Genomic DNA, 144,179 nt, shown 5'->3' with positions numbered 1-144,179 from the left:
AAGTTTTATTATTGTTTTTTGTCAGTGGGTCAAACTTGTTACCCAATTTTTCCATACTAATTACCTGAATTTGTACATTTCCTGAAGACATCTAACAAGTTGTCGCTAAATTAGCCATCCTGGTTGTAAACATTATTATTATGTAAATTTTTGTATTCTACATCTCGGGTTGTTTTGAAATTTGTACTTAGATACCTTTATGTTTGATGTTTTCCGTGTTTACGATTGGTTGCACAATCACCATAAATAATGTCGTTGGTTCTCAGTTGTCGCATGCCTTTTACAATGCGAGTTTTATTATTTAACCGATGTGTTATGAAAAGTTTTGGTTTTTATGCAACATAATATGCTTTTTATTGAGTTTTAACTCTGAACTGACATTGTCAGTTATATGACTTTTCTAAGATTGTTTTATCTTTCAAATGCTACGTAATGGTCTGGCGGATAGAAATGCTTCTGTCCGCCAGACTTCTATAAGAATTTGTTCTACAGGTATTTCAATGGATTGTGCTCCGCAAAACAACAGTTCAACAAATAGCCTGGCTGCGAAACGATTTACCGGTTTTTAATAGTCGGCTCTATCAACAGTCTCCTCATAACCGAGATAAATTTATAAAAATATTAATTAAAAAATAAAGTTAATTTATCAAAAAATATAAGTTGCAATGGCGAAAACATTGTTTTGATTTATCTAATGCAGTGTCTACTGAAATGCTACTTTAGGTCCAAAAACCTTTTTTTGACATTAGCTTTACGCAGGAGGCCCAGAAGAAAAAAATCTCTTTGAAGGCCTACGTTTTCTTTGAGGATGTTGTGTAAAGGGTCTTATTAAGGGGAAATCCTGGGAAGGAAAAAGATATGAGAAGCGCGAAGGAATCTGCGGATCAATGTGGCCAGGAGAGACGGACGTATGAATCCATCCCTCCCAGTGCGGTGCAAGGCGATAGGTCGAGAGAGGGTCCCGATGGAGTGGTCAAAATGTCTCTCTCAACTAGCCTCTCCCAACCCTGCCCGTCACGCAGTTGGTGAGCAAATGCATCGGCCGACAAACCTCACCCCATGAACCCGGGCACCCCTGCTAAGTCACCAAACGTAGCGAACCACTTGGGGCGACCAATGGCAGGGTGTTATTTATCCAATAAATGGTTCCCGGGGCGGCAATACCAAAAACTATATTGTCTTAGTTATATGACTTTTCTAAATTTATTTTTATCTTTCTACCAGCATGCAATCGACCAATAGTCCGGTGGGTAGGAATATTACAGTTTATTCTACCGGTATTTCAATGTTTCAACAGTTCAACAGCCCGTCTGTGGAACGATTTAACGGTTTTGTGTTTCGTCCTTCCTCTATCAATAATCTCCTCATGAGCTAGCTTCAATCCTTCCTTTCCTTAACAAATAATCTACAATAATTCTCAAAAATGACAAAGGGCTCACACTTGTGCGTGAAGTTAACATAATATTTATAAAAAAATACGTTCAAATGGCGATTGATTTTAAATACCTAATGCGGTACCTAATCCAAAATTCGATTACTATAAATAATAATCCAGCTTTTATCATTTTAAAAATAACATAAATTTTTTTTTTATTTATTTTTTTTTTTTTATTTTTATTTTTTTTTTAAAAAGAAAGACAAACATTCCCGGGTTACGAATAACCCAATAATTAATAATTAGTTTTGATAATGTTGTGATGTTGTGCATTGAGGCCACTATGCCTAGAGTAGCTAAGTCTACCGGATAATGAAGCTTGCGATCGTAAAAAGTAGAACCTCTAAAACGCCATACCAAAGCCTTCAGATTTGGCATCATTAACCAAATATGAAATTTACATCTGAAATTACTATGAGTGATATCTGAAAATAATATTATTTTATTTTTTTGGCGCTTACAAATATACACTTTGGCGGTGGCATTTGTGCTAACAATTTTTCGTCAATTAGAAATGAATACTTTTCTTCTTTGCTTTAATAAAGTCACAATTATATTTTCCCCATATATAGTTAATTTTATTCGATATTCAGACTAAGCCGTAAAACGGGCGTCAGGTAAATGATAATCTCACGCAGGAGTATGCAAGAGAGCACGTACTCCAGAGGTTAAACCGGATACATCACCTGGTTCAATTTTAGGGAAAGAAAGTTCCGATGCAAAGCGAAGAACAAGTTTTTCTGGGGCATTCTGCACCTCGCTCAGTGCTGAATCCTAGATTACCAAGATGATCAAATCTCTGTACAATAATCCAATGTTTTTTTCGTCCAGTTTCTACATTGGTCATCTTTTCACACAATTCGCGATAAACAAAATGACGTGTTCTATTTTGGTATATACCGATTTTTGTGCAATTTAACTATGTCGCATATTTATTTTTTTCGGTTGCAGAATTTTGCTTCACGCTTTTAACTAGCAAATTATTGAAATTACACTTCGTTTCAATTTAATTACTACAAAAATAACTATTTACGTCGGGGGAGATGGAGAAACATGCACAAAATAGGTTAATAGGGTCTTAGATTGGGTAATTTAGCTTTTCCCGTTTTAATATTAAAATATTGATGAGAATACAACATGTGTTTATTACTGATAGTGAACGTGTATTACTGTTCAGTATGGTGAATTTCGCGTGTATCTTTGATAATTTGCTGTCGACAATGGAAAAAGTAATCTACGGTTACGTTATAAGGTGTTTTTTGATACAGTTTCCTTCAAAATAATATTTCTTCTCTAATATTAATTACAATAATAGATCTATCAAAAAAATTATAAATAAAGATGCAAAAGTCGGTCATTTTGAATACATGTAGGATAACGAACGATTTTTTAAATATTTATGTTGTTATGAGTTCTACCGAGCCGAACCCTCTGATATGAAAATATCTGGAATCGGTGAATTATTTTCTTATTTGATCTCTGTTGAGTTGACGTGTTGTTCTTGTATTGTTTTGTATTTATTTTGCTTATATAATGCACTTCCATAATGTTGATTGACTAGATGATCATTTGTGGAAAAGTTTGTGGAAGGGTTTAGTTTTTCCTATCGGGAAGATTTAACTTGGACATAAAATCGGAAAAATGGTAATTCAAAGTTTTTCTGTACGGGTCACGATATAGTTTCCATATGGGACCGGTGTGATAAAAATATCACATAAAACCCCTAATAATACTAGCGATACGATTTTTACGATTCCATGACATTTGGTCGCTCGACAGTTGGCCCCCCGGCAGTTGATCCCCCGGAAAGTTTATGCCCCGGACAGTTGACCCCCTGGACAGTTGATCTCTCGAACAGTTTTTCCTTAAAGAATTATTTCTGTAGTACGGCTTCATTGGTAAAATAAGTATGCAGAGAGGATATACGGCCGTATAACAAAAGTCGATATACACATATCTGGTGGGGTCTTGAGAATAATAATATAATAATAATAATAATAATAATAATGATTTATTGTCTTCTTTTCTTATTAACACATAGATATAATGATATCCTCACTGGGATCTCCCGTGCTGAGGATGTCATTTACATATTATAATTTAATTATAAGAAATTAATATTACAACAAAGTATAATGTAGTATATATATATTTTTTAAGTAATTTTAAAATAAGTAAGGTACTGTTTTTTGGTATAGTTCAGTTGATTCTGTTTTAGTCTGTGTTTGATTTCAGTAAATTTTCTATTTCAGATCTTCCTATGTTAAGTATCCAGCTTTTTATTTCAGATTTAAATGTTAAAGTGTTGAGGTTTTTGAGTGTGAGTGGTATTTTGTTGTAGAGTTTAATACTGCGATATAAGAAGCTTTTTTGCCCAAAAGTTGTATTTGTAATTATTTGTTGGATAAGTTTTTGATCATGAGATCTAGTGTTTCTATTGTACGTGTTTGTTGTTATTTCTTGTGTTTTGTGTTTATGAATGTAAATGAGTATAGTTTTAGAATATAGTTGTTTAATAGACATGATGTTAAGATTGGTGAAGATTTCGTTAGTGCTAGTTCTTACAGGAACTTTCAGTATAATTTTCATTATGGCTTTTTGAGATTTAATAAGTGGATTTAGTATGTTTTTATTTGCACTGCCCCATCCGATAATACCGTATTCTAACAGTGATTGGCAGAGAGCCATGTAGATTTTGATTAAGTCTTTTTTAATGAGCACATTCCTGATAGTTTTGAAAAAATAACTAAGTTTTTTAATTTTATTATCTAAATAGCTAATGTGATTGGTCCATTTTAAATTTCCATCTATTTTTAGACCTAGATACGTTATATGGTCAACATTTTCTAATGAGGGACAATTACAATGCTCATTTAAGTGATGCGGGCTATGAATTTTCAAGTTATGGTTTTCTTCAGAGTTTTTTGTATTTTTTATTTTGAAAGTGATGAATTTGGTTTTATTAGCATTTAGTGTAAGTGAATAGTAGTCTAGCCATTTTTTAATCCTGTTTAGTGTGTCTTCTGCTTTCTTAAATGTTTCTGTCCAATTATTCCCATTTATAAGGAGAACAGTATCATCCACAACTTATGATTTCTCCGTCACATTCTATGTGGCATAGATCATTAATGTAAATTAGGAACAGAATCGGACCCAGAATACTTCCTTGAGGCACCCCGCATTTGACATCAATACACTCACTGGTTATGTTGTTAAGTTTCACAGTTTGCTTTCTATTTCTCATGTAGCTTTTAAAGAATATCAGTTCATTATCAGTGATCCCTATGTTAACTAGTTTTTCAAAAAGATGTTGGTGATTTATTGTGTCGAAGGCTTTAGAAAGGTCGAGAAATACTCCAATGCATTTTTTATGTGAATCTAGAGAATTTTTAATATATTCAATTACTAAAGCTATGGCGTTGGATGTTCCTAGATTTTTTCTGAAACCAAATTGTTTTGGTGATAATAGTTTATTTGATTCTAGGTAATCGATGAGTTGAGTTTTAACTGTTATTTCTAAGATTTTAGATAATGTGTTCAGAATTGTGATTGGTCTGTAGTTATTGATATCTGTACGATTTCCTGATTTAAAGATTGGTGTAATAGTCCCTATTTTGAGTTGTGATGGAAATCTGCTTTCCGTAATAGATTTGTTTATTAGAAAGAGTATCGGTTCGGTAATTTCATCTTGTATAAATTTTAATGTTTTCATTGTGATTTCATCACTACCAGATGAAGATGTTGGTTTGAATTTAGAAAATATTAGTATTAGTTCTTGTTTAGTGATTTGTTTTAGAGCAAATTTAAACCTTTGTGGATTTAGGTGTTTGTTTATTTTTGGGTTATAGTGTTGGGGTTTGGTTATTTTATTCGCTAAGTTCGAGCCTATGTTTGCAAAAAAGTTGGTTGTGTAGTTAATTAGTTGATGTAAGTTTTTGTTGAGCGAGAGTGTGCCGTTCTCTGTGTTGATTTCTTCCAATGGGTTTGCTTTGTTTTGATTTGTGTAGGTGATTTCTTTAATTATTTGCCAGAGAAGTTTTGGATTATTATTGGATTGATGAATTTTAGATCTGTAGTAATTTTGTTTGGCCGATTTAGTAAGATTGGAGCAGATGTTTCTATAATTTTTGTAAAATAGTTTTAAGGAAAGGTCGTATGGATAGTTTTTTACTTGCTGATGGAGCTTGTCTCTTTTTCTTATACATTTTAGTAGGCCAGGTGTGATCCATGCTTTTTTGATAATTTTATTGTGTGAATATGTGTAAGTTTTTATTGAGGTGTGGTTATGTATTTTTAATTGCAATAGTTTAATAAATAATTTCCAAGCATCTTCAAGGTCTTCAGCTTTATATATTAATTCCCAGGTTTCAGTTTTTAGTGAATTTTTTAGTTCGTTGTAGTCTATAACATGTCTATTCCCCGTTAAATTTTGAGTCGATGGTCGATTTTCCTTTGCATGGATGTTAAAAATTAAAGTGTAGTGATCAGTGATAGTGGATTGATGTATGATTGTGGAATATTTTTTATTTGTTTTTGTCATTATGTGGTCAATGCAGGTTTGCGAGGGGATTGATTTATTAATTTTGTGATCCACTCTTGTTGGTTCCCTTACAGCGGCAGTCATCCCATGGGAGAGGAGTAGTAATTGGTATTCCTGTGTTTGTGGATGTTGCCTTCCGGTATCCAATATGTTAATGTTGATGTCCCCTATGATGAACAAGTTCCTGATGTTTCGTTTTTGAAGTAGAATGGAGTCTAGTGATTCAAGAAATGGTGACAAATTTGTAGATGAAGGGGATCTGTAGATAGCGAAGATGCATGTGTCTTGATCAAGTTTTACTTTCAAACAGTTTGCGTCTTGTAGTTCGATTTCTTCTATTTTGCATTCCATCTTATTTTTACAATATACAATTACTCCATCGTTTTGATGTTTGTGAAGTTTAGTATTGAAGACTTTGTAGTTGTTGATGTTTTTATGCACATATGTTGAGGAATTTATCCAACATTCTGTAAGGATTAATAGGTCAGGTTCTAAATATAATTCATTTATCAGCACAGTGAAATCTTCGAAGTTTTTGTTAATACTTCGAATGTTTTGATGAATTATGTTCAGGATCGGTAACTCGTCCTGGATTATACGGTTTAACATGCAGGTATTTGTGGTGATTATTGGGTTAGGTATCAGTTTTTCAAGTGTTTCCGTTGTGAAAGAGGCCATTATAAAGATATAGAGTAGATGAAGTGTCTATAGGTTTTTTTTTTGATTTGTTTAAATCATCTTAGTAGGTATATCGTTAAGATGTTTTATTTCGACAACCTTTGAATCTTTAGTTTTTCTTATAAGTATTTTTCCCGATTTCACCCAAACATATTTATATTCTTTTATTAGGGCTCTTTGTTTGGTGTTCCAAAGTAAATTTTTGTAATACTGGGTTAATGCCGGATTTAGATAGACGTATTGGTCTTCTTTCCCGTTGAATTTTTTTATCGGGTCAGTATGTTTCGCTGCTAACATGATGTGAACTTTTTTGCTGTCTGCAAAATTAATTGTAATTTTTTTTTGGTTATTTGGTTTGGTAGTTGTAATTTTAAATGAATCCTCAGGTGATATGGTGACTCCTGCGAGCTCAGCAATCTGGGTTACAGTATGGGCTGGGGGTATGTTTTCTTGTAATTTAAGGCCGCTTATTTCGATACTGTTTAATAGGCCTGATTGTTCAATATCTGCCAGGTGAATCTCCATCGCAGCCAATCTTTTCTCCTTTTCTGCCATTTCTTCCTTAAGTTTGTTTATTTGTTTTGGTGAGTCCATGATTTGTGACAGTTTGAGAATGATGTCATCATATTTATCGTTAATAAAGTTGTTAAACGTTTTTATTTCTTGAAGCTCAGTTTCTATTTTTTTAAACATAATTGTTTTCATTTCTTCGAATTTTGAGTTGATGAATTCGAATATTGGGTCATCTTTGGTATTTTTGTTAGACCTTGTTTCCATGTTTTTAGTTGGTTTGGACAGAAGGTTAGTAAATGATCCAATGTGCAATAAAAACTTTGATTTCTATTTTTTATAAAAATAAAATAAAATTTTATTTTGATGTTTATAAACACTATCACCATCTATTGGGCAATAGTTGAATTAAAAATATTTTCCTTCACAAGTGTGCAAACATTGCCATCTATTGATTCGTAGGCGTAACTCAGTTTATTTTATAATTTTAATGCATGTAGGTATTTACTGACATCTATTGACTAGTAGAATAAACCCGTAATACTTATTGCCGTGTCCCCAAAGGAGTATGTAATAACATAATAGAGTCGGCTTAGGGAAAATACGCTATAAGTACATACTTGCATAGTATGTGAAATAATCCTTTAAGAGTTTACTTGCAGAGTGATAAACTGTCTGGGGGAATTTTTGTCGGGGGACCAACTGCCGGGGATCAATTGTCGGGTCACCGATTTTTCCAGAATCATCTTCTACAAAAATAGCTCAACGTTTCAATATTGTTCCTATCGCGAGGTGTCATAACACTATATAAACCTTTAAAGTTCCCGATGAAAACATCAAGAGGCATCAGTCTATTGATGTAAATTCCATTATATTAACAAATTTCTTGGAAAATAAGAGAAATATGGAATTATGTTGTTAAGTAGGTACCTTATCAGGTAGGTATCATAGGTAAGAGCGTGAGCACACAGAGAGCGGTCAGGAGTTCCGAGTTCCGAGTTCCGCGTTTGGCGTTCATTAGAATGTACTGATACTATAACAACAACGCACACAGCGGGCAGTCAGACCGCGGCGGTCAAAACGGAACGCCGCGTTCTAAGAGTTCTTTTGCCGCCGAGGCAGAGAACGCCAGAACGCCGCGATGTTTGAGGTTACAAACACAGAAAAGTTAATTGAATTGGTTAGGGAAAGGAGTTTGTTATACGATTTAAGTGATGTAAATTATAAAAAACGCGAAAAAAAAGTCGAAGCTTGGTTTGAAATTGCTACTAGTAAATTTAAATTTTATTATTAGTAAATTCGCCTTGTTCTTCTCGCGTTGTGTTGATTGGGTGCACCCAATACTTTCTTTTCTTTTTAGAAGCTGTTAAGCTCCACAAGAGCAATATATTTTCACGGATGATGAACTTTCTAGTGACATGTTGCATATGCAAAGACCCAAACGAAACTAGAACGCGAGAATTTGAACGCCGCTTGTGTGCGTTGGAACTCTTGAGCGGTCAACGGTCACTAGAACGCAGAACTCTGACCGCTCTCTGTGTGCTCACGCCCTTAAGCAATCAAATAAGTCACATCGGCAGTGATAATGTGACAGATTTTCAGTTCTCTTGTTACTAATTTTATTTCACAATTTCTTAAATTGATAACTTGCTGGACTCTAAGGACGGGTTGTTTTACAGAATTTGAACAATTCATAAAATTTACCAGTTAATTTTAAAGTTCTGTGAAGGTTTTATTCAAGTTCTATTATGTTTTAGCAGTGGGAAACAACTGTCCAATAATGATATAACAACAGAACATGAAAATTAACTGATGAACTGTTCAAATTCTGTGGAACAATCCGTCCTTAGAGATGATATCATCAAATAGCGTCCTGCGTTGAAAAAAAGGAGCAGAGGTTACCCACACAATACAAGAGAAAATGAGCTGGCGACATAAAGAGAGCTGCGTGTTATGTATGAGTGAAAGCCGATAAAAGCTGACAAAAATTTGAGGGATGCTTATTTTTTATGTAAGTAGAGTCCCAATTACTCACAACCATCTAGAGCCAGCGAGCATGGAATCCCCGATTGGGATCCGCTGTGAAGCTGAAAATAGTGGTGAGGCAAGGAGATGTGGAGAGGAAGGTGGGGTAATTCCTGGCTATTCAGATTTTACCAAATACTGCTAAAGCAATTTCAAGCAACATTTCGATTCTGTAGACGTTCTGATAATGAAATTACTTGGTATCTAATTTGGAACGTTCCGCAAATATGGATACTATTTATTATTCTTAGTGAATTAACTGTGAAATAACACATATTAATCAAATAAAGTGTTTGCGCCGGTAGATGAAAGTAATTCAACAAAACCACGCCTATCGTAAACATTCTGAACAAAATTATATTATTAACTATCTGCATCCCGCCACGCATTGCTGCGGCACGATATATCTTGTACATCTTTATTTATATTGATTGATTGATAAATGAACACGGGCGACATCGGTTATACTTGTAAAAGTTGTTCTTCTGTAAAATAATATTTCATCGCAACATTGAAGTCAAATGATAAGGTCAACAAACGCAAGTACACAGCTATAAAATGTTTGCATATATGTATGTAACGCCTTAATCTTCATAAGAGTTTGCTGTCAAAGTGGTAAGAGCTTTTACTCAAGAACTCTAGACCTCCTAGACCTCTAGGTCGCGGGTCCGAACCGAGCCAAGTGCACACATAATTTTTGTGCAATGAGTGGGTAGGGATGTTCAGATAGCAGTTGAACGATTAAAATAATTCCTAAAACTCTTTCATAAATGATTGTATGACTACATATATTGTGTGTTTTTAATAAAAAATATATGTGAATACCGTACAAGAGTCACTGCTGCTCCTTACCGTCTGGAGCCAGTGAGACTATGGCATCTCTAATTGTGTTATGACGTAAGTCTGAAGGTAGTGGGGAAAGGAAGGAGATGGGGAACATTCCAGTGGGGGAATACCTGGCTATTCAGATCTTGTTTCCAAATATGGCTAAAGCCATTTTCAGTAAGGTTTCATTTCTGAATGGTGGGCTTACACCAAAACGAAGGGGTGCGAGTTTTTTTTTTGTATTTCGAAAAACCATGGTAACATTGGATAATTTTTATTGGTACATATACGGAGAAAAATGTGTACTGATATTTTATTACAAATCTCTCTCAAAATTATTCGTAATACAGTTAAAAACGAGATTGAAGACCGTTTCCTGATAATATTTTAGTAAATTTCTAATATATCGGAACACGTGTGCATGTGCCTGCATTTGCCTTGATAATATATATTAACGGAATGCAAAACCTTATGAACTTTATGAACACGTGTTCCGACATCGTGATAATACATTCCACTTATACTAAAAGTTTAGAAAACCTATCAATTAATTTGTTAAAGGTTTGCAATCCTGTTTTTCAATTTGAAGATATTCTCAATAAATTAGCAATACTCATTTTTCCACTTATCTATTCGCCGAAATGCTGTTTGACTGACATGAACCGCCTCAACTATCATTTTAATTTATTTGTTTATATTACATTGTCTTCATATGACGTCCACTACTCCCTTTTCCAACTACACCCCTTATATCACCAGGGCCGACCCTGTGCAGGCGCAATTGGAGAAGTCCGCTCTGGGCGCCGACTTGCCAAGGAATTCCTAACACCTAATACAGCGCCTTTGAGGTTTTTAATAGTTTCAGGCGCCTTTTGGCTTTGGATCAACTCGCTTATTACTAATATATCGATATCTATCTACCTACAAATATATTATATAGGCATAATGCAATTCATCCTACTTTCTATATAAAACTTCCGGAAAAAATTCTCTACATAATAGCAAACAAAATTCGTTGCGTAGTTTAGAAGAACTAATTACACAAACAGATAGACGAGGACAACGACTTTATTTTAGTATAATAGAGATGGAGAGAGGGAAGAGGATGTGATGCTTTCTCAATAAATTATCTTTATTGTTTCTGAGAGTAACGCCCCCATTTGACATTTGGAAAATAATTGCGTGCGTATTTTAATATCTCAAATCGATAAACTAAAGGTTTTATCATTTTCTTCTACTTTCTACTCTCCGCAGCCGAAATGCTGTTTGTCTCGGGAGATGAGTGCTGAGAGAAGCGAGAAGCCTTTCTGTCAAATATGATACGACATGATTTCAAATATTATTGGTGGTCACAATTAAAACACCTTCTTAAATTCCATATAATCAACCTACGCAGAATAGTGTTAAAAAAGTCTACTTACGCGTCTATAAAGAGAAACTTGATAGCATTCATAACAAAAAATGTTGGAAGCAATTAATCCAGAAAAAAATCCTCAGGTATATCATCGATACGCGGATAGTTAGGAACTTTGCTTGAAACTTATCCGAGGTTTAAGCACCAATTGGACTTACTTGAGGCAACGAATAGAATTTGCCTAGATACCAGACGTTATGCAAATCTTTCATTAATGAGATTTAATATAATTCATAACTCCATTCCTCCATATAAACCTATTTCTTTCGGAATGCTATTTATTTATTTATTTATTAATCTTAAGTTAGCTCACATCTTCGTGTGTGCTAATAGTTTTATAAACATATAAACATGTACATTGTTTGGCAAACATAATCTTTCTTTAAATATTTCAATAAAGTCACAAAAAAGAAACATTAATAATTGAGATAGACATATTTTCTTAATTCATTTTTGAACTTATTAATATTTTCTATCACAGCAATTTCCTTCGGGATTTTGTTATAGAGTTGAACGGCCTGGTACATCAGAGATTTTTGGGTGCTTGTTTTTTTTCTTGTTGGCAATCTAATTTGCTTAGAATTTCTCGTCCCGTGTCCGTGTATCTCGTTATTGTAATTTATTTTTCTTTTCAGTTCCTTAGACATCATCCCTATGTTAATTTTATGTATAAAAATAAGTACATTCAAATAAAAGGTATACCTAATACCTAATACGCCGTAGCCGTCCCCACTTTCTTGTTCAAGATACCACATGGCAGCAAAGATGTTCTAGCACAGGATAGTATGACAAAAGTAACGGTGCTATTGAACGACATTACTAAAACAGGTGATATATTCAATTACTCTTTAATAATAACGTTACTACAATAATAATACAATATGACTGCGGCATGCACCGAAAATTGTGGATTCCGTAGTTGTATAGTCGTACTGGAAAGTTGGAACTCTAGCGCAGCATTCACACAAAACAACAATAAAAAATTACTTAACCACAACGTTACCCCTGTATGATTTTTTCCGTACAATATTTTTAATAAGATACCAGACTTTGCATTTGATTTTGCAACATTAAAAATACCATAATACATGCGTTTGTTTGTTTTAAGTGATGATTTAAATGATGATATAGAAATTTTTCCTAGCTTTTTGAATATTAGGATTTTACGTAAGTTGATAACATCCTGAGTTTCAATAATAATTTTATCTATTAAAACATCGTTAAATAATATCAATTGAAATAGCAAAAAACTCATCTTCCACAAAAGGTGCATAAAAACGGCGATAAAATGATGTGTAAAAGTTCATAAAAGTGAGAAACATTCTATTTTAATGTAATCACAAGAAACTTGTCACTTACCGATTGGGTAAGAACGGAAATGAATTATAATAAATAAAATAAAATATTCGTTGTTCGTATTTCATCAGAGATTTTTATGATGCAGACAGATGTTATCAAATTAATGTAAAATGAGTTCCAAAGTTTTTACGTGTTTACTTTCACGGAAAATTGGCGCTTAGGTTAGCTATGCTGTTGATTGTTAGCGCTTAAAAACTAAAATTATTTACTTTGGTCTCAGTATTCATTGCATCTCTGTTACTAATACAACAGTTAATTGCCCGTTGATAAAAGACCTTAAAAAGAACAATAATGAATTTAATGATTCAAATGGCAATGATAATAACGAAAATTTTGGGTTATCACAGGGTTTTCCAATAAGAGGTGTTATTTTGATATTCAATCGTAAAAGCACGTAGCGCCGTCTTGTTGAAAGTAAACGTTATCCAGATCAATACCATCCAATTCCGGCCATAAAAAATCATTAATCATCTCTCGATAGCGCAATCCATTCACCGTAACTGTTGCTCCAGCCTCATTTTCGAAAAAATAAGGTCCAATGACTTCGCCGGACCATAAACTGCACCAAACAGTCACACATTGAGGATAGAGAGGCTTTTCAACAATAATTCTTGGGTTTTCCGAGCCCCAGATGCGACAATTTTGCTTGTTGACGAAGCCACCGAGGTGGAAATGGACCTCATCACTCAAGATGATTTGCATTTGATTCACTCAAGTGAATTTTAATAATTTCAATGCGTTGTTGAAGCGTGTATCGTTCCATTTTTATTAATGGCGTAGTTTTTACTTTCAAATTTTAAAAAATGACACCTTCAAAAGTAACATCTACCGAAATAGCGGGCTATTAAATATAACACATCTTATTGGAAAACCCTGTAATTTGGGCAATCTTAAAGTCATCATAAATATTTTCAATTTAGGAGGCGGGTATGTGTTCTGCCGCCCTGAGAACTAATAATTGGGTAACCGACACCTCTGGGATAGGTCACCCCACGTAGTTAGCTTCGTTTGGTTACTTAGCAAGAGTGCCCAGATTCATGGGATTAGTCCAGGGCTTGTCGACGGATGCGTCTGCTCACCAACTGCTTGGCGGGCCGGATCTGGAGAGGCCGGTTGAAGGAGACCCTTTGACCTCACTAGCCGGAATCTAGCAACCCACCGCCTTCCACCGCAGTGGGAGGGATGAATTCATACGTCCATCACTCCTGGAAACATTGATCCCTGGATTCTAACTCACCCCTCATGCCTTTCTCCTTCCCAGAAATTTCTCTCCCTTCAAACTTCAAAACTTCAACTCATTATGTTTATTTTACCAAACTTTTTTATTTTATTTTCGCCAGAGGCGAACTTTAGTCTTTTGTTAAGAACACTTTATTTTGGAGACGGGATCTCATGTGAAGTGAATAAATAATAATGAAGCATCGCTTGCCACTCGAAACACTTCACTCTTTGGTCTGCGTTGAGCAAGTCATCTTTGGCCATCGACATAGAACTTTATTCGATATGATAGGTGTGTATTTGCTTTTGAGGTTAGTTAAGTTCATCGTAAAGTAATTTTTATTGCGTCAAGATCGAGATTTATGGCCGAGACTGATCATCTTGACACAGAGGATGGCAAATACAACATTGGGATAATCAAAGGATATAATTGACTGGGCGTAGCGGGGTCATGTTTTAATTCAACTATTTGGCATTTCATATATTTGCAAATTTGTTTGTTTGTCTGTGCCCATAGACATATGAATATTAGTAGACCTGCCCTAAGTGATTGAAAGCGTATTATTCCCCACTCCCCATACCGATTCCATTGGAGCCGGCTGGGCTCGCGTATGGCTTCCCGTGAATCTTGAGAATGTGACGTCATCATTCTTGTTCGAACTAGCGTCGAGCTATGGTCGAGGCATTTTATTAAATAACACGGCAAAATAGTGGCTTGTGATATGAAAATTTGTAAAAATAGATGTGAAAAAGAGAATAAACCCAATTGTCGTATTACATTCCATATGTAAACATCATTTTAAGCTTATTCACGTCGTATAATATGAATCACTTGTAGAAACATATACTATCACATCGAGCCAACATTGGTCGAATGTAGCGATTCTCAAGTGTGCGCATCGTTGTTACTGGGAAGTAAATTATGAACACTTATAAAAGTGTCTCAAGTGTCTAAACTAAATACGTAAACAAAATATTCGACTCTGAAAATAGAAGAATTTTTTTTTTGCCGAATTTGGACTTTAATTACGCAAATTTTTTCATAACGTGGCGAGTAATTTGCGCTCCCATGTAAAAATGTCTATTCATTCAAAAGCAGATTTTACTTTTAAGAACTAAATGGTGATATTATAATGCGAGATGCCTATGTACTGTCAGATTGATTTATTGACGAATCACAGTCAGCTTTACCCCCTTCGTTCTTCAACAGTTGATTTTACCCCTCACCTTTAATTTCTAGTCTATATATTCATATGTCTGTGGTCTGTGCCCTTGTTGGGTACTACCCTTTAATTCCGCTAGAGTTCCCATGAGCGTGGATACTACCGCGAGCTATCAAATCAGAATATTCATTATTATAGTACCCACCGGCCTGAAGAATGTTATAAAATAATTGTCATTGACATGGTAACATTTGTTTGGATAAATTGTATATTTCCAAATTTGAAATCAATAAAAATTTTACGTAAAACATGTATGGTTCATAATTAAGTAGGTGGGTAGGTATTTAAGTACGTACACGCCTAATTAATGATTTCAGAGTAAATTTTGGTTGTGTTTTATTAAATAAGAGAAAAATAGAAACACAATTTTAAGGTCTAGGTATTGTTCAGAGATCGCAGAATTACTAGTTTATTTTTGACGATTAAAAAAAATTGTTAAAACCATCGACGAAAATCGTGGCTTCATACGACTGACCTCTATTTACTGCAATTAGAGTTAACAGAGCATAATAGATCATCTCTTCGTTTGAAAGAAAAAATATCCTTTGTTCATCAAAGTATTTATTAAATTAGACTTTGTGGTGAATAAGTACTTACCTTAATAAAATACTGACCTCGTTAAAATATTCTCACTTGATTTTTAGAACACATACGAAATACACAAGTGATGGCATTTTTGACTAAACACCGCTTTTGCCAATATCTCGATATTTTTTCAATATATCTAAAGTAAATAATACTAAAGCAAACATGTTTAAATTACAATAAAAAACAATTTGGGAATTAGGACCAATAACAGGCAGAGGCGAACATTACTACATATTGACTCGGTATAATGATTTTACGCCATAAGTATTCTGGGCAATGAGGAATACATATGGAAGTTAGTCTCAGAATCTGTGATTACTATGTCTATATGTATATTAAATTATTATGTGTTTTTTCTGCTACTAACCTAACACACATTAACACTCATCTAAAACGTGCGAACCCCTCACCACAGGTTTTCCTAGTGAGGTGTTCACAAAACATTATTTAACCATTTACCTACAGTACTGATTACTTAACGCTTCACTGTATTTTTTATATTATACTTTTTCATTACTTACACTTATCATGTGTTTACCTGAAAACTCTACGTACAAGTACAGAAATACAATAAATAAATCATCTAATATTCACGGACAACTTCTTCCTTTCTTCTGTCTTCGAGAGCAATCAGCAAAAGGGCCAGCACCATTTTGAGAACAGATTGAAATTTTCTCTATAATTAACGATTTTGAAAACTTTGTTTTTATGCTATTTATTTATAGTGCTAACTATGGAGAGATTTTGCATATTTTTATAGATATTTAAATACTGTTAATAGCATAATAAAACATTTTGATGTATTTTCTTTACGATAAACATATTTAAACTACAGAAAATGAGAGTTGGTATGTGGGTTAGTAAAGATAACTGCATCACTAAATGTAGGTACTCTTTGGCAGTAATAATAAAATGAATATGATTATTTATGAGAATATAAATGCATTAAAATAAATTGCATATTTTTAACGCGTTCCAGTTTATTTAAATGCGAATGAGGTTTCCTCTTGGAATGCACTAATGAGGAGATGACTACTTTTCCAATACTTTCATGTCAAAAACTTTATTTCATATCCAAATTAAGATGAAACTTAGAAGTAGGAACTCAATTAAATACTGAATTTGTAGAGTTTTCTTATTTTTAATGACAAAACAAGCCGTTTATAGAAAGGCAGGCGTATCATTATTTGTATGTTTAACATATAGGAATTTAGTCCGTCGTTCCAAAGAGTGTTAGATCTATTTGATTGTTAAGAGTCGCATATGCTCCCGACAGTTCGGAGCCAGCGATACTATGGCAGAAAGATGAGGAAGTATCTGAATATTAAGATCTGGCAACTAATCACGGATAAAGCCATTTCAAGCAATGTTCCAAACCTGAAATGGTGGTCTATAACAAGGGAGATATCTAGAGAATTCTTATTCTTAGAAATTAATGATTTGTGAAGTAACACGAGGTAATCAAATAAAATTACATGCGCACGACGGGATTTAAAATCCGCGGCCTCTGGATTTGTCTTTGTCTCAATAACAGAGCATCGTTTTGAGTTTGAGCTTTAAGTTTTGTGCTTGGGTCTATAAGGTTTTGGTCTATGAGCTTTTGGGCTATGAGCTTTTGGTCTATGAGATTTTGGTTTATATGCGTTTAATCTTTGAGTGTTAAGCTTTGAGGAGGAATGTTTGGCAATTGTTGAAAAAAGTTTTATATTCCCCGTTTAAAATTTTGCATAGTTTTTTTTTTTGGGTGGGAAAAGGGGATCAGGGTGGTTTTTTGTAATCTTATCTATACAGTGATCATCTCCTTTTTTTGAAGGTCGAGTTTGCGAAATTTCAACAATCTTAGAGTGAAACTATAATTTTTTACGAAAAATTTTATAAGCCACATTAGAAAAATTTTCTTTATGTAGATTGATAGACACATGAAAAAGAGCTCACATATACATAACGAATCCATGCCGCCCGCCCGCCATCCCGCCAGCCCACCCATTTATATATAAGAAGATAAATTTATCCTTTCGTTAAATGCATTCCCTCTGGCGGGAATAAAGCCATTAAAGTAGATACTGTTGCGTGTTGTTGCTCGGTTCTTTTGATTTGAAAAAAATCTACAAATCATTCAGACACCTGTTAGTTGTTGCGTGTTACTTAAAATAATAATATTAGTTTTTTTTCTTTTCTACTGGCCTAACTTAGATCCAATCTCGAATCCAAGTCCCACTCTAATCCCAATGATTTTCTTGCCTAAGTCTGTGTCGTGTCGGGTCCGCCACTCCTCGTGGCTCGCGGGACACGGGTAACGTGCAAGTGGATGAAGGAGTAATCTGGGACGCTCCGGCAAAACGTTCTACAATTAATAATTGAATCTATTTAAACGTCTTTTACTTATCGAATCGTTGACTTGAAACCATTAGAACCAGTTAAATTAACCGAATAAAGATAATACAAAGACTTTCAAACGTGTGCTATTTAAAAATGGTTTGAATATTCTTCCATACGAAGCATGTGTGAGATAATGTTTGAGTTATGAAACTGGGACTGTGTGTCATGATCCATGATAAATAATGCTCTCTGCAGGCATTCAAAAATGAAGTAAAAACATAAAAAAAGATGCAGGGAAATTAGAGTTGTCTGTCCTTCTAATGTCAATAGTTCTACCTGACTTCAGCTCTGATACTTATGACTTTTTTGGTACATATATTATTTTTATCATGTGCGGTAAAATAACAAATACAAATTGAATATGCAAAAACTACGATGGACACAGATGCTTAAGTGCTAATTGAGGACATCTTCTGAAATGGTGACAAAATGAAGTGTCAAAGTGTATAAAAGAGGGCAAGGTCAGGTGTCTCTTTGCTCATTTTTAGATACGACCAAGGTGAAAAAGTAATGATTTTGACTTTAAAAAATATAAACAATTTTCTATAGATATACTGTGAAATGTTTTATTTTTAACCTGAATACTGGGCATAATCTACATCAATCGCAAAGACAGGATCTTTTTAGATCGTCAAAAATATCCTCACTAAAATCATTGCTGCTGTTACCACATAACTCCAAAAGACCTGTTGGATGAATGTTTCAGGTTAATAATTATTGCTTATAAAATAATGGTTACCCTTTGTGCTATGCATAAAAAATCTTGTCTTAAACACGAAAAACCAAAAAAATAATAATTAATATTTGACAAGTTCTAATATTCTCACCAAAAAATATAGACAATTTGTCTCGACGCCATCTAGTGAGAGAGTTGGCACTTACAATGCCTTTCTCATATAAAATAAAGTAAAAAGATTGTTTCATGTGAAAAAAATGTAACAAGCAGTAATTGTTGAATGAAACACTAGTATATATTGAATTATTTCGCTGATAAGAGATAAGCCGCCATAGCTCAGTGGTCAGAGCTGTCGACCGGAAATCGAAAGGACACGGGTTCAAGTCCCGTTGGCGTCATGTATCTTTTATCAGGAGATTTTTCAATGTGGATGAGTGTTTCAGGCTAATAATTATTGCTTATAAAATAATTGTTACCTGTTTCCTGTTTCTAAGAGATTAATCTCTAGAGACTAGACGTGTCAATAACAGACAATGGGGTATTTAAAAAAATATGAATACCATTAAAACTGTGTGGAAGGCTTAAAGTTTATTTCTCTGATGGTTATCGTATGTAAATATCATATGTAATTTTAATATTTTCATTCTTAATTATTTATTGGAAAAAAGATCTAAAACCGCACATTCGGAAACGGTTCCAACTGGCTACAACGTCATTATGACTTAGAAATCGCCAATGTCTGGTAATGACGGCCTCCGTAGTCGAGCGGTAAGGCTCTCGACTAGCAAGCCGAAGGTTGCATGTTTAAGGCGATGCCATACGTAGTAATGCAAAATCATGTGTTTTTGGTTTGAAAATTTGGTCGCCTAGAAATGTTTCAGATGCTTTAATTAAATACTGCGAGTAGAATACATCTTGGCCTTTGAAATAATCGAGTATTTTTTAGATAAGTCTTTTTATAAGCCCAAAAAAAATAATGTATAAGGCCTATGAAAACTGATTTAAAGTTCAAAACCTCCTACTTACGAACCCATTTTCGGTTATGATTTTATTGTATAATGTGGCAAATTAAGTTATTTATAAAATAATCGAAAAAAAATTAAATATTTATGCCTGAATATCCACAAAATAAAATAAAAGGCACTTTTTGGCCATGTTTTTTTCTTGCATAAATCAAAACAGGCGGAAGTTGTTAAGCGGGAATTTAAACCTTATCGCCATCTACGTAAGGGTTATTATTGATAGCGGCTCAATTTAAAATAGCACAAGACGTAGTGCATCGCCTTAAATCCGGGTGTGCGAACATTTTTTTTTTTAAATTTTTTTTTTGTTATTTCATAATTTATTCTTTAAAAATAATATATAGTATACTGGCGGCAAGTTCCAAAGAGGAAGATACTCTCAGAATCGCCCTGGTGTAATTTTTTTGAATGAAAAAAGCAGTGAAAATACACTTTTCGGTAAATATATTTATGTCAAGTAGGTACAAATGCGGAATTTTAATGATTTATTTGTTTGAAGGCCTCTGTGGTCGAGGGGTACGGCACTCGACTAGCAAACTGGAGGTCGCGGGTTCCAATTCCGGCGTGCACAGGAAAATTTTATTTGATTAACATGTGTTATTTCACATATTATTAATTTAAAAAATAACATACACTCGTAGTTTATTTGCGGCACGTTCAAGAGTGGAAGATGCTCTCAGTATTGCCCTGGTGTAAGACCAACATTCAGAATTGAAAGGTTGCTTGAAATGGCGTTGGCCGTTTTTGGTGATCAGATCTGAATAGCGAGGTACTTCCCCACCTTTCTCTTTCGCATCTTCTTCCCCTCCCCCACTACTTTAAGCCTCACAAGGTACCCTAATTTGATATGCCATAGTCTCACTGGCTCCTTACAGTTGAGAGCAGTTGGGATTTCACGTTACAATACATACATTAAGATTGATGAGTGAAATTAAGAAATTTAATACCGCTAATTAAAAAATATTGTTGGTTTGGAAAAGAGTATTTTTGAATTGGGGGACTTTTCGGGGGGAATTTGGGAGAAAAAGAAAATAAATAATTTGGGAGGCGGGTATGAGTACCGCCATCCGGTGAATCATTCATTGGATAACCAACACCTCTGCCATAGGTCTTCCCAAGTGGTTCGCTACCTTTGGTGACTTAGCAGGGGATGCCGGGGTCATCGGATGAGGTGTGTTGAGGTTGCGACTGCCCAACAGCTGCGTGGCGTGCCAGATCGGGGGAGGGTGGTTTGGGGACACCCTTTTACCTCTACAACTGGGGAGGCCTAAATATAACAGGAAAATAATTTTCCTCAGGGTCTCCTGTGTGGGGTTAGTGTAAAAAAAATTCAACACAGTCTCTAACAAACAATATCATTATAAGCAGAGCTTCAATAACAACGTAAAAAATTCAAACATATTTCAAGGAACACTCTTTCAACTTCCAACAAATTTAACAAGAAGACAAGTTGGACGATTAAGTTTTAGCTTTTGAATTACCAAATAAAAATAATTGCATTCCATCTAAACGTTTTCATCTATTAGTACCTACCTACGATTTTGGCGTATTATCGTGCTGTGACTCAAGTGTTGAGAATACCGTTATTAAATCGGTATGCTGAAAAGAAAGGAACCTACTTAGGAAAGTATCAGGTCAACGATATAAGCAATCAATGTCCAAAATCAATTCATTGCGAATTTAGATATTTTGCAAACTTTAATGGACTGTCATCATCTTGAACAGTGGCGTAACAATGAACTCTCGAACCCAAGGTAAGTTGAATTTTACTCCGTAACTCATCTCGTTCATGAGAGTAAAAAAGTTTTCGTTGTTAGTATAGTTTTTTTTTTTAAATTTTATTTTCTTTGCTCAAGACGCGCTTGATGCCCGGACCCAGTACGACTATGCCACCCCCAATTGGGTTATGTTACGAGGCTGAAGGAAGTATGGTAGGGATAAACAAAAGAAGAAGAAAGTTGAAAAATTGGTTATTCTTTAAAAACAATATATAGTATATTTTGAGGGTGGAAGATACTCTCAGTCTCGCCCTGGTGTAAGACCACCATTCAGAATTGAAAAGTTGCTTGAAATGGCTTTGGCCGTGTTTGGTCTGAGTAACTATTTCCCCACCTTCCTCTTCCCCATCTCCTTCCCCTCCCCATTACCTTCGGCCTAACAACATACACCAATTGGGATGCCATTGTCTCACTGGCTCCAGACGGTTGGGAGCAGTTGGGGCTCTTTGCGGATTCACGTAAAAAAGGGTACCTTTGAAATTTGTATTCTGGGTTTATTTACTTTACAAATGTTAACCGAATTGACATTTGGCGCTATTTGAAAAAGTTATAGCGTTTTACAATAGGGTGATTACTTTTGCCCCACCCTTTAAATGTTAAGCAACGTTCTCATTTGTAATGGTTTTCTTTCACCCGGGCGATACTGACAGTACCTTTCTATTACTCTGGTTGTGTACTGTGGGTATTGAATTATAGCTGAAAAAAATCATTATTAGGTGTGTATTTGTCGGACCCTCAAACTCAAACATGTTTACCCTATAACGTTTCCATATATTTTCCATTTCTATTTTTGGTCGACAGATCAGTTTCCACACCACACAGAAAAACATAGAAAATAATTACACGACCTGTTCTGATTCTTAAAATTTATTATTCTTAGCTCACGGACACAGAAGAGTATATTTACCTCTATAGGTGCTCCTATCTATAATTACTAGTTTGATCATTAATGATTTACGAAGTTTGTAGGATGCATACTGTTTCCACGCTCCTCTCAAACCGGATGATTGAATTCTCGTCTCTTCAATGATTTTTTGCAGGTTTTTATCCCGGTGCAGGTCCCATGGAACCTCTCACCACGCCACTGATGCTGAGTGTTTCGTAAATTGGACTTGATTCAAAAATCTAATGACAATGCTTTGATTCATCGGTTAAATGATAAACGATGACCGCCACACACAGGACAAATTCATTAAGCGGTCGATACTTGTTGTAAAGAATCATAATGACCTCATTACTTCTACTAGTTTTTGCCAATCTCAATAATAATAAGATTTCTGAGCATTTAACAGTGGTGAAGTGAAAAACGCGTGGTTCGTGGTGCCCCAAACCGTTCATACAGATCTAATTATTTAACAATAACAAGATGAAAGGTATTCAGGTATTTGTGCTGCACTCGAATAAATTCTTGGATTATTTTAATCTTAAAACATATTTACCTATTTCGAGATAATAGAAAAAAATATATCATTTCAACTCAAGCAGTAAGAAGAAAAGAGAAAACTACTTACCTATGCGTAGAAGCATCACACATGAAATGGTTTGAATACTGAATTGTTTTTTAGTTTGGGTTTTGAAATTGTAACATATCTGTTCAGTGCTAAAGCTTTTACCCTCCTTGTTTAAATACAGCTACCTACTTTAATAGACATACGAATAGCACAACTGATATATTTTTTTAAATTTAATTTATCATGTTATTGTACTTTAACGTTGTCATTATAATAAAAGATCTTTTTCGGTTACCGAAATCTTACAGTGCCAGTAAAATGCTAAAATCAGGCAGAGAAAATTGATTGTTTATGCTACAACGAGGCATAATGTGATAAATTACCGATGCTAGCTATTAAATTGCCAAAATGCTCTAATAAAAGTCAAAATCGGTAGGTTAAGCGATCAATACAAAAAACGGATGCATCGAAAACATCAATAAGTGGAACTTACAATGCAATTATTAAAATGTTAATATTTTTCTCATTTTTTGTGTGTGTTTTTTTTTAAATTTTAGCTTCACACTGGTCGTCTTTGTCATCTGCATGGGGATGCATCTTAAGGAAGGAGAGAAAGTTCTGGGAAGGAAAAAGTCATGATGGGTGATCGACCAATGATTTATTATAAATGTATTATCATCATTATTTTTAGTCATTTTGTTGTTACTGGCTTCTTACCATAGATATATTGAAGCAAATAAGATTCACTTCGTTGGTTTGATACGATTAAAGGCAAACTATATTCATTTATGTGGTCCAAAGGTGTAGGTACTGCAAAGGTTAATAAATTACCCGTCATACTTTCTACTTTATAAAAGTAAATTTTATTTGATCCAGCGTCATACTTAATTTTATTTGCATTATGTTGTAGAGAGATCATCTACACAGTCAACATATGTATTACTATAGTACGCAATCCATTAAACTTTACGAGATAAATATGGTTCTAACTCAACATATCATCAACACTCTATGTACAAATATTACGATGATTATTCACTATTTTAACTTTTTACATTATTATTGTTAATTATTTGAATATGGTAATCATAAAGGTTCTATATTAATACGGATGAGAAAATGATGAAATTTGTTACTATTAATAATTTGATTTTTTGTTTACTTATAATCTTATGTATCAAATTGTAAATATCTCCTGAGTAAAAAAAAATGCCGCTAACGGGAATTGAACCTTCTGATGTCCAGTCAGGTGCTCTGGACCACTGAGCTACGTCGGCTTATTCCTGTAGCTCGGGAGATACTTTCAATTTGCATGGATATTTCAGGCGACTAATTATTGCTTTTAATAATTTGTTATCCTTTGTGCTATACATAAAAAAGATTGTCTTATAAATATTAGTTTATCATTAAAAAATAATTATTAAGATATATTTATATATTAAATAACATAATAGCGAGTATTTAATGTTGTATAATCAAGTATCAAAATTTTGTAATGTATTTCGAAATTCAGAAAAGCGATAAAGTAGCTACCGAAATTATTTTATTATTAGTATTAGTGATATTTCTATGTTTGAAACATGTATTTCTTTTGTTCAAATTTTTGAAAGATAATCACTAATCATAATCACTAATAAAGTTTACTTTGCTAGTCCTTAGCTAGGCAGATTACCTGTTCTAAGGACCAAAACGATCCAGTTATGCGTGGTGAATTATTCTATAATAATTGTTTGTTTCTTCATTCTATACATACCCACTACGTTTTGGTCCTTACAACGTTAATCCTTCAAATTACCCAACAATCAACCCATACTAACAACAAACTACTTTACAATCAAGACATTTACAACCACAATACTCGGTATAACAATAAAATCCGCACACCTCTAACAAACACTACGAAATATGAAATAAAATCTCTATACTTAATTGCCTACACACCCTATAACTCTCTTCCAGATATGTATAAAAAGCCAGCATTGTTAAAAATACTAAGTAAGGCTTTAAGAGGTTTTTTTTAAAAGACGAAAATACGTAATTCTTGTCGTGTTGTACTTTGTTTTGATTCTCTCTCTCTCCTTTTCTATCTACTGTATTTGTAATCCAGTATAATCTATTTTTACCAATGTATTAGTGGTCAAGTCATTTCTTCTTAATTCCTACCTTGGCTCTGTCCTTTTTTGTTTCCTCTTGTTTGTTCTACTTAACCTCCCTTTTTCCATTTGTGTACTGTTTTGTATGAAACTTATAATTACCAAATTATTCTATTTTTGTACAGTTTCGTATGTGAAACTTATAATTTTGATATCAAAATACCAATCTAAAATTATACCTATTAACTCCCACCTATGTATATTGCGTTCCTCTCATCCTACAATGAGTTTTGTAACTCATCGGGATTGATCTAGCAAGAAATTAAAATAGTAAAAAAATAATGATAATGATTAACTCCCAAATAAAAATAACGATAATTCACAGTTTGATACCACCTTTTGGACAGATAAATTTTAAATTCCATGCTAAATAATGCTCTACTTAATCAAACAAAAAATATGATAAATTTAAAACTAAAGTTAAAACATGACTGAGAGAACGTAGTGCTAATCAACTTACAGACATTATGAAGGCAATATAAAGACTAGAAAGTAGAAAATTAATACAAAAACATTTTTAAAAAACTACAGGCAGCCTCAGAACAGTCCTCCCTAGTGAGGAGAATTGTGATAACTTTAAATCTATACTTTATTATGCTTCATACTTACATTATGCACTCATTTTACCATAGAAACTCATTCAATTGTTATTATTATTGAGATGCTTGAAGAAGGGCGCGATCTCAGATTCCGAGTTCGAGACTCGTGGGATTGCATTACCTTCCCCGAGATCCGGAATAAACAAGAATAAAAGAAAGAGAGGAGCAGTTGGAAGAGATGTGCCGACCGCTTAGCGGTCATTATATTATAATATCGGTATAAAAATATATGCCGATCCAATCAGCAGTCTGTGGCTATAACACCGCTCTATTAGCCTGGAGCGCCGGGATTGATTCTCAAACACTCAAATGTATTTATAGCATTCTCTACTAGTGATGGGCATCATGATATATTTCATTTTTAAAACATTTGTTAATAATTCATGGTTGAATTCCGTTGGGCATAACAGATTGATAATTCGGATTTCGGACAAGCTCCTGAGACTTGTCAAAAAAATAAATTTGCTATCTTGGATGTTGAAAAGGTTTTTTTTGCACATTCCACCACTACCCACGTACGATGGCGTTCGTTATGATTATTTTGATTAAATTTGAATCGTTTAGCTCGAGATGGAATATCGATAATGCCTATGGCTACTCTGGACTGGTTTTTAGAGGAGCAAAAGTGATTGATTTAATTTATGGTTGAAAATAAGATGGTAAAAATACATTGTCTAATTTATATGACAATACGCACTGACCAGAATCCCAACAATTTATCAAAACGAGAAATGGAATCTGTTATTGTATTTGATATCGCTTCATTAGATATCTATACAAAATAAATAAATGTATAGTATAGGAAAAAAAAATACCAAACTTTATATGATCAAATTCCTAAATATATTAAAAAAACTAAGCCTTATGTAAAACGAGTGTGAATTTATTGAAAACCTGTTATCTATTATTGAATTAATTGAAAATTTAAACTATATATGATTAAATTATTATGAGTAACTTCATTTAAAAAAACGCATCGTGAGTACCAAACCTTCAAACTTTCGGATTGGTTTAAATACTTTTACCGGATTGGAATATGTAAAAAAAAAAAAATTGGTCCATTGAGAACGTGATCAAATCGAGTTCATCCTTTGCTGGTCCGAAGATATTCCCGTTTTAACGAGTGCAACAACTTTATTTTGGTGCATTTTAAACATGCCAAACTGGATCGCTTTCGCCGACGAACGAGTCTGGCTAACAAAGTAAAAAAGCAACTCATTTTATGACCTGTAATTACTTTTTTATTCAACTACCTACCATATGTTTTCTTCTTCTTCCGGTGCCTTCTCCAATCGGTGGTTAGCTACCATCGGCGCAATCATCACCCCGCGAGCTACAGCCCGGGGCGACTAAGCGAAATTGCACTCGCACTAGTCATGTACAGATAAATCAGCATGATTTATTTATTAATTTTCATTACCATTTGTACATTAAAGTTTACAAATGTCTAATTTATTATAACTTACAAATATTATTAAGGCGAAGCACTACGTCGTGTAATATTTTAAATCGAGCCGCTATCAATAACAACCCTTACGTAGATGGCGATAAGGTTTAAATTCCCGCTTAGCACCATCCGCCTGTTTTGATTTATGCAAGAAAAAAACATGGCCAAAAAGTGCCTTTTATTTTATTTTTTGGATGTTCAGGCATAAATATTCATTTTTTTTTCCGATTATTTTATAAATAACTTAATTTGCCACATTATAAAATAAAATCATAACCAAAAATGGGTTCGTAAGTAGAAGATTTTGAACTTTAAAGCAGTTTTCATAGGCCTTATACATTATTTTTTTCTGGGCTTATAAAAAGACTTGTCTAAAAAATACTCGATAATTTCAAAGGCCAAGATGTATTCTACTCGCAGTATTTAATTAAATCATCTGAAACATTTCTAGGCGACCAAATTTTCAAACCAAAAACATATGATTTTGCATTACTACGTATGACATCGCCTTAAATTGTTATTAAACTCTACAACACTACAATCCAGCTTAAATCTGTCCATTGGTGCAGACTTTATATTTTCCGGTAGCACATTATAAAATTGCGTTTATTTGTATAGTAAACTGTTTAGTACATTGACTTTGTCCTTTTTTGGTAGCCTAATTTAATTGCACGTTCTTGTGTTATGTCTTTGAATGTTTTCGTCATATATAATTTTCTTTGAAAAGTATTTAATAATAGTTTGTTTATTATTTTATTAATCAACACATCGCTTTCAAGGTCAGAAGCTATTTCACTGTTAGCCATTTTAGTTCATTTTAGTTACATTTGAAAATCTAAAGTATTATTCTCAATGCTCTATTTTAGAGGATTTGCAAATTATTCGGTTCTCTGTCGTTACGTTGATTCTTACTTATCATTTAATTATATTTTTCCCTTAGTAATATAGAATATCATAACACAATATTATTCCACGCAACTTATTAGTTTCACAATCTGACACGATCATCTTTGATATCCGTTGGTGATTCTTCAACCTAAATAATAAATAATAATTTCCTTTTTTGATCATATCCCGGAACTTTATCGTGTATTGTTTCTATAATCGACGATGGACCCTGTACCAGTAGATCAAAATGAGAATAAAATTATTTTGGTCTACATTATTAATCCTAATAAAACACGCATTTAATGCTTGAATACAATCCGCCAGCTTTGAGACGAAGGACATATTATTTTGAAAGCGCATTCTTATTAAATTAAGTGCAATTTATTCGTGTCGAATCCACTTATATGTATATACAAAGTCAGTGATCTGTATCATCTGCGTGACGTTCTTAAATAAAACCATCCATAACAATGAAGGATTGTTGAAAAGTTCCGTTATTTGTAAAAAATGCGGTGGATTTAATGAGATATTTGTGTTTTGGCACGATATTGCAAGTATTCGATGTTTCCGTGTTGATTTGAAGTGTGATATATTTCTACTGTAAACGAATTCTAAAAAACTGCATACTCAGATATTTTACCTTTTGACGATGTAGAACGGAAAATAAAAAAATAAAAAAGAACAATGCAGAGCGCAGTGCACAAAACCGAACGACATTTATTTAGTTTTATTTTACAGTAAAGTTTTGGCAAATTTTCAGTATAATAGAAGTAGGTAATTAAGTTTATTGGGGAAAAAAAATAGATTCTGCTTATATGTTTTTTTTCTGTACTGAAATGGGAATATAGTTTCACACAATTTCACAAATGAACCGAACCATATTTTTGCAATCGATTCTTTTATTCATTGTTGTAGAGTGTAGAGGATTAGAAACAATTTAATTTAAAAAAGCATAAGCAATACTGACTCTTCAAAACAATTCAAAAAGAGTAGGAGCCAATCAAAAACATTCATACGAATTTTTATGTTCTAAGGAACGTATGGACACGTGCAGTGAACTCCCAAAACTCCAAAAAGTAGCAAACAAAAAAGACAAACTGCATTTTGAATAGCGCGCCAATCATAAATTACAGGAGCGGAATCCAAAACGCACCTATTGGTAGAAAATTCCCATGACATATTTCATACGAACAATATTCTGTCTCATGGAGTGAGAGGTACGTACCTCTCTATCTCCAGGGCCAAATAATTCGTATTTTATGGTGGCGCACCATCCACTATGCGCACGTGATATCCGAGCTTTTATAAAATTCGCCAGATGTCACTTTGATTTGTGTGCCCCACAGATGAAAGCGAAACACAATATAAAATAATACATTTTCATTGTATGCAATCAGTTTTTCTACATTTTTACAAATATTTGATGCATTTGCAAATATAGAAATAATTTAATAAATTTTTATGTGAATGGAACCCATTGAGAATGATCATGAACTGGTTATTAAATGAAATTCCTCGAATGCTCGGTTAGCAATCGAAGTTCGATTCTCTGAACGGGTATTGACTTACTTCAATTTCAGAACATATGTACTTCGAAGCTTTTGGTTTACTTTTTCTAAATAAAGAAAGCAATTTTATCTAATTAACATAATATATTAAGTAAGAAATTACTTATGTAATGACTCTTTTCAAAAAATGTAATATTTTTTCTCAATCTTCCTAAAACCAGGAAAATCACACAGTGTGGTCGTTAAGACAAGATTTTTTTGTTAACCAAACAAAGTGCATTATTTACAGTGATTACTACAACACATCACGCCGCTGACATCGTTTTGATGTTTTTAGTACATGCTCATACATCACATACTCGCTCAGGTGAGCTTCACCTGACGCGTACAACTCTCAGATTATCAGTACGAAAGTTTCACGCGACGAGGCAACACGTTTACCGAGTTACTCCAATCCGAACCGAAAAGATCGCGATTTATATTTGCGTCTACTATCAAACAATAGACCTCCTATCACTTAGCAAGAGAAAACAGTTCATAAACGGTTAAATATATTGTTGATTATAATCAGTTTTAATTTTTAGATGGATTTTAATGTAATGTGAAATAATATAAACGTGAATCATGGGGAGAGTTCTATGATATTTGTGAAAGTTGTGTAAAATGCTGTAAAGTCACCCCGGACATCGGTACACTTTGAATCGATAATTATTTATTGAGATTATTACATTGAACTGCATCTTAATACAAAAGTTTCCAACATGGCAGCAATGAGGTTCTTCGCGGGTGTCGCAATATTATTTTTAATATCCATAAGTAAGTTTTATTCAATAAAAATATTAATTGTATTATAAAATTATTTATTTTAAATGCCCTTCATACATAAATTGTGTATAGTTCTAGTAAATACATGTACATAAAATAATGTAAAAAAAACTTCACTTTTTATCCCGTTTCAAATCTATTATAATATTTACTTTTCTACTGATTTTCCTATGTTGTTTACTTTATATTTTAGTATTGGCATTTTGTTAATCTTTCTCTTTTCTTTCAGATGTATTCAAAATAAGTTTATTTTTATTTTGTACTTTCTTGTGTAGATAACGATACATCCTTATGTCAACTATAAAGTATCATCTTCATAACATTTATTTACTCTCATACCTTTTAGTATCATTCTTCAGTCTACCTACAAACTTTTAGTACTTCAGAAATCTTCATATTCATCTATGTATTCATTTTATTCAAACTAAACTACACAATTTTCTCTAAAAAAACACTTGCAAGCTTAACATTTTTGTACCCACTTATTTACTCGTATATTGACACATATATTACAAAAAACGGATGTGTAAATCATTATGTCGGGAGTTAACATACATGTTGACATTAAACGAACTAAAATATGCAAAGAGAACACGAAAATAGGTTTTTTTTTTGTTAAAAAAGGAGAAATCGTGACCAAGAAATTGTGCGTTAAATAAGGTAGAATTCTTGATTTGCATAGTTTTATTAACCTCAGCTGACAGATATTTAGAAATCGCCTTTATAAACAAACTCGTCTGCTGCGAGTTATTACAAACATTAGCCATGTGATTTAATAGTAAATTCTACCAACCAAAACCTTAATTTGTAATCTTTGCATTCATAGAAGCATTGACTGTCATTATAAATATTGATTGTTATATTTTAACAATACTGTTTGTTAACTAGAATTTATACAAAACTATAATTTCGCAACATTATTATTACAGTGTTACACATAATTTATTTCAATTTTATTCGAAGGGCAAACGCAAAACATTTTACAAGATGTTAAGCATCTGTTATCGTGATCGCAAGGCCGTACATTCGATTCACATTATGTGACATAGAATATTTCGGATAACTTAAAGTTAATTCTTTCACGGCCTACTTTTAAGATTAATCGATGATAATTGCTTAGTAAAACAGTCCATGCATCCGGTGTTAACGTCTTTAGTTTAAGTATTCTGCAATGAACAACAACGCGTGGAATACATTTTTTGTAAAACCTGACTGAAGATAAATATTCGTAGTTGTTTTTGTTTCTAATTACAACTTCGCACAACATTTTAGAAGTTTAATGCGTGAACGAGGTTTTTGACACCTATAGAAGTATCTTTTGGTTTTTAATATACCAATATTCTAAAAGGAAATAAACTCAAAGTTCGGGATGTCATTTTTGAACTGTATATTGAAATTAATCCATTGATATACCAGTATTTATTATTAGACGGACTGCCTGTTTTTTATAAAAACTCTTTAGAGGCTTTAAAATAAAGTTACTTAATCAGCACGGTGTGATTTTCCTGGGTCAGCACTTGTACCAACAACATTTAGTTGTTGTGTTGGTGTCTTATTGAAGATAGTAGTCCTAAAAAAACTTGTTAACATTGTATATTTATAACTATGCTTAACATCCTTGGATACATTATTGTAATGTGAATTTATTAAACATTGTTTTTTTATTCTTAAAAAAATTAAAATACCAAAAGACCTATTATCTAATTATCATATGGAACTAACCACAAAAAACTTAAACGAATTTTATCCGTTTTGTGTAAACCCTTTCAAGAGATTTGAGTAATCGCCTACCGAGACAAGGTCAAATGCTCAAGATTTTTTGTGAACAATGCGATAGTGAACACAACTAGACCTAACTGTACAAAAACGTGTTTTATGTATGTCAGAAAAGAAATAAACTTTATATTATAGACACGCCTGAAAAATACACAGTGAACTTTCTTGAACCAAACAAAAACTTTTAAAATAATGTATAAAATTATGACGAAATCACCGTATATTTTTTATTAATCTTGTTCATATGTAATCTTGTATGGTGATAGAATTTGATAAAAGAAGATACATTTTCTACATGTTCTTCATTTCATTTCATTCATTTCTAGAAGATAATTTTTTCTTACATGGTTAGATGATATTTTTAATTCAACTACCTATACCGATAGGTCACAAGACTTTCCGACCCGCAATGGTGAGATCTGGCTTTTTTGTACAGCTTTTTATGAATATCCAGGCCTATGAACCTAATTTCTCATGCGAGCTGATGCAATTTTTTTATCGAGAACTATGAAGCCTTTAAACATACTTATTTTGATTGCCATAAAAGCAGACAAGATTCCCTATTTGTTTTTGACATTTGAAAGAAAAAAAATGATAAATATTGACAATATATAAACTTAAAAATATAAAATTTTACGATGCATTATTTAGTCAAATAATTAATTGAACACACTTTTTAAATGGCTTTAAAAATATAAACTTACCATTTTTATCGATACCAGAATGCATAATTACAGTAATGATTACATTTTTACATTTTTTTTAAATGTGAAACGGCACAAAAGACTCAAGTGCTCAAGTGCCGCAAATGTACTGTATATTATTTTAAATGAGTAATTTGTGAAATATCATAAATTAATGAAACAAAATTTACTTGCATATGACTGAAATTTGAACCTGCCATCTCCAGCTTGCTAGTCGATATGACTAAGGAGGCCGGCCATTTTAAAAGAGGTATTATTATTAGGCTCTCGACTAAGGAGGCTGTCAAAACGTCTATTTTAAAAGAGGTATTGTTAAAAAAGGTCGCTAGTTAATCCACTATTGATGTCAACATGACACATGTTAACGTACATTAAATGTATTGATTATTTTTTTATAAATGTGGTTTATGCCTTTATTTTATTTACTTCAAAGCCCACAAACAAAGTGGAAGTGAAATGTAGCAGCTTATAATTTATTGTACTTCTGAGATACCCGCTTAGTAAGAGATTATTTATACCAGGTTTATCGCGACGTGTACTATATATGTTCACAAGTTTATGAGCGCGTAGTTAAAGTTTCCCCCGTGTAAAGTATTTTTTATGATGTCGACATCTCGGATACAGTAATATAAAGCGCTAGTCATAAATGTTACTTCATTTGTATTATATTTTATTTTAGTACATAAAACAGGAATTATGCCAAAAACATTAGAAAGTGATTATTTGAAGAGTAGTAATAATTATAAGATTAATATAAATATAATTAATCTAAAAGGATCGGCATGTTTCAAAATCAATGATTTCTTCGCCAGGATAACCCTGATTTTTTGATAAAATAGTGGTGATTGCAAAGTTTTTATGTTGAGTGGGTAAAAGTTGGAAAACAAAAGTAATTAAACAATTTGTTATTGACACGTGTGCTGATGACACACTGATTGGGTACTTAACCAGTCTATAAAATAAAGGTTTCATCACATCATCGGCTTCATATGATTAATGGTGTGACTTTTATTAAAAGAGTTTAAACGAGTCAAAAAAATGTCTGATACATTATTAGGTACACGTTAAGTTTTTTTTTTATTTTTATATTTACTCCACACAGGAGGCCCTGAAGAAAATAATTTCCCTCAGGGCCTATGTCATCTTTGGGGATGCTGTGTGGAGGGTCTCTTAAAATCTCTTCGTGGTAAAGGACAGAAATGTTCTGTATCAATGTGATAGGCTTTAACATAGAATGTGTATTTTTCCTCTTGTTTATTTTCTTAACGGTTAAGGTTATTTTAGGAAAAAATGTTTGGTTATCAACTGGTGCATGCATACTTTTGTTTAGAAGCATCATATTACATCAGAAAGTTTACTTCTGACTGAGCGAAGTTTATGATGAAAAATTTGATCATTACAGTGACAAATTGAAGAGATAAACCTTCACGATAAACAACCGAACAGCTTAATTTTACGATAGAGAGAACGGACAGTGCCTTATGGTATTTTATAATACATTTATTTACAATGTGAACTAATTCGTAAATATTACAAATACAAGCCTACTGGAAATGGTGGATAATTATGATATGAACCTTTACCGTCTAAGATTTTCAGTTTGCAGACAAAGTGGAGACATTAAGAGATAGAAAAAGCTGACGCTTAAGCTGAAACCAAAAACAAAAAAACAAGTTAATGCTATAGATATGCAAGATAATTAGATATTCGATTTGAAAAATAGATTATATAGTTTTGTATTCTAAATAACTTAACGGCAAAAATATTTAATTTTTATTTTGGAAGTATTTTGCATCATCATGAACTTAATGAACTAAAAAGTAAGTCTCAATTTCCGTTCCAAATGCATGTAATGAGACGGTTTTTACAACCACAGTGATTCCATGACCGTTGGCGTCTAATAAACAACAATTTTTTTATTCCGGTTAGAAACATGTTGCATCTTTTTCCAGTTTATGCATGCTCCATTTTGGTACAAGTATTTAAATTAGCAACATTCCGACAACTGTAATCCTACTGTTATGATAATAAAATCATCACAATGTCAACAACAATTGAAATCTAAATACCCGGACATGCAGTATTTATGTGTGAAATTTAAAAATAATCAATGTCATTATTTATTTTTCCTCTGATGAGAATCGAACACGCAGCCTCCTCTCTCAAAGTCAAAAACCCAGACAAGATTATTACAATACGGCGGCAACAGGGTATCTGAAGAGATGATTTATCTAGAGCTTCGACCGCATTAACACCGTGGAACCAAGATAAAAATGTTAATATTACCAAATGAAAACAGTGTAACATTTATCATGTTGTACGCCTACAAATTATAATTGTTTTTAATGTAACAAACATTACTTTAACGACGAGCATATAATTATTAGATGGAAACACATTTAAATGCGTTATGCACATTATTTAAGTGGGTTCGTGAGAGTAACTTGAACCACTAATTATTACAACTACTAGTTATTTTTTTATGTTTATGTGAATACGGCACAAGAGTCTCAACTGCTCCCAACCGTCGTGAGCCAGTGAGATAATGTAATCCCCATTTGGTGTATGTTAAAATAGATTGCATTATTTACTGAAATTAGGTTTATATTGAGACCGTTATGAAAAAAATCATAACTTATCTCGAGGGACAATGTTTTAGCTTAAAAGGAGGCTTTTTTTAGTAGACCAACTCTGGGTAGTAATTATGACCTGCTCGTACATAGGTTACCATATACGTTTCAAAGTAACTATCTGAGTAAATAATTTGGATTTTGAATTATTTTATGTTCAATTAGGATTGACCAAGGTGAAAAAAAACATGGGGCACCGTATTAAGACCATTTCATTCCATTACATTACATTCCACTACATTACATTCCACTACACGTTGGGTGAATACCTCACGTAAATGAAACGCCTATTTTTATTGGTATATATATGTATTTGTATTTTTTTTCTTTTTTTCATTGGTATATTGTTATTTTATCTGTATAAACATTGTAATTATTATAATAAAACAAATAATATTATATAAACATTGTAATTAAATAAATGTGGTTAGCTGGAAGAAATGGGGTCTACCCATAAGCTACACCTTTCGTAATTTTTATTTTACAATAAATAATTTTTGATTTGATTTGATTTGATTCAATAGTAGAGATTTTATAATAAAATATGCAGTTTTGGCGTTGGCAACAGTCAAGTTGTTGATATTGTAATACAGAAAATAGGATTGTTGTGAGATGGTGTGATAAAGGGGCAAGAATATGAAAGAAATAATAGAGATTCTTGTTTCATCCGACTTTAATGTCAGTCAGGAGACAATTTTCTCGTAAAACCATTTACGTACAATTAATTTCCATTGTTTAAAAGAAATTTCTTGAGGAAGATAAAGATTTTCGGGGTATTATTCCGTGTTGCGCTACCTCCTTCTTTAACTAACGTTTCGGACAGCATTACAGTGTCCTTTATCAGGGCTCCTCTGCCCTGATGATGTTGTACATGGCCTTTATTTATTTTTTATTAAAATTACCTTTTGGCCGTTGAAATCTCAAATCGTATCCGAACCAAAAATGAGCTCGTCATACTATAATTATTAACTCATGGTTTTGGAGTAAACACTTTATGAAACATGATATGTGTTACACTTTTAAAAAAACCATCCAGGCATGCACAACTTCAAGTACTATGTTAAGACCATCATTCCGTACCAAATTTTTATGATTGTTAGAAAGATTTAAAAATTACTTATCATAACAAACATGAACAAATATTCACTTTGATTCTTTATTCATTCGGGTACAACTTAGTTATTTCAAATTGGCGACCAGTTTGTACGAGGTCGTGAACTCATTCAGTTTTTTGCTTGTCCGTGCGTTGATGTATTTCTTAAGGAAAATTTTTAACGCTTGTAGTGCCGAAGAATTGAATTCATTTTATTTTTTTGAGCCTTTGACTAACTAATCCACTCGCAATAATACTCGAGGCACATTTATCAAAATATCTCTATGATTTTATTTAAATATTTTTATGAATTTTAAATCACATCGTTGTCACTGTAAATCTATCCTTCGAACAATTTTTCTTAGGCAGTATTGAACATCGCAAATTACGCTTTCTGCTGTCGTGACAGTAAGAATTCAAATGGAATATTGAAAACAAAACAAACGCATGCACATTAAAATATGAATTTAAAATTTACGTCAGGAATATTAAAATTTTTGTAGGTAATTGACATTCGTATTACTTAATGTAACGTAAATTGTTGTTTAAAATTTAAAACACGTTTATTAGTAAAGGGGTTAATCATTAATATTTTTAATAAAAAGCAGACTTGTTGATTTATACAATTAGCTTCTGGCTAAGTGTCATGGTTATCCAAAAACATTCGGTTTGAAAATAATTGAAGTTTGTTAAAAATTAGCAACATAATTGACATTTGGACACATAGGTGCAGATCACTTGGCAACGATTTAACAATAATTATTTACATGCTGGATGGCATTAATTAAAGATTCTAGAATTCAATTTACATATACGAGTCTTAGGTATATGCGGGTATTTGCTAATCAAATTCCAGATGAAGCTCAGAGATACGGCCTTGAGGGGTAAATAATAAATATTGTTTAGGCAATATAAAATGTTAACAAATAAATTTTCGTTCCACGTTATTCATTAAACTTGTAAGGCTGTTTTTTAATGGCTACTGAGTATAAAAAGCAACATTATCACACTATGATCTGATATTATGATGCAATCATGAAATTTAAACTTAATGTAATAATATTACAGACAAATTTGTGCTTTAGCCATAATCAAACCTGAGGGGTGATTTTAGTTCTACTTAAGGATGAGGGTCTTTTACCGTAATATTGAGATGAAATAATAGCCTAAAATAAAGAAGGAATGTTAACGACGTCAGGGGTTTATAAAAATATGTAATACATGGCCCCAGCATATTGGAGTAACCTATGATCAAATTTGCACTATTTAATTGACCCTAAATCTAATATGTTGAAAATTACACCACACTTAAGAATTTGCTACAACGATTCTTATACGACATGCTCAAACGTAAAAAATATCCTTCCAGATGATATATGTATCATTGGTTTCACATATGTAAAATACCGTTCATTTACCATTATGTTCTTGGATCTTGAAACCCACGTTTACCTACTCTTAATTCGATCACTTACCTTCTGACCCACGCTGTCCGGTTTTTTGAAGCTTTTGACATTGCGTTTAATTAAACTGTTTACCTTGGTGCCTAAAACCAATCTAATTTTTGTATCCACAAAAATAACGGTTTTATTTGCATTACCAAAATGCATACCTAAACAATTCTTGTACATTCTACCTGTAGTAACTTTTAACTACCAGATCGCAACGTCATTTTTATCTTAAGATATAGCTGTAAAAATGTAAAAATAATACAGTAGAATCCATATCATTTGCACCATATTATTCAATTTCCAAAGGAAAATGGTTTCGAAAGAATAATTCTCAAATTTTTGCGAAACCGCGTAGTAAATCTAGTATACAGTAATGCGGAGGTAAATTTAATAACAACAAGATAATTCAATAATAATCATTATAAATATCACGTGAAACTGAACAAGAATCCAAACTGCTCCCAACCATCTGGAGCCAGTGAGACTGGCATCCCCAATTGTGGTATGTTGTGAGGCTGAAGGTAGTGGGGAGGAAAATAATGTGGGGGAGAGAGAAGTGGGGAATTATCTGGCTATTCAGATATAGTCACTGAACACGGCCAAAGCCATTTAAATTAACGTTTCAATTCTAAATGGCTGTCACACAAAAGAGTGATACTGAAAGTAACTTCTACTCTCGATGCCAAAAATAAACGAAATACCATTTTAAATAAATAATTTATAAACTAAAATAAATTAATCAAATAAAATTTAAGTGCCTACACCTGGATTTGTACCCACGACGGGCCGTCGAAAGCATTGTTACTGTTCACTTGTTCATGTAGGTATTGGTAATCTTAAATAAAAATAAAGTGATGTATAAAAGGTGACCGTGATATACTTTTTTCTATATTCTAATCCAAGTTGACCCAAATAACTGGGATCCATATTTCATTTGAATATTCTGGTTCTGAACCGGTTACAGATTAGGAAGTTGGTTTTGAAGATGACGCCCATAGTCAAATGAAAGTACTTTGCGTTCGGTTTCAATAAAGAAAACATATGATTAAGGTTTATCTGATCGAATAAATGCACCGAAATGTGTTATTAACCGATGTTTTCAAATGAAAAAATAAAAAATAAATACGTAATAAACATTTATGCTGCTCTGGAGAAGGCGGTGGCGTGGTAGCTAAACTTGATGGCCTTAAACTCAAATAATGTGTAACGTTCATATTTATAAATACTACTTTTTATTAATGTTCCACCATAAACATTCTGATTAAAAAAAGTTAAGTAAATTTTATTTAAATACTGTTTAGTTATGATAAGAAAAAGTTAAGCGTTATTTATCTATTGATGCCCTTTTTAGGGGATTTTACTTATGAATAGTAAAACATGTAAAATAATACAGGACATATTTATTATACATAACTAAACTGTCACAGTTACAATCTTTTGTATTTGTTAAGTGATAAATTAAAGATGTTCATTGACGCGTAGTAATAATTGTTTCTCTCCATACGTATTCTGGGCAATGAGGAATACGTATGGTAGTTAAATCCCGACTTAAGTATTACGTAGTGGAATCCAAAAGCTTACCAAGCAATTCTGGACTATCAAGTGCATAATTTAGAATTTTATATAGATTTATGGTTTGTTTTTTATAATGTCATGTTCTGTGTTGATTATTTTTGACAATGATCGTTTTGATGGAAGTTAAGTAGGTTATTTGCAAAACTTTTACTAAGCAGCAAATTTAGATGTTTGTCTATGGCAAAATTGTAATCACCAAGTTTGAAATACGCAATACCAGTTTTCAGTAATGATGTTTTAAGTTTGTAATAAAAATATTGAGATGATGGTGAATTATTTTTGGGGTATTATGATGTGTTGCGCTTCACCTCCTTCTTTAGCCAACGTTTTGGATAGCAGTGTCCATCGTCAGGGAAGATGTGTACTATAGACATGCTTATGATAAATACAGTAATGTTACACGGCATAGTACCCCAAAAATAAATCACTATATTTTGGCCGTAAAAATCTGAAATCATGTCATAATGAGATGAAGTTTAAAAACGATATTCACTTAGCGCTTGCGATTTTGAAGAATTCACTGAATTAGTTATTAAGGGCGGGTTGTTTCAAAAAAATTTAACAATTCATCAAATTCTATGAAAGTTACAAAAAGATTTTTAATGAAGGTTTACATTTAAATGTCGTTTTTACATGTGGACGAATGTTTAAGGATTGTTTTTCATTAAAGAACAGGGCCTTAGTCGTGTCATTGACCCGCATAGGTATTCTTTGCGGATGTGTTTTGGGATATTCCACTTTCTCGAGCATGACATATCGGCAGAGTTCAGGATTTTGCTGTGAAAATCTTTGCAAAACTGGTTTTCAGACGCAGACCCAAAGCGGCCGACTTTGAATGCATTTAAGTTGTGAAATTGCTTCCATCTGGAGAATATGAAATCCGCCTTCTAATGTACCTACTTACCTCCAATTTAATTAATTCAACAAATTTTAACGACTATTTTAATACCACTCTATCCAAATTATATTTTTGCACAAACACTCTTATTCACTTATTTTTGAAATTATCTTTTTTTTTTGCTTTTGCTCCTTTTATGCTCCTGGACCCAGTAAGATTATGTATTCCGGAGGAAAGGAGATGGGGTAGAGGAAGGTGGAGAAGTACTTGGCTATTAAGATCTCGTCACCAAACACGGATGGTTTTTTACACGAGTGGTGGTTTTACACAAGGGCGATACTGAGAGTATCTTCCAGTCTGGAACATTCTGCAAATATACGACATATTATTTTTAATTAGTAAATTGTGAAATAACAAAATAATTAAATAAAATTTGCATACGCCGGGATTTGAACCAGTTACCTCCGGTTTGCTAGTCGAGAGGCTTATTCCTCTACCACGTGTTCCATTAAAACGTCTATTTTAATAGAAGAATTATTAAAAACTTCGCAAGTTAATTCACCATTGATGTAAACACGACACATTTTAATGCACAAGACCCGGACAACCATCACCACATGAACCCGGGAACCCCTGTTAAGGCACCAAAGGTAGCGAACCACTTGGAGTGACCTATACCATACCATGACCATACCTGCCTCCTAAATTTAAAGTAATTGTGTCATTAAGCAAATAATCTTATTTGTGTTACAAAAAGTCTAAAACATCTTCTTTAGCAGTTTAATGAATAACATCTGACATGAAATTCTTGTGATTTTCATACTCACTCCTTCCGACGATGTAGACTGCATACCAATAGAGTGAAACGTTTGCTGCTAGATCTAGTTTTAGAAGCTTATCACTGACCTTTGAAACCCGCACAATTCATGAGACAGTAACCAGTCTGAAGTTGTGAAAACATAACCATGTAATTAACGCCGTTAAATAATTTACGATTGACATTGGGACGTTTTTTAAAGCAGTTTTATTCATTATTTTGATGTTTAAATATTACGTTACTCTGTTACACCATGTGAGTCACTTCATAAGTGGGGGTAAATCATCACAAAATCAAAAAAAATGGCCAAATACTACAACATCAATTAAATACAAAATTTTACAACACTATTCTCCTATATTAAAATCTTTCTAAATAGATTTTAATTTTGTAAAAATTTACGCCCTCATAATACGTAAATATTATATAGCTTAATGAAGTGGCCTCATTGATTAAAGTGTCATTGGGTAATTAAATATTTTCACACCAAAATGTTGCGACCAGTACTGTTTTCTGAAAATTCAAGTTAATTACAAATAATGTTACCCGGTCCTAAATGCACGGAGAAAAATGAGTAAAATGATAAATGAAAATCTCTATACTATTAAAAATGAGACTTAATGACAATTTCCTACTAAAATATTAGTCATTTAGAATATATCTCAACAGGTGTTCAACGTAGGTGGCCTTGTATGAATAAATATAATGGACGATATGAACAATTATTTTTTTTTTTTAATTAAAAAATTTGTCAGTTAATTCAGTCGTTATAGGCCTCCAGTCCCGTTTTTAATAGGAATACAAATAATATGACAAATTTTTAATAATTTGAAAATATTTCATATCATCAAGTTTTCTCCGTGTAGGAGAATTGATTAACTGATTTTTTCAGCTACAGCATACTAATCGATTATATATTGAAAAAGAGATTGAAAATTATGTAAGGCCTCTGAATTTTTCGTTTATATAATTGTTATAAAATATTAATTATTAGGATCGTTAATTTTTGTTGTCTCTTCTATTAATTGTCATTAATATCGTATCATATAAAGAAGATATTATTAATTACTCGTATGCATAATTTTCTGTGGTCTGATCGTGGTCTAATCGTAAAATGCAACCCGGATGCAAATCATATTATTTGCGCCTTATGTTAAATGCGTTAACAATTTACAGTAAAATTGATTTGATTTGCCGAACGGTTGACAAACACTTAATAAAATAAGACTATTAGGAAAACTAACATCGCTAAATGATCGAAACTTTCTTATTCATTGAATTAATAATCCGTCTTATTAATATTCTCTCATGTCTCCAACGTCATATTTATGATCGAAAGCTTAAACAGAAATCTTAACAGCACAATTTATAAACGCCATTTCTATGAGGTTTAGAGTTCCTAAAAGTAATACTTTCATTTAATTAGAAAGGCAAGAAATGCATTTATCTCCTCTGCATAAAATATTCAGAAAATCGAGAGTTGTTGTTATTATTAACCTGCGATACTGTTCTTATTCAAGCTGTTGCCGTTCTAACAGCTTCACGGATACATAAATACTCTACTTTCACAAAGTAATTTTCCTTGAAATCTAGCCATTTTGCTTCATTGTATGAACATGGTCAAATTGCGGTGCGTTGACGCAACTGATGATGCATTCATTGGACAATAATTCGAGGATTGTGACATTCCCTTGGCTGCCATAAGATTTATTGTCTACTTGTCTTCAGTTATTGAAAGAAAACTTGTGTGAAGATTTGTTACCTTTCGTGAGCCTGAAAATGTAATCACCTGATTTTAAACTGATCGTTTAAACTACTAAATGAAAAGTTTACTCATTAGCTACTTACTGCTTGTATGGTATGCCTCCTTAAGCCGGTCCGTCGCTTTATAACTAACTTGTTTATCTTGCATACCGGTATACAAATGATTGGCGCAATTTCTATAATCGATTGTTCGCACTCCAATATAATGTTCCATGGCATTGCAATTTAGTCTTCATGGAATAATTTTCCATTCTTTCTATTTAGATTTGCATAATGTACTTCCATATCCATTTGTTCATTCGTTTAAAACTCTAAGAATGATTTATTTCTTTATGATGTCTAGCATTCTTCTTTCTTTGAAGAAAAGTTTGTTTATTGTTTTAAAATATAAAAAATGAACTGACGTAAGGTTAATACTTTCAATTGAATTTATCTCGTGCTCTATCTATTTACTTGTGTAGAATTGATTGAAGTAGTAACGTTAAATATGCCTTTACTTCAAAGTAACCTACTAAAATACATATTTTAATTTCAATTAGATTATCGTCACAAAATGTTGACTTTCATTGCTTTTATTCTGGTCTCTTCATCGTTCTGCAACTTCAGCATTCCATTTGTGAGCACTTTACTCAGGTTTCCGAGCAATACCACTCTGAAGTGAAGTGAAGAAAGTGACGTGGTCCTCACGACCCGTGGGTCTAATGGTATGTCGCGTGATGAGAGATAAGTGTCGTGATTTTATTGTAACATAATATTGACATAACTTCTAACACACTTTCCAGATCTACACGCAATTCCAAACGAAATGGTCACAGCGTAATGCAGGTTGCACTTTCGATCATTTTACATATATTATATTTAAGGGCAGAATAATTTCGAATTACAAAAACATTATGCATGTAATACAAATGCAAAATACATAGTTTGTCAGAATACGAGAGTGATATCGAACCATTTAGATGGAGTAAAGTTGGATGGGACAATTTGTTATGACTTCACCCTATACTTTTCAGATCTTCACACAATTGCACTTTAATGTATTTTAAATAATATATAATACGGAAGGGTATTAGTTTCTCAATTTATCTCTTTAAGACCCATATTGACTCCTTCCTCTCCACAAAAAGACTCTCCACAAAGCATCTCTAGAGATGAAAAAACTTACTATTAATATTTGATTAACACAGTGTATAATTACTTTTTTCAATTCAGTGTCTTAATAAAGATTATCTTAAATAAATATGTATCATTTTTTTTTAGAGCTTAAAACAATAAAATTTTCAAGGGAAGTATGTCGGTAGAATGCGGGGTCTTAATAGAGGGGAGAACAGAGAATCAGAGGTCAACTAAGCGATGTTTAATTATAAAACTATTATTTGAATCGCTTTCTTTTTTCTCAATAGACAACAAAGACAATGACACGTATTATTTACTGCCGAAAATATCATAGATAACATTGAGTGAACATTTAACTTTTACCATTTAATACACAAACAAAACTAAATGGGTCAATAATAATTATTTTCAAACCAGTTTTGCTGCAGTTTTATTTGATGGGAGAATTTTTACCTCTCTCACTAATAATATACGTTTCGAAGAGAACCCTTTTCATCTTTTTTTCTTCTCGTTAGCAAAGACTTCCATATGAGTTTTGACCTTTTGTTGTTTCTGTTGAAAACAACAAAAAGATTTGTAATTTAATTTCTCTACAATACTGTGAAACATAAGTACCAATGTTTACACTAGAGCGTTTTAAGTTTCTTCAGTAAAATTTACGCACCTTACGTTAGAGGTTAGACTAACTTAATATATGAGGTAATAGGGTCTGCGATCAATGGAATCAATAATATACATGGTTTTAAGGGACGTACATGACTCTACTTAACCGCGTACGTCATGAGAAAACATTAATTAAAAAATTTCACAGTTGTCCATAATTTTGAATGCATTCATTACTCAACTACGTTTTACTACTAGGTTTTGAATGTTGAATGCAGTTGGTAGGAAAAGGAGAAGGGGAAGCGGAAAGTGGGGAGGTGCCCAGCTATTCAGTTTTGGTCATCAAATACGGCTAAAGCCATTTATATGTACCTGTATGGCGGTTTTTCACCACGGCGATACTGAGAGTACTGGGAGTGTACTATTGCTGTAATACGCAATATATAAATATATCTACGAACTGGTGACAAACTACAATGGAAGTTTTAGCGTTTTTATAATGACTAATAAAAATAAATCATAAAAAACTCGTAAAACAAAAAAACGTAAAAAAAGATGGACTTTAGCGTGATTATAATATGTGTGAAATTTCTTTTCTTAAAACATTATCAAATAAGAATAAAATTTAGTCTCCATCATTAATTTGACGTTTTGAAATAAATTTTAGAAACCTTCCCAAGTAAGGAATTAAGTTATCCAAAAAACCAAACAGATATCCAATATATCAAGCTTGCAACATTATCCGATAGTGAATTTTTAATTGAAATTATCGCCGCGTGATACAAATTTGTAACATTTTGTTTCCGCTGGAGTTACTCAGATCTCATTGATAGAAATGTTGGAACACATGCCATGACCTATATCACGAATTACAGAAATATACGAAAAGCTTATCAGTAAATAACAAATTTATTACATTAGTAATTTTTTTTTAATTCCCAATTTCGAGAATTCGTGCAATAAGACTTCCTGTATCCAAATATTGAATTAATATTTTTTTTAACGTATGTTGTAATTGATATTTCTCGTTTTATGGCATATCTTGATAGTATTTAACGGCCTATGTGGTCGAGGGGTAAGGCCCTCAACTATCTTTCCGGAGGTTGGGAGATCAAATCACGGCGCGCGCAAGTAATAATTTGTTTTGGTTCCTTATTAATTAATTACAGCCTCACAATATATCCCAATTGGGGATGCTATAGTCTCACTGGAAACACAATCCTTAGCCTTACAATATTTTTTATGAAATTCTACATTCGTTGAGAGTTTTAAAAATGCATAAGAGAACGAAGATTTTGGTAACTGTTTTTAACATCATGTCATTTTAGAAACGTAGTGAAACGTTTTGAAATTTTAGATATTTGGATCAAAATAATTTAATTATGTTTATAACTAGTAAAATAAAGTTATGATGATATGTACACCTACTAGTAAAATAAAATAATTTAACTATGTTCATAACTAGTAAATAAAGTTATGGTGAGACAAATATACTTACTCGTAAAATAAAATAATTTAACCATGTTCATATCTAGTAAAATAAAGTTATGGTGAGACATTTATACCTAATCGTAAAATAAAATTTGATCTTCGAATGCAGCAATTAGAATTAAGCATCTCCATTAATCTTTTTTGACTTATCTAACCGGTGAAAGATTAGTAAGAAAGATAGAAACCGTTAATAAAGATCTTTCTCTTATTTACATAATAAATACATTATTAGGAAACATGACCCGCGACATTTGTATAAAAAATAATTAGTGTCAGTAAGCTTTACACTAAAATGATGATAGGTAATGACTAGAGAAGCTGTGCGGGACACTGAAGACATTGTGATGAAACGATATAAAATATTTTAATTAATACCCTTAGGTATAAAGTACTATAATTTCTCGTTTTTTATTACATTCACAGAAGTGATTTTGAATTTTCATGTCTCTATTTTGTTCAGTATGAATTATCTTAATGAACCAATTTAATTACACAGTTAATAGATAAATATTCCCAGTCTAAGCAGGGAGCTAGTCTATTTACTTATACTTGCCATGATAATGGTGTATATTTAGTTCCAAATAATTTCCAGTCAGTGTAATATAAGGCATTACAATACTGGACACGGCATGAATTAGAAAATACATACAAAATAGCAATAGAAGCAAACGAATATATCTGAAAATAATCGTGGAAATATCAATCAGTCTGTTAGCATGTTAGTTTTTCACTTTTTAAAGTGTTAAATAGGTTTGAGCCTAAATATTCGTAGTCGTGTTGTGCAGCTGTCGTTTTGAATCTAGGCACATATGTGTATATATATATATATATTCCTTTCTTTTAATAGTCTGACACGTTGTGGAATTCTTTAAAAACTTTTAAGAATCTGTAAACGTATGATAGTCCCAGCGGGAGGTGGTACGTGCCGTGATCGTTTACTTTTTCGTTTTCAAACAAGACGCTTGAGAAGGAAGAGGACGAACGTCCGTTCGAGCTTTCGTTGGGACTAGTTTACTCAATTTTATTGATATTTGGTCGATGATTTATCGTGATAATGTTTATTTATTTTGTGTAGCTTAAATACTTGCAAAAGCCCATATTTAAAATGCTATTAGAAAAACACTAAATTTATTTATTCAAACGCCATATAATGGCTCTTACAATACATTGATAAATAGAATTACAAGCGTACAGTGGTAAACAGGATAATAATAGTAATAAATTAAATAACAATTAATGTGTATACAAAAACACTATTGCAAGTGAGGCAGTTATTAATATATATATGCGAAATTCAATTGAAATATATACGATTGTAACAATAGTTGAACTACTTTATACTTTTACCTGTCATAAGTCGAAGTATATAGTGAGTTTATTGTTACCCACAAAATTAATTGTACTTGGAATAGCTGAATAGGCATCGCAACTTGGCATTAAAAATTCAGGGCTGTGAGCGATTCAATGATACTTATGAATAAGAAATAATAATTTTTAATAAAATAATACATATGTTAGCTAACACTATAAGATATCAAGGAGCCATGCAGAAGAATATTATCATTCCTGACATTGATGATTGTGTTTAAGGTATGTTATTATAGCCTTCTTATAACTATATTCCGTGCAAATGAACACATCTACTACTTCTGAGAAAACATTGCCAACTGCATGCAATCATATAATTAAATACATAATTAATGTTTTAGCTGTCATTAGGCATTCATTCAAAGTATTCAACCGAAGAAAGATCGAACCAATATTATATTATAACTAGCAGTTAAAAACCCGCTCCGCGGGTTTTTGCTGCTAGGCCCTGCGGGCGGCACTATTTTATTAAAAAAACAAATAACTTTTTAACTTCACTTTATTATATACAACCAATACATGTTTCATGAACGAAGTATACACCGAAGTCAAAAATTAAATATAGATTACAATTGGAAAAAAGAAGTGGAAGGAGGGGGGAGGGGTAAGAGTAGGCTGGGTTTATAAGAATTAGGAATTACAATATGAAAGACCAGTTAAGTGGGAAAATATTTAAAAGAGAGTTTATAAAAAAAATTTCTTGTTAATTACATCTACTTTTATAAACATGTTCTCTTATTTCTAAAATTTCGAAATTATTTATTTGTGATGCTTTATATCCTGTGTGAAGTATTTTGAGACCTGAAATTTTTTTTTGCATATAACCATAAAATAATATATTCATAAGACAAATAACATTTAATAACGGTTATTCTAATAAATTGATAGTTGAAATACTAAATAAAATAATTAAACATATTATCTTCAAACGGTATTTTTACCCCAGTTCTTAAGATATAAATAAACAATGGCGTAGAATTCTGTTTGTGGATAACGACACTTCTAAAATTATATATATAAACATTCCTGGTACTATTCAACCGGCGTTTTACACTAATAACAGAATGAATAAATATATTCTTAATAATATAGATTGCGAAAATCAAACAAAAAAATCAGGAGTTTATAAACTCAATTGGGCTGGATTGTAATTTATTTTACAAAGGTAGAACCAATAGAAACTTTGAAGTCAGAACTAAAAAACATCTCAGGGTTCTAAATGGAAATAGTGAATATGAGTTTGCAAATCATCTTTTGAATCACACTTTCGATAAAAATTCAGGTCTTAAAATACTTCACTCAGGATTAAAGCATCGCAAATAAATAATTTAGAAATTAGAAAACCTGTCAATATAAAATCAGATGTAATTAATAAGCAAAAAAAAATTATAAATAATAATGAAAAATGCCATTGCAAAGTAGAACTAAACTTCCAGAAGAAATCTTATTATTAAACGCTTGATGTTCAAGTAATTTTGCATATTTAAATATACGCGCCAGTCATTTGATTCGTTTCTTCACCGCCAGAGGGGCGCTCTGTCGGCCACCTAGCCGCGATGCGTATCGGGTATCGGCCATATTGAATTAACGCGTGCTTTTTTCGTCAAACGTCAAACGTAATCACGTAATTGTGGATAATTTTCACTGTAATGTAATTAATCCAATGGATTATGAACTTTCTAAGACATATTTTCTTCGATATTATCCAAAAATTGTATGAGCAGAAACGATATTTTTTAAGAAATATCGTATTACATGTGGCGATTCTATTTCAGTATGAAATCGTGTCTTAATCTTTAAAGTCTTATTTAAACACAATTTGAATTTGACCAATCACAGGGCCTACACCGTCCAGACGCTGGAGTAATAATATTATCAGATATTTCATGTTTGGCTACGATTGATACCAAATCATTGTTAATGGTTTCGCTTCGCACGGAGGTCAAACCAATAAAAATAAATTGCATTCGATATTATTATGTAGGTAGATAAGTACCTTCACTGCCATATAACGGATAATATTTCATTTGACTAGCTTTTGGGGCCGCCTAACTTCCTCGTAACACTAACATAAAAATACCTTATGACTTCTTAAAATAAATAAATCTTTAAAGTTTATTATTAAACAATTATATTTTTAAGAGCTGGCTGGTAAAATTCGAAATAATAAACGTGTTAATTCATGCATATTTGCAAAATTCGTTTATTTTAACAGAGAGAAATAAGTATTGCTAATTTATAAAGAATCTCTTCATTTTTTTGCAATCTGGTTAAATGCTAGAATGCCTTATTGAAAGAATTGATAGGATTCCTGGTAAACTTTTAGTAAAACACTTCTGTTCATAAAAATCCTAATATTTGAGCATTTCGTCATTATATATTATCAAATCAATTGCAGGTGCATGAACAGTGAACTTTTTTGGAATTTACTATAAGTTAAACCGGATTACCTTTGATTTGAAGAGCTTCTTAAATTATTTTCTCCGTGTCTAATATTCACGTATAAACTAACTCTTTTATTTAACTAAACCTGGTTTTACTGAAGGACCGTTTTACATAACTATTAACCGTTCAGAAAACTGACTGGAGTTGATTATAAAATGGATTGTTTTTTTTTTGTTATTCTTCACATTTGTCCATAAATTGTCACGGCGTTTTCATTTCATAAAACCATATGTTTTATCTTACATATCAGAAGGCGAGAAAAATGTATATTGATAATTATTTTTAATGTGAATACCGCACAAACAACTACTTTCAACCATCTGGAGCCAATGATATGTCATTCAAATAGTAACTGGCTAATCAGATCTATTCACCAAACACGGCTAAAGCCATTTCAAGTAACGTTTCATTTCTAGCGGTCTTTCAATGGAGCGATACTGAAAGTATCATTATCTCTAGAATTAGAACGTACCGCAAACATACTAACAAAATTACTTATATTTTGAAATAACACGGATTAATCAATTTAATTTCATTCAGTTAGTGATTAAATAGATTAATCCAATTTTCTGTTCATTAAAAGATAAGTAATGAAAATCAATATAATATAAAAAATGTGTTACTATTCGAGGACAAAAAATAAGCTGGTAAATCATAATGCTTCTCGTTATAACAAATTCCTACTGATAAACCGCGCCTGCGCATTCAAATCTGGCCTTCAACTTTCTTTGCCATTGACCTAGTTGGGTTTCGCCCGCGGACCGGATACTCTTACATTCGGACACTTGTCTCCAATAATCCAGACACACGTCTTCCCACATGGACAGAGGCTCTTTGCAAAAAGGTCAAACACTTGGCATGACCAGCCTAAAGCTCACATTGAAGATGACCTGTATCTTTTGACCAGTTGCTGATCGATTTCAGCTACTGACTTAAATATTTGAATGATTCTAACCGTCGAATATTCCACATTTTTTCTAGATACGCAAAGCCACTTTATCAAATTGTAAAATATTACACATAATCACATTAACCACACCTTTGAAATGATCTAACTTTTCGATAAATAGAGATCGATCTGAGCCACTAGTTTGATTACTATCAGAGTGGGTTTAACTTTTAAATCTTCTGCAATCTTCTTCCCGAAATACCACGACACTTTGTCAAAACGTAAAACGATTAAGCAAAGTATTATTTAACGCTCCTTCTACATGGCAGTGCTTTTCGACAAAATGGTGATAAATTTGAGATACTGACACGATTATTTAAATGTGTGATGCCGTTATGATTTTTACGGAAGATCGTCGATTTACATTATTTGGTTAACGCATTGTTTACGAACATCGATGAAATTTTAACTTTCATTTGAGTGACAGAAAATCCAGACGAAAAAATATTATTTGGTCAGACAGTTAATCTCAGTGATCTATTTAAAATATATTATGACACCTATTCGTATTTGTGATTTACGAAAATTAACTTTTAAATAATTAAATGATTGATAAATAAAAATAGGTAGTTGAAATTAATGTGCGCATTGTACTAGTAAAAAATTAACGTGAAGAAAATTTGCGATTTTTTTTAGTTCATAATTAAATTAATTGGGCATTGTATTGGTGCAGTTACCATTAAATCAACACTACAAATGAGATTAAAACCATATCTCATTTGTTAATTCACACGGCTGAAATAGATGTTTATAAGATGTTAATTTAATTAAGTATATATTAATTAACAACAAAAGATCTTGTTTATTAGTTTCGCACAAGCAAGTGGAACTACTGAATCCATATTAGGTATAATTGGCGTGGCTGAAGTAAGAGGTGGAGAAGAATGAGAATGGAATATAAAGGTTGAAAGGTACCTGGTTAAAGCCTATAAGTTGTTCCTGGACATAGCTAAAGCCATTTAACTCAACGTCCTGTTCTATAGAACGAATTTGGAATTACTATGTATTATTAACATAATTATTAATATGTGCTAAAAAATTGTTCAATCAAATAATTACCAACCTAAAAAAGCAAGTACAAAAATAAAAATGGAAGTGATTTAATTTTTGCAATGCTTTGCTGTATTTTGTGATAAGGTTTTAATTTGGACCTTTCTTAATTTATTTCCAGTAGCACTGGCACCAACTCTTGACGATTTTTTATTGTTCTTACTTTATGTTATTGTTGTTGTGTATATTTTTATTACTAGCTGTACCCCGCCACGCATTGCTGTGGCTCAGTCTATCTGTGCAGATAGAGAAATAATAGCGCTTGTTGCTTTTATGTCCAACAGATGGCGCTGTTTTTTTTTTAATGTTTGTCCAAATACTGTTAAATAAACATGTGTTTACCTGCCATAAGTGTCATCTATATACTAGTATATAAAATACACTCGTTTTCGAATGCATCTTTGTGTTAAAATTTCAAAGCAATCTGTCAAGAACGTTCGGAGATTTAAGATTTTTAACAAACAAATATTTACATTTTTATTTATACAGATAGGTATATAATGCTAAGTATACATCTGCGAGCCGAACTGCCGAACTGAACCTCGACATATGGGAAAGAAACGAAGTAATTCGTGGTACGGTTCGCGTTTCGGTTCGCAAATGTATACGTACCCTTACGGGTTTACATTCAAGTATTAGCCACATGTCTGTAATGGAAGGGTATTACCTTTATTGAGTGAGACGTGCGCACTTAATTTACATTTGCATAAACCTACACACAGTTTAGAAAGTTTTGTGACAGATGGCGTGTAAAACATCATAGGTGATTATCGACAGAGGTTATTTTATTTCACTTTCATAATTTCGACCTTTGCGGTCAATTTAATGGGGGATTTTTATGACGATTATGTCACTTGCCCGTAAGAATGACGGCAGTATTACTGGCAAGTTTTCAATATTTATTTTTAGCTTTATTTCAAAACCACCATTGATTCCTTTAAAACATTATTATAAAAAATCATATTTGCTGTAGTATTTTTTTATCTGAATTCCACACAAGAGTCCCAACTGTTCTCGTCTGGAGCCAGTTATGGCATCCCAATTTGGGGTATGTTGTGAGGCCGAAGATAGTGAAGATGAGGAAGGAGACGGGGGAGAGGAAGAGGAAAGAATTACCTGGCTATTCAGATATGAACACCAAACACGGCTAAAGCCATTTCAAGCAACGTTTCAGTTCTGAATGGTAGTCTTACACCAGGGCGATACTGAGAGAATCTTTCAAATACGCAATATGTTATTTAAATTGTGAAATATTGAACATATGAACACAAATTTATCCAATAAAATTTGTTTATTTAATTTATTCACGCCTGTATTTGAACCCGCGGCCTCCGGATTGCTTGTCGACAACCATACCCTCGACCACAGAGGCCTTGTCATAATTGACCTCATCTGACTCATTTAATGTCACAAATTGTTGACATAAATCATCGAACATATATTATTAATGATTTATTGAATTACACACAAATATTAAAGAATTGAATTATACACAAATATTAATGAATTGAATTATATACACAAATATTAATGAATTGCGGCCATTAAAAGGAAAGTCCTTCGATTTGGCTTCGATTGTATATTTTTAAAACCCACATGAATTGCATTCATAGTGTCTACTAAAACAAGTCTAATGTGTTAATTGTCGCCAAAATTCAGGATCAAATTTTAGAGTTTTTAAAATAAAATAAAATAGTCCTTGTTTTTTTGTATTTTTTATGGATTTATCACCACAATTTTTTAACATTATATTAATGGAAAATACAAATGGAAAGCACGGACTACTTCTTTGATTTCACTGACGATTTGATGACAAATCAATAAGTTTTTTTTTAAATACAACAAAATAGATACGTTTATCACAAAACATTGAATTTTTTCACAAAGCAGTGCATTTTTCAAGACTCCGGAGTTCGTCGTTCGAGAATTTTTGCAGAGACAAACTTTATAGTTTGAATTATTTGTCAAGCATGAGGCTAAATTACAGTTTAATTACTGTCATCACGCAGTTGCTTTATCGTTTCGTTACGGTCATCTCTTTAGCCTCATTTACTTTCAGCTATTATGGTATCATTTTACGTCTTACTTAAATCCACTACGTTTTTTGACATGCACGGTGAACATCTACGTTCAAAAAATCTACGTTGTAAAATACCCTCACGTTTATTTAAATTATTGTATGCATCATTTAAAAAAGCTCATGAAAGCAATGGATTAATAATTTTAACTTATTTTTGCATATGTGTTTTTTCAATTTTCCTTACTGTCTTAAACAATATTAAGAATAACATCATCGACGGCCGGCGTGGTCTAGTGGTATACGCTTTTGACTACAGATCCGAAGGTCGCGGGTTCGAACCCGGCGTGCGCAAATAAATTTTATTTGATTAATTTGTGTTATTTCACAATTAATTAATTAAAAATAATATATAGTATATTTGCGGCACGTTCCAGAGTGGAAGATACTCTCAGTATCGCCCTGGTGTAAGACCACCATTCAGAATTGAAACGTTGCTTGAAATGGCTTTAGCCGTGTTTGGTGACCAGATCTGAATAGCCAGGTACTTCCCCACCTTCCTCTTCCCCATCTCCCTCCCCTCCCCAATACCCTCAGCCTCACAACATACCCCAATTGGGGATGCCATAGTCTCACTGGCTCCAGACGGGAGCAGTTGGGACTCTTGTGCGGTAATACTGTAAAAAAAAAAAAAAAAAGCCAAACAAAGCTATTGACTTATCAATTAATATTTCCTGTACTGAAAATTTTGTGACATCCATCAATTGAACACTAAAATATTTATTTTAATCTATGCCGCTCCTTGTTATTGAACTTGTCAATATAATTCTACGTATACATACGCGAGCCGAACTGCCGAACTGAACCTCAATTTATTGGAAAGGATCGCAGCAACGCCGCTTGAAGTGGATTCGTTCCTTTCCCGTAATTCGTGGCTCGGTTCGCGTTTCGGTTCGGAAATGTATACGTACCGTAAGTTTTCTGAGAGAAATATAAAATATAAAATGAAGTTATTGTCTTTTTGTGATATTTATCTTTCTGATGTTTTTTTAAGAGGAAGATACAAGCCAAAAATGTGAATATTTATTGTATACCTTATATCGTAGGTAATAGGCATTAAAATCGCTTGGGAAAAGGAGTCAAGAAACGTTCGATTTCAAGCAAAAATCTGTTTTTTATGTATTTTGTAAATAATTTAATAAGAAATCAAAAAAGTTAATCAGGTGAAACTGTCACTGATAATCTTGGCTATAATACTGTATTTTTTAAAAGTAGTTTCCTTTACGCGTTCACACATTTCTATTGAAAAAATATTTTTTTTAGTAGTTTGCATTTATATTTTTTATTGAGTATTTTTATTTTTATTTGTATTCTACTCAAGCAAAACGATCCAAAAACCTTCAATTTATCTAAAGCATATTTTTTGGTATTCATAATGTTCGCCAATTCGTTATAAAGATTAATCAAAATAGTGATTTGGCATTAAGCTTCGCCTTAAAGTGCTAAAATACCACATTTAGAATGTTTGACTATTTCAAAACGACTGTAATTTCTTATAATGAAATTTAATGATCAAAAATACTAAAATCTGTTATAATAATAATAATATCGTAATAAATTAGCAAATGTACCTAAAATACACGTTAAATGATTGTGTCTGTAATTCTGGTTCAATGAACTCTGAAACTCAGAAAAGATTTAAATTTTCGAAATTGAAAATGATTTGTGAATAATTTAGATAAGCGATAATGTACCAACTAATAATTCAATATAATATGTTAAGGAAAATTATATTTTACCATCATTTTCAAAAAGGGAACTGATAAGTCAAAAATTTTGACCAGCGATAGAGTGCCTACCTAAAAATTAATACTTTATCGTGGTCATTCTGCAGCAATTGTTCTTGTTCTGATATGTTCCTTGCATTAACTTTCAACTTTAACCGTTTGAGTGCCAAAAAATTCATACAGTTGCTTGTAAAATGCCACCAAAAAAACATTATTTTTTACGAAACTATATATTTTTTTAATACTCCATAAATTCTTTGAATTTTCAAGGGTTTCGATGATTTTTTCTGTGTTTTATTAAAGAATATTAGTTTAGAATCACGCGGAGGAGGATCCCGAAGTCCAGGCGTTTCGAAAAAATGAGAATTTTACGTACAGACGTACGCGCGAATCAGAACACGACTGACGCAATCGACGGAAATCGACGATCGGCAATCTTCGTTAAAACACGAATCGACGAAAATCGACGATTGGCACCCAAACGGTTAAAAATCCTACAATTATAATATCCGGTAATTTTTCAGTATGGAGACAGGGGAAAGAAAGCCTTAAACGTAGTTATATACTCATATAAGATTAAAATATCTGATGATGTAATTTTCAGGGCTTTTGAGGCATCTGCCACGAATACCCTATTTAAAATGCATGACTATTCTAATATATTCACTAACCATAACATAAATCACTAACGATTGCATTTGTAATAGGTAAAACCCGCATTGTGGGAGTCAAATGATGCGTAAACTTTATTTAAACGAGCTTTCTTTTTCTAAAGTGAAACCTCTGGGAAATGAGATGACAGAGAATATGACAACCACAGAGTTAAGTGATGTTTGTTCTGACACGTTCAGTGGTTTAACTCTACTCGCCTGGAAATTTGTATGTCATGGAGGAATGCTAGCATCTTTAACCCTTTGGAGCCTTAAAACATGTTTCGAAAGAAAACGTGCACAACTTAGAATAAATGATTTTAAATACAGACTGAATTCTGAAATCTAATTAATCGTAATCACCAATTTTGTACATTTAATAATTATTATTAAATTTTTATTAAAACAAAAACAGTTATTTTAAAGCTTGATAAGGCCTTCAGAAGGTAAAACAGCTGCCACGCGTCATAGTGATACTATAAATATATATATATATATACATAAAGATATCGTAAAAACGAAATGGAGTTCTACATATTAAACTTATTGATATATTTAGAATGGGTTGTTTCACAGAATTTGAACATTTCATCATCATTCATTTCAGTTTTGTGAAACAACTGGCTAATAATGATATAATAACATAACTACAATAGAACCTTCACAGAACTTGAACTCTAACTTCAAATTCTGCGTAAAAACCAGTCCTTAATGTTTTTTTTTTGAAAAAAAAATAAAATCGTGAATTCACCAGTGATAGAGTGAACGAGAAAATTATTTATTTTTTCTAAAAGGTAGGTTCACAGAAAAGCTTTATTTCTAAAAATCTTATCTTTATCCAAAACAAATTTATAAAATATTACCTACAAATTCAACAATAACTTTGATTGTACATTTGATACTTTGCAGCTAAGACAAGCAGTAGCTGACTCATTATTTATACACAGAATTTTAAACAATGACATTGACTGTACCGAACTTCTGTCCCTTATTAATTTTAATATACCTTTGAGACGTACACGACATACAGTGCTATTCCACACGTTTAATTGTAAAACAAAAGCAGCATCTAATTTGCCAATCAACCAAGCTCTTCATACTCTAAATAATATTTGTCTTAACTCTAACATGGATATATTTTTTTGATTCACTGCCCAAATTCAAACGTGGCATCATGTCAATAATTTAAACTGTTCAATGCGCGTACACACAGACACGATCACATAAACACACACACATATACACAAACATTCACACATACATTACACACACACCTTTTTACTACGCACGTCACCTGGTAATTAAGGAATAAACATACCACTTAGCAGACATTACAACGAAACATATCATAGGTACCCAACTTGAAGTATCTTATTCCGGTATATTGTTTCTTCTCTGTAAATCATGTACTGTTTGTTTCTATAATATAAAATTATAGAAACAATGTTGGTATGTTAAAGTAACAGCACCATTCAACGGGTTAAAGGCATACCTACAATAATGCAGTAGATCCACCTGCATTGATTGGTGTCACTTAGTTCAACTTCGTCTTCGAGCGGCAGTACGAATAAATGATCGACTTGACATAATAACTGTAATTATTTGTAAAAGGTAAAAGGAATTACCTGTAATGAATTAATTTTATAGCGCATTAGCGAACTTATTATGGGTAGAGGTATCATTCATGCATTAATTATTGAATCATAAATGTTTTTGAATGTTTTGTTATTTAAGTGAAAAGTAACACATAATAATTCGTTTGTTGGATATGTTAAGAGACACGCTTCTTAGGATGATAAAATTAATTATCTAGGTACTTATTCTACTACCCGGATTTATCCTAGATTTGAAATTAATACAATGTTTCATTTCCCTTCTGCCTTTTTAACAGTTAATTTGATATTTTAGAGATCAATAGACCATGACGGGATTGATGTTGGGAGCTGAAAAAAGTCGCGACAATGTATAAATTCCAGAAAATTTCATGATGTTATAGTTCATCAGTGGAGAGTGTTAGCTGTTTCAGACAAACAAAGATATATATATATGTCATCAAACCAAAAAAAAAGGTTTTTGAATTTATATGGGAAAAACTACCTATCAATATAGATATAGTCATACTGTATTAAATAACGTTATTTTGATATGATTTAAGATTTTCACGGCCAAAAGTCTTTTTGTTATTTGTTTTTGGGGTGTTATGCCGTGTTGCGCTAACTCCTTCTGTAGCCAACGTTTCGGACAGCATTGCAGTGTCCATCATCAGGGCAGATGTGTTATTTGGCAATAAAAAAATAACACATCTGCCCTCATGATGGACAGTGCAATGCTGTCCGAAACGTTGGCTAAAGAAGGAGTTAGCGCACCACGGCATAACACCTCAAAAACAAATAGCAAAAAAACGTTATTTTGGTTGTGTAAACGTACACGGCGAAAACATACTGATACAAAATATTGCCAATTTATTAAGAATCTCATCAAATTATTCGTAATCCGGTTAACAACGGGATTACATTCCTTTGAAATAAATAAATATATAGGTTTCATAATAAACTTTCAGTAAAACCAGAATAACGTGTGCATAAAAATCTAAAATTTTCGCATTTTGTCATTGTATATTTTCAAGACAAATGTTGCTGCATTAACACGGTTTCAATATTTTACGAATGTACAAAAATAAATTTAACAGAAAAGGGCCTGTAATCTTATGTTTAACCGGATTTGAATAAATCAGCAATACTCATTTTTCTCCATGTAACGTTTCGGTTGTATGTATGTAACATTCTAAAATTTAGAAAAAAAATCGTCATTATTTTTCAAAACACTGAAAATAAGAATAATTTTCAGTAAATGGGTACCCACCTAAAATGAATTTATCCCGCCGTTCTTAAAATAGTTAGTGGACTAATGGTCAGAACTGTTGCCTTCCAAATATAAAATATATATATTTTTTTTTAAGTGATTTTTCACGGGTTCCGTGTATTTTCTATGGTCTGCGCTATAAGATAATTTTCACTTCTAAGGGAATCGAACCTGAAACCTTCGTAACCCAAGTCAAGCGTTTTAGCAAAAACAACACGAAGGTCGCATGAGTTAAATAACAATAACTGCCTTTAAATACCTTAATCGAGCGAGTTTTATTGTTCTAGGAATTCCGTACATAAGCCTGCCTTGTAATCGATAAAAAGTAGGCTGAAGTCGAAAGTCTCCAGTGGCGTGGTTCAATGTTATGCTCGAGGATCTAATAACGCTACCACCGGAAACAACAAGTGGATATTCAGATATTAATATGTATGCACGATACACAATCATCATGTGCCTCAGAATACGTCATGATTCGCTACGACAAGAGATTAAAATAAATAGCGCGAGACAATACAAGTGATTTCATCTTCAATCAGACTGTTTTTATGTATAGGGTGCTTTCATGTTTATTTTAATCAACAATATGTTAAAATGAACCGTTAAACACAGTGGCGGACCCAAAGATATAGATTATAAAAGAATTGGATTATGAAGCATTAATATTATGAAACCGCACACACGACAGTGTCACCAACATCGTGCACCTATAACACATCTAAACAATGAATACAGTAAGGAATTCCAGTGGAAAATATTATTGCCTAAAAATATATGTTAATATAGATAATTAAAGACTAATATGTCTTATTATATAGAATTTATAAATCGTCCTTTAAAAACTAATAAAACATAATCTCATTAAAACACACCGTTTGGTCGGTACAACTGAATCTGCTGATACTGACACGTTCTGACACCACAACCAGTCTACGTGAGTAACGTTTGGTGTACACGGCCCACAGTAACACTATTTTTTTGTATTATTGCAGGTTTTTTACCGGTAAATTGTTTATCTTTAAATTGCAATGGCTTAGGAGCGGTCATGGATGTATTTTTGCACTTTGGTTCGATACAATAACATTAATGACAATATTTAACATTGACATTGATTCCAGGCAATTGGGTTTTTAATTTTATTATATTTAATCAATCGTATTTTTTTTTGGGGGGGTAATCGCCGGCTTTTACTTTACCAGTTTGTGCAGTGTGTAGTGTAGCAAAAAAAAAACAATTATTGATATTTTTCCTGTGACTTCAACTCTAATAAGACTACACAAAATAAATATGTACACACGTGTTAAATAAACATGTTTTTTTCATATGAATTACTACAAAACGTATTGCCATTGTTTTTAAAATAAATACTCGATTTTCTCATGGAAAATGTTTCTGTTTTCAATAACATTGTGAAATGAAACTTGATACTCATTCATGCAAAAGATCTTAACAAAAAGTCATAAAAATATGCACAAGTCACACAGAAGATGAGTTTGAGCGCTTTCGCATAAATTGTAAAATTCGAAATTTCCTTTCATTTTTACAGTATAGAAAATTCTCAGAAAACATGAAAATTAGATCAATGTAACATATTCCACGGGGAAAGCGATTTTCATCGCAAATTGGTCCATTATGCTAAACAAGCAAGAGAAATTATGTTGCACCATGACAATATGCGCTGAAACAACAAAGAAAAAAGGGGAAAAATAGATTCTGTCGGCATTATTCTATACAGCAATCAACAGTGAATGTCAAATCTCAATCAATCTTTTATAATTGATATGTGGATAAAAACACTGTGAAACTATTGCCTTACGATCTTAACATATGGCAGATTGAATGAAAAGGTATTAAAACATTATGGACGTAAATGGATGTAAAATGACTCTTTTAGATTGATTTGCTTCAATGTTACAGATTTATGAATCAATTTAGGAAAACTATTTCAGGTTCTGATCGGATTTGAAGAGCTTGATAAAAAATTGTTAATACATTATAGTAAAATTATTTTTCTAAGATAATCGATATATGACTGCAATTTTTAAATGCCCCGTGGTTGAGCATCCCAGCATGCGCAAGTAAATTTTATTTGATTAATTTGTGTGTCAATTACATAATTTAAGGAATTACAATAATATATTGTGTATTTGTGGCACGTTCGAGTGAAAGGTACTTTCAATATCGCCTTGGTGAAAGACCACCATTCACAATTAAAACATTAATTGAAATGGCTTTAGATGTATTTGGTGACCAGATTTGAATAGCCCGATACTTTCACACCTTCCTCTTACCCGTATCCTTCCCCTCGCACTGGTTCCAGGCTGTTGGGAACAGTTAGAACTCTTGTGCGGTATTCACATATAAAATGCATCACCTTTATCAACGCCTTGCTATTGTTTATTATAAAACTTATAATCATCATTAAGACAATGTTTTTATAGTGTGGTTGGTCAGTTTTATAGTAAAGTTTTTTTTAATGAATTTGGATAAAAAATGGTTTATTTTTAATTGCGCAATTGACATTGAAATAATTAAAATATTATGGAAGTGATTCGTCGTAGGTAGTAAATAATCTACTTTACTTTCTACCTTCAACCGTATACCTGAAGCAATTAACCGCAGACTTAACTGAAGTTGAAATAAAATTCTACCTACTACTATTATTTTGTCTAAGGCTCAGTAGACTTGCCAATGTTTTTTTTGCACTTAAGTTACATAATTTTCGGTCAAAATTGTATAATTTATTTTGTACAACAACGACAAAAAAATTCACTAAGCGACAAAGTGATCACAAATATTGGTATTGTCAGAGTATTTTCATACAAACTCTATTTACTGCTTTACAAACATAGATTTTAAAATACTAAGTACGAGATAAAAACGCACAACACGATTCAATTTTTTTTCCATGAGTTTGCCTGAATAAGATGAAGAGGCTGAACATGACATTAAAACTATGTATCTAACTAACCATCACGCTGTTTCTCCGCAGGGGCAGAGAGGACGGACCGCCAAACAATTCGGTCTTGGCACAAACTCCTTACCTCATTCACATTCATACATTGTGTCATACATACTCTTAAATAATTCTGACTCTTGGTATGGCCCGACTCAAATATCTGATTCACTTGGTCGTGCCATGTCTTCCTCGGGCGTCCCCGACTTCTGCTACCATTCACTTTCGCGTCCTATATTCTTACGATATGCTATAATAATGCTAATCCGAAAATGATGGATAGTACTATCCGAAACTTTGGCTAAAGAAGGAGGTAACGCAACACGGCGTAATACCCCAAAGATAAATCACTACAATGCTTAGGTCTCGAAAATCTCAAATCATAGCTAAATCATAAAACGTTATGATGTTCTTTTTACACCAACTCAATTAAATTTATTATCGCTATTCAGTCCTTACACCGAAGAAAATTTTATTTTTCTTTACTTATCATAGTTTTTTTTTCGTTATACATATTTTTTGAAAAAACCCTGTAGTGTATTTTTCACTATAATATAAATTTGTTTGTTCCAGTCAACGAAATTCACTCCTCATATTGAGTTTATAATAATAATACAGGTACTGCAATGAGTGGAAAAAACACTAACTCATCAATATTTAGTGATCACGACTTATTCAATTCATTATCTTCCCAAAGCATGCTCCCAAAAAATCAGGTTATTTGCGTCTGTAAAAAATATCCGGTAAAATAAAGATAAAAGGAAATGATTCATCAATAAATTAACCGGTTAAAAATTGCGTAGACAGTTTTTATCTGAACTCATAAAACTGTTTTTAAGGTGAGCTAAGGTACCTCTATGATTAATTAGAAAAAAACTAGAACACCATTGAATACACGAAACAGGTTTGACCAAGCTATCTTGGCTCTGGCAATGTAAGTATAATGTACGTGCTCTCAAGATGGAATTAAATTTACAATGTGAGAAGGTGTAATTGAAATCGATATTTAATGCTTTGATTTAATGAAGTCTGTAACATCTTAATAATCTAATGTATTATTAATTCTTTCTCATAAATGCGAGTCTTTGTAGAGACGTACCGCAATATTTTAATTGGTAGACTCTATTAATTTATGTAATCCTTTTTCTGAAGGACCTGATACCGTGAAGGTTGTGAAGGAGAAGCGTAAATAAAGAAGATGCAGAACGCTGCTGATAATGAATTACTTACCCCTGGCACCAACTTTGATCTAACTGTAACCAAAATCAAGTTTCTGTTATTTTATGCTCACACATTATATCTCAAGATTTCTCGTCGGCGATCTATCTCATTAGACGTAAGTTTTCTGCACACGGCATTAGATATATATTATTTATTTTTCTATAGGTAAAACTAATTTATTTTACCATCTTTGGTGATAAAATAATGTGACATAACTTTTCGAGCTCCTAACGAAATATTCATGTAGGTAAAAAGTTAAGTTAAAATGTGTAACAGTTAATTAACTACTAGTAAAACATATAAACCCAGAAAAAACTGTAATAAAGATCATTTTTTAACCCTCAAACTAAATATACTTCAAGGAAAATTCTTCTCAAACGTACATCACAAATAACAAACTATAATTAATGGTATAATGGATATGGAGATGAAAAAGTGAGTTAATTGATTCATAATTATGTCTGTTACAAGACGATGAGAATCGTAATTCATTTGAATGTGAGCAATAACAATGCTGATAATTAAACCTGACAGAAATATTCTTTTTCGTCTTGTTCATGAAGTAAGTTAGATCTCATACGATCCCAATTGCGGGTAACGCCAAACATTTCAAAACTAATGTAGGTACAATATGGCTGTATGTATCCAATATGAAATTTAATCTCACTACAAGTAGTTAATCACACTATTGAACGCATTGTAAGTTGGTGTAACCTTAATATTTAGTTGTGTTAGTTTGTGTTAGTTCTGTATTAGTTTTTGTTTTCAATGATATGTGTGTATGAATTGTAAAAGAATAAATATTCATTTATTTTTTGAAATAACTTAGTGAGTAAAATCTCAAATTGTAATATTTAATTATTGAAGAAATTATTAGCGATTCTTTAACGAAAATCTGAAACAGAACAATCAGAAAAAGATACGGTCACATCTAGGACTCGAACCCAGGACCCTTACCTTGCCGGGAACCGCTCTACCACTGAGCTAATGGGACCCTATCTTCTTCGGTCATATTTAACTGTATCATACATACTTCGAATAAGAACTACCGACATTGCCAAAATTTTTCTCACCGCATATTTTTATTGGCAACTATCTTTTTATGTAGGATCGTAAGATTCAACCAGAACTAAATGCAATCTGGACAGCTTTAGATAAACATATCTTATTTTTATTTTTGGAATAACTTAGTGAGTAAAACCTCAAATTGTAATATTTAATTATTGAAGACAATATTAGCGATTATTAAACGAAAATCTGTAACAGTAAATCAGAAAAATTTTAAAACCCCGAATTTTTGTCTATAGAAGTTGCGTTCTGTTAGAAGAGAAAGGTGTGATAAAAGTTGTAATCAATAAAATCACTCTGTGGTCATCAAAAGGTCACTAAAAGATATATCGCTCAATTGATTGAGTTATTTTTGTATGACCTTTCGAAATCGAGTAGCCGGATGTAGAAATTTAAATATGTAGATGACAAAGAATACATCGTAACTTAATTAGCAGAATAATAGTTCTGAGTTAAATGTTAACAACCGTTTACTGGCAAAGGTGCCGGGTATTTGAAAGTTTTTCTGTGTATTTCGTACTCTAGTGATATGTAACTGTTGTTGTGAAGGTATTCAAAACAATGTTATAGTAACACTGCTTACTTAGCGAAGTGTGCAGACCGAATCACGTGTTTGTTTTTTTCTTTATTTAGTAAGCCCTTAGAAGCAGGTAACATCATCGTTTTTGAGATTAAGAATAAATATGTAGGTAATAAATGTTAATAAACACCATTGGGAAAATATCCAGAATACAAAATAAAAGCAAAGTACAAAAATTCGCTTCCCGAAAGCCATAATCATTCCAACATTACAAAGAAAAATATTTAATTTGAGGTTTTCAAGGCCAAAAGTTACTATCGCAATTATTTTTGAGTTGTTATGCCGTGTCGCGTTTACTCATTCTTTAGCCATCATTTCGGACAGCGTGACAGTGAAAAAAAAAAGTAATAAAGTAACGGTAACCTCTTAAATATTAACAGGTACGACGGAGCTAAGCTTAATAATTCCTGGTATCGGCTACACCAAAACTAAACTCAGAATGCCACATTAAGAGCATTTACACGTCTTCACTGATGATGGACACTGTAAAGTTGTAAAGCTGTCCGAATTGTTAGCTTAAGAAGGAGAAAGCCCAACACGGCATAATAACCCAAAAATAAATCACGATAATGCCGAAGAAATTACAAAAAAGCGCATTTTAACATTTTATTTATTTATTAACGTGCAGTATGCTTTTACACAAGATTTCACAATAACCTGATTAGTACATAATAAATAGTTATGATTTTAGGTCCTTTGCTGATAAATCACCTCCAGGGCGTAGTAAAAATTTTACTTACTAGACTTTAACTTATTTTTTACAAACAGTATACAGAAACATTTACCTGTTGATACTGAAACTGAAATTACAAATTTATATGTAATTATTAGTATAAAGTTGTAAAACATGAAACATAAGATTTTACGATCAATTTGAAATATATAAAAACATCAACGTGAATGCATAGTGAATACAATATGCACTTCATACAACTTAGCTTTAAACCTTTCCATAAACGTATTAAAAAACGCTGATACGAAGTTAACACTTCGAAGAATTTCATAAATCATACCTCCCAAGTGATTAAAATACGCATTAAAAGTAATTAGTAATCTTACCACGTATCTGGAATCTTTTCTGTATCAGTGTACTTCCGTTATCTATGACGTAAAAATGAAATAAATATGTAATTTTTATTAATTACACATGTTCGAAGACTTTTTTTAGAATCTCCTAAGTTTAATCGTTTTCCAGTAAGGATATAAACATATTTTTAACGATCGTACATAAAAATTGTTTTAAGGATAATTTTCATAATATTATGGGGTCTTCAAGGGCATCTGAGGATAATTCGTGACAGTTTCTTTTCCTAAGTATTGTTTCATTTTATGAGGTGAGTTATTTATTGGATTATAAATGGTTCGACACCTCTGCCGTAGGTCATCCCAAGTGGTTGGCTATGTTTGGTGATTTGGCAGGGGTTCTCGGGTTCATCGGGTGAGGTGTGTTCATGATGCGCTTGCCCATCAGCAGCGTTGCGTGCCAGATCGGGAGAGGCTGGTTTGGGGAGGTCCATTGACATCTCCAACTGGTCTCTCCACCCATCGCCTTGCACTGCAGTTGGAGGGATATATTCATTCATCCTTCACTCCTGGATACACTAATCCATAGTTTTCTACCCACTCCATATACCTTTCTCCTTCCCAGAACTTTTTGTCCTTCCTTTACTCAAAAAGACCTCTACACAGCATCTCCAAAGTTGACATAGGCTCTGAGGGAAATTATTATCTTCAGGGCCTCTTGTGTGGGGTTAATGTATGAAAATTACACAATTGCTGACGTGGTAGAAATTGAAAGTGCGCCGCACTATTGAATTTGGCATTTACCTCTGGTCTAGATCCCCAAAATGCTTCAAAATACCCATATACATGTTTGATAGATTTTCCTATCTTAACAAACGTGTTTTTATCTTTAGAGCACATGCGTCGGATAGAAATTCTCTCCTTGTTCTTCCGGTTTTTCATTGGAAGATGCTCCGAAGAACTAGCGTCATTGATATCTTCATCATCAGAAAATATGCCAAACGCGCACGCAACATTTGTACACGGTTGACATTTGCCACATGAGGTCATTCCTACGACTCGTTCTTGATTTCATCGGAAGTCGCTTCAAAACCCACTTCTTCCACTCCTCAAAAAGACCGTGAGGGAAATTATTTTTCTCCGTTTGAAATTAGTGCAAAACAAATTCACGTAATACTATTTTTAATGTTTTTTCTTCTTCAAGGTAACATTTATAAATATTTTCTTTTTCTTCCACGTTACTAATGATTTCCATTCTCCAACTACCATGACTACATAAATCCAATAAAATTATGAATGATGTCCATTGCTCAAGTAAGTAATTACTTCTTGCTAATGAAAAGCGCTACTTCATTGCGACATAAAAGTAATCTGTGTTTGTACTGCAATTACTCGCATCGGAACATTAAACGAAATACAAAAAGGTTTAATTATGTCAATCATGCGATGTAAATGCCCCAAATATTATTATACTCCCATTCTCAAGTCTGCAAACTATTGTGCAGTCCGTATTCAATATCTGATCTCCAAACGAGCCAAGATTGTTACTCATTGATACAAAATACAGTCTGCTTAGTTTTCGTCAGCACTTAATTCATTTGTGACAGATGTTTCGACGTTCAAAGTCATTATCAAATTTTGCTATTACTGCTTTCCACTGCCAACTGCTGCATGGTTGCACTCTTCAATCTCTCAGTGAGTTTCTATCTGTTTTGAGTAAGCCTAATTCATTTACGATTTAAATGGTTTCCAAACTAACAACGTACGAGATATACCTAATCAAAGCACGCTTTTTTGTACGGCTAATATCGTATATAAGTATACAAAATGAAAATAACTAATAGTGCTTTAAAGCGCTGATAGATTCGAAAACTTCACATTTTTTCTCAACTTCGCATATTATATAATTATTTGAATAGCAGTTGCAATGGCGCTCTTAGGGTGAGAGCTAGTTGCGTCCTTGCGAGATATAAAGGCTTTATTAATGTTTCTTAACTATCCCGCAACCAAGTGGGGGAGTAGGTAGTACCCAAAATTACTATTCTCCTTATATTAGCTTAAATACTTGACGTATCATTTTAGTATTTTACGTATTCCTGCGCGAATACATAAGTTACCATTAATAATTGACTAAATAATTGGGATTTCTATAGTTTAAAAACCTATAAGACACTTAGAGTTACAGACGTTTTGTTTGGCATCTTGGCCTATGAAGAGTTAATTAAGTAAGTAATTAATTTGCCTCAAACATCGAATTGTTCACAGTATATTTCAATATTTCTCACATCATCTCACTAAAGTGTCATCATTCTGTACAATGTTATTGACTAAACTTACACAATAACTAAACGAGAAAGAAGTTTAGAAAACACCAACCCACGGTATATATACTCAAAAGTTCCATTCTAGGCATAAGCTACCGGATGCCCATTTGCACTAATAGCCACGGAAAAGGTCAGTCCCTTAATTATGAACATGTTTAAGTATTAGCTTGAGAACGTTGATAGTAGATTAAAAAGCATGAAAGTGGAGCTGTTTTTCACCGTCACGATAGAAGTATGGAAACATAATCTACGAATACCTTCCATTTTCTCTACGCAACGAGGTAGCCATGCGTATAATGGTAATCATAGTTCTCTCAACTAACCGTGAAAGTCTACGTTAAATAAAATTGTAATTTTGAGACATTTCTTTTCATTTTCATATGATTATTGGTACATTATGTCTCAATTAATCACATTTATTAAAAATAAGTACTTAATCACGCATTCAGAACATAAAAAACTTTATGAAAATCTTTAACAATTTTTTTTTCATCAAGTTTGTTTATTCCTAGCCGCTCGGGGTGAAAAAAGACGTGTTCTATTTTGATAGTTTGTGCCGTGAGTGGTATATCATATGTTGGTACTGATTTCCGTACACTTTAAGATGGCGGACATTATTTGAAATCTGTCATCTCGCATTATGTAACTATTTGAAAATGTTACTAGTATAATCAGTTTTATATTTTAAATATAAATATAAAACTACAAAACCTAATTATTACTAATTGTGAATGTGTATTGTGAATTTTGTTTTTATGTTTAATGATTTGTTTTGAGGAAATGATACACAAGAACATCAGAATAAAGAATATCTATGTGTGATTACTTCTTATTGTAAAATCATTTAATTAATTAATGAATAGAGGCAGGATTATTATTATTATTACAGTTATTGCTTTGGCGTTTGCGTTGCCGTGTTTTAGTCATTTCAGCTCAAACATATATCATATCGATCAAGATACGGTGATTGGGTAGGCAATTTTGCCAAGATATAAAAATCATTATGGGAAAGGTTAACACGAGAACGGGTAAACAAAAACATCGATTGGATAACGACCAAGCACGTGACACAGCTCGCAAATGATAGTGACAGATGCTTTCACGATTTCGATGTATGGTTTGTTCAAGGTGTTTTGCCGTTGCCATTTTATTGACGATTTAGTCCCAAAATATTATTTCTTTTTTAATGGCTTAACTAACTGTATGAAATGGTAAGTATGAAAATAATTATCGTGTAAAGTAAAGATTTTTCAGATGGATCCCGATATGGGTTTGGTAGGTAAAAGTATCGTATAAAGCAAGCATTAGTTAAAATATGTACTAAGTAGTATTCTGAAATTTAAGACTTTTAAACCACTTTTGCGCTCCTGTAAGACGGGCAATAATAGAAAAAAAAATAATACACCAATCAGTAGTATCACATTTAAATCATTTGCATAAAGAAGCATCATACGCCATTGTGCACCATTGGGGAGTCTATAATGCAAAAACAAATTTTAAAATAAGTCAGGCACGCCTATATACTCTCCAATTGCAAGATCAAGAGGATAAACTTCTTGATATGTCAAGCAATGGTACCTACTTCAGTAAGAACGAGTTGACATAATTACGACCGAGGATAATCAAGTTAGTGTATGTCAAGTCATGGTTGTTTGGCGTACCATCCTAACAGCTTGTCAATTCTTAGTCATATAAAAATAACAAACATTTATGTTGGTGGAATTAGAGGAATCGAGAAAGGTGGGTCATGCGTCAGCTGCATAAAATTTTAAGAGTTAATAAAAACTTAATTTAAATGTTGAATTTTTTTAAAACAAGATAATACTTAATTATTTAAGATAGGTGCAGATATATTTGGTATGTTAATAGAGCTACACTTTCTAAACAAAATTTCCTCAAAGTTCGAAGACTTTTCAAACCCAAGCCATTTAAATATTGGAGAAATTCATGCGCGTTGTTGTCATTAGTATACGGTTATGTGGGATTTTACTGGCCAACAGTGTTTACTTTCCGGCTTCCAAAAATGGCAAAATTGGTGTCACTGAACGACCCAACCTCTCGCTTACAAATGCCTCATTATGGCTCCGAAAATATCTATATTAAATGGAACCTACAATTTGAAGTCTAAACGTCCTCAATTAATTTTGAATGAGGTGCTATTGAAAAGTATGTGGAACTACCTACCATTTGAACATAATATGGTATCATACATGTGTCTATATATGTGCATACTTGACTTAACTGTAGGAAAATATAACTTTTAGTGCTAAATAGGCACTTAAATGAATTCAACATTGTTCAAAGTCTGTTTTGTTAATGAACAAAAACGGATGTAGAAATTCAATACTTAGATGTACATCTATTCACACTATTACACAAGATCATACGAACATCTTTAGTGTATATTAAGGCGTGAACATAAATCGTTTATAGTAAGGCGGCATTATATTTGTGAAGCTGAAAAGTATTTGTAATAATATATTTGCCTCAAAAGAGGAATTTCGCCTTTCAAATGTTATCAAACTTGAAAAATTACGACGTTTATCAAACATATGTCAAACTTTTAAATAAAAGAAATACATATTTATTTTTTTTAACTTCCGATTTAGTTGTCCGGGTTAAATCTTCCCCAAAGGAAAAACTTAACCCTTCCACTCACTTTTCCACAAATGATCATCTAGTCAATCAACATTATTTAAGTGCATTATATAAGCAAAATAAATACAAAACAATACAAGAACAACACGTCAACTCACCAGAGATCAAATGGGAAAATAATTCACCGACTCCAGATATTTTCATAGCAGAGGGTTTGGCTCGGTAGAACTTCTAACAGGGCCTATAAATCCTACTGATCCCTCAACATAAATATTTAAAACTCTTTTGTTATCCTACGTGTATTCAAAATGACCGACTTTTGCATCTTTATACATAATTTTTTTGATAGATCTAATACGCCTAAATTTTTAATTAGAGAGCTAGGTATAATGCCAGTAGCCGAAATAACGAATGGTAATATTTTTATAGTCTGAGAATGCCAAATTCTTTTTATTTCATTTCCTAAATCTGTATATATTTATTGTTATTAAGTTTAATTTGTAGAACTCCATTTTATTTTTTTATTTTTTTATATATACAATAATATTATTATTGGGTTTATAAAAACAGTTTATTTTAAACAAGTTCTGCTGTGTAATTATTATTACGCGTGACAGCTGTTTCGCCCTCTAAAGGCATTATCAAACTGTGGGTAGCCCACTTACAGACGATACATTTATATTATTTCTAGGTAGGTATTTTAATTTCAATTACTGATTTCTTAATTGATTTCTGTGTAAAAATGTTAGAAATTATTGATGGTTATTACCCTAGTAAAGTTTCCCCAATTAGTGTAATGTTTAAATTTGACTGAATGTCTTAATGTTAGTTATTCCCAAACGATGACTCATAGGGTTATTTTAATAGTATAATTAAATACTTCAATGTGCACTCGTATTTGCACTAGGTTTGAAGATATCTAGTAGGGGTGAACGAATTATATTGGTTTGTTCATTAATTAGAATAGCTTTCGGATTATTAGAATTTTTGTTAATTTCTAACTGCTCTAAAAGATTCAGTTTACGGCCTTTATTTTGTACGTGCAACGGAGTTGGTTTATTATTATCATTAAGTGAGTGATTTTCATCTAGGAGATGTTTGGCAAATTGAGATTGTATTTTATTATTATTTTTAAAAGATCTTATATGTTCTTTGAACCTAGTGTTAAAGGACCGGCCCGTTTGTCCAACATAAACAGCGTTGCATTCGTCACACTGGAGTTTATAAATGCCACTATTTTGTAATTTGAGTACCTTACTTTTTGAGTTTTTAAGAGATGATCCTAAGTTGTTATTTGTGCGGAAGGCAATATCTAAGCCACATTTTTTGAGGACTTTGGCAATTTTATTAGATGTCTGTCCGATGAATTCTAAACACCCGAATTTATTATTCGTCTTATTATTAGTCGCTGGGTAAATTAATTTAAGGTTATTTTTGTGTTTATTATTATTAATTATTTTTTCGATGTCTCTACCCTTGAAGCCGTTATTTTTAGCAATAGTTAGGATTGTATTTTTTTCCTTCTCGTATGCTTTCTTGTCGAGTGGGATGTTAGTAAGCCTATGCACCATTGAGTGGTAGGCAGATAATTTATGTGACCATGGATGTAAAGATTTATAATTAATGGTCGTATCTGTAAACGTAGGCTTACGGAAAATTTCGAACGTATGTTTATTATTTTCTCTACCGATTGTTAGGTCTAAAAAATTAATTTTCTTATTACACTCTCTTTCAACCGTAAAGCAGATTTTACGGTTGATGGAGTTAGCAAATGTGACAAAAAGATCTAATTGTCTGTTGGTGCCTTTCCAACAGACCAAAATGTCGTCAACATAACGAACATAGTAAATGATGTGTTTGCTAAAGATTGAATTTAAAATTTGTTTTTCAATGTAATCCATGAATATTTCTGCAAGAAGTGGACTGAGGGGGGATCCCATTGGTAATCCGTCGTTTTGTTGATAGAATTTATTGTTAAACTCAAAGTAGTTGGTTTCCACACAAATTTTAAATAGATCGAATAAGTCTTTTTTAGTAACTGGGTTTATATTAGATTCGTCTAAAATATCTTCAATGATTTTAAGGCATAAAATCATTGAAGATATTTTAGACGAATCTAATATAAACCCAGTTACTAAAAAAGACTTATTCGATCTATTTAAAATTTGTGTGGAAACCAACTACTTTGAGTTTAACAATAAATTCTATCAACAAAACGACGGATTACCAATGGGATCCCCCCTCAGTCCACTTCTTGCAGAAATATTCATGGATTACATTGAAAAAAAAATTTTAAATTCAATCTTTAGCAAACACATCATTTACTATGTTCGTTATGTTGACGACATTTTGGTCTGTTGGAAAGGCACCAACAGACAATTAGATCTTTTTGTCACATTTGCTAACTCCATCAACCGTAAAATCTGCTTTACGGTTGAAAGAGAGTGTAATAAGAAAATTAATTTTTTAGACCTAACAATCGGTAGAGAAAATAATAAACATACGTTCGAAATTTTCCGTAAGCCTACGTTTACAGATACGACCATTAATTATAAATCTTTACATCCATGGTCACATAAATTATCTGCCTACCACTCAATGGTGCATAGGCTTACTAACATCCCACTCGATAAGAAAGCATACGAGAAGGAAAAAAATACAATCCTAACTATTGCTAAAAATAACGGCTTCAAGGGTAGAGACATCGAAAAAATAATTAATAATAATAAACACAAAAATAACCTTAAATTAATTTACCCAGCGACTAATAATAAGACGAATAATAAATTCGGGTGTTTAGAATTCATCGGACAGACATCTAATAAAATTGCCAAAGTCCTCAAAAAATGTGGCTTAGATATTGCCTTCCGCACAAATAACAACTTAGGATCATCTCTTAAAAACTCAAAAAGTAAGGTACTCAAATTACAAAATAGTGGCATTTATAAACTCCAGTGTGACGAATGCAACGCTGTTTATGTTGGACAAACGGGCCGGTCCTTTAACACTAGGTTCAAAGAACATATAAGATCTTTTAAAAATAATAATAAAATACAATCTCAATTTGCCAAACATCTCCTAGATGAAAATCACTCACTTAATGATAATAATAAACCAACTCCGTTGCACGTACAAAATAAAGGCCGTAAACTGAATCTTTTAGAGCAGTTAGAAATTAACAAAAATTCTAATAATCCGAAAGCTATTCTAATTAATGAACAAACCAATATAATTCGTTCACCCCTACTAGATATCTTCAAACCTAGTGCAAATACGAGTGCACATTGAAGTATTTAATTATACTATTAAAATAACCCTATGAGTCATCGTTTGGGAATAACTAACATTAAGACATTCAGTCAAATTTAAACATTACACTAATTGGGGAAACTTTACTAGGGTAATAACCATCAATAATTTCTAACATTTTTACACAGAAATCAATTAAGAAATCAGTAATTGAAATTAAAATACCTACCTAGAAATAATATAAATGTATCGTCTGTAAGTGGGCTACCCACAGTTTGATAATGCCTTTAGAGGGCGAAACAGCTGTCACGCGTAATAATAATTACACAGCAGAACTTGTTTAAAATAAACTGTTTTTATAAACCCAATAATAATATTATTGTATATATAAAAAAAAAAAAAAAAAAAAAAAATCCTAAATCTGTGTATTTTCTTATTTTTTCACTAACAGATTTTTGAATATTACAGGAATTTGGAATAGCGACATCAATGATATAAGTTATTTTTTAAATTTTGTCATGTAAAACTATATCGGGTTTATTATGACTAATCGCTCGGTCTGTTAGTATAGTTTTATATATTTTATAAAATTCGATTTCTAAAAATGAATTTGGTTCGTATTCATAATATGGTACTACATTACGGCAGTCAATCAAGTTATGTTTAATTACCAAATTTTGGTGAATTATTTTTAAAACTTGATTGTGCCTAAATGTATACTCGGACGGTGCTAATATAAAACATCCCGATATAATATGTTCTATAGTTTCCGGAAAAGCCGGAAACTAAAAAAACATTTTCTACACAAATCATCAATTTGATTTGTATCTTTATTTTTATTTTATTTTATTTTATTTCTATATATAATTTACAGTTTCACATAATTATTTATATTTGTATATATATATTTCAAACTTATAACTATAATAAGTTGTGTGTAAGGTAGGATTGAGAAAGTGATACTGTATGAGAGTAATATTGTATATATGCTTTGATTATGTATATGCTTTCTATAATTTTTAGTATTAATGACTCTATCCTGAATGGCAAGCATAAATCCTTCTATTTATGCGCTCAACTCTCGAATACTCAACCATTTGTTTGACGAAATTTTGTCAACATACGTTTGGTTGAGATAATTGAAGTGTTTTGCGTGTAAAATTTTATTTGACCAGGAATCTAATAATTCCTGATTGGGATTTATAAAAATGTTGGCATTCTCATCGTATAAATTTAAAGGTGTAATATTTCTATCTGCCTTGCAAATTATTTTGTGCATTTCTGAGCTATGAGCTTTCATATGGAAAAAAGTTCTTAGCATTTCTACCTGATTATGATTCAAAGAAGTTATTTTGACTATACCTCTACCTCCTAAATTTCTAGGTAAATTAACTCGTTCTATAGCTGAATTTGGATGATGGCAATTAAACTTTGTTAGCGTAGTTCTAATTAATCTTTCTAAGTTATCTAAATCTGTATTATTATTATTATATTAATTATTATTATATTATATTAATATGGTTTTTACTTATCGGTTCCAAATTTGAAAAATTAAAAGTTTATCCAAGCTGAGTAACTTTACTCATTACACAATGCATGTTTTCAGGGAATGTGTAAAAACATTGTATTATAGGTAGGTAATTCATGGCTTGTCTGAATTCTCCAAGCGAACGCTTCCAATTTTGGAAAAGAAAGTTAAATTCAATGCAAAAGTTCTAGAGTTCATTGAACCTTAGTTACAGATAGAGTTACAACCAAAATTAGTATTTTTCATATCAGAATGTGATTAATTAGGACTGATTTTTGCTTGTGCATCATGTAGTTAAACTTGAAATAGTATTAATGATAGGAAGTCACGATATTTTAACATCAGCATCAAGTTCGCTACAACTATGTATTGATATAATATAGATTCATTGTACATGTACATGTTACATGCATAATAAAACGAGTCTCATCTCGTGAGTTCGTCAAATGAATGCTTAACGCCTACTGGGTAAATGAGGCTATGCAAAGTAGTCGTGAACCTCGTGTAAGTAGGACGTCAAATCTTTAGAAGTTGATAGGTCAGTGATTTGTTTAGTTAGGACTTTTGGTTTGCACTCAGAACGTGTTCAATGATCACTATTCATTCTATACAAGCAAATGCACTTGAATGGATGTTTACTCATGAAGAGACAAATCTTTTTCACCGCTTTTATACAGCGCAAATATGTACCTACATATTAAGTGCAACGTTTACGAGTACAATATTGACAAGGTCAGTGTGATGAAAAAATCTAACATATATTTGTATTTAATTCTTTATAACCCTCTGATCTTATTTATTTTTTAGTATTTACAATATACGAAAAGGTCTCTTGACAATTTCTTCAAACAGCTGTATAAATTATTGCATTACCTATTTTAGTAAGACTTAATAATTTGGTCGAGATCTGTTATGGGTGCGATAGTTCATTTGGTTCCATGATAACTTCTAAAACAAGTACTAGGTTAAATAGTTACATATGTAACGTTTTGTTTTCATTTTGTAATGTTTTGGTTTCATAACTTTTAATGACTTTATAAAACTTTTTATAGGTTTGTGGAATTTTCATTTTGATGAGTTATCCGGTCATCAGTTCAATGACTCCAGACGATACTAACACACTTAGTAGATAGGAGAGGTCAGTGGCTAAGTTGGCAACGCGTTCGGGTCCCACCCAGGAATCGTGAGTTCATTTCATCGACTTAACCCGGGAATGTTTACATTTATTTTGTTTTTAAATAAAAAATAATCTTACTGCAGTATGGAGGCCACCTCCTTGTAAAGGTTAACATTATTCTCTACTTATTTGATGTGTCTTGTTCATAAGTTCACGGGTGCACCAGGACCGAGCTAATGCAATGAAGTTGGACGTGCAGTCTGCACTAGGATCTGCAGAATTTCTGTAACGTAATTTTGTACAGAATAAAGTTTATGATTTTTAAGTATTGTCAGGTTATTTTTAAGCCGGGAATGTTTCTCCATTTTATTTTTTATTATTTTTTTAAATCATCTTAATTGTAGAATAATAATTATTATTTATTACAGATAAATAAACCCATAGAACTGTAACAATTTGCCTTGCTAGGAACTGATAAGACATGCACACTTTAAATATTTACAGTTATTTATATTTTTTTATGATTTTCAATTTGAATACAAGCACTAGTTACCCTACTTTATTTAACGATGTTTGTGTATTAACGTTGAAACGTCATGATTTTCATGAATTCATTGAAGAAGTCTCAATTGCTTCCAAAACTAGTGGACTAATCTCAAATAAATTGGTGAAGGTACATAAATAAAGGAGTTTAAAAATGCTGCTTTAGTTTTACGATTCAACTAATGTTTTTATAACGATCTTCAAGCCTAGATACGGTTAAAAGTCAAACTGAAATATATAAGTATGTAGTAGGATCATAAAAATATATAATATTATTAACGTTTGATTTTACAAAAACATTTAACATTAAGTATGACAAATGACAACACGTGCATGGTTTATGAACGTTAGTGTTGCCATCGCCAAGATAAGACTAAAAACTACATTTAATTATTGCTAAATTTAATGTTGAAATGTGACGCAAAACGACATAAACCATTTCATCTTAATTAACATTTCCTTAGTATCTGGTAAAAGTTGAAACATGAAAAGAATCTCTTATCTTCCATTACTCCATTTCTTAAATTAAAAAGCACGATTTACGTTCATGCACTTCTAATGAATCGAAACCGCAAAGAGTTTTGTAAACCCGACGCAAGAGAAAAATAATTGCCACATTTCATTTGCCACAAATTGGCAGAATTTCGAAAACATTATAATAAGGATGGTCTCTTGCTGTGTGTAAATTACTGGTAAAAGGTTGTCACATTGTTTTATTATCGACATTGGCTCATTATTTATGAAACATCAAGGTGTTTCCCGTATTTTCACAATATGCGCGTGTAGCATTTTTAGATTGTAATACGCTTGTAGGAGAGAGAAGTTAAAATAAATTAATTAGTTTTATTGCAGCGTGCTGGTGAGTGAGTAATATACATCCATGGTAATGTCTCTTTAAGGTGGGTAAAAAAACTGTTTTCATTTAAAGATCTCCTTTATGAATTTATTTTAATCAATTTGAATTTAGCTTTTGTTTTCGGTAACGAATGAATGCAAATTTCGGAAGCGAAAATTAACACACTTACTCGGGAGATATTTTCTTTTTGTATGGATATTTCAGGAGACTAATTATTGCTTATAATAATTTGTTCTCCTTTACATGACTTTATTTATTTTCTACAAAACTTTAACTTCGTATAATGTAAATCAATTTTGTTTCATCATATCTACCTGACAAATAGTTTAGAACCTGTTGGGAATTCAAGCAGAAATGAAATATTTTACTCAATATTGTTTTCTTCCATCAATAGGTTTTTTTTGCAATTTTATATGGTCTATTGAACATTTGCATCACACCTTAGCCACGGTTGTGTAAAAATAAGTTAGTTTAAACACATGTAGGTATTTTCAGCAACAAATTTAAATTTGAATGTCTAACCGCTAGTTTTCACTATACTCACGATTATATTAGTCGGATTGGGCTGTCAGAATTCCTATTTAATAGAAAATAGACGAACATAAATATCTCTTAAGCCGAGCTTAAAGAGCAACTAAAATACCGGCTCCAAGAAATTACACATTTACTAACCTTTTTCGTCACCACAAGTATTATTATAATAACAATAATGGAATTGAGAGTTAAAAGTTAAGGCTGTAGTTGATTTTGCTCTAAATCAAATTTCTTTTCTAAAGGGCCAGATCGAAAAAATATAACAGAAGGCTGCTGGTTCAATTCCCGTCGGTGATATTTATTCTTTCTCGGAAGATTTTTTCAATTTGTATGGGTAGTTCAGATGATAATTATTGTTCATAATAATTTGTTATCCTTTGTGATATACATAAAAACCTTGTCTTAAAACATTAGTTTATCATTAAAAATTTTAATATGTTATTATTTTGTAAATGGCGTCTAAATGAAAACAAGTTCATTGAGAAATTAAATTATGAATGCATTGAACGCTTATTTTCACTATACGAACTAACAACAGGATCATGCTGATAACGGTAACGATTTTGTATCTCTCCGGTCAAACTTAGCCTTCAAGTAACTTATGCAATAAAAAAATTACCTTTTCTTTTCCTCGACTGCTCGTTTTGGATTTATTTGACAATACAGAGTTACATTTTAAGTGTGGTCAAAATGACATACCATGTGCAAAACATGTTTATTTTTTACCAATACAGTTAATACACATCTAGTGGAAGACTTAAAACACAAATTGCATAACAATAACACTCACATACGCAAATAGCCAGAATATGTTAAAACACAACCAAAGACCAATCCATTATATATTAATAAATCAAGACAATAATTTGTCATATTGACTGGGCGTAGTGCTTTAAGTAAGTACTGCAAGTCCTTTTTTAACTCGACCATTTGATATTTTATCTGTTTGATACGTTCCGGTTACAGTTCAAGTTGGTGGCCTTGTTGGATACTACCTTTATATCCCGCCAGGGTTCGCATGATCGTGACTCCTACTCGAGCGGTCAAATTGGAATAAATCATATTATAGCACCTACCGGCCTGAAGAATGTTCAAATGTCCAAAGAAGCGTCATTGGATGTCATTTATTTTGAAAAATTGTATAATTCGTCATGGTAATGGTTTATTATTAAGTAGGTAGATATTACGAAAATGAATTAACAAACTACTAGCACTACAAGACTTATAGTTTAAGTAGCATGTAGTATTAATTTTATATACTTCAAGGCTTAGTAAGGATTATACTGCAAGTCTTATTATACAAAGGGGTTATAGTATAAGTTTCATAGCTTAAGGCTCAATATTTTATAGTAAGTCTTAGGTAGCAGGTAACTCCATTAATGGAGGACTGAACGCAGTTGGCGCTAACAAAAAATTGTCCAAAGAAGCGAAGTTAGCAGTCCACAATGGAGTACTGGTACCTACCCTGATGTATGGAAGTGAAGCTTGGAACTGGCAAAGAAAGGATGAAAGTAGATTGAATACTCTTGAAATGAGATCCCTGAGGCGTATGTGTGGTAAAAGCATGTATGATTGTGTGAGGAATGTAGAGATCCGCAAAGAGTGCAAGGCTGATGTAAGCGTAATGAATAAGATCAAGAAAGGGACGCTTAGATGGTTTGGGCATGTAGAGCGAATGAGCGAAGAAAGGAGTGTAAGGATAATATACAATGCAAATGTGAATGGTAGCAGAAGTCGGGGACGCCCGAGGAAGACATGGCACGACCAAGTGGATCAGATACTTGAGTCGGGCCATGTCAAAAGTCAGAACAATAGACGAGTATATATGTGAATGAGGCAAGAAGTGTGTGCCAAGACCGAATTGTTTGGCGGTCCGTCCCCTCTGCCTACCCCTGCGGGGAAACGACGTGATGGTTAGTTAGTTAAGTCTTAGGCGCTTCTTTAGGTCAGCAGTACCCGGGTAGCAGCAGACAGAAGCGGCAAGAGGTTTGGTTGGTTATACCTGAAGAACACCGTTGGTTGAATGCAATGCTGGTCCAGCGGCGGGCGTGACGATATGTGGGCCATTAGTTTAGGCCGAGCACTTAGCTGGAACCGACGGGTTATGGCTGGCATGGTGATCGATATGGGTCGATTATAATCATTTCCATTCGTTAAAGTTAAAGAACAGGATGTGAGATGTTACTCACGATTGCAAAGATAAAAAAATACGTTTTAAAATATTAAATATGTACCGCATGCATTAATACCGGAATTCTACGGTGATTTAAGTGGTTAAATTCCAAATCCATTTCCCTTACAAAACTGAAAAAAATATTGAAATCTTACAACCTAGAAAAAACCGTAACAAAGTAACCACGGTCTCAGGCAACACATTTTACCTTTCTTATTATCCCAACTATCGATAGATATTTCAAACCCCATTATAGAAATTAGCTAAAAATAGTTGCATTGACTTAAGGCGATGCACTACGTTGTGTAATATTTTGAATCGAGCCGCTATCAATAACACACCTTACGTAGATGGCGATAAGACTTAAATTCCCGCTTCACACCATGATTTATGCAAGAAAAAAACATGGCCAAAAGTGCCTTTTATTTTATTTTGTGAATGTTCAGGCACAAATATTTAAATATTTTTGTATCATTTTATAAATAACTTAATTTGCCACATTATAAAATAAAACTATAACCTAAAATGGGTTCGTAAGTAGGAGATTTTGAACTTCAAAGCAGTTTTCATAGGCCTATACATTATTTTTTTCTGGGCTTATAAAATGACTTATCCAATGTATTGTTCTCGCAGTATTTAACTAAAGCATCTGAAACATTTCTAGGTTACCAAATTTTCAAAACAAAAACACATGATTTTAAATTACTACGTAGTGCATCGCCTTGAACTATCCATAAGAAAAATGTTATGTAAATTTCTCTTAAACCTTACAGCTCAATTTTTAAAAGTTTTACTGTGACTTAACCACTCGAATGATTTTTGGAAAATTATGGCAAGTTTGCAGTACGTCTTGAGAGATCGCTTGCCATAATGTGAAAAATTTTATATAGAAGCTAAAAAATATGGGATAATCAAGATGGATAATTGGCTTTAAATCGCAGAAAGTATTTCATATGTTTCTTGATAAATACTTGAGAAATGATATTATTTAAATAAAAACCGAATATCCATTGCACGAGTGGATAACAGATGTTGTCTGTAAACTAATTCTTGCATTATCTAAGCTAATTAAGCTTGGGTTCACTCCTCTTTTACAACTAAAAGATGTTTGTATTTATGATATAAGAGCAAAATTAAATGGTCAAGTATCTTGTCGCGAATGTCTGAAATAACTAACTAAAGGACTAGCAATAGGTTTATATAATTACGATTGAGATTATAATATTATCTTTTGCGCCATTCGCTTATAAATAATTCATAGTCTTAACTCTGCATTCAGAAAAGTGATGTAAATTCCAACGTGCACAGTAGTAAGTGTTAATCATTATCAACCTTCACATTGAACCAGAATATTAACAAATAGAGATATTGTTTTTGTTATTTTGTCGATCAGAACATTATTTAAATAGTTAAATGCTCTATAAATTATTTGTAAGCATTTTATGTACAGCGCCTTTGAGGTGATTTTGCACAAAAACGGCGCTATACAAGTCATCAAATTATTGTTCCGATTTTATGTCCGGGTTAAATCTTCCCCATAGGAAAAACTAAACCCTTCCACACACTTTTCCACAAATGCTCATTTAGTCAATCAAAATTATGCAAGTGCATTATATAAGCAAAATAAATACAAAACAATACAAGAACAAAACGTAAACTCACCAGAGATCAAATGGGAAAATAATAATTATTTTACAAGTAATAATTATTAGCCTGAAACACTCATCCACATTGAAAAATCTCCCGATAAAAGATACATGACCCCAACGGGACTCGAACCCGTGTCCCTTCGAATTCTCTTACCAAAAAAATAATAATTAAGGGAAAATAATTCACCGACTCCAGATATTTTTATATCAGAAGGTTCGGCTCGGTAAAACTCCTAACAGGGCCTATAAATCCTACCGATCCCTCAACAAAAAATATTAAAAAAATCTTTCGTTATTCTAAATGTATTCAAAATGACCGACTTTTGCAACTTTTATATATAAATTTTTTGATCTAATAAAATTTTAATGGCTAATAAGCCAAAATTTTTAATGAGAGAGCTAGGTATAATGCCAGTATTATTATTATTATTAATAATGAATTAGGTATCGGATTATTGTATTTGTTGACATCTCCATATTTTAAAATATGCATAAAAGCAGGATACTAAGCATACTCCAATGCATTTTTGTACCAACGTTTTATGCAAAAATTTATCTCGACTATATGCGAAGCACGCCACTGCTCTGCCCCCAAAATAAAGCAGTTATAAATCCCCTTTGCAAATATATGATTGCCGATTAGTGTGATAATGACTTAGGTACTTGCATCATTAAATAAATCGAAGAAATGCGTAAGAAAAGATAAAATGGAGTTTTTATTGCTTATAAACTGCCATATAGGAGCACAACCTTTTTATTATATACATTCAAAGGTTAGTTATGAGAGTTTCAGATGTTCTATTCAATCAAACATTCAATAACGAGCGGGTAAGATGATTCCGTAAATGGGATAGCAATAATTACAACATGTTCAAATAGCAAAAAACTACTAAATGAACACACCTGTTAGACATGTATGTATTTGGCATGATATTTTTTTAAGCTCTTAATTGATTAATTGAATTGAGGAGTGCCTGATGCATGCCTGATGTGTCGAAAATTTGACAGGTAATAACGGTGCTGTGTTTATCATACGTTAGTTCCAACGACTCTCATTTTTTTTTCTTATGTAAAAAATACAATTTTTAAACAATTATATATTATATTATACAACTTATGTACATACCTACTCAGATTGATTTGATATAAAATAGTATTCGATTTCACGAGTGAACGAGCAATTTTTATTGATGTATGGTAGGTACTTACTGAATTGAAGATGCGAAGGCGATGCACCACGTAGTGTAACATTTGTAATCGGGTCTCTAATAACAACACTCCTTATGTAGATGGCGATAAGGTTGAAATTTCCGCTTAAGCCTCTTCTGATTTTCTTCGAGAACTTAATTTGCCTTATTATTCAATGAAATCATAACCGAAAAGGGGTACGTAAGTAGGAGATTTTGTACTTTAAAGCAGGTTTATAGGCATGATACTTTATTTTTTTTGGGCTTATAAAACAATAGTAAACGGTTTCAAAGACCAGGATGTGTTTAACTAGCATTATTCAATTTATATATAATAACATTATTTCTGGCTTTCACCCTTTAAGGGTGTTCTTGGCCATCATTTAAAATTATTGAGAAATGAAAGGTGAATTTAAATATTAATTTTATTTAAATGGGCAAATTTCAAAATTATAATGAAAATTGGAGTCGAGTTCAGACTTAGAAGAGATGAGATGTTGAATGGAGGGGAGGCAATTTTAGATAAGGCTTGATAGAAGAGAGGATATTTGTTTAGAGAGGGACAACCAAAAAATATGTGATCTAAAGTTCCCACTTCTAGACCACAGAATGTACAATCTGGGGAGTCAACAACGTGAATTTTAAAAAGATGGGAAGGAACGGAACAATGTCCGATCCTCATTCGAATGAGTGAAGAAATTTCTTTTTTGGAAAAATGAGGGAATTGCTGAAACCACGGTTTTGATGGAATAGTTCTTTGTATTGAGGCATAGCAGGCTCCCTTGGATTGACTAGCAATGTGCCAATACTCTGCCCAAACATTGTGGGATCTATCTTTGATGATGGAAAAAATGTCAGATAGGGGAATGTGGTTTACGAGGGTAACAACAGGGTTGGACGCTCCTTGTTTTGCCAAGGCATCCGCAATATCATTACCCATGATACCAACATGTCCAGGAATCCAAATCAGAGTTACAGTTTTACCAGAGCTTTGAATGGAGGCTATCATCTCTCGAATAAGGCATACAAAGTGATCATCAGGATGAAGAAGAGGACTGGATTTAAGTTTTTGGAGGGAACTGAGAGAGTCAGAGAGAACGAGGGAATGTTCGAAATTATTTTTGATTATATATTTGAGAGATTCTATTATTGCAATGCACTCGGCTGAAAATATTGAAAATTGATTTGAAATTGAATGAAATATTCTGTCATTAGAATTATTGTGGTAAACGTTAATACCTATACCACAGTTAGGAGAGTCGGGAGATTTGGATCCATCAGTAAATAAAAGAGAAAAGTTGGGCCATTTAGATGAAATAATGTCATTGAAAATATTATTGACAGTTCGGGCCGGGAGATTGGAATGACTTTTAAGGATTCCGATCCCTTCAAATATTGTTGGGGATAGGGTGACGTGACTATATTTTAATTTGTATAAGGGAAGTAGATCATTTTGGATGATGTGAAGCTCTGAGAGAGACTTAAAATTTTTACAGATGTCAGGAAGAGGTTTAGTTGAAGCTCTGATTGTAGATGAATGGGTTGAGTCAATGAACAACGAGACGCTGGGGATAACCTGATGACATTTAGAATTTAAACATTTAAGAACAAATTTGTCAGCAAATAGTTGACGCCTTAAATAAAGAGGAGGATCAGAACATTCTACTTGAAGGGAATTGATGGGTGACGATTGCATCGCTCCAGTTATAATTCGCAAAGATTTAGATTGAATTTTGTCTAATTTATCAAGTACATTTTTTGAGGCAGTACTAAAAAGTGGGCAGGCATAATCGAGATGGCTTCGAATAAGTGCGTTGTAAAGCAACTTAATGCAAGTAGGGTGAGCTCCCCACCAAACGCCAGATAAGGATCTGATGATATTTAAATTTTTTTCGCATTTAGTAACTAAATTATTAATATGGGAAGACCATTTAAGTTTCCTATCAAATGTTACTCCCAAAAATTTTACTTCAGAAGCGTTGGGGATTGGAGAATTTTTAAATAAAATTTGAACGGGGGGATTTTTATGGCGGTTTGAGAAGGTGACACACTGAGTCTTTTGGATTGAAAGTTCAAAACCATTTAAGGTGAGCCATGTGCAAAGGGCATTCATGGCTTCGTTAAGATATTTGACGGCGAGAGGGATGATTTTGGATGATAAGAAGAAAGCTATGTCATCTGCGAACTCAATAACTTTTACTTGTGGGGGAATAGTGATTATTCAATTGTTGCTTGTAATAAAATTTTCAAACCAGAACACACGATTTCGCATTAATTCGAAATGCATTGCCTTAAGATAAAAATCTTACATAGATTCATCTCAGTTTATCGTATAGAGTTCCAAAAGATGGTAATAAGGCCAAAGTCGTTACTTTTATTTGTCCGAATTAATTATTTTCTTCAATGAATTTAATTTATTCTGTACAATCTTTTCTTTCACGTAAAGAGCACTTTAATAGAGCGTCATGTTAGTTAGTTAATTTTGATCTTATACTAAAATGCAATTTATTCCAAACAATCTCCTCTCTCACGAAAAAGTCACCCAAATATGCTGATAAACTTCGGTGTCGGCGTGAATGAGATATCAGTAACAATGTATAGTACATGACTCATTCCAAGACTTCCTTCTTCCCTTCTGTAATCTGACCACAAGATCTTCTAAGCTTCCATTCTTTCCCAAATTATAATACCAGAATCGTCGAACGAATGCGTGTATGATCAAACAATATTTTGAATAATAATACAACTAAGATTTCTATTTACAATCGAAAAATTTCAATTTATTTAACCATTCTTTTTGAAAAAACGTTTAATGTTTTTATGTAAAAACTGTTAAACTTGCCTGATATCGTATATCTCCATCCCATTTCAATTTCGTAAATATTTTTTTGTTAGAAATTTAAGCTTCGATTAGGCAAATATTTGGATCACGACATACAAGGCACTTCTTGTAAAATTCTTTATTATATAACTATTATAATCCACAGAGGTTTATTTTAATATTATCATAGTATAAAAATGCGGCGGTACTTTTGAACAAATCAAACGAATTTGAAAAAACTAGAAGTCATGCAACGGTTCTAATGTCTATTTGATGACTTTATTCACCTAACTAGATCTTAAAGAAAATAAAATAATTTTTTAAAACATCACCTGAATCTTATAGCTTTGCGGGATAGCTAAATTCTTTTCTATCTTTGAATAAAACTTTTATTGTGGTTTTTCAAATGTTAATGCTAAGCTAATAAGCTAGTAACAATAGCAATTTTTAATTTTTCAATTATTGAAGACAATATTAGCGATTTTTAAACGAAAATTTGCAACGGAACAATCGGAAAATGATACGGTCCCATTCTAAAACTTGAACCCAGGACTTTCTTCCATCTGAGCTAATGTGACCCTATACCTTCAGTCTTATTTAACTGCATCTATGAATTATCAACAATATTTTCATTTTCTCACCGCACAATTGGCGGTTATCTCTATGTTCGCAAAATTCAACTCGAACAAATGCAATCTAGATAGTGTCTTAGATAAATTTGAATGTGAGACATATATTTGAAATATAATATTTATTTTTTAAATAACTTAGTAAGTAAAACCTGAAAATTGTAATATTCAATTATTAAAGACATTATTAGCAATATTTAAACAAAAATTCGAAACAGAAAAATTAGAAAAAGATACGGTCGCATCTAGGACTCGAACCCAATGTTCACTATCTTCTCAATGTTTTGTGTCTACGACCTAGATAAAGTCTACAGTAGGCTAAGTCATAGCTTCATAACAATATGAAATATAATGCTCCAAGACCGATACATGAATAATGGCGAATCACATATTAGGAAGAGTTAATCATTCGATTGTGACAACACAAATATATTTATTATGTTTCACGAACCGTTATTTAACCGTTTGTTTCTTATTGCATTGTTGACAACCTTCGCAACCTCTTTTAATATAGTGTGAATCAAGATAATTTAATTTGATTCGTTTGAATCCAAACATATAAACAAGTAAATCTGTAAGAAAACTCCAATATTTATTTAAAAATATTATTTTAAATAAAACACTCGATTTCGTTTTGAAAACACAAACAAAACTTTTACAAGCTTTTGTAAACGCTGGCTTTTGCGACCTAGAAAGCCAAAAATTTATTCTTTATTCGAGATTTTCATAATATTATTTATATAGGTGTCATAAATTTATTGCCGATATTGTCCTCTATCCACAAACTTCAATGATTTTAAATAATAATCCCATATTACAGTGATTTATTTTTGAGTGTTATGCCGTGTTGTACAACCTTCTTCTTTATCCTACATTTCTTCTTTGTCTATCATCATTATTTATCATCATTTTTACAAATCTGCCCCGATGATGGACACTCTTATGCTGTCCGAAACACTGGTTAAAGAAGGAAATACCGCAACACGGTACAACACTCCAAAAAAACCAATACTATAATACTTTTGGTCGTGAAAATGTATAATCATAAATAATACTTTATAATTATATTGATCTAAAATGTCTACCACAATAAAGAGAGACTAATATATTATTTCAAAGCATTTTTTTTATGATGATTTGAAGGCAATGCCATGCGTAGTAATGCAAAATCATGTATTTTTGGTTTGAAAATTTGGTCGCCTAAAAATGTTTCAGATGATTTAATTAAATACTGCGAGTAGAATACATCTTGGCCTTTAAAATAATCGAGTATTTTTAGATAAGTCTTTTTATAAGCCCAGAAAAAAATAATGTATAAGTCCTATGAAAACTGCTTTAAAGTTCAAAATCTCCTACTTACGAACCCATTTTAGGTTATGACTTTATGGTTTATAAAATGATCGAAAAAAAATTAAATATTTATGCCTGAACATCCACAAAATAAAATAAAAGGCACTTTTAGGCCATGTTTTTTTCTTGCATAAATCAAAACAGGCGGATTATGTTAAGCGGGAATTTAAACCTTATCACCATTTACGTAAGGGTTGTTATTGATAGCAGCTCAATTTAAAATATTACACGACGTAGTGCATCGCCTTGCAGCAAACCAATGAGACGATAATGTTAAAATCAGTCCATTTTCAATACATTGTAAAAAGGGGTAAACGACATTAGTCGCTACACCACTGATAATGAGCAACATTCTATTTGAACTTAGACATAACATCTAGTATTGACCTTATGCCCTACATTCTCCAATGCGTAGAATACCCACTAGATTTCATTTTGAATCGATTCATTAGTTGAACGAATTCACAACTTTATGTCTGCAACTAAATCACGATAAATTTCCAGTACGTATGAACCATCAAAGCGATAATAACTGTATGTTCATAATGATATTAAGCTATAAAGCCGGATGCAAAGTCAATAATTTCTTGCAATAGGAAGTGGCAAATAAACCGTTAGACGATTACAACAATTTGAATATGTGCTATTTTCGAACAAATACTTGTTTATTGTATGGGATAGTTAAAAAAAGTTTAATCCTGGCAGCTATGGGAATAAAGATCAAAATAACATAATAGCATTTTTTACAGCTGCTTTGTTGTGTATAAAATGCTTTCATGAAGTTGGGATGTTTGTTGCTGCCACTTGCCTTCCTTGCCGAAACTAATAATTGATGTTTATGTTATGTGTAAAGTCTGGTTTTATTTGTACATAAATGATAAATAACAAAATTATTGGTGTCTAGGATTCTCACTATCTTTTGACTGACTTTCATTGCGGAAGATTTAAATATTTGATCTATAATAACATGAAAATTAACACACCTTAACATAAAAGTGTCAAAGTCATATTTTAGATAAATATTGACGAATCGTGTTCAGAATAAACTGATTTCGTAAAACTTTCTAAATTCACGCGGCTTTGCTTAGTTAAAAATGGAAAATCACAGTTCAAGTATTGGTAATAAACAACGCAATATAACTCAAAGAAAACATTTTATCTTCGAGAGAGTAGGTTTTGCAAAGAAAGCCGTGAATTGTGGGCAAAATACTTATAGTTATTTAATTATAACTGCATCAGGAATTTACCTATGGCACATGGGACACCAACTTAGCCCATAGTCCTACGGGTCGGTAAGCAATTGACATAAACCGAGTGCTGTAAGACCCTGCGTAGTAAATTATGTTCTTTAAAGGAAGGTAACGGTCTGCAGAGCAGTTCAGTGTGGAATTTTTCTGCGCAGGGTCTTACAGCATTTGGTTTATGTCAATTGCTTACCGACCCGTGGGATGACGGGCTTAGTCATTCTACTATTTCTACCGACTGCAATAATATGCAATAATAGTTTTCTAATTGAAGATTATGCGTTTTAAATCAGTAAGGGTGAAAGTATCGGATCAAAATATTTAGCAGAAAAAAATATGTTTTCAACTGCGAACGGTTATCAAGTTTGTCTAGTTTTTCGTCTTGAATTTCCAGGTCAATAACTCTAATGTAAAATCGTAACATCATTCGAGTAATGAACTGTGTTACTTTGTAATATTAATTTAACAGCCAAGCAATGAGCTATATTATTTGATCCGCACTGTCGATCCAAATTTCTAGCAAAGTTAGTGATTTCTGTTTTATTGTCTCTTCTGTCACAGGAAACAATATACATTGAACTGTGTGTGAATATAATTACTAACGCTAATTTTTAGAAATAAACAATAATTTGGTGCCATCGCAATCTATGTCACTATGAGAAATAGTTTTAATTATGTTTATATGGCAGTACCAAACAATTAATAAAATAAATAAAAATTAAAGAATTAAAGATTTTGAAAAAAAAATACACAAAGTATTCATAATAATATTAAATATCAGTATTTTATAAATTATTGACCTCATGATGATTTCGAGACTTAACTGCGCCTTACAGAATAATTGTTAAACTAGACAATTATTAATACCTAAGTTTTATCACGTTCCACAAATAAACACAGAATCACATAGATTGTCAACATCTTCAAAATGAACACACCATGTCCGTTTTTTTAAAACATCGCCTAAGTAAATATTAAAATATTTGTCAAACGCTTCTCAGATTATATAATATTGCTTCATCAATTCATGCATCATTTCTTAAAAAGAAGTAGACTGAAGAATTAAGATTAAGATTTATCATTCATTAACTTAAATCATTTTCATTCTCATATTTTACCCCAGAGTTTGTACGCAGTTTATTATAGCGAATATTTTAAAAGGGATGCAGTATAATAATTGATTTGATGGATGTAGGAAAATTTATTACTTAATAGATATATAAATGCTTGTTGAAATTAAATAAAGATAAATGAATACGAAAGAATCAGAATAAACGATAATTCATGTATCACAATGGAAAATGTTTTAGTTTCAAGGATGTAGAAAAGTAATTAATTAAAATAATTTAAACATTTGTTTATGGATTTGATGTAGGAAATGGTGTTTGGGATTATGTAGATAATTGACTACCAAAAACGTCAAATAATAATTGATTTACGGGATATACAGTGAAAAAACGAAAGGGATGTGCAAAGTATTTGAAGTAAAACAAATCTCTAGCATAATTTTGAATACGACAAATGGACTTAGTATGAATGTAGGATTGCTGATTACCAGAATGTAGACATAATTAATCGAAGGAATGTAGATTACCAACAATATTAAATATTACTAGATTAAATGGAAGTACGAAAGAGTTGATCACCAATCATGTAGAACAGTGTTTGATTATAATATTGATGTTGGATAGTATTTCTTAAATTAAACCCACACAGGAGACAACTAAAAAATAATTTTATGAAATATGTCCAATGTCTTCTTGTGTTTGTTTTTTGATTACCAAGCATTTAGGATAGTTGATTTCCCAGGACGTTAAATATTAAATGATTAATGGAAGTACGACTAACTATGCAGAAAAATATTTGATAAAAATGATGTAGGATAGTTGATAACCAAGGATGTTAAATTCTATTTGATTAAATGGAAGTGCAACCAAGGATGTCGAAATACATTTGATAAAATGGATGTACGATAGATGATTACCAAGCATGTAGGATAATTGATTACCAAGAATGTAGGACAATTGATTACCAAGGATGTAGACTAAAGAACGCGTTGTATTGTTCCAGGTCGCGCGAAGGCGACTTGCGTGCTAAACTCCGACTTTGGCTTCACGTTGGATTGCGCTTTCAAAAAGTCTGGCTTATTCAGGGTGAGGAACTTGGGCGGGATCAAGGCCCACGTAGGCTTAGGTAATTACCAAGTTTTATCGCTAAACTCCTGTTTTATTATTACAATTTTTTTTATTATTTAATAAGATTAATGTTTGAATTTTTGATGACCTTGAAAATTTACCATGGAAACAATGCTTAATGTTACATTTTTAGTGACTGACTTAAAATGAAGATTTCATAATTAAATCTTGGCTTGACGTTAAGGTTAAATATCTTTTCTCTTTGTTTTCTTCTTTATTTATCTATTTATGTATATTTATCTATACTGTTCGTCAAATATAATGTATGTTTTAATTTATTATATCTTTTAATACTATTATGTATTTGAATATGTTTTGTTACTTGAATTTATTATTATTTTAGTGGTTTAGCTAAATTACCTGCATGTTATTATTTAGCTGTTGAACTATTTTCTTTCCTAATACTTTTGGGAAATTGGAATTAATTTATGTAGAACTAATATTTTATTTCTTTTCAGGCTTTTTCTTATTTTTGTACTTTTTAAACTTTTTAATACTAAATAACAAAACCTCTGCATGTCACAAAAAGGCAGTGTTAATTTATTATGTTTTTCTTATTATAGGTATTGCGTCTGCTTGTCGTTGTTTTTGTTGCAAATTAATGTTTGAATGCAAAACCTTTTCTTTTGTTCATATTTGTAACTAAAATAGCTTTCAGATCCATCTGTGCTGTATTTCCGTAGGTATTTGTATGACGAAGTTCTATCGCAAAGTTTTTAAGCCTTCCATTTATTTTAAAAGATTCTAACATCACTTTGAACGTTTTGCAATTGCCAATTTGTTTGTGTGTGTAGTGGATAGTTTTTACGAGGCGTAGTGAATTTTTTTACTCTGTGAATTTTTAGTTGGATATGGTTTTAACTTTGCCCTACCATGTTTTGGAGTGTCAAAGTTTTCGAAGAAGATTTCTCATAATCTTTTTGAAATTTTTTGATTTTGAGTTTCAATCTTTTATTTTAGTTTAAAATATTTAATTATGATATGGCATCTTGTAATGGCATAAGGGAAATGTATTTAGTGCTCCACTCGAGTGCTCCCGTCAATAAATATAATATGAGTTGAGTGATTGGCGTTCCAGTTGGAAATATCTCGCCCTCATTTAAAAAAAAATCACACCTCTAAACTTTAATATAACGGAGATATATAAAGTGATAATACTGGTATAGACAATAAGTTCACATATATTTTACCGTTAATCTAATTTTTATATTCTGCGAGTCAAAAATGGCATATTATGGCGTGCGATCACTCAAGACGTTTTGCAATCTCGGAATAATATACCGAAAATCACTCGAGTGTTTACGCAATGAATTATTAGGTATTAGCTGGTAGCATATTGTTATATCTGCATGTTTAGGTATGTTCTAAAATAGAAAATATACGACCTATTTAAAGGCTTTCCTATTAAATATGTTAACTCAAAATACTTAACACAAAGATTCAACATCAATATCAGAAATCGGTAAGATTATCAGAAATCGTGTTTCTAAACATTGACACCTCAATTTTCAGAACAAGGTTAAGAGAAGTTAAAGTCCTGTCCAATTGAGGTGACGATATATAATCTCATTTTATTGTAATCAAATACAACTGGTAGTATAAGTAGTACTTATTAAGTACTTATTTTTACTTTCCGAAAGAATCTTTTAAAACTTGGTGAAGCCACTGACCGAATGATCTGTTTATAAAATGTATTCGTTAGTGTATTTTTAATGGTCGTACTCCATTTTTTATTAGTATCGTTGCATTAATTATGTTTTATCTTTCCGCTAGAGATAAAACATATATGCTTATGTATAATAATGTCGCAACAGTGAGTTTGTATTAGCTTTGTTTTGTGCATTAAACATATTTTACGTTATCTTTTTGAATGAACCAAAATGCATTTTTTTCAAGCACCGCACCGGTGCAAGTAAATGGCATTCCTCCAACGAATTTTTACATTAACATCGCCATTTAAGCAACTTTATTACGTTTTAAACTCAGTTTTTGCGGCAATTAACTTGTACTGTCTAGACTCTAATGGGTAGGTAGCTATTGTTTATTATAAAATAAGTTTTTTTGGTATCTAATTACCTTCTCACGAATATCATGGAACTAAATATATTTTACGTAAATGATGACGCTTTTTGATTTGTATTTGGAATTCCTAAAAACCAATTAAAATCTGCATTTATAGCGTTAAATAAATATTTAATATGACCTTCAATACCATGTATTATTTTTATTTATTTACGCCTCAGTACCTTTAAATACAGAAAAAATATCGAAAAAAGTATTAAAAAACAATTATACAGTTCCAACATAATATGATATGTAATTTTTTTACCTAAAAATTAGAATCATGCCATAGGAAACAAAATGTTAAGGAACAACTATTTTAAAAAAATATGTGAAATGTCCTCTATTTCTGCATATTAGTTACCTAAGCTGTGTATGCATGGTATAAGATATATTGGTATTGACATTATTGTTGCACTGAAAGATAGTTTTAGTTTGTGTGACTATTAGGTATATGAAGTGATATCAATTGCAATAATGCAAGACTGTCAACAAGGAAATTAATGAGTTTGAAAAGAAAAATTACATTAGATACAAATGTTCTGTAAGACAGCTTTTATTAATTTTTCATTAGACAGTAATAGATTATAATTTCAATATGACTATAAGGTTTGTAATTCAAATGTCTTAATAATGTGTGCTGTATTTTTTCAATGGAATCTAAAAGATCTTTATAGCATAGTGAAAAAAAGCAATTGATTATTAAATTAAAACTGTGGCAGTTTCCGTGGTATTATATCTCATTTGTGCATTGACAGACAGTTTAATGTTTCGAAGGAGACCCTTTAGAAAAGAGAGGCTTGGCTTAAACTATTCGCTTGGAAACTAGTTTAGATAAACAACGTTACTTATGGTCTTTTCATTTGAATTTATGAGGCACGAGTCTGACAAATTGATTTATATCACATATTCCTAGTATATAACGTAGCTATATAGTTGATGGAAGTACACCCCTAGGGCTTTTTACACAACATGTAGGTATATTGATTTTTTATGACTTTTATCATGGTTAAAGCTATACTAAGTAAACTTTCAAAATGTTCAATTTTTTAACTGAAATAAAGTTATCATTATCGTAGAAATCGAACTTGCATGGTGATTGGTGCGAAATATTGATTGACGTAATAGAATAGAAATTTACATGGTTTGGAACTCGTGACCTCTGGGTTCAGAGCCTAGTGGCTTACGGCTCCACCACGGATATTATAGTGTATTTATTAACTTTTACATCAATGAATTTACACAATATTTAAAACCGTGAAGACCAAGACAAAAATCTAGACCTAAATCTAGATTTTAAACACTCAACAAAATGTTGACATAAAATGTTTTTTACAGGTATCGTAATAAACATATTATTTTTTCGAAAAGTAATAATATTTTATTCTTTGTTAAGTAAAAATGTTTCGATTATGTACGCGCACCACAGCTATCCTTGCAAACTTTTGCTTTTTTATGAAATTTAAGATAACATCGTTGCATAAATTGTGGATTGATTGTGGCAATAACACATTAGATCTCTGCCGCTTACTTCTTGTTTGTGGCTTATTGGCGTTTACACGTGACTTCAAAACTGGCAAAGAAGGAATTCGCGTTGTGTCAAATCACAAGATCTTACTAGTCAATTCTGATCTGCAATCTTGAAAATAGATAATAATGAAAATAAAGGAAAAGAAAACTATAAAATTTCTAAAATTTTCGAAAGAAGAAAACTGATATAGCTGCCAACTTTATAAATAATCCGGCGTCCTTGTGGGGACACAGTTACCATTCTTCAAGACCTTTAACAAAAACCATTAGTTAAACATGTAATTATATTCATTTTTGAAATTGTATCCAATTTTAGAATTATGTTCACAAAAATAAGCAGGGACATTCTTAAAATGCAACGTATAATTATATAAAACGAAAAAAAACTCACGTCTAAGTATTGAAATCATTGATGATTATCATTTTACCAAAACAAGCAGAGCATAAAGTATCGTAAATAGTATCAGAAAACTCCTACAGTGTGCTTGTAAAATAATTACTACGAAAGAAAAACTGCACGCGCTCACACGGAAATTTCCAATACACTATTTACTATTTTCTCGCGAAAGAAATAAACTCGTGATGCATCTATTTAATCGCTTTATATTTCAACAATTTCGAAGTACCCAAATCCAATCATTACTTTGGTTTCACTGTAAGGTTGTTATGGATGGTTGTTATTATTTTGAATCTCGTTAACAGAAATTATATTGATGGTTATTGAAATTTAACAGTAAATAATTGTTTTCATAGCCACGATGACGTCGCCATTTCAAGAGTACTCTGGTTAAAGTCCGTTGTAAAGGTGAAATGAGAAAGCAAGGCTGTGTCTGTTTAAGGAGGTTATATAATTATTAATGTGGTACGTATTTGACATGTGCGTATAAATCAGGTCTTCAATCATTGCCGTAGCAACAGTTTCGGCAGTCTAGACAGAGATTCCAGAGTGCAAAACAAATAATATGGACCGTAGAATGGGGTGAATTTGATCTATTTTTACCTCGTAACTAAATCACATGTAAAAATATTTCTGAAAAAAAAAATTAATTACTCATGTTTAAACTATCTAAATACATATTTTTACTTGTATGTGTCAAAGATTAAAAAAACAACATCTTTCGGAGTGGATCGATTTTGATGTTCCATTTTTATAAGCTTATTACAAAGATACGCCCATCAATAAATTTATAAACTTATTTAAATTTTTCTCCGTCTAAAATTATCTAAAACAAAGCTTCACAATTTAATCGACAATATGTTTGAATATAACTAGAAACCAACTAATTTGATGCTTATTTTTACAGCGTCATTGTATCAACGTTATTAGAAAAGAATCATTAATTTCTGAGTGGTAGCTGGAATTTTCAGATATCCACGATGATCAAAGGATGATGATCGGTAGAACTATCACAAATGTAAAAGCCCAGCTACACTACTCGCGAAGTTGACCGAATACGATAGTGTGGGCACGAACTTCACTTCGCTTCGGGCAACTTCGCTTCGCTTCGCCCGACTTCCGATTGTTGTCGGTAAATGCGCTCGAGTCAAAGGACTCGAAGCGTTACTCGCGAAGTTGCACGAGTGTGTGGACACGCACTTCGAACTTCGGCTAACTTCGTCGAGGACTTCGTCGAAGCGTCGAAGCGAGTAGTGTAGCTGGGCTATAACTAAGTTCATCGATTACTAAAGCGATTTGATAAATAATACTAATAATATTTAAACTTGATGTGAAAAAAATAAATAAAGTTTTGCGCAAAATATTACTGTTGACAATATTTATGATTGCCCGGGGTCCCAGGAGATTGTTGCTACGACAAAGTCCTCATCGGTATAATTCATATAATTTTTGCACTAGTGTGTACAGGCTTTTCATTAGAAGCTCTAGTATCGTTTATTTTTACAACACAATTTTTTGTGTCATTTGAATTAGTTGCAAATAAAATGTTGCCATGTTATTAATACATTATTGACATGTTATTAATGTACTATTGCCATGCTATAAATACATTATTGCTATGTATTGACATATCGAGAAAGTGACACTGAAATGCAGTTCAGGAAACAAAACAAAAATAGTTACACAAATGCAACACACCGAATACTGTTATCCAACATTTCAAAATGACTATAGAATTATTACACACTAGCGAAAACCCGTAAAAAACACCGAATATTATACAATTATGAAAAAGATAAATAATTTTCTATCTAAATATTATATTATACTTTGGTACCTAATGTATCGCTTCGGTTCAGATGCCGGCGTGCGCAAGTAATTTTTTTTTTTTTTTTAATTTGTACTATTTCACAATTTACTAATTTTAAATAATATGTAGTATATTTGCGGTATACTTTCAGTATCACCCTGGTGTAAGTCCACCATTCAGAATTGAAACGTTGCTAAAATGGTTTTGACCACGTGGTGTGACCAGATATGAATAGCCATGTACTTCCCAACCTTTATCTTCTTTATCTTCTGCCCACCCCCATTACCTCGCAACATACCCCAATTGGGGATGCCTTAGTCTCACTTGCTCCAGACGGTTGAGAAGGAAAAATTAAAAAAAATACTTATCTAAAATATTTTTGACGTAACTAGTTCCAATTTTGAAAATGACACTTAAATTGAAAGCAAATTTGAGTTCATTAAACGTTAATACCTTGAAACACGAATAACTAACGCTCAGACAACCGAAATTGGTAAATTTGATGATATCAATTTCTTTAAATTAAAATACATAGTAATTAGGGTGTATATTCGAATCAGAAACATGTTTAAAAATTAGTAGTTAGTTTCCAGAGTTCATTGCACGCGTACGTTTGTAGGCATCTAATATTATTCAATATAATTCGAATGGAAAGGCACCCGTCCTTGCTCAGTCATAATCTGAGGTCACTGTGGCAAAGATTTACTCAGTTTAGTTTTCAACGACTTAATATTATGGAGTTGCGAAGGAACCCACTATTAATTTGATGAAGCAACAAGCGGACGTACTTGTATCTATAATGACAATATAAAGCAACAATAATTCTCGTATTTCCATGTCTTTTGGATTGTAAAATTTTATTGCGTTATTTTAAGTGATAATTATTGTTAAAATAATAATAATAACATTTACAATACTTTGTTCCCAGTGAATTTATTTAAAATCATTTCGGGAAAGAAAACATTAAACAATTTAAGGAAAATTATTTTTACTTCAGAATATGAATTTAAAAGGGAGTTCAATGAAGAATCTACATAGATTTCAAAACAGAATTTAAAGGCATAACTCAGGTTGAAAAATATTTCATAAAAACATAAGAAAAAATATACAGAAGTTAAAGAGTTCCAAATAAAGATATTATGACTGGAATAAAACTGCTGAGGAAATATCTTTTAAGAACTTTTGCCAATTTTTTTTTGTTTCTTACTGGAAGTTTAGGTTACTTGGTAATGCGTCGTATTGCGTATATGCGATGTATTCTAAGGAGTTATTTCCAAATTTATAATGTTAGTAGATGACGTTAAGTAAATTTGATTTTGTGATCGTGTTTTGTCACTGTTGAATTATTTGTTTAACAGCAGATGTGATTTAATATTTAAACAGAATTGTAAAAGTTATTGCGATTTATAAACAATGTTAACACCCACAATAGACCCACTTCCCGGAGATAATGGGTTTATAAAGCCCCCACCCCCGCCCCCAATTAGGGGATGTTGAAGGGAAAGGATTTGGGGAGAGATAATGCGATGAATCTGATTTATTAATCTGATTATTTTTACATTTAAAATTACCAATACTTCTTTAATTTAAAAAAAAATTAAGGATGTTTTTTCAAAAATCTTGCGAATTTTTCCGATCGTAAAAGTTTAGAAAAATAAAAGAATCAGACAATCAATACGTTCTTACCGTGGTAAGTTTTTTGCCATTTTTAGCCAACGTTTCGGACAGCGTTAGAGTGTTCATAATCAGTGAAGTGTTTGTTAAGTATGTAGAAGTGAATCCTTTTAATGTGGTTTTTTGTGTTTAGTTTTACAGTAGTTGTCTAATACCGGATACCAAGATAGATTAAGCTTATCAACGGCCACTATGCTGCATGTTTGCTACGCCACTGATTATGAGTATAATGTGTATGAACAGACCATAACAAAAGTATTTCCTGAATTTAATACGACAACTGACCGTTTTCTTATCATTATAGTGTTTGATGATTCTTTTTTATTTCCATAAATCACTGTCAATAATGTCAAAGTCAGTCGACTGGCTGTCATAATTTCAAAGCCATCAATAGTTCTATCATTAGTGTGGTAAAGAAAGCGAAACTAATAATAAGGTATTATTCGCTCAGTCGTATGTCCAGTGTCCATTATGTTTCACATCCGATATTGGCAATCACAATATTTTCCATAATTACTAAATGTCATTTATCATTTATAAAAAAATACAAGTAGAAATCAAGTGCCCGTTTGTTGGATCTAGTAACACTATGCCTACATATTATCTATGCCTAAGATTGTCTTTGCTTCGGAACCTCTTCCTGTAAAACACTTGTAAAACGATTGTGAATAAGAATAAATTATTATTTTTTTGGTAAACTAATGTTTAAGACAAGATTTTTTTATGCATAGCACAAAGGGTAACAATTATTTTACAAGCAATAATTATTCGCCTGAAACACTAATCCACATTGAAAAATCTCCTGATAAAAGATACATGACGCCAACGGGACTCGAACCCGTGTCCCTTCGATTTCCGGTCGACAGCTCTGACCACTGAGCTATGGCGGCTTATCGCTTATCCGCGAAATAATTCAATATATACTAGTGTTTCATTCAACAATTACTGCTTGTTACATTTTTTCACCTGAAAACAACCAACTTTATTTTATATGAGAAAGGCATTGTAAGTGCTAAATCTCTCACTAGATGGCGTCGAGACAAATTGTCTACATTTTTAGGTGAAATACTAGAACTTGTCAAATATTGATAATTATTTTTTTGATAAACTAATGTTTAAGACAAGATTTTTTTATGCATAGCACAAAGGGTAACAATTATTTTACAAGCAATAATTATTCGCCTGAAACACACATCCACATTGAAAAATCTCCTGATAAAAGATACATTGCCGTCATGTATCTTTTATCAGGAGATTTTTCAATGTGGATGTGTGTTTCAGGCGAATAATTATTGCTTGTAAAATAATGAATAAGAATGGCTTATTTATTAAACTCAACACAATTATAATCGTATTCTTATTTAACCACAATATAACATGGTGTCAGGACTATTATGAGTGGGATATAGAACACATCACTACCAGTCCAAACTATCCTCAGTCAAATGGTCAAGCTGAGAGTTCAGTAAAAATTTTCAAGAATATTTTAAGAAAATGCCTTGAATCCAAAACGTTTCCATATCTCGCAATGTTACGTGGGTTATATGTATTTTGTTTGTATAACTGTTTTATTATTAAGCTTAAATCATAGTAAATTTAAAATTCTTTCATTTGGAAAGCCCACAGCTAAAATATACAACTAACAGACTTAACAACCAATAAACAATTAAAATAAACAACTAACAGAATCAACAACTAATAAACAACTAGCAGAGACAACAACTAATATAAAACTAAAATAAACAACTAATACATAACTAATATGTCCACAAAACTCTCCAAAATTTGTGCATTTCCTGACACTGATCTCTAAATCCTTGCAAGTGCTAAATATTCTTGCTTGGATGGTCTGCACAATTTGCTAAACATGTTTTATTAGTTTTGTCTTATTATTGCGAAAATTGTTTGCGTAATATTGTAGTTTTGATATAACCTAACGCTCTTTGTGCAATTTTGACAAAGCTTGTCTAACCAATAAAAAATGATCTTCAAAAGGCGTTACAAACATCATGCAACATTTGTGTGTCCAGATAGTTCTGATAACCCTACCTTTTTTGTAACTCTTCATGCAATACTGATATGTTTATCTAACTAAATATAAAATAGTGCTCTAATTAACAGCCCTCTTCAGCAATATAAATGTATATTTTTGTATCCTTTGTAATTCCTTCATAATCCTTACAGTGAAAATCTCAAATAATTGAGATATTCTAAAAACATGGAGTTCGTTCAGATTTCAGATTTTTGTTCATATCTACGATTGAACCGTAGAAGAAATTTTTGCATTTCGTCGTTATATTTATTAGGATGCATAAACACGTGTTTTGATATATTCTAGTAAATTGGAATATGTACTAATAGTTCCTTATAACAAGGCCTGCCATCACGTTTTTAACAGAATACTAATCAGTCAACATTCCTCGTTTTTCTCCATATATTTTTGTACACAAAATTGTGTATTATAATGCTCTCAAAAATAATTTTACTAAATTACTGTCATTTTCTAGCATTACCAGTAGATTTTCTTACATTCCATTCCAAAACTAATCGTATTTATGATGCCAGGATTCAGCGTGGGAGACGAATTGGGGTTCGGCCAGTCCCTTACCAACCTGGACACGAGCAAGAGGAGATCGGTGGCTGCCAGGAATGGGGCTCCGGGAGGAGGGAATAACCTCGGCTCTCTGATGCAGCAGCAACAGCTTCAAAAGGTACCACTTATATACTTGTAAATAGATGTATTTAATTCATCAGGATTAATTTATTGAAGCATATTGTTGGGAAGTGAGAGCTTCACAGATGCACTCATAGAGGGCAGTGCATAGAGATTGCGTGGTCCGCAAAGTCCGCTAGATGGCAGCCAGTGGCCAGTAGTCGCTAGGGCCAGTGGAAATGCTCCCAGATAAACTTACAGTTTCAGATCTCAATTAGCCAGCTTCTAGTTAGGTCGACTATCGAGTCATAATTGTTAAACGCGAAGTATTAATAAATCCCTGATATATCACAAAGAACCATTTATTTATACCCTCCTTCCACGACGAGTTGGAGAACTGTTTGTGGGAACACAACACATATAAAATGTAATCACTGAAAAAGATAATTTTAACCAATTTCATTGAAAATATGAAAGAGGTAAAGACACAGACAATAAAAAGGTGACGGTCGTAACTGCGACTCGAATCAAAATCATATAATCTTACCGGGGCTAGCGTCTCTACCAATTGAACAACCCAATTAAAGTTTGTTTTTGGGGTGTTATGCCATGTTGCGCTAACTCCTTCTTTAGCCAACGTTTCGGACAGCATTGCAGTGTCCATCATCAGGGCTTATTTGGATGTGTACTGGTACAATCGATTCTTCTTTAAAAATCTTAAATCATATTTAACCTAATTAAATTTCATCATTTTTATCAATATCATGCTTTTATTTTATTCTTCTTTTAAAACTACGAATCATTAGTATGTTCAAAATAGATTTAATCTTCATTGATTCGACATAATAACTGACATGAGTCCCTTCTGCTCCCAACCTTCTGGAACAAGTAGATCTTTGGCAACTTTATTCGCGATACGTTGTAAGGCTATATGTTGTAGTAGGTGGTAGGAAAGGAGGTGGGAAATAGGGAGGTGGAGTAGTATCAGGATATTTAAAACTAGCCACCAAACACGGCTTAAGTCATTTCATAGAAATTTGGATTCTGAAAAGTGGTCCTTCTCTAAGGCGATACTGAGAGAATCTTCAAAAGATGCCGTAAATACGAAAATGAACGTTTCTGCGTAAAAGCTTTTAAAGAAAACATATCGCCTTCAATCTGCCATGCTATATGAAATCTGCCATTCAAATAAAAATAACATAAACATTCGCCTTCCTTCTCTCCATAATTTGAAATGGTGGCCGAGAATATCCATGAAGGGTTAATGCCAGAATCATTGAAAATAATCTTACATTTAGGTACCTACTCAACATCTATTATGTGGGTATATCTCGATTAGTAATCATTCGGAAGGACCGGATATCTTTACTATAAATTAGTCAGCACTTTCACAATGTTCTGAAGATCCACATCACCTATTCGGCGTTGACTCAATTGGGAAATGACGTGGGCATGGATACTATGTGAGACACTCTGTAAGGAATTTTATAGCCGTGCTTTATGAGATGTCATATGTCTCGAATTCTGAGTAAACATTTACGATAACTGAAGTAACAGTCCACGATTGCAAGACGAGTTGTTACCTTCAAATACGCTTTTAGAGAAATGACGGACAAAGCTGAATTTTCGATTAACATTTTCTTGATGCCCTTTACAATCCATGTACCGACACTCAACAATGAGTCGAATCAATTAAAGTTAAAGATAGTTAAATTAATTCACGTTAACCTAATCTTATCTAAAATATGCAACAACTATAAGGGTGTTTAATCAATGAAAACCATCGAATACAGAAAAACATTAGATGTACCTTCAATACAATTAAATAGAAACAAAAGATGTCACCACTAACTTAATCGTTCTCGATCATTTAGCTTGGGCTCTGTCTCTTTTACACTTGCCTGACATCGTATATCGCCATCCCATTTGAATTTCATAATAATGGTGAAACAGTTTTTAATTTTATATATAAGGCCCGATTGACCAAACTTTTGAATTACGAAACACTCCCACATGGCATTTCTTATGTTCTTCTCTACTCTGTAATAAAAACCAGTGACATTTTGTTACTGATACATCCGCATTTTTTTCATATAGATTCGGGAATCGGCGAAAGATGGATTTCATAATATCTGAGATGTTCTTGAAATGTTAAGTTACCAATATCATAATATATCGGTTACCTTGATATTGTCAAGCATAATTAAAAATTCATAGAGAATCATATCATAAATTTTAATGTTAAGTTTTTTATGTTGTCTAAAATATCAATTTATCGAAGTTGTGATTTACGCATCTATATCAGACCAATGAATCTAGGAAAGTAAGTTCACCTTGGATTTATAATTTACATTGGCTGTAGGCGTGGTATGTTCGATTCCAATGATGGTTCGATAGCCGGTACTGTAAACAAATTGACCCTCGACATTTCAATTAACTTAGAAATCAGTGGGATTATATTAATAACTGAAATATTCAACAGTTCAACAAAGAAGTGGCATTGCCATAATGAAAGTGACTTACTGAAGTACGCGTTTTTGTAAGAGAACACTCTTATGATTATAATGCTAAAGGTCTCGAGATCTTCTGATACACAGCGATACTGTGTGAAATTCGTGCTGCCATTACACCGTGGTATATTGCACTTCAATAGCAAGCGTTGTACAATATTTTAATATATGTATATGTCATAGCCAAAGTAATAAATCCGAATATTATATATACTATCCAGCCATTATTTATAATGTCTACCCAATTTAGACAAAGTGATAATTGACACAGAACTAATCATACTATCCATTTTATATAATTTCTTTGAAGACTTGAATAAAGTAATAAAACAAATAGGGATAGGTAAAGATTATAAAATTATATTTAAATTTGCCTTTAATTTATAAGGTTGGGTTATTACAGGTTAGGTAAGGTTGTTTTGGGATAGAATGGGTTGGGTTATTATAGGTTAGGTTAGGTTGGGTTTTTATAGGTAAGGTTAGGTTAAGATGGGTTGATATTAGCTGACGTTTTCCCGGCGTTGCTCGGGGACTTATAAAAGGTTTTGGGTAAAGTTTTTACGTTGTGAATTCCAAAGAACCTGACAACTAGGTACATTTTCAAGTGGAAATATTATTATCGTATTGCAAGTACTTGTTTTACTTGATGGTGCCATGTTTTCCTCTCAATTCACTCTCAAATCATATATTCCTCTCACATCTCTTTCTTCGTTTATTACTAACGTCTCATTTTATGACAAATAATTATTTCGTAATTGTAAAAAGCATTCACTTTGTGGCTCATCGTAATTTACAATAAAAACACATAAATTTGTTTTTGACCACTATTGTTTTATTTTCACTCTACCGGTTTCGGAAGAACCCTTCCTTCGTCAGGAGAATATTAAAAACTGATCTACTACACAAAATATTGACATATATATATACAAAAATGTTAAGTGTTTGAGGGAGGGGTGGACAAAGTGTAAGGGGTAATTACAGGAATTCAAGGAAGAACAGAGCGGTTAACTGGAAATATGTCTAGAATAGGACTATAAGACAGATTAATTTGGTTATTTATTATACTGGAGTTATTATTGAGGGATTTTCTGATTTCAAGTGCTTCTAAATTATCTAATTATTTGCCTTTGTTACTACGGTGAAGAATTTTAACCCCTGTATCTTTACTAAAAGTATGATCGGTGGAAATGAGATGATTGGAAAACTCTGAAAAATTATTGTTATTTAAACATCTTAGATGTTCAGTGATTCTAATATTTATATTTCTAGTAACAAATTAATGTGTTTTTATTGTAAATAATTATTTGTTCACATCTTTCTCGGGCACCCCTGACTTTTTATATCACTCACTTCATGTAGTATCATGAAACCCACATTATTAATGTTGATAAATTACATTATGTCAACTTTAATTTGAAACCATATCTCATTCGAGTGCAGAGATAATGATTCTTGGGCGTCCCTGATTTCTTCTACCATTCAAACGACTCTCTAAACACTCCTGACACTTATAAGAACAAACTTATAAATTTGGTGAATGGTTAAGGAACTTGTACGGGAAATACAAAGAACTTGCGTTTATAAAAATAAAACCTACACGTAACACACAAAACCAATATAAACACCCATCACTCACAAACACACAAGATTAATTTCAATGTTATTATTTTTTAATTTTAAATATATTATTATGTATTTTTAATTTTAAATTATTATTTTCTCTTTAAATGTATTATGTAGATTATATTTTCATATTATAAAATGAAGGCCTCAGCACGGGCAAGCCACCCAGTGAGGCCTACATTACTGGAAAACTTATAATGTAAAAAAATATTGTACCAAATAAAATAATAAAAATAATATATAAAAATTAATAAATATATAGATATGCCTAATATGGTCTTCGTTACATGGAGAGTGTAATAAATATTACTTAGTATGACTTTGGTTAGGTTAGAGGTTAGAGAGAAATCTCAAACCGTAACCTAAACAATAATGTATGCACAATGTTATCATTATTCTTACCTTAGTATGCATTACCGTGAATATTTTTGTTTTGCATAGCTTCCCTTTCTTTTTTCACTACACCTTAAATGAATACCTTACATGAATTAAATACCCCTGTTTTTTATCATTTTTATTTACTGTTATTTATTTTTATTTATTTGTTAACATGTAATTGTTGGGTTATGTAATATAATGTGTATTTGTTGGGTTAGCTGAAAGAAATATGATGAAACCTATAAGCTATACCCTTTGTACTCTTTTTGTTCAGTAAATATTTTTTTAAATTTGAATTTGAATTTCAAATAAGTAAATGTACACACGATATTCATGAAATTATAAACCATCTTTGTTGGAAAATTTGTTGAAGACTATGTTTTTTACCATAATACATATCTTTTAAATATTTTCTCCCTAGTTGAATCATCGGTTGGGTTGGCTAGTAGCCAATTTCAAGGTTTTTTGGTTTGACTGAGGATTAAAACTTCCTCCCCAGGGACTGGAGTCAACCGCGCTAACAACTCCGCCAAATCTCGATTTGTTAGAATCAACATTAATTTCGTAAATTATCCAATTTTAGAGAACTGTGTAGATATCCGCGTGCGTATGCGTGATTGCGTTGTCTTCGACAACGAGTCTTTCTGTCGAGTTTCAGCTTGATCTGATATCGGGAAGTGGGTTAATTTTCACTTCCAAGATATGCATTTATTCACCAAAACAAAAGTTTTTTTTGGGTGTTTCTTTATTCATAAAAATTTTAATGATTACATTTTTTTGTTTTCTACAGCTACCATACTAGGCACATGCCCGTATTATGGTAGCCATATTTCTTAAGATTACAATGATAAGATGTTAGGATATACAGAAATAAGTGAGAGAAAAAAAGATATAAAAATAAAAATAAGAAGAAAAAAAAAGTGGGTGTGTCAAGCCTACGCAAGACAGAAGTGAAACTTCTAGTATTCCTCTCTCTCTATTTTCATTTCATCATCTCTATTTTCTCTCTTAGGTTAGTTTGAAAATTAGAGGTTAAATAATTCAACGACGAAGCATGGATTTGCTTTTTCTAATATTTTCTTATAGATGAATGACGTTCGATTAATGTATAGTTCCAAAAATTTTCAATTTATTCACAAGTATACAATATTACATAAATAACAATATTACAATTAAAAATTACAAAGAAATTACAATGACAATGATGTGTTCATCACCTCTATCTCGTCACTACTCATTTTTAACACTGAAATTCTGTACCAAACCGTATGAACCACAATCAATTACGTATTTCACTCGTATTACACTCACGACGCAGTATACTTACCAAGCAGCTGATGCTTGGCGTGGCGCAGTTCGCTGGTGTCTGAGAGAGAGGAAAGAAGAGAAGAGAGAGAACGTTCGTGAGCGGCTCCCCCACCTCAACAAGCGCATATGGTGAGAGAGGGACAGTGAACGGTGAGCGGTGGTGGGGGTACCCGCATTTTCGTGTCGATCCTGACTCGGTTTTACTCCGTCCCCGAAAATCCATTACGCGCCTAAAGAAGTTTCACTTCAACATATGAATATAATGGAATAAAAGAGCAGTTAATTTAATTTAATGACACGAGACATTCTTTGCAATAGTACCTTCCCTTTACCAATAGCCAATTCTGAATATTTTTTGTATAAAGATGTTCAGTTCCCGATTTTCTGGTATCTATAGAGAGTGAATTGAATATCTTGGGAGCAATATAGGAAAATTGCCGCTGGGCGAATGCTGTTTTTGTTGGAGGAATTACACATTGTAGGTGTGACGAGTAACGCGGATGAATATTTTGTTGTGTTTTTTTGATGATATTTTTTTCCATGTGTATATAAGTATAGTCTTAATGTATAATTGACGAATATCTAGGATTATAATTTTTTTTGAAAAGTGGCTTGATGGGTGTGACGGGTGACATTTGAATATTATCCTTAGCAATAGTTTTTGAGTTAAAATCAAGGGTCGGAGAATTAAAGATAATAATATTGATATTGAAGTATTTTGTAAATTGCATAGTTCACATGAATCAGTGTTTGTGACTTTTCGACCCACAATCTCAAGTCTGATGAAGGGTGGTTAAAATTCTATCACGGAAAAAAAGGTAAAAGTCTGTTTGTGCGTGTGTTATTATCGATGCCATAATTGCATTATATTGTTTTCCGTCAATTCGTAGTAAGTTAATTGCACTCTCATCTTCCATAAACTTTATTTTTCTCCCAATTATTTCGTAGATCACAAAAAGAAATCGCCAATAGACAATAACGCACCTTTGACTTTTAAAGTTTTTAAAAACAGATATCGACCACTTTCATTTAAGAGATGACGCTCGTAAAACTAAAGAATTTTTATGGTCTCTATTCTTATACTTCCGTGTCGTTTCTATTGACCAAGCGAATATTTTCCATTTTGTACTTTCTTATGATTTTGGGAATAATGATAATGCATTGATATGATGTTTGTTCATAATATTGCAGTATTTCATAGCATTTTTTGAAAAAATCTATTGATTTTCAGAGACCATACATTAATTACATTTAGCTTGCGTCTTGTAGTCGACATTTTTACATAATATATTTACTTTAAAACTTTTCTCTGAATATTTTTTTACCTGAGATGTATTTTAACACCTCAGACTAATCGTAAAACCAAAGATTGTAATAAATAAAAAAATTTAAAAGTGTGAATGTTTCAATCATGTCAATTAAGAGTACCTTTCTTTTTTCCAGGAAAATATCGACAGACCAAAGAAGAACCGCTTGACAGTTAGGATCCCATCTACATCTACAACCCCAGCTCCTGCTGTGAAGATTACTCCTACTATTCCACAAGTGTTTGTTGTCGATGATAATGCCATTCAAACTGGTCGCGCGAGTTCTGTCAGGCAACTAACCCTCACTAACCCCCCACCAATGGAAATTCCCCCGTTCAAGCCCATCCCCCCAGCGCAAGACATGATAGCCCCAACACCGACGTCACCATCACAGATTTTATACAATCAACATGCCATTCCTTCGAGAGCAACGTCAGTATCTCAGAATCAGAAGTCACAGCATCTGAACAGAATGGGGCAGGTCCCCAAATCAAACTTCGTCAATGTTTCTGCTGCTCCCATGCGAGTTCTCAACGTTGGACAAACCGTGCGAGGACAATCAGGATATTCTAATACTGCAGATCAAGCCATGAGGACAATACCCGCTCCAGTCATTGTTGGAACAGGACCACAACAATATCCAAGTTTCCACGCGATGCCAGCTTCGATTTCAAGGATCACAACTGGAACCTCGATGCGTGTTGACGATTCTCCTATCGGCAGCGTTTCCGTTGTATCCCCTCAAACTTCAAAGAATTCTGTACAAATTGCAGTTGCTCCAAATACGATGTCAAGGTATCCCACTGCTGCGTCGTATGTTCAGAACACCATTTCTCTGCGTAGAGACCAAGGTCCAGCAGCCGCTTTTCCAGCACAATACCAATCCAACAATTACGCTCAACTGCAAAATCATTTGTCTTACAACCAATTACAGCAAGGTCAAGTCCAAAAGATCTCTCCAAAGATTGACAACATGGTGACGTACAATACTGTAGGAAATCAAATCGGAGCGTCTGAATATCCCGCTCAGGGTACTTTGCAGGAGAAGATCCTGGCGATATCTAAGGCTACGAATCTCTCAGTTGAAGCTATTGAAGCGGCAATAAAATTGAGACAACAGCAGTTGATCAGCCAAATGATGAATACTCCACCTAGCACGACTTCGACCACTAGCACCACTTCCCGGCCTCCTCCTCCACCCCCACCACCAGTAAAAAGGTAAAGTTTACTTAATCATCTTAAAAGTTTTTCTGAACAGTTCTGAACCCCAGAAGAGTTTAGTTGAAATCTCTTTCATCTTGAAACCCTTTTTTCTATTTTGGAGATGGTTATGGGTACTGCTGTCCCAGGAACAGATGTCACAAGATGACAAACACCTCTGCCATAGGTCATACCAAGTGGTTCGCTACGTTTGGTGACTTAACAGAGGTGCCCGGTTTTATGGCTGCGGTTTGTTCAGGTCTTGGTGGTGGATTTGTCTACCCACCCACTGCGTGGCGGGCTGGATCGAAAGAGGCCAGTTAAGAGAGATCCTTTGACCTCTCCAGCCACTCTCGACCTTGCACTGCAGTGGGGGGTAGATTCATACATTACTCCTGGACACACTGATCTATATAAGATTCCTACCTTTTCCTTTTTCCTTACCAGAAATTTCTATCCATATTTAAATTAAAAAGACCCTCCTCACAGCATTACCAAAAATCAAAATGAACCTGTGTGAAATTATTTTCCTCGGGGCCTCCTATGTGGAGTTAATGTAAACAAAAATCACAATGACATAAAAATTTGCCTAGCAATATTTTTTCAGCCTTTGTAAATTTGTCAGTGATTTTTCCTTTAGCTAGTTAATTAATGTACACTGATAAATACTAAATAAATCAAGTAATAATATTTCATTCCATTCCATTCCATTCCAAAAGTTTGTCATTGATTTTTACGCAAGTTATTTTAAGTAATACGCAATTATACATAATAATTGGCGGAAATGTGTTAAGACTAATTATAGAATTTTGCAACACCAGGTACACCGCTAAATACGCAGACCCTGCACAGAAGGTCATGAACGCCCCGAAGGAATATTACCCGGTTGGTTACGACAAGAATTTCGATGACAACTTTGTCTCCAAGGTTGAACTTCCAGAGACGTCTTTCTACTGCGGAGACCAAAAACATTTCCCAGGATTGTATGGAGACGAAGACTTGGGTTGCATGGTAATATATTTGACCTAACCTGTTTTATCTCGACCGTTTTGTATTTCGTTTGTCTGTAATTTATTTGTACACAAAAGATTGTGGAGGTTTTAAAGGTTCAGTAAAGAGGCTTTCTTATTCGAATCTTTTCATAATTATGTCTGCAGAATATTAAAAAAAAACAAGTCATTGGGTAGCGACGTTTCTTCCAACATTGTACACTATAAGATAAAATGTGGTATTTGTGTATATTATCAATTTCTATAAAATGGCTGGTAAAAAAGCTAAATAAATAACTAAAAATCCTTGAACCGTAACGAAATAAGTTTTTTGATAAATCGAAAAAAAAATTGACAAATTGGCATTGGTAATTCAGAGCTGAAGAAGAAAATTTTACGTATACACAAAAAAATTATTTGCCCTTCACTGGGTGCTGATCCCGCGAGCTCCGAGCTCAGAGCTAGTTATTCTATCGCAATAGCGCTACAACAAAGTTTGCTTGCGGTGCCTATTTCAAATACATAGTTAAATTATAATATTGTTACATGAATTATAATTGAATCAACTTATAACGGATAAAATGTTTAGATTTAATGCAATATTTTATTGGTTTTCCTAAATAGCTAGATGCCTCTTGAACTCCAAACACAAAAAAGGTGGAAGGTGAAGCTAATACCATACCAAGAAAATGCAAACAGATTTTAGTATGTTTTAGAATTCAACAAACAATATATTCCCCAAAGAAACTCTAAAATTTGGTCTATGCGAAAATTTAAAACTGTAAAAGGACATACTTAACTTACTGTTTGATAATTTATACGAATTTGTGTTGTTAATAGTGTTTGTACACTGTACAAATAATTAACATAAGTAGGACACACTTACATATGCACACTATTTGAAGACCAAATAGAAAGCTTTGCAATAGGGTCAGCTAGACAAAACTAAGGCGTGTAATTTAGCGATCTTTTCCTTATACATTTTGATGTCATGATATATGATTATTACACGTCTTATGAATTGTTTTATCTGTGCAAATTCAATAAAAAACATGGTTGAATCAATTTTCATTTCATAATGGAAACAAAGGGCTCTATACACTTTGAAATTGATTAACAGTGTTCAAATTAAAATTTTATCAGCATATTGAGACGTTCATTAGAGGCCCTTTATTAATTAATACTGATATGTCCATTTACTTCAAATTGACTGATTTTTTTAAATACAGAATGTTTGAAAAGTATGTAATTTATTTTTTAGGTCTTCCATGTCTGCGCCCTGACTGATGAAGGACTCATTATGAAGTCTTTCTTGTGTCCAGAGTCCACGCTCTTTGATCAGACGATACTGAAGTGCAACTGGTGGTTCTACGTCGACTGCAAGAGTTCTAAACGACTTTACGACTCAAACATCCCGATTTCAAAGAGTTATCAGCTCATGAAGGCTCTAACCTTCTTCTCATCGTATAAAAAGGACGTTCAAGGAGAGGATCCTAGCAACAACTTAGCAAGATCTTCTACAATCACAGAAAACAAGGAAGGAGTAAGAAATGCTGTAAAAATACTGCAAACCCAGTCCCATATGGAATTACCAAGGGTTGAGATAATCGAAAGCAAATCGAACGTTTCAATCGCTGCTCCTCAAGTCTCCAGAAATAGCAAAGTGTTTACCCCTGTAAATGTAATTGAAATCAATTCTCTTTCAAGTGATGTAAGTGAAGGTGATAATGTAGCAGCGGAAAAGGCGGAGAAGATAGTGAGAAAATACAGACAACATCCAACAAGTCACTCGAGAGAATCAAATCATTCCCCAGTAGACAGGGTTCCTACAAAAAGTCCCGCGGTTGCAAGCAACGAGCACAAGAATAACACGAGAAGCGAAGTCAATACGCAAAAAAGTGTGGTCCAATCGACAAGCGTCAGAAAATCAATTAGGAAAAAAATCAACGTTTTTCCAAAATCTGAAGAAACAAAATCAAACAGCCAAACATCAACTAGTACTGAATCTAGCGAAGACATCAAACAAAAGCACCGTTCAGAAAGAGCCAGTGAAGAGAGTAAGGATGCGGAAACACAAAAAACTAAGCTACGCAGAACAACACTGCCTAATAAAAAGATAAACATTCAAGAAGTAACTGGGAATCACAACAGTCATGTGATAAAACCCAACAGGGACACCGTCGATGTGACTATCGCCAAAATGGATGAAGCTATCATAGGACAAAAGAAACAAGACTCCGCGTGATTCAAAAATGAAGTGCATTCACATTACTCGTGAAATTTTCTAATTTATTTGAAAAACTTGTTATTAGAGACAAAATTGTGTTTAAAGCAATGCGTTTGTTGTTGGAATGTTATTTATATGTTGAAAAGACAATTGTTTACAAGTTATTTAACAAATGGTGAAGGACTATTAGAAAAAATGAAGCCTCGTGAATCTATTTTCCAAATTTATTTCAATTTTGTGAACATAGATTCGTAGTAACTTCAGAAAAGCTTGTACATATTTATAATTTATTCTATTTGAAGTAAGTTAAAATATTAATCGTAGTCACACCTTCATACTTACATTAAGAAGCTAGAATTAAGTACTCAAAAACAGTATGCTCGCTTGTTTTGAATACAGAAAATATTATCATTGTAAATATTTCGCTGACTTAAATAACATTACTGATAAATTCTTTGGGAGTATTGCACTTTCAATCTACATATTTTTGCCATGACTCATTTCGCTCAAATCCTCATGCACAATAATTATTAAAAATTTTATTTCCTTTTAGTGTTATTAAAAATATTTTACTATTGTTGTGGTAGGTATCTCTATTTGATTGACGCGTTGTCAGTATCATTTGATGATAAAATATTGTCAATAATGGAAATTTAACAACGAAATTAGTCATAATTAAGTTGGAATATCTTAATATTCTTTTTTACGAATGATTGTAAAATTTTCAAAATATGACTATCAGATTCCGTAGTTAACGTTTTTCTAAATCCATCATGGATTATCACTGTGGGATCTTACGGATAAAAGTTGATATGATTTCTAACTTCAAAATATCATTAATCACAAATCATGTTCACCAGTCGTATAAAATATTATGTCTCCGTTATGTAATAGGTAATATTTTTATTGTTTTTGTGTCAAATCTTTAGCCACAACCGTAAGTTATTTTATCTTGCCCTTTTAAACTACAGTTGGGTGTGGATGATTTATGCAATTTATCAAAATGCCTCAGGTAAAATGACATAAAGAAGATTTGACTCGAAAAACAATAATGTGTGTTATGAAATGACAACACACCTAATTATTTGCTCATAAATGTAATAGTTAAAAAATGAAAACTTTACTAAAATAAAAATCTTTGTAATTAAAAGGGTTGTGTTATTGTTATTACGATTAAAAAAATACAGTGTGTGGCAAGCCTACGCACGACGGAAGTAAAACTTTTAGTATTCTTCTCTCTCTCTTTTCATTTCATATTATTATTATTCAGAATGCTGTACATTATAGTTTTAAAAAGCATAAATTTATTTATAGGCGTGTTGTTAACAAATGAACGTTTAACTAGATTTCTTATATTGACATATTTATAAGTAACATGTGATAAAAAAATTAAAAGTTATAAAAATATGGGATTCGAACCCGAGTCCTGCATAACGAGTGTCGAACGCTCTGCCTCTAGACCGTGAGGAGAGGTATCTCTCGCGACGAGAACCGCGTATACAACGTGTATACGTTTTCAAACACGGCAAATGAATAATATCACATAACGTCTCGTTAACTCTTTATATAGGGTTGAATTGAAGATATATCGGCAGTGTGAAGTCATATCTGTCGTTTTTCAAAATATTTTCGTATATTTGTCCGTTTTGGAAAAGATCTATCGTGTTTTAACAGTCTCATACCCGTATGGAGTCTGAATTTGAAAAACATTTCTAAATTTTGAAAAACTCACTTACGGCTGTGTTTTTTACTAAAAAAACTTTTCACGCACGTCTGCGAGGGTAATTAGTCGCGTTATCGGCCTTGATTAGTAATTTTAATGATTCAAAATAAAAATAATTAATCAAAATACCGAGCGACTCTACCGGCTCGATTTGTAAGCTATATTTCGACCAAAATATCATATAGGTACCGACTGTTACTTCTAGCCAATTACTCGAGTGAACACCTGCCGGTCTAGAGTCTCACTAAATGGATTTATACATTTCGGGAGACTCTCGGTTAAAATTAACAAATTTATGTAATTTTTTACTACATTATTACAAATCATGCAGATATCTTCTTATATGTATGCCTGACAAACTCGCATCACGAGAGCATTTTATCACTTTTCCTCGTATAAAAAAAATCACAAAAAGAAAAAAAAAATAGTTAAAGCGGGGATCGAACCTCAGTTCTTCACGACGACAGTCGGGCGCTCTGCTTCTAGACCGCGAAGCTGAGTTTGGAGAGTGACCTTAACTAGGTATATAATATTAGCTAGGCTCCTATAGCGAAATGATCACGGTTTTTCGTGACGGTCATGAGTCGGTTTTACTCCGGTCCTCGAAAATGCATAACGCGCGTAAAGAAGTTTCACTTCAAAAAGTTGGTAAATATATACGATTAAATACGTAATTCCGATGGTCAAAAATCCCTAAAAATATACTGTTACAGTTTTTTTTCCATTATTTCTGGCTTTCACCCTTCAAGGGTATTCTTGGCCATCATTTTAATTTATTGAGAAATGAAAGGTGAATTTAAATATTAATTTTATTTAAATAGGCAAATTTCAAAATTATAATGAAAATTGTAGTCGAATTCAGACTTAGAAGAGATGAGATGTTGAATGGAGGGGAGGCAATTTTAGATAAGGCTTGATAGAAGAGAGGATATTTGTTAAGAGAGGGACAACCAAAAAATATGTGATCTAAAGTTCCCACTTCTAGACCACAGAATGTACAATCTGGGGAGTCAACGACGTGAATTTTAAAAAGATGGGAAGGAACGGAACAATGTCCGATCCTCATTCGAATGAGTGAAAAATTTCTTTTTTGGAAAAATGAGGGAATTGCTGAAACCACGGTTTTGATGGAATAGTCCTTTGTATTGAGGCATAGCAGGCTCCCTTGGATTGACTAGCAATGTGCCAATACTCCGACCAAACATTGCGGGATCTATCTTTGATGATGGAAAAAATGTCAGATAGGGGAATGTGGTTTACGAGGGTAACAACAGGGTTGGACGCTCCTTGTTTTGCCAAGGCATCCGCAATATCATTACCCATGATACCAACATGTCCAGGAATCCAAATCAGAATTACAGTTTTACCAGAGCTTTAAATGGAGGCTATCATCTCTCGAATAAGGCATACAAAGTGATCATCAGGATGAAAAAGAGGACTGGATTTAAGTTTTTGGAGGGAACTGAAAGAGTCAGAGAGAACGAGGGAATGTACAAAATTATTTTTGATAATATATTTGAGAGATTCTATTATTGCAATGCACTCGGCTGAAAATATTGAAAATTTATTTGACATTGAATAAAATATTCTGTCATTAGAATTATTGTGGTAAACGTTAATACCTATACCACAGTTAAAAGAGTCGGGAGGTTTGGATCCATCAGTAAATAAAAGAAAAAAGTTGGGCCATTTAGATGAAATAATGTCATTGAACATATTATTGACAGTTCGGGCCGGGAGATTGGAATGACTTTTAAGGATTCCGATCCCTTCTATTATTGTTGGGGATAGGGTGACGTGACTATATTTTAATTTGTATAAGGGAAGTAGATCATTTTGGATGATGTGAAAATGATGTGAAATTTTTACAGATGTCAGGAAGAGGTTTAGTTGAAGCTCTGATTGTAGATGAATGGGTTGAGTCAATGAACAACGAGACGCTGGGGATAACCTGATGACATTTAGAATTTAAACATTTAAGAACAAATTTGTCAGCAAATAGTTGACGCCTTAAATAAAGAGGAGGATCAGAATATTCTACTTGAAGAGAATTGATGGGTGACGATTGCATCGCTCCAGTTATAATTCGCAAAGATTTAGATTAGTTTTAGATAGATGATGATATAGATGAATTTTGTCTAATTTATCAAGTACATTTTTTGAGGCAGTACTAAAAAGTGGGTAGGCATAATCGAGATGGCTTCGAATAAGTGCATTGAAAAGCAAATTAATGCAAGTAGGGTGAGCTCCCCACCAAACGCCAGATAATGATCTGATGATATATATATTTTTTTCGCATTTAGTAACTAAATTATTAATATGGGAAGACCATTTAAGTTTCCTATCAAATGTTACTCCCAAAAATTTTACTTCGGAAGCGTTGGGGATTGGAGAATTTTTAAATAAAATTTGAACGGGAGGGGTTTTATGAAGGTTTGAGAAGGTGACACACTGAGTCTTTTGGATTGAAAGTTCAAAACCATTTAAGGTGAGCCATGTGCAAAGGGCATTCATGGCTTCGTTAAGATATTTGACGGCGAGAGGGATAATTTTGGATGATAAGAAGAAAGCTATGTCATCTGCGAACTCGATAACTTTTACTTGTGGGGGAATAGTGACATGCATATCGTGTGTATATATTATACAGTAAGGGGGACAATACATCGCCTTGTGGTAAACCCTTCCAAACAGACCTACTTTGAGGAGAAATATCTGGAAGTTCAATGAAAATTTTTCTATCTAGAAATAAATTAATAATAGATTGGACAAACATGGGGGGAAGGCCAAGGCCTAGAAGTTTTTTTTTCAGGATTGGGATGGAAACATTGTCAAAGGCGCCTTCTATATCTATAAAGACGGCAAGACAAACTTCCTGTTTAGAAATCGATAAATTAATATCAGTGCTGATAATGGCAAGGTTATCTTGAGTGGATTTTTTTTCCTAAACCCAAATTGAGATGGAGAGAGAAGCTGTTTACTCTCGACAAAAAATCCTAATCGGTTTTTAATAAATTTTTCATAAAGTTTACTGAGGGTGGATGAAAGAGCGATTGGCCTGTAGTTGGATCCAGAATTTGGTGATTTGTTTGTTTTTAAAATAGGGATGATTATTTGACAACTCCAGTCATCAGGCATCATACCAGTCTGGAAGATTTTATTTAAGATGCTTAAGAAGTGGTTTAGAACATTCTCATTACTATTTTTGATTATGCTGTAAGGTATACCATCTCTGTCTGGAGATGAGTCCTTGACTATTGATAAACAATTTTTTAGCTCAATTAAGGTGAATGGAGAGTCTAGCCAATGATTAGATATAGGAGTATTATAGATGGGCGTTATTTCATATAAGTTAGGTACAGAAGGGGGGGCAATTTTGTCCAAGAATTCATCTATCCATTTAGAATGAGACGCTCGAGGAGATGATGAACTGAAGGAGGATCGAAATCTTCGGATCATAGACCAAACATCCGAAATTGGAGTGTTCGGAGATACTGAACTGCAGAAGTTGTACCACCCGGATCTTTTTTTTGATCTCAATACCCTTTTGGCATTGGATTCAGCGTTTTTGTATATAAGATAGTTCTCCATAGTCATATTGTAACGATAGGAAAGAGATTTAGCTTTCCGAATTCTTACTACTTTTGAACATTCCTCATCCCACCAGGGAGTTGGAGGGAGTTTTTTTTAAAAGAGATTTAGTTTTAGGGGGAGGATTTGATTTATTTATTGCAGTTATGAGCATTGACTTGAAGTTATTATAGTCATTTTTGACGGAAAATATATCGGTGGCTGGTAAATTTAGTAGGAACTTGTCCATATGAGAGTTAAATTCATCCCATTCGGTGTGTTTTGTTTTAATCTTTGTCTAAATATGAGACTTGTCCGATTGGAAATAAGTTTGATAAGTAATGGTGATCGGGAAATGATCACTGGAGCAAGGGTCGGGGGACACCACCCACGAGGAGAGAGAAGCCAGACTAGTAGAACATATCGAGAGATCCACTGCACTGGGGTTTGTGCTGGGGCATGAGATCCTAGTAGGAGATCCGTCATTCAAAAGGAAAAGGTTGGATTGATCTAGTAAATCCATCACACTTCGAACATCTCGGTCGGAGAAAGCAGAACACCAGACGGGGGAATGTGCATTAAAATCGCCTAATATAAAGAAAGGAGGGCTTAGTTGACTTACAATTTGCAACCAAGTTTGTTTATTGAAGTGGGCTGTTGGGGGAAGATAGACTGAAATAAATGATGTGTCCTTTATTTTAGCTGCAACCATTTGGAAGTCAGCATTGGGGGGTTCGATATTATTTATTGGGGAAAATGATATTGATTTTCTAATAAAAAGGGCAGTACCGCCGCCCGAACCTTCCGGGCGGTCGTCGCGGAGACAGGAATACCCTCCCACATTAAAGTGGGTGAATGGAGTAAACCAAGTCTCCGAGATAGCAGCCAAAGAAATAAAGTTGGAATTTAATAGGTTAAGGAGATCAGATTTGTTAGAAATAGCACTTCGACTATTCCACTGAAGTATTTTGACATCTTGAAGAGTCATTTTGAATAAATGATTTTAATGTGGAAATAATAGTAGCAGCGTTGGACCGTAGATTAGTTTGAGAAGAAATAAGGTCAATTAGAAGCATAATAAGAGTTTGGATAAATGAAGAATTGTCTTGGGAGAGTTTTTCAGAAAGTTTTAGAGAGTTCATTGAGGACGGATTATAATTATTTGCACACCCATTTGTGGCACTTGAAAAAGATGAACCATTGGGATTTAAGAGCAGTGAGTTGTGTTGTTGCTGATCGTATCCAGGAGCCGGTTTATAGATAGCGTTTTTGTATGTGAATTTATTTGAACGAGAAGAAGTTGTTGTAGAAGAGGGAAGAGGGTTGGATGAGGAGTTGCTGGATAAAGCCTCAGCAAATGATTTTTTGACAGGCGGGAATAGTTTAGAAGCCTGCAGAAAAGACAAGTTCTGAGAGGCCATAGAAATTTTAATATTTTTTTGGCGAGATTGTTCTGGGCAAGAAGTGTTGATAGCTGTATGTAAGCCTGAGCAGTTAAAACATTTGGGTGAGGAGGAAAAAGGACATTGGACAGCTGCATGGTTTTCTCCACATTTAAAACATCTGGGTTTAGATCTGCATGCAGCTTTGGTATGATAAGAGGGTGGATGGTTTTTCCTTGCTCAGTTTTTTGGGCGTATACTATGAATGGGCCACGGGAATGAGGAGAATAAAAGTTTGTTGCAGGAAGTTGAGAAAGTGCTGGTGGGGACTGTGAAGTCGAAGGAGAGTCAATTTTTATTCGGGAAGAAGGAGTAAATTTCCTTTTTTTGGTAGAAGTCAAAATGACAGAATCACTGTTTCTCCAATTTCTCCATTTTACCCGTCTGGGGGGTCTGGAGAGGGATCTGGGGGCTTTGTAGGGGGTCCAGGAGGGAAATCTTCCTCCATTATTCACAACAGTAAACAACTACAATAATAGTATGGAAAATGACAGAAGTAAAAAAAGTTTATAAATATCTGGAAATCAGCAGCGAAAAGTGACTCCTGGAAGATCAGGAGGGAGATGAAACCTCAAGGCACAACACACTTCACTTTTTTTTGCCAGAAAAAAAAAGAATGGTAAAAAAATAATTTTAGATAGAGCAAAACAAAACAACTGATGACAGCCAAATGTTATTGTTGCAATCTACTGTTACAGTTATTTCTTCAAATAAAAATTTTGGATATTTTTTTTTCAAGACACCAGCAGATGTGCCTATAATACGAAATAATAAATATTTATTTTCTGGATAGAAAAATGCAATTTTCATGGGAATACCGCCCAAATCTGAGCTACTGGATCTATGGAATCTCCAAATTGGAGTATATTGTGAGGCTGAAAGGGGGAAGGTCGGGAAGTGAGATTTTTTACCAGGGCGATACTGAGAGAATGCACGAAGATGTCGTCTCCCACCTGGCATGCCACTTGAAGTCCCGAAAGCCCTTCTGGGCGGAAGGAGAGAGGCTCCTCCGATTACCTCTCACCCCAGAAGATAGGTGGAAACTTGAGTGGCAAACGGCCAACGTGGGAAATGCTAATCTCATACAGGACCCCACCGAGAGACAGCCTGGGTTCTCATTGCCTCGCAAAACCTGGTCCGCCATGAATAGGTTAATATGCTCCCATAGCCGCTAAGCCCACGTGATGCACAGATGGGGCTTTAATTAATCGGCAATGTATGAATGTGGTGCAGTACAGACCACCGAACATGTGGTCAACGAATGCCCGCTCCATTCATTCCCCGGCGGGATTGATGAGGTTCACATGGCGACGCCTGAGGCCCCAGACTGGCTCGTAGACCTAGATGTCCCCCTTTGACCCCCCGCACCATACGAAAGAAGAAGAACATCGACTGGTTTATTTATATACTGACGAAGCTTGATATAAGCGAAACCGGTTGATGTGAAAAATAAAAAAAAACAACTCGTGGTTAAAAACAAAGTGTTTGATTAAATTATCAAAAAAATATACTCCCTTATCCCAACCCCGGATTCTCTCAAGAGCCTTTTTTTCCATTTTTTATTTAATTTTTTAAAGTGTATGGATGATGCCATGAGACGTTTCTTAACTTTTATTTGGTAATATATAATCATTTAAATAACTGGTATCTGTTATTATTGCGTGCGGTCGCTAACTTCGCTAGCTCCAGTTTTTGAAGAATCACAACATGAAATTGTGTCTAAATCGAATCAAATTCGCTACTGAAGTGCTGTGTTTTTCTCGGGCTATCACCCGGTGTGATTATCTCCTGGTATTCTACCGAGATATGCTTAGAAAGTGACTTTTAAAAAAAAATATTGACACACAATCTACCTAAGAATTCATCTAGAAATGTTTTGAGAACTCGTACTAAAAGCGTCTAAAAAACTGAAATTTTGTGTGTAAAATAAAACTGGCTGCACAATCTATATCCTCGTGTGTCTATTCTACCGATACTCGAACGGGGAGTGCTTCAAAAGTGATATTAAAACTGAAAGTCTAAAATTTAATTGTGCATAAGTGAACCAAAATAAAGTCTTAACCTAAATAAGCGAACTAAAACAAAACAAAATATAATAATAAAATAAAAATCTAACAATAAGTGAATTCTTAACAAATTTGAATTGTGAATTAAAAAATAAACTGTAACTAAAATACACTCTAGCACATTTCGTTGACAGTTGTTTAATATCGAGTAAAATCTCGATAAGACTCAACAGTGAATTGGCATAAGTGTCAAGTGTTTGACTCCAGTATCCACGGAGAAGGGTTCAATTCTCGAACAAACCAAATCTTTTTATTTTATTATCATATTTACAAAGTACCTGTTCATAGATGGCGGTAAATACGTACACACACTAAACCAAAACAAGATAACCCTAACAGTCAATAGATGGCAGTAAAAGCGCAATCTGAAAATTAAAATATAAATAAATAATAATAAATAAAATTAAAATAACTAAAACTGCAAACAGGCGTAAGTACGAAAAGTTCTTACAGGTGTGCCGAAATTTTGCCCAACAACAGGCGCTAATATACATAAACCAAATCACCCCATCTGAAAAAGTTTACAGAACACAAACAAAATGGACAAAAACATGGAATTATTTTTATCTAAACTTGATGAGAAATTAGAAAAACAAGCGGAAATAATAACTCATTCCGTTACTAGAAATGTGATGAAAGCGCTAGATGAGAAGATGAAAACAATTATTGAGGAAAACAATATCCTTAAAAATAAAGTTTTAGAACTAGAACAAAAACTTAAAGCAGTAGATAGAGAAAAACGTAAAAATAACCTGGTGTTCTTCGGAATGGAAGAGAAGGGAAAATCTGAAGGAGACCTAGTAGACTACATTAAAGACCTCATAGTAAACACGGGAGTAAATTTGGGCAGCCAAGAAATTAGCAACGTGTACAGAATAGGGAAACAAAGCGAAAACACGAATTGTCCGGTCATAGCCTCTATCACGACCCAATGGAAAAAACACCTTATACTCAAGAACAAGACAAACCTTCCGCCAGGTATTAATGTGAAAGAAGACTACTCGAAGGAAATCCTGGAAAAACTAAAACAGCTAAAACCTCAACTAGAAGAAGAGAAAATGAAAGGAAAAATTGCTTACATAAAATATGACAAACTGATAGTGTTAAAACCGAAGGACAACATTAGCGAAAAGCGAAAAAGAGGAAATTCGGATTCTCCTAAGTAATCAGCACAGAAGAAAGTAAATACAAACAAAATACCAAGCAATCCTTCACAACCTCTACCCAAAACTAGCATGAAAGAGACCAACAGACCTAACATACTGAACTATGTCAACCGGGCAAGTTCTGACCCACAACTAAGTGCTCCAAAAAACTAATTACTGTCTCAGAAGATCGGAAACAAGGAATATTAACAACAACCAAAATTAACAACCAAAACCAACCCACAAAAAGTCTCCCAATTCAGCTGGTCCCCGCGGGAGTTATAGACCACAACCCTCTAACAACAAGAAGAAACAAAATACTCAATATTGCAACTTTAAATACGAGAACCCTTAGAACGGAAGAAAGCCTACACGAGCTAGAAATAGCTCTCGAAGAAATAAAATGGGATATCCTGGGCATTAGTGAGATGCGAAGACTAGGAGAAAAGATTGAGGAACGCATTGACTACATACTATTCCACAAAGGCGAAACAGCCGGCCAAAAAGGTGTAGGATTCATAATCAAACGGTCAATGAAACAATACATACAAGACCTAATTGTAATCTTTGATCGAATAGCCATTCTTAACATTGACATACCAGGATACCAAAAAATATGGTCAATTATACAAATTTATGCTCCAACAGAACAAGCAACGAAAACAGAATTCAAACTTTTCTATAAAGAACTAACACAGACAATAACAAGCTATCAAAACAACCATATTATTCTAATGGGCGACTTTAATGCTCAAGTCGGGGAGAAGCAATGCAAGGAAGAATATGTCTTTGGAAAGTTCGGTCAAGGTAGAAGAAGTCCACAAGGTGAGTTTCTGGTTGAATTCTTATTACAACACAACCTAACGCTCTTGAACAGTTTATATATGAAAAACCAAAAGAATAAGTGGGCATGGATCTCCCCCGACGGCAACACCAAAAACGAAATTGACTACATAACATCAAACTATCTAAAAGCCTTCACGGATACGTCGGTTCTAACTAAATTCAACTTCAATACAGATCATCGAATGGTCAGAAGCAACATAAGAATAGAATTACCAAAGAAATCTAGAAAACATTTCGCTTCACTCACTACAAAACACCACAGCGATGAAAACTTAAAGGTAATAACACAATCTCTAATTAGATCAGCCGCAGAATTAACTACGAGTAACATTGATACTCATACAAAATATGGAAAGCTAGAAAATCTACTAACTAAAGTAAAAGCTGAGACTAGCAATAGAAACAAGTACAAGCTAAGTGATACAACGCTGCAACTTATAAAAGAAAGAAAAAATTTACTTACAAAACATCCTAAAAAAGAGAAAATAAAAACTATAACGAAACTAAGTAAGGAAATCAGAGAGAACATCAGGAAAGATAGGAAGACCAAGAGGCTGCAAACATTAGAAAAGCATATAAAGAAAACAGGAGGGGTGAAAAAAGCGCTTAAAGAATTGAAGGAATCAAATAAGGAATGGATACCAAAACTAAACAAAAAGGGGACTACTTTTTCAAATAGAAATAATATCAACAAAATAGCCACAAAATTTTACCATGACCTCTATTCAAGCCCAGACGACAAACAAAAATACGATCAGAAAATAAACGTCATTAAAGAGCAGAAAAACGTTATAACCGAACCAAAAATACTTTCCAGAGAAGTAGAAAAAGCCATATTCAGTCAGAAGATGGAAAAAGCTCCAGGCCCAGACAAAGTGACAAACGAACTTCTTAAAGGCACCCTAAAAGAACTACTACCAATACTCACTTCAATATTCAATGAAATACTAACAACTGGTCTAATCCCTCCACAGTGGAAAACATCAAACATTATTCTCATATTTAAAAAAGGACAAAACGAAGATATAGGAAACTACAGACTTATAAGTTTGATGTCAAATATCTACAAAGTATTTTCCAAGGTTATCCTGGAAAGAATAAGTAAAAAGTTAGACGAAAACCAACCACGGGAGCAAGCCGGCTTCAGACAAAAATACTCTACTCTGGACCAAATACACACAGTGAAACAAATAGTAGAAAAATATAACGAGTATAACAAGAAAATATACATGGCATTCATCGATTACTCCAAAGCTTTCGACAGCATAAAACACACAGTTTTATGGGATAGTCTTAAACAGCAGGGGATACCTTTAATATACATCAATATTATAAAAAACATATACCTGAATTGCGAAGCGAGGATCCAACTAGAAACCTTGGGGAAAAAGTTCAAGATCAAGAGAGGAGTAAGACAGGGAGACCCTCTATCACCAAAATTGTTCTCGGCTGCTCTAGAAAGTATCTTCCGCAAACTAGATTGGGAAAAATATGGTATCAACGTGCAAGGTGCAAAACTGAACCACCTAAGATTTTCAGACGATATAGTCCTATTCGAGGAAAACCCAACGCACCTAAATAAAATGATAGAATCACTAAACGAGGAAAGTGTGAAAGTCGGCCTATGCATGAACAAAGACAAAACAAAATTGCTTACAAACTCTGATCCAGTAACTATAAAAATTGACAACCAACCACTCGAATATGTGTCAGAGTACATCTATCTTGGACAAATAATATCACACAAAGATCAAACCACTAAAGAAATCGAGCGAAGAGTAGCAAATGGATGGAAGAAATACTGGTCTTTGAAAGAAGTCTTGAAATCCAAGGAACTAAGTATGCAAATAAAAAGGAAAGTCTTCAACACGTGTATAATTCCAGTCATCACCTATGGATGCGAAACTTGGGCACTCACCAAACGCCACAGAGAAAAGTTGGAACGCTGCCAGAGAGCCATGGAGAGAAGTTTGACAGGAATAAGAAAACAGGACAGAGTGAGATGTAGCAAAATAAGGGAGATAACTAATGTTGCCGATATAGTTACCCGAATAGACCAACAAAAATGGAGATGGACAGGTCATATGATCCGAGACCCTCAAGAGAAATGGTGTAAAAATGTCACTGACTGGTATCCGAGATATGGCAAGAGAAGTAGAGGACGTCAACACATGAGATGGGAAGACGACCTAAAACTCACGGCTGGACATCAATGGAGAAGAGTAGCGCGTGACAGGTCCCGATGGAAATTGTTAGAGGAGGCCTAAGCCAAGAGGCAAACTGAGCTTCGGGATATATTATAATAAACAAAACATTTCTAATATTAATGTACCTAACAGAAGTTCAGAATAAAAGGCTTATTATTATTAATCATTTAAAAAATACGCTCATGTGAAATAAATAAAACACATGTAACATTTTTTTCATGAATTCATATTATTTATTGATATATAAAGTCTTCTTTGGTAATTTCAACTTTTAGCCACCACCGACTTATATTTTTGTTTTTTTTTTAAAAAAGATTATGATTATACGAAAAAAATGTGCGTTTGAAATAACGTGCAACATTACGATATCATAAAAAAATCATTACGTGCTGACAAAATTATTGTTTGCGTAGGTTCGATTTCATAGTTTAGGGGTTCCAGCATTCACGTTCTTCTCAATGCCACAATTATATTCTGGGTTTCCTCGAAGCATCTTGAAGTATCCTTTGTCTCCCCATCCTGCACCCCAGGAGTTGGCGCACAGCCAATAAGGGGTGTCGTTTTCAACTCCCCAGCCGATAATTTTAATGGCGTGACCATCTGAAATAAAATAATTCAGTAAAAACTATTTTTGAGAATAAGATACGCAATTGAAAACGAATAAACCCACAACACCACACAAGAGTCCCAACTACTCCCAACCGTCTGGAGCCAGTGTGAACATGGCATCCCCAATTTGGATATTTTGTGAGGCTTAAGGTAGTGAGGTGGGGAAAGAGATTGGAAAGAGAAAGGTGGGAGAGTACTTGGCTTTTCAGATCCAGTCACTAAATACGGCTGAAGCCATTTCAAGCAATTTTTCAATTCGGAATGGAGATCTTACACCAGAGATATACTGAGAGTATCTTTCACCCTTGAACGTGCCGCAACTATAGTTTATTTCATTTTTGATTAAGAAATTGTCAAATAAAAAATAAATAATCTAAAATAAACTGACATGCACACGCTGGGATTTGAACCCGCCACCTTCGGTTTGCTAGTCATCGTTTGGCGCTCTGGTAATCCTGTGGTCACTGATCAATATACAGTTGGCAATGGCGTATTATTTTTTAACAAAATTAACCCAAAACGTAGCAACATTTTTGTTAACAGTAAATTTGTAATTTAAACTTTGCTCACGTATTATAAAAAAAGACATTCAAGTGTGTGTTTGAAATAACTAGATATTGCTATGTTAGCCAATAGAAACCCATCTTGGAATTGAACCAGGGTGTAGTGAAATTTGCTAGCTCAGTGTAAAAAGGTAGAACAGGTGAGAACTCGAATTCATCAGGTGTGGGGGACTTTCCAGTTCATTTCTTCGTCCATCGGCCAGGGATATGGGAAGGTCAATTCAATTATTACTCATCATTATATAGGGACAAAGGTTTATTTAAACTCTCTAAAGAAACACATGGTAAAATAAAATCTCTCACTATTACATTGTTGAATTAAACTCTCTCTCTCTCTAAAGAAACGACAGGATGAAACAGGAAATTAAGGATGAATTTATTGTCTTAAACACAGAAGGGAATTATACTAAATATGCTTACAGGTTCGCCTAGCCATGAGGAGGGCTATTTCACGCCGAGCTGGTTTTGCCCGCGCCCCGAAGGGGGCAGCGGAGCTGGTGTTGTTTTGCGACGCACTCGGGAATTTAACGGAAGCGTGGTTCCAACGAGCAAAGTTTAAATCAAGATTTCGAAACATGTTTGAGAAGGGCAGCGCGGAATATTAATTATATCAAGAACAAGTCTGGTTTAAAATGCGTAATCTACGCGTGATTTCGTTCTTCGCGATATTGCTGAGAGTGTTAGTATTTGTTCAGCACGGGACGCTGCTTTCGCGACCGAGGTAGGATGGGAGGATTCAGGCGCGGTAGCTGCGGGGGGGGGGCGATCGCACACGTGCAAGCAAAATGGCCGTTCGGCCATCTGGCATGCGTGCCCGGGTGGGAACAAGTTTAGTGTTACTACAGGATGATTGTACCTTTTATAGTATAGGGTGATTGTATTTCGTAAAAATATAAAGCCGGGCAATGTAAACGTTCTTCAAAGTGTGTGTGTGTGTGAGGGTGCGTATAAGTGAGCGTATTGAACAGATTATAATACTATTGACATAAATACACTATTAAATTTGGGCAGTGAATCCGAAAAAAATGTCAGAATTAAGAAAAATATGATTAAAAAAATAATAATGGATATGAATGATTAATAAATCAACTTACCGCCATTGCCCGTATTCGTGTGATTATAAACGCCACTAGTGTAGTCAGTAAACCCTTCATAGACCAAGAAATCTGCGCTTACTGGTCCATTATCATAGATTTCTTTTTGGATTTGATGCATGTCATTTTTTATGCTGCAATGATCTGCACCGTAATGTTTATCTGCCGTGTAGGCAATTGGGTATCCTTCTTCACACGTTTTATTGCAGGGGGGAGTAAAAACTGGATTCCAGTCATCGGTTATAGTGTAAGGACGGCACCCTACTCGGGATTTATAATCTCCTCCAGTCACTATGCCATCATCCACCCAATATTCCAACGCACTTTCTAAAAAAATAAACATTTCGAGAGCAAAATTATTTCCCATGCAATTAGTCAGATGCAACTACAAGTAGATTATTTAACAATGCCAAATATGGTTCTAGAGATCAATGGTTCTAGTGAGTGGTCGAGGTTTTGAGTTCAACCGCTACTCAAAGACCCAAAGCTGCAAGGCTAAAAAACACTGCTTAGAACTAAGAAATCTGAGGGAACCGGTCAGTTGAAAGGTATATATACAACTACAGCTGTGCACAGTATTGAAACATCAAGAAAGTTCCCACTCAACCAATGAAAAGCGCTTGCGCAAAATTAATTTCGTATCTAGTGATTTATTTGAAAACATTTGTAGACGCACGGAACAGTTTCTTTAACATTAATACACAAGAAGAATGGAGGAAAATATTTTCCCTCAGAGCCTATGTCATCTCTGGGGATGCTGTGTGGAGGGTCTTATTGTGGAGAGGAAGGAGTGAAAATGGATCTTGAAGAGACCAATGTTGTAGGAAACACAAAGGCCAGTACATCGTCTCACAGTCGAGCTGTTGAAATCAAGAACGAGTCGTAGAAGCGACCCGTTCTCATGTGACAAATTTCAACCGTTTAAATATATTGGGCGTGCGTTCGTCGTGTTTCTTGACTATGCACTGATGTCAAATGGATCAATGACGCTAGTTACTCGGAGCATCTTAGATTGTAATACCGGTAGAATAAGAGCAGCATATCTACCTGACGCCTGTGCTCTAAAGATTGCAATCCGCTGATTAGGATATGGGAATCTATCAAACGGACCGCCCCTATCTGCACAGAATAAAGGTTTTTTTGGGGCTCAAGACTAGAGGTGGCTGCCAAATACAACAGTGGAGCACACTTGCGCTTTGACCAGGGTCAGCAATTGTGTACTTTTAAAGTATTTACGGGCCCTGTACAGTACACCCGCAAATTAATTAAATTAATGTATTTTTAAACTAAAAACAAAGGATCCTTATTTTAGGTATAAAAAATATTTACTTAAGGTGCCTCCCAGGCATCCAATGCAACCGTCATTCTTGCAACATGTCATGAGGTCTTCAGGCGAGATTATTACTTTCGTGTTGCCTTTGGAATTGATGCAAATTCTGTCTGAGATGACTTCTGTGACGGAAAAGGCCCAACAGGATCCACAACGTTTCTGAAAATAGTTCAAGAAGTTTGCAGAACTCTCAATAAAGAAAAGGATTAGGGAAGTATTGAAATGAGCACACAACTTTTTTAACTATATGAAAATGGAAAACCTTTACAATCCACTATTTAAGGAAAGGAATCGACATGTTACGGTATTAATGGTTTCTTTGTAAGGATAAACGTATAATGATTATTGTTGGCACCTAGCATCGTGCTACCTACCTTTCTGTCCTTTGTAAAATTATTGTTGCCTATCGACCCAACTCATCTCCTCACCTATGCCGACTTAGTGAACTTTAGTTGAGTTAAAATATTTGTCCTGTCAACATCGTTTGATTACTTTATCGACCGTGTCGAAAATCAAAGCCATCGTGAGCTCGCGCATTGTGAAATTTGTGATTTGTTTGTGAACCAGCGCAAAGAAGGATAGAAAACCGTGGAAGTATATAAAAGGTAAGTCGGCATTCCGAACCTTTCCAATCCTATCATTCCGCGATTGCGACGGTGCTTTTCCGTCCCCAACAATTATAAAATTAATAACTTTAAAAGTTGACAACAAGTATAGAATAATAAGCACATATAAGCCAAAGGTTTAAAAACGTAAAACATGTCGATCATTTTTGATTAAATAGTGGTTTAAACAAAGTGTTTAATATTCACATAATTAAAATGACACCACAAAGTAAAAAAAAAAAAAAAATTGTAATCTTCTCAGTCGTTTTTCGTAAATAGCAGCTCGAATACGTAAAAACCGACGCCATCACTTTGCTTTTTATCGACACCATTTATTTAGCGGCCTATCTTTTTTAATTTTATCTATCAGCATTGGTTACAAATTGACACATATCAATTATTAATATGACCCTTCCCGATTTACTAGGTAGGTACATATTATATGTGACATCCTGAATAATGAACTTACTTGATCTCTTATCAGGCCTATGATATTTTTGCATTCTGGCCATTGCTCACGGGCATCGAATGATTCCGGGAGAGGTGATCTAAACTCCACCAATTGTTTTTCGGGAAGTCGTTCGTCATCCGGCAGAAGTCCCGTGCTAAAAATATCACATTATTATAATCGTGTCTCTCAAAAAGCGGGAGCATAGATGAACCCTCCGATGGGCAATGGGCCTGGTCAGGCCATTTTGATTTTCAAAAGTGATTTTACTTTTTTTCCTTTGACTTTTTGGAAAGCGGTATCAACATACTCTACAACTCAGTGAGCTGCTTCGAATGCTGCTATTGCTTATGAGTTTAGTTAATAGAATAAAAAATTATGACGAAACTTTTAAGGAGTGTACACATGGTTGCACAGGCCATCGTATATGGCATCAAGTTCGGGTGGGTCTGCGATTCAGATACCAACTGCCCGCTCAGATAAAGATCGTGAAGTGAATCAAGAAGCTCGAGTAGTATTGGATTTTGTTGACAAGTTTTGCTGTACCGGCTGCACAGTACTGCGATAATTTCTTTACGTGTATTATACATATTTTTTTACTATTTGTTACCATATATAAATAATTGCAGAAATCACAGGTTAAACTAATACGTGTCAACACTAAGTATATTAATTAATATTTTTAAGCAGAAATCGCTGGTTAAATTAAGTCAGGTACGTCTCATCCTCCTGTATAGAGTAAAATATTTTATAGTACGCAAAACCCTAATATGTAATATGTTAAAATAATTTCAATCGAATATTTGGCCATCGATTTCCGTGTAGTAAATTGTAATTATTTTTCACTAAATACCTAACAATACTTAAACCATATATATATATTTTTTAAGTTTCTTTATTATTGAAATTGTTTGTTACATGCATTGAGGATTTTTCGACCACCATGCTAGGCACATGCCCATGTTATATGTTCGCTTGATAAGAGGTTTGGCAGGTTTATTTATTTGATTTAGGTTAGAAGGTATATAGGGCATATTAATTGATTTTGTTGACTTACTAAAAGCGGTTTCCTTTGTCGCCCTCGACAAAAAACGGCCATTCTGTTTCAGCACAGAATATAACATCAGGTACAATAAATAGAAATAAGAAGAAGCCCTTGATCATTATGGAGGCAATGATTTCGCTGGAATTATTACACTTGTTGTTAAAATGTTGCATTTTTATTTTTATTATGTTAAAGTTATTTAAATATAATTACATTGTAGTGTGTAGCTAAATACGACAAAAACAAAGCCTGTGCATGTACGGAGAAAATTTACTGTTAAAAATATAGCAAATTTATTAAGAAACTCTTCAAATTATTGGTAATCTGGTTAAAAACGGGATTGCAGGCCGTTAACGAATGGATTGATAGTTTTACTTATGAACTTTTAGCAAAATACCAATGTATTGTAACGATTAACGTGTTCATAAAAATCCTAACGTTTTCGTATTTCGTCATTATACATTGTTAAGCCAAATGCAGGTGCATGAACACGTGTTCCAATATTAATACAAATTTTCTAGAAGTATATCAGGAAGTGGCCTGCAGACCCGTTTTTAACTGGATTACAATTTTTTTTTTTTTGTATTAGGCAATTCACCCTAAAGAGAGTGCTATGTTGGATTAAAAATTATTTGAAGAGTTTTTTAAGAAATCAGCAAGACTCGTTTTTTTCCGTTTGGTGTTTTAGTAATTATTATCACAATTCTATGGTGTTTTTCAATAGTTTTATATAGAATTGTATTCAAAGTACTGGTATGGTAAAGTAATTTATTTCCCATTAAGGTATTTTTAATTAAAAAAATAATTTTAATTGATCTAAAAGTTTTTTTTATGTTATTTCGATAAAAACTTAGATGAAATTACTCTGAAATTTCTCATAATTATTAATAGATTTGCAATATCAAATTTTGAAAAACAAATAACAGTTTTACCAAACCAGAGTCAATATGTGAAAATACTAAGTATTTTAGTCAATATGTGAAAAAATCTGAGGTTAGATCAACGTACCAATACAAAAGCTTCCTTGCAACTGAGTAAAGTGAATGTAAATACTATTATTGTGGTTTTTTAAAAAGATTTTAAATTACTGGAAAATTTATGTTAAACATTAATCATATTATTTGACAGGTAGTAAAAGAAAAATAAAACAAAATTTCTATTCCTTAGTAAGATAAAACAATGTTATTAAAAGATAATGACTAATTTATATGATTTATTATATACAAGATTTTATTCCTTGATTTTTTGTGGCACCCGGTTGGTTAAGACCTAAAATGTTTGTCCTTCACTGGGTGCTGATCCCACGACCTCCGAGCTCACAGCTAGTTATTCTACCGCAAAAGCGCTACAACAAAGTTAGTCAGCTTGCGGTGTCTTTTTAAAATACATAGTTGAATTATCTAATAATGTTATTGTTTCATGTGATCTTTGGTCTTTATATTAAACACTTGGCAATGTTTTATTACTTTATTTAGACTTGTAATACAGGAGACATTTTAGACACACCGAGAATCACTGTAGACACTTTTCAATAATAATAGTGATGCATTAACATAGTGATGTAAGAGTTACATGCATTATAATTGAATCTACTTAAATGTTTAAATTTAAAGCATATTTTATTGGTTTTTCTAAAGAGTTGCCTCTTGAACTCCAAACACAAAAGTTTGAAGGTGAAGTTAACACCTTACCATGAAAATATAAACAGATTTTTGTATGTTTTAGGATACAACAAACAATCTATTCCCCAAAGAAACTCTAAAATTAGGTCAATGCGAAAATTTCAAACATTGAAACAACAAAAACACATATACGTGACACTGTAAAATTACATACTGTATTTGCTGTTTGGTAATTTATACGAATTTGTGTTGTTAATAGTGTTCGCACACTGCACAATTAAATCGAAAGCTTTTGCATTAGGGTCAGTGAGACAAAAGTGATGCGCGTAATTTTGCGATCTTTTCCTTATACATTTTGATGTCATGACGTATGATCATGTAATGTAATATGAATTTTTTATTAATGCAAATTCAATAAACACCGTGGTTGATTGAATTGTCATTTCATAATGGAAACAACAGGCTCAATACACTTATAATTGATTAATTGAAATTGATAAACGGTGTTGAAAAGTGAGTAATTTTTTTTAGGTCATTAATGTCTGCGCCCTGACTGAAGAAGGACTCATTATGAAGTCGTTATTGTGTCCAAAGTCCACGCTCTTTGATCAGACGATACGGAAGGGCAACTGGTCAACTGCAAAAGTTCTAAGCGAAATTACGAATAAAACATCCCGATTTCAAAGAGTCATGAAGGCTCTAACCTTCTTCGCGTGGTACAAAAAGGACGTTCAAGTAGAGGATCCTAGCAACAACTGAGCAAGATCTTCTATAATCAAAAAACAAAGAAGGAATTAGAAATGCTGTAAAAATACTGCAAGCCCAGTTCCATATGCAATTACCAAGGGTTGAAATAATCGAAAGTAAATCGAACGTTTAAATCGCTGCTCCTTAAGTCTTAAGAAATAGCAAAGTGTTTACACCTGTCAAACGATGTAAGTAAAGGTGATAATGTAGCAGCGGAAAAGGCGGAGAAGATAGTGAAGAAATACAGACAACATCCAACAAGTCACTCGAGAGAGTCAAACCATTCCCCAGTAGGCAGGGTTCCTACAAAAAGTCCCGCGGTTGCAATCAACGAGCACAAGAATAACAGGAGATTAGATCATCGTTGTGGGATCTAACGGATAAAAGTTGATATGATTGCGAACTTCAAAATATCATTAATCAGCAATCATGTTCACCAGTCGTATAAAATATTATGTTTCCATTTTGTAATAGTAAATATTCTTATTGTTTTTGTGTTAAATCTTTAGCCACAACCGTAAGTTATTTTATCTTGCCCTTTTAAACTACAGTTGGGTGTGGATGATTTATGCAATTTATCAACATGCCTCAGGTAAAGTGACATAAAGAAGATTTGACCCGAAAAACAATAATGTGCGTTATGAAAAGACAACACACATAATTATTTGCTCCAAAATGTAATACTTAAAAAATTAAAACCTACAAAAATTTAATTAAATTTTAGTTATTGTTATAACGATTGAAAAAATTGTAAAAATATACGTTTAAATGCGTAGTTTTGCTGGTCAAAATGCCCTAAAAAAATACTGTTACAGTTTTTTCTTCAAATAAATTTTTTTAATATTTTTTTTCAAGACACCAGCCGATTTACCTATAATACGAAATAATAAATATTTAATTCAATTTTTATGGGAATACCGCCCAAATGAAAACTACATCAATGGTATCCCCAAATTGGAGAATATTGTTAAGGCTGAAAGGGGGAAGGTCTGGAAGTGTGATTTTTCACCAGGACGATACTGAGAAAATTCACTACTAAAGAACGTGCCGCAAATATACAACACATTATTTAATATAAATTAAGAACGTTTTATTGTAGGAAGCAATTACTTTGTGGTTAGACATAACATTTTTATATAAATCAAACACTTTGTTTTTAACCATGAGTATTTTAAATTGTTTTTATCTTCGACTGGTTTATTTATACCCTGACGAAGCTTGATATTAGCGAAACCGGTCGATGTGAAAAATAATTAAAAAAACTCGTGGTTAAAAAAAAAAGTGTTTGATTAAATTAACAAAAAATATATGTAGATATATATGCGCCCTAATCCCGACCACGGATTCTGTCAAGAGCCCTTTTCCTTCTTTAATTTAATTTTTTAAAGTGTCTGGATGATGCCATGAGATGTTTGGGAACTTTTATTTGGTAATATATAATCTTTTAAAAATACACTTATGTGAAATAAATAAAAAAAATAAGAAGTTTTTTTCATGAATTCGTATTATTTATTGATACATAAATATTTTATTTATACATCGTCTTTGGTAATTTAAACTTTTAACCACCAAAGATTTATATTTTTGTTTATTTTTTTAAATAAATGCTTATGATTATACGATAAATATGTGCGTTTGAAATAACGTGCAACATTACAATATCATAAAAAAATCATTATGTGCTGACAAAATAATTGTTTGCGTAGGTTCCATTTCATAGATTAGGGGTTCCAGCATTCACGTTCTTCTCAATGCCGCAATTATATTCTGGGTTTCCTTGAAGCATCTTGAAGTATCCTTTGTCTCCCCATGCTGCACCCCAGGAGTTGGCGCACAGCCAATAAGGGGTGTCGTTTTCAACTCCCCAGCCGATAATTTTAATGGCGTGACCAGCTGAAATAGAATAATTCAGTAAAAACTACATTCGAGAATAAGATACGCAATTGAAAACGAATAAACCCACAACACCACACAAGAGTCCCAACTACTCCCAACCGTCTGGAGCCAGGGTGACCATGGCATCCCCAATTTGGATATGTTGTGAGGCTTAAAGTAGTGAGGTGGGGAAGGAGATGGGAAAGAGAAAGGTGGGAGAGTACCTGGCCTTTCAGATCCAGTCACTAAACACGGCTGAAGCCATTTCAATCAATGTTTCAATTTTGAATGGTATCTTACACCAGGGAGATTCTGAGAGTATCTTTCACCCCTGAAGGTGCCGCAAGTATACTTTATATTATTTTTAATTAAGAAATTGTCAAATATCAATAAATAATCTAAAATAAACTGACATGCGCACGCCGGGATTTAAACCCGCAACCTTCGGATTGCTAGTCAAGAGCCTTACCACTCGAGTAACCCTGTGGTCACTGATCAATATACAGTTGGCAATGGTGTATTAATTTTCAACAAAACTAAGCCAAAACGTAGCAACATTTTTGTTATCAGTAAATTTGTAATTCAAACGTTGCTCACGTATGACAAAAATAGACATTCAAGTTTGTGTGTTGTGAACTAACTAGATATAAAGCCGGGCAACGTATACGTTCTTCAAAGTGTGTGTGTGTTGCGTGTGTGTGTGTGTTCGTATAAGTGTGCGCATTGAACAGATTTTAATACTATTGACATGATAAAACTTTTAAATTTGGGCAGTGAATCTGAAAGATATGTCAGAATTAAGACAAATATTATTAAAGAAAAGAATAATGGATATGATTAATTGATAAATCAACTTACTGTGATTGCCCACATTGGTGTGATTATAAACGCCACTAGTGTAGTCAGTAAAACCTTTATAGACATCGAAAGTTGCGCTAACTGGTCCATTATCATAGATTTCTTTTTGTATTTGGTTCACGTTATTTTTGATGCTGTAAAAATCTCCACCGTAATGTTTATCTGCCGTGTAGGCAATTGGGTAGCCTTCTTCACACGTTTTATTGCAGGGGGGAGTATTATCTTCATTCCAGACATCGGTTATAGTGTAAGGACGGCACCCTACTTGGGATTTATAATCTCCTCCAGTCACTATGCCATCAAACACCCAATATTCCAACGCAGTTTCTAAAAAAATAATCATTTCGAGAGCAAAATTATTTCCCATGCAATCAATCGGAAGCAACTACAAGTAGATTATTTAACAATGCCAAATATGGGTCTAGAGGTCGATGGTTCTAGTGAGTAGTCTAGGTTTTGAGTTTAACCGCTACTCAAAGATCCAAAGCTGCAAGAAAGAACCAGTCAGTTGAAAGGTATATATACAAGTACACCTGTGCACAGTATTGAAACATCAAGAAAGTTCCCACTGAACCAATGAAAAGCTCTTGCGCTAAATTTATTTTGTTTGAAGTGATTTATTTGAATACATCTGTAGACGCACAGAACAGTTTTTTTTACATTAATACACAAGAGGCCTTAAGGAAAATATTTTTACTAAGAGCCTATGTCATCTCTGGGGATGCTGTGTTGAGGGTCTTATTGTGGAGAAGAAGGAGTGAACATGGATCTTGAAGAGAAAAATGTTGTAGGAAACACAAAGACCAGTACATTGTCTTACAATCGTGCTGTTGAAATCAAGAACGAGTCGTAGAAGCGATCCGTTCTCATGTGACAAATGTCAACCGCGTAAATATATTGGGCGAGCGTTTGTCGTGTTTTTTGACTATGCACTGATATCAAATGGATCAAGGACGATAGTTACTCCAAGCATCTTAGATTGTAATACCAGTAGAACAAGGGCAGCATGCACAGCCTGACGCCTGTGCTCTAAAAATTGCAATCCGCGGATTAAGATATGGGAATCTATCAAACGGACCGTCCCTAACTGCACAGAATAAAGGGTTTTTTGAGGCTCCACACTAGAGGTGGCTGCCAAATTCAACAGTGGAGCACACTTGCGCTTTGACAAAAGTATTTGTGGGCCCTGTCCAGTACACCCGCCGATGAAATAAATTAATATATTTTTAAACTATAAAAAAGGATCATTATTTCTTTAAATTTAGAGATCAAAAATGTTTACGAGGGTCGCCTCCCTGGCATCCACCGCAACCTATATCACTGCAACATGTCATGAGGTCTTCAGGCGAGATTATTACTTTCGTGTTGCCTTTAGTATTGATGCAAATTCTATCTGAGATGACTTCTGTGACGGAAAAGGCCCAACAAGATCCACAATTTTTCTGAAAATAGTTCAGGAAGTTTGCAGAACTCACAATAATGACAAGGATTAGGGAGATTAAGTATTAAAATGAGCACACAACTTTTTCAACTATATGCAAATGAAAAACTTTGTTTTCACCACTATTTAAGGAAAGGAATCGACATGTTTCGGAACTAATGGTCTCTTTGTAAGGATAAACGTATAATGACTATAAATTAATAACTTTAAAAAATGACAAACAAGTATATCGACGCCATCACTTTGCTTTTCATGGACACCATTTATTTAGCGGCCTTTTTTTTAATTTTCTCAGCAATGGTTACAAATTGACACATATCTGTAATTAACATGACCAATCCCAATTTACTAGGTAGGTACTTATTATGTGTGCCATCCTGAATAATGAACTTACTTGATCTCTTATCAGACCTATGATATTTTTGCATTCTGGCCATTGCTCACGGGCATCGAATGATTTTGGGAGAGGTGATCTAAACTCCACCAATTGTTTTTCAGGAAGTCGTTTGTCATTCGGCAGAAGTCCCGTGCTAAAAATATCACATTATTATAATCGTGTCGCTCAAAAAGCGGGAGCATACATTAACTCTCCAATGGGCAATGGGCCTGGTCAGGCCGTTTTGATTTTCAAAAGTGATTTAATTTTTTTTTCCTTTGACATTTTGGAAAGTGGTATCAACATACTTTACAACTCGGCGAGCTGCGTTGAGCGGGCAAATAAAGCGTCCAAGTCCAAAATATTTGACCACCGATTTCTGAAGATAATTCTAATCATTTTTCACTTAATACCTAAAAATACCTAAACCATACTTTTGCTTGATAAGACGTTTGGCGGGTTTATTTATTTGATTAAGGTGTAGCATCGAGAAGAATCCATTGAATAATTATTAATAAGCAGCTCGACGCTACTTAGGTACGCACTTGCTACTTGCTTCTTAGGTACGTACTTGCAGTCGAAATCAAAACAAAGCAACCTACTTACTACAAGCACCTACTTGTCTATCGGCGACAATACTATTGCAAATCAGTCTGGAATGTTACGAAAACTCGCCAGAAGGTTCGATTCTACCGCCTAGGCATAATTGCCGCGCCGCCAAAATTTCGCGAAAGGCCCAGACTGAGCGAGTGCCTCAAATTTAGTTGCAATTAACTACCTGCTGTTGCCACCGGCCGAACAGTATAAATATGCCCGACGCAGCGAGTCAGTCAGTCAGTCATCAATCTGCCGCCAACGATTTACTAATCTCACGAGTGACGATCGGTGCGCCCCCGCGCCCCCCGCGAAGGACAAGATACTCGGTTTCGTCCGTACCATCATGGACTCTATCGGGACATCATCTTAGCGCCTTGGCCCAGATCGCCGTCCCTGGCCAGCGCTACTCGGATTACAAGCGCACTGGTTCCAGCGTTTCTGACCAGCGCTTCTTCCACACCACCATGACCACCACGAGGACACGCAGCATCCTTACTGGTCTACGCCACTCCTGCTCAACTGCCTACAAGGTCCGCCGCACCTTCGGCCTTCCGTCAGCACTGGAGTATTGATTCCCCAGATCGCCAGTGCCTGACAGTCATCGAGTTCGGTCTCAACGCGCCGTCGCCAACTACCGCCTAGACCACATCACCGCAGCAACCGGAGTATTCAACATTTGTTCTACATCATATCCTCGTCACGGCAACTGACTCGATAAACACTGTGACCTTCACGACACCGACTTTTATTTCGTGCCTCTCCTGATTCCCAAATACGTTAGAAGGTATATAGGGCATGTTGATTTATTTTGTTGACTTACTAAAAGCGGTTTCCTTTGTCGTCCTCGACAAAAAGCGGCCATTCTGTTTCAGCACAGAGTAAAACATCAGGTAGAATAAACAGAAATAAGAAGAAGCCCTTGATCATTAGGGAGGCCATGATTTCGCTGAAATTATTACACTCGTTGTTAAAATGTGGTATTTTTTTATTTTTTATTGTGTAACAGTAACACAAATAAAATTACATTGTAGCAAAAAAATCCGACAAGAACAAAGCCTGTACATGCACGGAGAAAACTTATTGATAAAAATATAAATAAGTTATTAAGAAACTCGTCAAATTATTTGTAATCTGGTTAAAAACAGGATTGCAGGCCGTTAATGAATGAATTGATCGTTTTACTCTACATAGTTATACTCTTTTGTTAATTTATTCTTCTTCATATATTTTTTCATTTTTTACCTACCTATTGTACAAAAAATATGTGTATATATGTAGGACGTGTGGAATTGCACTAATCTCCCCTGGGTTAAGTCTTCTCCATAGGAAAAACTAAACCCTTCCACACACTTCTCCACAAATGATCATATAGTCAATCCACATTATGCAATTGCATTATATAGGTATCCACCAATATACGTGGGAAAGAGGAAATGAGAGGTCAATTATCGATTTTATAGTAATTGACTCTAGGTTGAGAGCCGTTACCGAGGACACGAGAGTTTTCAGAGGGGCAGAGGTTGAAACTGACCACTTTCTGGTGGTGTCGAGAGTAAACCTCTTTCGCGGTTGGCGCTCTAAAGTGAAAACGGTACTAACTCCAACAAGAATCAAAATAGAAAAACTACAAAACGATAATGAGAGAAGTAAGTATGTGAATTGTGCAGAGATGAGATTGAATGAGAAAAAAATGGATGGTCTAAGCATAGACGAAACATGGAACCACATAAAAGTGAGTCTTTGTGAATCTGCTAGAGAGGTGTGTGGAATAAGTACGCAAGGTAGAAAGAAAGGTGATGCATGGTGGGATGATGATATTAAAGCACTGGTCTCAGAGAAGAAGAAAGCATGGTTATGTCTGATTGCGGCTGGCAGTGCTTCCAGCGAAGAGAAGGATCGAGCGAAAGAAGTATATAAGGAATGTAAGAAAAAAGTAAGAGTTGGAGTGAAAGAACGAAAGAAACGCCTGGAAGAGGAAGAAGGAATGAAAATGACAAACCATTTCCAAGAAAACATTAAGTTGTTTTGGAAGGAAGTCAAAAGGTCCCGGTGTGGCCCTGAAACCGGAAGCATGAAAGTAATAAAATCGAAAGATGGAAAAATGTTGACGAATGAGGAAAAAATAAAAGAGAAATGGATGAAGTATTTCGAGGAAGTCTTTGAAAGCGAAGTGAGTGACAGTGATTCTAGCGGCGAATCAGATATGAACGATGATGGACTGAATGTTACCGAAATTAGCATGGATGAGATAGAAAGATCAATTAAGTGTATGAAGAATGGTAAGGCTGTCGGTTTCGACAATATTGCTGCTGAATATTTTAAAGGAGGTAGCCGTATAATTCTCACATGGTTGTGCAATCTTTTTAACCAATGTTTAAAGGAAGGTTACACGCCTTTAGATTGGAGAAGGGCAGTGATCATGCCATTATACAAAGGTAAAGGGTCACGTATGGAATGTGGGAATCATAGGGCTATTAGCCTGCTAAGTTCAGTTGGCAAGCTGTATGGTAGAATTTTGATTGAAAGGGTAAGAAAGGAAACAAAGGATAAAATATGGGATGTGCAAGGTGCTTTTATGAGTGGAAGGGGGTGCATGGACCAGATCTTCTCATTGCGTATGCTCACCGAGAAGTTTCTGGCAAAAAACCAGAAACTTTTCTGTGCCTTTATAGATCTACAAAAAACATACGACCGAGTCGACAGGAAAAAGCTATGGAAGGTGTTGTCCAAGTATGGAGTGAATGCGAATCTGACTCAGGCAATTGCGTCTCTATATGAGGGAAGCGTTGCATGTGTTAGGGTGAACGGTGGTTTTACGGGGTGGTTTGATATCACAAAAGGTGTTAAACAAGGCTGCGTAATGTCGCCGTGGTTATTCAATCTATACATGGATAATTGTATGCAAGAATTGAAAGATGTGGGATTGGGCGCGAATTTGAGTAATCTGAAAGTATGTTGCCTGCTGTATGCTGATGATGCGGTGCTGATTGCTAATAGTATGGATGATCTGCAGTCTCTCGTGTCTAGGATGAACGAAGTATGCGTGAAGAATGAGTTAATGATGAATGTAAGTAAGTCTAAAGTAATAGTGTTTGAAAGAGAAAGTACGAAAACAGTGTGCAATATAGTTGTGAATGAGGAATACTTGGAGCAGGTGGATGAATTTGTGTATTTAGGAAGCATGTTTACGAGAGATGGGAAGGCTGACAGAGATATTGAAAGAAGAGTCAATGCAGGTAACTCCATTAATGGAGGACTGAACGCTGTTGGCGCTAACAAAAAATTGTCCAAAGAAGCGAAGTTAGCAGTCCACAATGGAGTGCTGGTACCTACCCTGATGTATGGAAGTGAGGCATGGAACTGGCAAAGAAAGGATGAAAGTAGATTGAATGCTGTTGAAATGAGGTCCCTGAGGCGTATGTGTGGTAAAACCATGTATGATCGTGTGAGGAATGTGGATATCCGCAAAGAGTGCAAGGCTGATGTAAGTGTAATGAGTAAGATCAAGAAAGGGACGCTTAGATGGTTTGGGCATGTAAAGCGAATGAGCGAAGAAAGGAGTGTAAGGAGAATATACGATGCAAATGTGAATGGTAGCAGAAGTCGGGGACGCCCGAGGAAGACATGGCACGACCAAGTGAATCAGATACTTGAGTCGGGCCATGTCAAGAGTCAGAACAATAGAAGAGTATGTATGAGACGATGTATGAATGTGAATGAGGCAAGGAGTGTGTGCCAAGACCGAGTTGTTTGGCGGTCCGTCCTCTCTGCCTACCCCTGCGGGGAAACGGCGTGATGGTTAGTTAGTTAGTTAGTTAGCATTATATAAGCAAAATAAATACAAAACAATACAAGAACAACAAGTCAACTCAACAGAGATCAAATGGGAAAATAATTCACCGACTCCAGATATTTTCTTATCAGAGGGTTCGGC

At 33.3% G+C, this 144,179-nt stretch overlaps 2 protein-coding genes across 2 annotated transcripts; one reads left to right on the top strand and one right to left on the bottom strand.

The window, feature by feature from the left end:
• The first annotated feature begins 30,144 nt into the window (after positions 1-30,144).
• Positions 30,145-115,122, top strand: mtg (mind the gap). The gene is made up of 6 exons (XM_089640603.1): positions 30,145-30,532; positions 92,248-92,370; positions 102,410-102,555; positions 109,760-110,841; positions 111,645-111,834; positions 113,074-115,122. Exons 1-6 carry the CDS (start codon positions 30,478-30,480, stop codon positions 114,055-114,057), a joined length of 2,580 nt encoding a protein of 859 aa, XP_089496729.1. The 5' UTR covers positions 30,145-30,477; the 3' UTR covers positions 114,058-115,122.
• A 12,334-nt stretch (positions 115,123-127,456) lies between these two features.
• Positions 127,457-132,848, bottom strand: LOC149417627 (cathepsin B-like). Its single transcript, XM_089640602.1, has 5 exons — positions 132,742-132,848; positions 131,706-131,841; positions 130,631-130,790; positions 129,302-129,628; positions 127,457-127,635 (listed from the first exon to the last, which is right to left on the bottom strand). The coding sequence occupies exons 1-5, from the start codon at positions 132,846-132,848 to the stop codon at positions 127,457-127,459; spliced, it is 909 nt and encodes a 302-aa protein (XP_089496728.1).
• Positions 132,849-144,179: the final 11,331 nt, after the last annotated feature.

This window comes from Hesperophylax consimilis, chromosome 15, assembly GCF_061612785.1.
Source record: "Hesperophylax consimilis isolate HC1 chromosome 15, BYU_Hcon_1.0, whole genome shotgun sequence".
NCBI classification, from domain to species: domain Eukaryota; kingdom Metazoa; phylum Arthropoda; class Insecta; order Trichoptera; family Limnephilidae; genus Hesperophylax; species Hesperophylax consimilis.
This window is presented reverse-complemented; position numbering and strand designations above follow the sequence as displayed.

Excerpts from the sequence above, each read along its gene's own strand:
- mtg (XM_089640603.1), top strand. The coding sequence starts at position 30,478 with ATGGCAGCAATGAGGTTCTTCGCGGGTGTCGCAATATTATTTTTAATA. Across the intron at positions 102,556-109,759 it reads AGCAGCAACAGCTTCAAAAG|GAAAATATCGACAGACCAAA; the intron begins GTACCACTTATA and ends TCTTTTTTCCAG. Across the intron at positions 110,842-111,644 it reads CCCCCACCACCAGTAAAAAG|GTACACCGCTAAATACGCAG; the intron begins GTAAAGTTTACT and ends TTGCAACACCAG.
- LOC149417627 (XM_089640602.1), bottom strand. The coding sequence starts at position 132,848 with ATGATCAAGGGCTTCTTCTTATTTCTATTTATTGTACCTGATGTTATA. Across the intron at positions 130,791-131,705 it reads TAGGCCTGATAAGAGATCAA|AAACGTTGTGGATCCTGTTG; the intron begins GTAAGTTCATTA and ends AACTATTTTCAG. Across the intron at positions 127,636-129,301 it reads CACGAATACGGGCAATGGCG|ATGGTCACGCCATTAAAATT; the intron begins GTAAGTTGATTT and ends ATTTTATTTCAG.